Source organism: Microtus oregoni, unplaced genomic scaffold, assembly GCF_018167655.1.
Source record: "Microtus oregoni isolate MIOR12 unplaced genomic scaffold, Mior012 000001F_ref0000356, whole genome shotgun sequence".
Lineage (NCBI taxonomy): Eukaryota > Metazoa > Chordata > Mammalia > Rodentia > Cricetidae > Microtus > Microtus oregoni.
Genome location: NW_024543060.1, coordinates 82,419,931 through 82,564,109, shown reverse-complemented (window position 1 = coordinate 82,564,109; position 144,179 = coordinate 82,419,931).

Here is a 144,179-nt window from a genome sequence, read left to right as displayed (position 1 = left end):
CCCCGCCTAGCTCTACTCCACCCTATCACAGGCCAATGCATATTCTTTATTCATTAACCAATAAAAGCAACACATATACAAAAGGATTTTTTTACATCATTTTCTCTTATAGCAAGACATGGCTAAAAATTAGCAACATCAAGTGAAACTCTATCAGCATATGGGCAATGGGTAGGTTTGTTTGTTTTCTTCCCTTAAATTACAGTTTAGAAGCGTTTCGGATTCACAGCGCACACACTCACATTTGTGAGCTGTTATAATAGTTGCTATTATGCTAATGGGTAAACAGATGGGAACATAACACAGGCCTTTCTGAAACCTGCTTTCTTTGGTTATTCCTTCTGTAGCGCTAGCTGTGTTGAGTCTAAACAAAAAGCTGCTAGACAAATTATTTATTCCATTGACACTGGGAAGAGGTAACCAACATTTCCTGATTGCTCATTTTACAGCAAGCACTGTCTAGGAAAATGTAGTTGCTCTGTGATTGGCTCTGTCCAGGAAGGTTGGAAAGGAAACTGAGTCATAGCACTTAGCTTACCGGATGCTATCTAGCTATTTCAGGCCCCTAGCAGAGTCTCTTTGACTGCAAGTTCTTCACACTCTTTGGTAAATGGAAATTTTTTAATAAGGTGCCTCAGAGGCAGGAAAGAGTGCAGCTATACCTCTAGGGAGTCTGGGGTTCAAAGGAAATCACAGCCAGTGTGAAATTTCTTTGAAGTTTCATCTTTTATCTTTAACGTGCACGCGGTCTACCACATAACATATCTATATTTGTTTTATACAAAATATATTTGTTTTTTTCCAAATTGTCAAGTGAAACGGAGGTCCCAGAAGTGTTCATTGTGCCTCTCCCTTGGCTTCTAGATCACCCCGGAGGTGCTTTGGTATAAAAGCACAGCTGTTCACATGACGAACTCTGCAGAATTGAGGCGCATGATTCTAGCCCTGTTGGTTTTAATGTGAAATCTCAATTTCCCACAGTGCCTCTTTAAGAGTCAGACTCAAGATCACCTCTTCCTAAGCTGCCTCAGCACACTGCAGTTCCCTTTCATTCAAATTATTTCTTTAAAGTCATTGTCCTGTGGCTAAATTCTGTGAAGCCGAGATTCACCCTCTTGGTTACTCTAGGTCTTGTCCCAGTATCTGCAAGAGAGTAACAAAAAAACTTTATGTTTTAAGGAATAACTGATGCATTTTATTGTCAAAATCTTTTCATAAGACTTATACACATGACAGACTCCATCAGAGGGCTTAGATAGATTTGTTTTTTTTTTTTTATGTCAATGTATGAAGTTATACTTTATTACTTTTCTTTACCCTCATGGCAATTATGTATCCATTCCTCTATTTTTTTTTGCACTGGTTTCTTTTTTTCTTTCTTTTTTTAAATTAATTTATTTATTTATTAAAGATTTCTGCCTCCTCCCCGCCACCGCCTCCCATTTCCCTCCCCCTCCCCCAATCAAGTCCCCCTCCCTCATTATCTCGAAGAGCAAGGATAGATTTGATATGACAGTGCATGCAGATTAAGATCTGTACTTCTAACTGGTCATGGAACTGATTCACTTAGTAGTCCTAGATAGAAAAAAACCCCAAAACATGTGGACAACCTCTCCTGACATCATACCTTTGTCTAAAACAGGCATAATAGGATGTATCAACAACATGGGTGCTCACCCCTAGGTAGGCATGCAAACCCGCATCTAGATAGATAGATAGGTCCTCGTTACGAGCATCCTTCCAAGAGTCCAAAACTGGCACACTGAGTTTGATTTGGCAAGCGACTTGTAGACTTATAAAGCCAGACCAACAGAGTAGCTTCTGTAAAGTCAGTGAACACTGCATTGTCTCATAACTCTTCAGAATGCGGAGAAGTCACTGTGGAACGTTCAACTCTAAATGGGACGTCAATGTCACCTCCTCCAAGACTTCAGGAATACTATGGGGAGCAGCTGCGGCAATAGGAATGAAAAGTCAGAGTTAGGGGTGTGGAGTGTTGGGAAATGCTGTCCTTCCAGGTACTCTGGAAGTCCAGAACTCTGATTGCTCACATAAAACCCACACAAGATTGGACCTATCAACATTCCAAAATGGAGGGAAGGTGAGGCTGAGGTTCAGGATAGCCTCTTTACCCCTGAGGATTTATAGGTCACTAATAATTACTGACGGAAGGAGAGACATTTTATTTAGTAGGATAGCCACTAGTGCGATGCCCAAACTCCAGTAAATAACACGAATGAAACTCCATGATTCACACTGAAACACATATGCACACTACAGACGTGAAAGGCAAAGATTGGCTAGTTAGGAGAAATAGTGTGATAACAGGAAGTGGGAAGAGGGCAACAAAGGGGAAGGGGTGTGAAAATAATCAAAATATATCATTTATAGAGAGATAAAATGTTATTATAAAATATGACAGTTCAGTTCATAAATTAAGGAGAATCAGGATAAAATCAGTACAGGACAGGTCAGAGAATTTGTGGACAAAAAAAAAAGAGAGAGAGAATTTTAATACAGCCAGCGTAGATGGACTACCTTTAATGTGGCTACAGAACTGGTGTTTTTTTTTCTCGAAGAAAAGAGAACTTAGGTCTCTATCAGTTAGAACAGCTGCTCAGGAAGAATTTATTTTTTCAGATAAGACTCACCAGGGGCGGAAGGTAGACAAGGAAATCTCTGGAAGTTGCTCTGGGGGAGCAGACAAAGGAGGTAAGGTGGATGTTCCACTATATGTTCCCTTTGTTGTACAACGGCTATCACGACCTGTCTAGACAAACTTGGTTTGACCTCAATCTTAAAGTTAGGCTCAAGGATTAAAAAATAACCTCTAGAGGTAAATATCAATTTTAGTATTACATTGACCTACAATTTTATCTCTTTGTAATAGGGAGGGTATTTATTAGGATTTTCACCTTGTCTGCCTGAACTTACAGATACATATTAACTGGCTGTGGGTATAGACTTTCAAGCATTTGGTCAACAAAGCATAACCAGGGAAGACATGGGTAAGTACAGATACTTCTATTAGCTTGACATGCCACATACCCAAGTCCTAATAAAGCTTACAGATGTAAGCTGTTTGCCCTCCACAATTGAATGTTACATCCCTAATAGTGCTCTAAAAGGAAAGAAAATGTTTTTTTTTCTTATCAATACTTGTTACAAGTACATGACATAGTAGATGATAAAACTCATTTGTACAACTCTATGCAGGTATTGGGAGTCTGTCCTGTTCTCCTTGGACAAAAAGACAGGTCTCTTGCCCAGTGTACACCACTGTTTCTTCTCTTCTCTTCTCTTCTCTTCTCTTCTCTTCTCTTCTCTTCTCTTCTCTTCTCTTCTCTGACCTTCTAGAGAATGTGACTCAGTTACTTTCTTCAGTTTTACAGAAGAGCAAATAGCTTTTGTGCATTCATTATATTGGCAAACTCTGATGTACTGTTTGAGCTCACTGAGCAGCTGTCTCTCCTGGGTGGTTTTTGTTAACTTGACCACAGCTAGAGTCATCCGGGACGAGGGAAGTTCAGTTGAGAAAACTCTCCTATCAATTTACTTTGTAGGAAAGTCTGTGGCCCATTTTCTTGATTGATGATTAACGTGCGAGGTCTCTGTCTACTTCAGGTGATACCACCTCTGGGCAGACGGTCCTGGGTGGTATAGGAATGCAGAGTGGGCAAGCCACGAGGAGGAAGCCAGTAAGCAGCATTTCTTCAGGGCTTTTGCTTTGAAGTTCCTATCTTGAATTTCTTCCCGGGCTTCTCTGTGATGTACTCTAAGTCATAATGTGAAATGAACTCTTGACTGCCAATGCTGCTTTTGGTCCTCGTGTTTATCACATTAGTAGAAAGAAAAGTAGGACAGGTGCTCTCGAGAGAGGGCTTGGCTCTCCCACTTCAGATACAAGCACATTTGTCTCAAAGTGTCCTCCAAAACGTTCTGTTCTGAGTCAGGCTGATTGGTTGACTCTGTCACAAGGAAAAAGAGTAAGCACAAAATCACCCAAGAATAAAGGCATTGTGCCCTTAAGAACAGATACGCATTAACTATTTTCTTCAGAGGTTACTCTTGTTTATCCCGTAATATAAAGTTGCTCGTAATGAAAACAGGCAACTACTAGTAAAAAGTTCACCCATAGAGAACCCTCTGCTTAGAACTCTTTAAACAGTAACCCCAGTGTCACAGTTTCCATAGGGCTTCCTTAGCTGATCTGTTGCAAATATCGGTTTGATGGTGTTCTGCTTCCACTCACCCAGATGCAGGGTTACCAGAGGTCATCCTCTGGACCACACAGACACATAACGATTTCAATTGTTTTGTGTTTTCTATGAGGTTTCCCTGGGAATTTCAACAGTACATATAGAGGTAATCTTAATTCATTACACTGTGGTTTGTAAATAGTTTAGATTCAGCCCTTTTAAAATAAAGTATTCGTTTGCTAATGTTACTATGTCTCATGGTATTAAGGAAATGAAATAAAGATTTATTTATTTTTATCTCACGTATACGTGCATGTGTCTGAATGTGTGTATGTGTGCCATGTGCAAACACGTGTTCTCAAAGACCAGACAACGAAGGGTGTCAGGTTCTCTGGAACTGGAATTAGTAGGTGGCCACGAACCACCTGGTGTGAGTGCTGGAAATCTAACCTGGGACCTATGCAAGAGCAGCAAGTACTCTTTCCATTGAGCCATCTCTCCAGCCCCAAGAAAGGAAATAAATGAAAGGAAACAAGAAAGTAAGCACAGGGGTTGTTGGGGGGGGGGGGGATAAGAATGTTTAGTGATAAGAATGTTTTCCACATTCACTAGATGGTTTCCAGGTTTCAGAAAGGGGATAAATAAATCTCAAGAGCCTAGACAAGCCTACACAAGAAAGTCTAAGTTATTAAATTCATGTAAAAGATGAGATTGATAGGTCTCTCTCTCCTTCCCTCCTTCCCTCCTTCCCTCCCTCCCTCCTTCCCTCTCCCTCCCTCCCTCCCTCCCTCCTCCCTCCCTCCCTCCCTCCCTCTCTCTCTTTTCTCTCTCTCTCTCTCTCTCTCTCTCTCTCTCTCACACACACACAGACACACACACACACACACACACAATATTAATGTTTTAACATTTCCAATGTCAAAGTTAAATTTATTGATATCACACCTATGGAACAATTAATTTGTTAAAGCAAAGCTAAGAGAAACAGAGGTTCTTCCAAACCAAGGTACCCCTGGGACTAGCTCCTCCATTTACAGTAAAAAATAAAATAGTTTATCTTGGCTACTTTCATGCTCTTAAATAGCCAACAGGAAAACATGACTAAAGATAAAAGTAATTTGTATTTTTTTGGTTATCTAAGTATTCCCTAGACATTAGGCTTAAATTTGTAAGAGTTGCTATTTAGACAAGCAACTCTCACTAGTGGACATGAACACTTTGGCTCAGTTTCAACACTCTGGATCATTCTCGGGACCTGTGGCTGGAAGCCGCACGCCCACTACTGTTCACCCTGAAAATGGAGAGATATGGTGAATTGTCTTCTCTCCCCCCACTCTTTAGAAGCCACCTGAGAGTTGCTCCCCACCAATTCTAGCCACCCCAACAGTTGTCACGTGCTTGATAGCAGAGCCAGGCTTCATCATTCTCTGTTCAAGCCTTGGCGTCCTGGTGCAGGGGGACTCAGAGAAGAGAAGCCTTGAAAGGGTGCCTTGATTTCCAACCGAACAACCCCACAGCTCTAACAAGTCAGATGGATTGACACCCAGATTCCTTAAGCATCAGTTGGTCTTACTTTGTCTGAGAAGGAAATGCTGAGAATGGGAGCTAGAAACTAATTATAACGACTTAGGAAAGGGACCTCTGAAAGCAGCGCTTCCAGAAATGGCTTTGGATCTCTGGCTAGGAATGCCAGAAGGGAGCGCTCACTTTCTGTCTCCCAAATGAGCACTTCTGCCTGGAGGCTGCATGTGAGGGTGGGGACAGAAGCTCTAGACCAGATAATTCCTTCTGGCGAGCAACTTTGTAACTAGATTTTTTTATGGTGGTAATAGGTTCTATCTATTACCCAATTTCAGCCCAATTCCTCAGTGATTTTAGGGTTGCTTCCACAAAGGTGGAATGTTACACTAAAGAATGTAACTGAAGCGTTTTCTCCTCAGAAATGGGGTTCACATTAAGCAATGCTGAAGAAAAGGGAGGAATAATTATCCCCTTAGTGATAATAGCCTTTGCCCCAGTACAGCTGCTTATAGAGCTTTGGCCATGAAGTCTCCAAAGTTGGATGTCTTTTCTGAATTAGCCAGGAAGGTGTAACTTTTCTTTCTTTCTCCATCCTTTAGGCACTTTTCCCCTAACAACCTTCCTCTAAAGCAGTGGTTCTCAACCTTCCTAATGCTGCAACCCTTCCAAACAGTTCCTCACCTTGTGGTGACCCCGATCATAAAATTATTTTTGTTGCTATTTCATAACTGTAATTTTGCTACTGTTATGAATCATAATGTAAATACCTGACATGCAGGATATCTGATATACAACTCTTGAGAAAGGGTCATGCATCCCCAAAGGGATCGTGACCCCATAGGTTGAGAACCACGGCTCTAAAACTCTCAACTTCACCACCAAGCTATTTATCTGCTGCGAGGCTGATCTCTGCTCTGGTTTAACTCAATGGTAAGGCCTTTCCCTCGTTGTCTTCTCCATCTTCCTTCTCCTGGAAGTTGCCAAGATTTAAAGCTTACCTTCAACCACAGAGGGCATTTTATCATGAACTCTATCACAATTATCCTTGAGATTCAAAAAAAAAAATCAACAGGAATGAAAGCCAAAAACAAAACCCAGTGTGCAGTCTTCTATTAAGTTTACAGTGATCCGACTTCTGAAAACTGCTAAAAATCCATTTTAGATCCCATTTTAAAATCTGAGTCTTTCCCCGTTGAACCTCACGAATCCTCTCTGTTTTTATGACAGGTAACACCGTTCCAGGTGGTATGATGAATAAACACACGCTCTTGCTGTCAGGACAGAATATGAATATTCGAAGAGGCAGATGCTCCGGGTGAGGCAGGGACAGGCTGTTACTGTGGGGATTTGTCCCCTGCCACATCCCTTCTCTCTCTGTTTGCAGCAAAGTCCCTTCCAGGCACAGCTGCATCAACTCTATCCAGGGAACACGCCGTGCTCTCCTCAGCCCACTCAATTCATGCCCTTGCACTGCTGGCAAAGTACTCCGATGAGTGATTATCTAGTGTCAGATTTTAGTGTGCCCCTTGCCAGGCTCGTATGTAATAGGTGGTGTTCAGTGTTTCTGCTTAAACCTCGGTCCTCCCTTGGTACCCACAATACGTACTCCGAATGGCCTCCTCCATGCAGCTTGTGGTCACTGCCTTCCGTTCTCTCTGCTTGCTGGGCTGATGATCTCACTCAGTTTAACATTCTGATGATCCCTCACTCGATCTCTTCAGCAGCAGCTGACCGGCTCCATTAGTCAGGGTTCTCTATGGGACAGAATGGGTAGCATGGATTCTAAACAGGAAGGTGCGGACAGCAGCATTGAGAACTCATTTTATCTTGCAGATATTTCACAGAGTTTTACCTAATTCTAAATGTAAATGTTCTGGGGCAGCGGGTTCCAGGAATTTATGGCAAAATTCTTTAGTACGACTTGCGTATGTCAGGTGAGCTACTGGTCCGTTATTTCCTCCTCTTATCAACATGTGTGAAAGGATCCAGATTGACCAGTGTGAGCTTATTCCTGACCTTTATAAAAGATGATAACCATTCTACCATGGAAAGAGAAGTGCTCTCTTTAGTTTAGAAATGGTAGCAAGACTATTCTCTCCATTTCTCACCTTACATTTTATTTCGGCTAATGAAAAAATGACAAATTCTCCATGAAGTTATGAAATCGCTAAAAGTGGAAAGCAATGCTGGCTAATCCAATAAAATACAATCTATGATTAATTATTGAATACACATTCCCAAATTAGGCACTCCCGGAGGTTAGGGACATGAGCAACTTCACTGAGGGAGAAAATTGAATTTACCAGGCATAGGCTCCCTCCGGTGTCATGACTCAAACTTGACTATAATAATAATATAATAGCCATCATTTATTAAGCACAGGCCATGTGTCCGGGACTGAGAAATGATTTACATATATTATCACATTTGTTCTTGATGGAGCCCTTCAAAAGAAGGGCTATCAACATCATCGCAGATGAGGAAAGCTGGGGTTTTCTTTATGTCAACCCACTTATCCACATGTCCAGTCCTGGTAAGTATCAGATTTTAATTCAAATACAGGATGTGGTTAGAATGTGTGTGTGCTTGTCCATTCTGCCCACGGCTGCCCTCTCTGAAGCAGTTTCTGACTAGTCTAATAAAGCTTTCCCCCTGTCTAAAGACATTACAGCTCCTGCATATTTCTGAATTTCACTGTTTTTGATTCTTGCAAAGCAGGAGTGGTTATAACCAGTGAAACATCATTTCTTTCAAAACCTAACTTCTAGGCTTCAAATACCAGCCATCCAGATCACATGTTCCACGCCTTTGGGAAAAATTACTCCACACTTCTAGGTCTCTGTGTTCTTGTCCTTGTGTTTAAAAATAAAAACATTATGTATATTTTATTATTCATACTATTGTAAATATGTATTTTTATTAAATATATAATTTATAATAAAGCAAATATTGTGTTTATATTAAATAATATATTATATTATTGTTTATAAAATAAAAATGATGAGTTTTCTTATGGTATTTCCTGGTACACAGTGTGCCTCCAATAGACTTAGTTATTGATACAATTTAGCAATGCAAGTTTATTGGTTTCCTGAAGTCAAGATGCTAACAGGGCAATGTGAGTGTCCAAGTAGTAATTGAAAGAACATCTTGACGCTTCAATAGGTTTCCTATGAATGAAAATGAATGCTCTCAGTGAAGCTGGTCATTTCCTTTTCCAATTATCAAATTCTTAATTTCTCCATCTTATTCTTTAACATCCCTCTTTCCCCTCAACAGGTGACTTTTCACAAAATTAAATGAGGTAGTCTAAATATTTAAACATCCCTCTCTCTTTTCCTCTCCCCATTTTCAAGGAGTTTTCCTTTCTACGATTTTCTGTTTGCCATGAAGCGTTTCTACCATTAATATGCATATTTAATTGACAAGTGTAGAAAATCATTAAAAACTGTATGGCTTGACTACTGGACAAAAGGGAGCAGGTGGTCTTTCTGTCAACAAGTCATCTGCTGCGTCTGTGTGGACATGAGGGTGCTAAGATACTGGTAGCAATAATCTTTTTCTGTTTCCTACTAGTCAATCTTTTGTTTTGAAATGTTTCATCCAACATACTGATAAAATAGTGTGGTCGTAGAGAATGACCTGTCCATGCAGACAGCAGATTTGAAACCTGTTAAATCCTACATAATGAGTTATGCAAAATTTAATCATCAAAGAGACAATTTCCAAGTGCTTGAGGAGTCTCCTCCATGAAGAGAGATCAGTTCAGCCTTTCTAGGATCCCATATGGGAATCAGAGCAAAGGCATAGAGGCTGCAGAGACTCTGCTTTTCTTCCTCTCACACAATATCCAAGTTTTATAACAAGTGACATATCTTCCTTCTATTTCCTATTTGTAAAAAGGTTCCTTGTTTTACATTGTCCATGTATTGTGTTTTAAATACCTAAAATTACACTTTCTTATTAATTAGTTCCCTGGACTCATAGTCAATGAGTTTTTCAATATTTTGCTACAAAAATCAATGTGTAATAAATGACCTTGTATGTGGATCATTTCATGCATATGTGAATAGAAATGGCAATTGTGTTTGTAATTAAATGACGGATTTTGTCATGAAACCTTTTGTCAGTGCTACATCAAGCAATATTCTTACTAGCAAAATGCCTGAGTTCCTGTTACCTTCTCCTTCATTGTTATGTTATCATCCTCCTTGATCTGTATCTAAATAGAAGAAAATATCATTTCAATGTACGCTGATTTATATTTCATTGGTGAGTGGGACATGTCATGCATTTTCTTCAAGAATACATTGTGGGAAGCAGAATTACAGAAGAGATATTTTCCCCTTTGCTTCTTCTTCCTACTATAAAAAGACAATGTAATCAAACGCTGATTTGGTACCATTGAGGAGGACCTCGTGAATGTAATTAAAGTTACTGATCTGACCTTAAAATGGGGAGATTATCCTGGATTATCTGAGTGGTTCAAGTCAACTACAAAGTCCTTAAAGAAGAGGGAGTCAGAGGGCTCAGAGATGCAGCCATGGTGGAGGCTGGGGGTGGGTAAGGCAAAGGTACCAGGCAGGCAGATGGGAAGTGTAACAAGGACTCCTCCAGCCATTCCTGGTTTGCAGAGTAGAGGAAGAGGCCACAAGTCAAGGAGAACAGAAGCCTCAAGAGACAGAGTCCACAACTTACATCAAGCAAGGAGCATAAATCTTAATCTTATCAAACTTGGAATTGAATTCTGATAACTTGATGCATTTTATAAACTGCAGAATTGTTTGTTTGTAAAAGGGGGAGGTTTGGACATTTTAATATAATTACATTTTATATCAATAAGAAAAATATTTTAAAAAGTGGAATATACTTTTAGCAAGTGGTATAACTTCATATTTTTCATATAACTTCACATTTAGAAAAGAAGAGCAATGAATTATTATATATTTTATATGTTGGGGCATTGATGCCTAACCAAGTGAAGTTTTAAATAGATGAGATAAGATACCTGCTAATACTATTCTCAGAACACCCTCAATTTTGTATTCACAGACGAGACATTTTCAACCACAGAGTACCAGTATTTCATTATAAGATCTGTAGAACGTGGGCTGAAAAATCCAGTGGACTCACAGAAGAAAAAATAAAAAGAGGAAGAGAAAAATCCTGATGAAAATTACATATATGTATGTAATTTACTTTAAAGATATTTCAAGGCTAGAGGAGGAAAAATAATTTATGGAAGTCAAATTAATCCCCTGACATTTTCAAAGTTATTACTAAGAAGTAAAACGATGGAAGCTAAAGTTCACAAGGCATGTGAGAGTTGAATATATTTAGGAAAAAATATTAAGGGTAAGATTATATCATTAATTAAAACTTGAAAATGAGAAAGAAAGAAGGAAAAAAGGAGAAAAATGTGGAAAGAAGCAGGGTTATTATACAGGTGTTAGTAGAAAGGTGGCAGCTTCAGCAAAATACATGCCTTCTAAATGTCCAAGAAAGTATCAAAACCTTCACAGAGTCAAATCATTATCCAAGGCATTCAAGAATGGGAAATAATATAACAGAACTAAAATTATACTAAACGGTCATGTCAATATTGTGAATTTATTGTGTGTGTTTAATTGCCTTCCCAGTTTTCCTAACAAAGCAAGATCCATCTCAAGGCTTTCTCCAGAGTAACACTTAAAGGCATCAAGAGCCAGGAACTGATGACAGACAAATTCAAAGAAAAAATGAGTCACTGTGTAAATGACAGATAAAATTCCACCCCGAAGAACTGCTTTCTTTGGATCCTTCTGCCAATCCTAAATGTGGAATGGAATCTTTTCTAATCTTGGAATTTTAACTGCTATTTGGGAAGAATACCAAATCTATGTAATGAAAGACCGATCAAATAAAATCCCTTGTAGTCTTCTAAAGACACAGACTTGTGATCTTCACATGTGAAAAGGAACACATTATAAAAAATATCACAAAGGCATTCCTTTCTTCGTGATGCTGTTCATCATCTCACCGATTCTTTCTTGTGAATCTTTGTTCCATTTAATTTTTGAAGATTTATATATGAGTCCTGAATTTCCAATTCCTTCCTTGTCCCTCCCACTCCTCAAGTTTGTTCTCTTTATTCTTTAATATACTTGTTGTTACACACATATATGCATATGTTTATAAATATAACCTACTGATCATTTAGTGTTGTTCAGATGTGTTTAGCTCTGACTTTTTGGGATTGGTTAAACTATCAGGGCCTCATACCTGGCGAAGCCTGATGCTCGCTTTCTCAGCAACAATTGCCGTTGTTCTTCTAGGAAAGCAGCATTGTGAGATCTCCCTATTTTACCTTGGAATGGCAATTTGTGTTGGCATGTTTTAGGTCTTACTTGGGTAATCACATTATTCAGATTTCCTAGGTACAGTTTCCCTGTCAAATAAATAAAATGCTATCTTGCAGCAGGCATTTTTTTTTCTGATCCTCTGGCTCTTACAATCTTCCAGTCACTTCTTCCATCCTGTTCTCTGAGCCTAGGGGTTGGGTTGTAGATGTATCAGTTTGGTCTGGACACTCCAAGACTGGTTGTTCTTCACATTATGATCCAGAAAGTTGGGATTAGGGTCAATGTAATCCAAGTAAGAAGAACTGAGTGGGAAAAATCAGTTGAAAGTAAGGCAGTTGAATAAAGAGAGAATGTTTAGTTTTAGAGGAAAAACAGTACATATTGCATTGTGTGCCAAACTGAAACTTTGACATTGTTTGCCATTGTGGCTGGCTACTGCTGCTTTTGTTACTAGTATTTTTTTGTGTACATAAAGATGCAGGTCTGTACCTTAAATTATCACAAATCTTATATATAAACATAAAATTATATGTACTAATAAACTACTTGTATGTACAAGTACACATAGCATATCTGTGGCTTAGTCAATTGATTCTTCTTCCCTCGTTTTTCTACTGTAGGATCTATATATTTCTTAGACAAGTGCCTAGTCTTTTGTTATTGTTATGACTCAGAAGTGTTATGTATGAACATCACCTTGTATAATTTTATCATTTGTGTTTCAAATATCTCCAGAGTAAACCCTCAAATATATACTAAGCAGCACACAAATATACACATATATGAATCCTCTATTATGTATCATTTTTAATGTGTGTGTTAAAACTAAAGTAGCTAAATTATAGGACAATTACAAGATAGAACATGTTTGTTTTCCTCTTTCCATATGGGAATAATTGCAAAGCATTGCTTGGCTAAGTCAGTCTCACAGTTCCCCCTCTGAACATTCTGTTTACCTGGAGCTAAACAGATTGCTAAGAATCTCACAGACACATCTACATGCTCCAGTTAATTTCCTTCACAGTCATTCATTCGCTGACATGACAAGCCATCCCAAGATATTTTAAGGATCACTACTTCCAAGAAACCAAACTCTATTTCAGGTTTTGTCTCAGTTCTCCCAGGAATTTTAAAAAGCACATTTCTCCCTGAAGACAAGGAAAGAGAGTGCTCCCCCCGTTTCTTGGAAGACATGCCCTAACCTCTCCTCCCTTCTTAGAAGATGCTCATTAGCCTATTGTATAGTGTTTAAGGTCATGATTCTTTCTCATATTCTCTGTTTCTGGTTTTTACCAAACATGACAATAGTGGCCCAAGTTCTGATGAAGAGCCATGAACAGCATTTGGAAGTCAAAAATCTAAATCAGCTGGGTAGAGTTTTTGTCCACACCTCTCCAAGGAGCACAAAGCCATCTCTCTTTCTTTTTTAAATTTTCTTCAGTCTTAAAATCCAAAATTCAGAATCTTGTAAGGGTTCTAAGTGTATTTCAATGTTAATCTTCACAGATGGTATTTACGTGATCTGAACATCACTTTCCATTGCCTGACCCGTCTTTACTTAAATGACTATGACTCTGTAGCGATCTGCAGCAAACCAGGACACATTGCTGAATTAGAAGACACTCTTTGACCCATGAGCTACCCACAGGCCCATCTGCGGTGATGTTGGGAGAGCTGCGACAGGTGAAGAACAGCTGGGAAGGAGGCCATGGGATTATTTTAACCTGTGACTCTAAATCTAGTCTTTCAAAATTCAGAAAAGGGGGGGAAAAACACAGTACCAAGCACTATTTCTGATTAATGAGTTCCATGATAAAATGAATATGAAACACTTGGAAATAATTTGGGATTCAATTTTTCATCACACCTGGTTAGTGTTAGAAATTTTGGGGAAAGGACAAGTGAAGAGCAGAAAAGAGAGAGAATTAACTGCCTCTGAAAACGGTCCATCAAATGTCTTATCCAAAGTTGGTTGCCCCAACGTTGCAAATGAGACTTGGGTGATTACCCAGGTAGCTGATTGTCTTAGTCATTTCTTGCACCTTTTGAAAGTTGCTTGATCGCAGTTCCTGTTTACTCAAGTAATATTTTTTTCCTTCTCAGATCTTTGATGGGGTTGAAGACAAGATACTCATAGTTACTTTCTTCTCATGACTTAGTCAAGCCATTTCTAATATAAGACATAGATTTCTAGGACAGGATAACTATTGAAACATTTAGCATATGTTTCTTGTTTGATGTTTTTAATGCTGGTTGTAATTCTAATTTTTATGTATGTTTTTACCTCTTCTTTTCCCTGGACAATACTTGACATTTGTTCTTATTGTATATAGCTTTGTACAAGGCTTAGAACTCTCTTATTTAGACAAAAGGGAGAGGTGGTATGGGAACTCCTTCAGCCAATAGCCTTTTAGATACTGGCCTACTTTAGGCATGGTCTTATATACTATAAATGCAGATAAAAAGTGTGTGTTGGCCTTTTGGCTGCTGGATTTGATTCTAGTTCCAAGCACATGCAGAGGAATGCGGATCACTACTATATCTGTGAGTTTATCCCCAGATACATAAACCATTGTTATACCTATTCCAGGCTATTGTAGCACTCTTTTGCACACCAACAACACAAGTTATTGTTAATACTTCTCTAAATATAGACATTTGCTTCTTTATAGTTCAGACCTCAAATATCTAAGGGCTTAACTTTAGCTAAAGAGAAAAGTATGCAGATCTAATAAAATAAAAATATATATGTACATACATATATGTCATTATTCATTATGTTTAGATATAGAGATGCACATATTTAATATTTTTCTGCTACACACACTCTCATATTCAAATTCAACAAGTTTCTGCATAGTGTGGCTGGAATACATAGTCCAAAGTGGATTTTAATTACAAGTGATAGGATGCCAATTAGACACCAAGGACAACATCAATATTTGTGACTTCCCATACAGCAAAAACTACATATGTTCACGCGGTTTGCAAGCACATGCTCATGAACTTTAGAAAAACTAACAAAAAAAATATCAGTGAAAGAAATCGATATGGCGCTTACTATTTTTAACTGTATTTTACAGAAGTGGAAACCAGAGTGATTCGCCCAAGGCCATGTGGTTAGGAAGTAGCAAAGATGGAAAAACGTTTCTTCTGAATACAAATTCTGTGCTTTTCCCATGATAACGCACGCTGGGCTAATAATAAAGCAGGGCCCCCAGGTCCTGGAAGAGATAAATGCTTTAGCTATTTAGAGGTGAGGTAACGAGCCATTGGGGGAAGTGTACCTGCACAGTACTTATGGAGCCTCTCCTTCTCTGTCTCTTAACTCAAATGACCCTGATGGCGAATGTCACAGGTTCTGCAAGATATATAAGGAAAAGAAGGGGAAACAGCTCAGGGGTAGGGCAAAGTGTGCACACAGCACAAGAGCATTCAGAGCAGAAGGAAACCTGCTTAAATGAAATGACGAATGCACATAAGAATAAAGAATATTCAGATAGCAGAGGCCAAAATGTGGATTCAGACAATGAGACTGAAAATGTAAGTTCAGGCCTCATTGTTGTTCCATGTGATGAACGTGGGCTGAAGGAGATCAAGCCAGTGTCAGCCACTAGAATGTTCTGCTGCGGTGGAGATTATTTCACATGAGCCAGAAAGTGTGGCAGCCACTAGCGACGCATGACTATTGGACATTGGGAGTGTGACCAGTGCCACGGAGCAGCTGACTTTTAAGTTTTGCTTAATTTTAATTCACTTTAATTTATCACATACTGATGGTGACGTCTGTTTTATGTAGCAAAATATCTAGGTGACTCTCAGCATAGAGTCGCTGAGAACCCCTCAGTTGAGAAAGGTCAAATGAAGGCTTGAAGGCTATGTCAGGAAATTGGAGTGATTGTCTAGATACGTTTTTCCCTCTTTCTCTCAGGAGAAAAAGGGAGCGGTTTGAGTGAGATTTAGTACTAGTTCAAGTCTGGCTGAGATCTAGTAACAACCCACGTTTGTTAAGGACTCAGACAGCAGGGACAATGACACTAAAGAAGCTATGAGGTAGCAGGGGTTGGGTTTGCCCCAACCAAGTACTTGTCAGACCCCCGTCCCCTAGCTGGTGGAGAAATGTTGGGGAATTGTAGTTGGTCCTTTTTCTACCGCAGATTTAGTTCTTCCCTTGGTTGCTGACCGTGAGCAGGAAACCTCTTCAGTGACATTTTCATTTCAGGCTCTCTCCATTCATGTTCAAAGTGTGATTGTATCTCCCAGTTTCTCTTGCAGGTGGCTAGGGCCCCGTGGCTGAGTGTCAGATAAAAAGTGAAATGAAAATGTTTCAGTCTTAAGTTTAAGGCATACACACCTTCTTGATCTTGGTCTTTCCACTTCGTTTATGTCTACCGGTTTGGTCAGAGGAGCAAGGTGGTCTTGCAACCCATCTCTGAAACATGTCATCAGGAAAAGGAAAAAGTAAAGTCAAATTTTGAAATTAAGCATAAGTCTGGTATCCTACTTCAAATAGCCAGTGTTAAGACACAAATTAAGTTCTGTCTCATGGCCTCTTTTCAGTTAAAATTAAATCCAGAAGTTTTGAATACTATGGAGACTGGTATACAAATGAGATTACAAACAGCCCGGGAGCTGGAAAGATGGCTCAGTAGTTAAGAGCACTCTCTGCTCTCCTAGAGGGCATGGGTACCCAGCAATCACACAGAAGCTCGAAATTGTCTGTAATTCCAGTTCCAGGACATTCAGTGCTCTCTTCTGGCCTTTAAGGTTATCAGGCAGGCACGTGGTGCACATTTGCATACAGATAAAACATAAAAACAATTGAAAATAATAAAAACAAGCCAATTTTCTTTGCACCCCTTCTCTTTCACTCAAATACTAAGAGGATTCTGTTGTGTTCATAAAATATTGCTGAGTACCATTAATTCATAATTTTTCCCCAAGAGAAAAATATATTCTAGGAATTGGAGCTGTATTATTTGAAATAAATTACTGTGATGACAGGGCTGTAATAATAATGGATATTTACATGTTATTACAATGAAGCAAAAATAATGAAACCATAGTGAGATGTTATTTTGCAAAGGAAAATGAAGACAATTAAGACAGCTGTTATGATGTCAAAGAGTCACTGTCATAGGAACATAAAATGGCCCATGTATTGTGAAAACGTATTTGATAGTTTTTTAGGAAACTAATTGCTCTTCTATCTTATGACCCAGGAATTAAAATCTCAAGCATTTACCCCGCAAATAGAAACATATCCAAAGGAATAATTGATCATACACATGCACATACATATTCAAAAATGCCGAAAGAACACTGGTATTCATCAATGGAAAAACAGAAAAAATCAACCAAGCACACTATAATCTATTCATGTAGTAAATCATCACTCAGAAATATAAAAGAATGATATATTGATATTTGTAACACTATGGATCAACTTCTATCTACTTTGCGAGTGAATGAACAAAGCCACACACACACACACACATTTCTAGGTCAGATGATATTGATGTGTGATGGGAAGAACCAGAATGACAGCTACTTTCTGCTTAGTCATTGGCTAATTAGCTCTTTATTAAACCAATAACAGCAACACACCTTCACAGCATAAAAAAGATTGTTCCATAGCAATAAATAATAAAGGAAAACCTTCTTCTCCAAAACAAAAGCCCAGTGTTCGATGTGCAGAAGAGCTGTGTCCATTTTCACAAGCAGTAGAATCTAAGCTTTAACTCTCTCTGGGCACGGACATCTTCTTAAGCCAAAGTCAAGGACAAGAACTCTATTTTTCTTTTCTGTGAAGTTTTATTTCATGGGGATCTTTCTTTTAATTTTAATTCTGTCTATTTAATATATCAACTTCAAAATTCCTTTCATCTAACTACTCTGGAATCTTTCAACGATATTGAATGATACTCATGATGTGTGGACATCCATATATTGTGGTAAATTGTTTTAAGGGAGAGTCTTTATGTTTTTCATCATGAGCATCTTAATATTGTCCTTTCATTTTGTTGGGTGAACTCCTAACATGCTATATTACATAATATGACAATCTGAAACAGGAAGAAGAATAGGGAGCCAATGACTAACCTTAGGAAAGGGCTTTCTGGTCAAACTTTACAGTAGCAAAATGGTCAGTGGTGTGGCGCACAAATGCGGTGAATGGATCCAGGAGCAGAAGGTTGAGTAAGCAACTCCAGTGTTTCCCTGTCTAAAGCCGCATCCCCCTTCTTAACCTTTAATGGTACAAGAGAGACTTGGCTCTCCATTTTCAGATTCTGTCTTATGTCTCAGGTTAGAATTGGTGTAAGGTGGAGACGTAGATAATTATTAGAGGAGAGATTTATTTAAAATCAGCAATAGCTTAATTGTCCGTGGACAGAGGAAAACAAAGTTGGCTGCAAAGAATTTTTAAAGCATGTCTAAGACGTATATGAATGGAAAAGAAAAGTTAGAAAATCAAGCAGGAGGTGAGAGCTTAGATGTGGTAGAAGAGAACAGAGACAGCAAAACGCTGCTCAGAATTGTCATATCTCGGGTTCAGTGACTCACAGGCTCAAGAGGATGATGAATGAGAAAAGCAATTTTGTGTTCTGATATCTATTAAATTACAAAACACATAGTGATCTCTAAAGAGCCTTGAGATGTATTGCCCTCATTCCTCGCTGGAATCTAATTACCATGGGGATGACTCTAAGGTCCTCAAGGGATAGGGTTGAGCATTCATTTACAGTCCTTGTCCCAAGCTGGCACTGAATGGTGCAGATATGAAATTAAGATCTTATTAAACTAATCATAATCCTGAGTAGATATTTTGTTTTCTTTTTAGTTTAGAGGCATAAACCTTCAACCGAGCTTAACCCAGTTAAACGCAGGCACAGAGTATATTCTGATCATGTTTCCCCTTCCCCCAGTTTCTCTCAGATCCTCCCCATGGTCTAGTTCTGTTTGCAGAAGGACATACCCATTGATCTCACTCTCTTTCCATCCTTGTCCAGATGTACATTCCATGGCCATGCCCACCCAGGCCACTTCTTGAAACCCACACATCCTCTTCACAGTATGGGGTTTTTCCCCAATATTATGGGACTGACATTTTGTACTCAAGTTCTCTAAAGCAAAGTGCAGTCCCACATGAGTTACAACTGCATTACCTGGGAAGTTCTCCATGGCTGGGCTGAGTTCAGGCTCAGTTAGCATTTCAAGGCTACACTATTTGCTAGAATGGATGTGGACATTTTGAGTCTCTGAACACTGGGACTCATTTCATAGATGGGTTTTCATTTGTGTTCATCCAGAGTGTGAACGGGAGAACTCTTTCTCAGCTATGATGCAGACACATTACAGATGTGTTCAAAAGGGACTTGAGTCGTTATTTTAAAAGTTGTGTTTGTTGTACGAGCTTTAAGGGACAGCTTTATGGAAAGCAAAAGAAAATAAAATGAAACAGGTTTTTCAACCACTCCACTGGATAAGTATTTAGAAGGCACATTAACTCTTGTTTTGAATCCTTCAGCATAAGGAAAGGTTGAATTTAACCCATGAGGAAAGCAATCACGGTGCTAGTGATTCCATGCCCATTGAGCTTCATCCATAGAAGACCGCTCAAAAGCATAATATATGTTAACATATGTAAAGAGGGGAATGACTGAGTTTCAAAACATTATTCATACATGTGTGACTTTAATTAGGAAGCTATAATAGATACATTATGAATTTTCATGAAGAGAGAAACCAGCATCTGGACTCTACAAAAAGACGAATGAGAGTTGTTTTTCCCTATCCAGACTCTATGAAACATAAGTTTCCCTCATCCAGAATTTCCTCAGAAATAAGAACTATTTCCAAACAATAAAACTTTCACCAACAGGTTTAACTTTGTGATTTAAGGCTCATAAAAAGCACGACAATTCGGCATTCTTAGAATACAGAAGCTTACCTGACAATATTTCCTATAAGTTAGTATTGTATAAAGATGCCTATTCTTGAGAATCATATTTATTTGAAGATATTTATCAATTTTTTTCTTTTAAATTAGTAGTGGAACATCTGAGATTTGATTTCCTTAATGTCAAAAATACTTCAAAACGTTTGTCAAGCAATCAAAGAGAGCATAATTCTACGTGAAATCTGATAAAGAATTTTTTATCATACATAAATATTTCTCCATCTTTAAAATGCATGTGAAAGCAATAAATTAACTGACATTTCCATTTAGTGCCCACGGACCTTGAGTTTTATGTAATAATTTCTAAATGTCTTATTATTGTTTTATTTAGTTCATCTTTCCTTAGAACTTCTGTAATCTATTTGAAGATAATGAACACTAAAAGATTTTTATTTCCCTTTCACATTGCTAAACACAAAATAGGTATTCAAAAATATTTGTTTGATTTAACGACAGAAAATTCAGTTCAATACTCTACGCTCAGTTCAAATAGTTATATTTACCCAAGAAAGAATGAGAGGGTCACCATCATTTTTTAAACCTGTAAACAAATAGTAATTATAAAAAGGCAAATAGCTTTTTCTCTTGTTTGGGAAATAGTAAACATTTCGAGTTTTCTCTTTTACTGTGGGATATAGAATGCATAGATATGTCTTTTGTCATTAAAAGTCACATATATGCAAGTCTGCATGCCCAGTTATTTGTTCTATATTCCACTAGAAATCTTAGCCTTGTCTTCACAAATTTTTAAGGTGGTATTTTCACACTAAAGATGATAAGGCAAAGAGAAAGTATAATAAATTACTTAGCTTCTCACTGATGGGGAAGCTAAAGGTGACACTTAAATATAAACCTTGGCTGCGCCATTGTCTCACTGAATTTGCACGGCTAAGTCCTAATGTGGATCTGTTACCTTCAAAAAAATGTTATGGATTTACGGTAAAGATGGATGTGCTATTCTATGTATATTGTTTGACAGCGACTCACCTATGTACTTACATTCACACCTCCAAACACACAAGAAGTGTGATATACTTTTCTTGACCCAATATGTAGACTATACAACAAGGAATTTGACCGATTCAAAATGGCTTCTACTGAAGACAGGTGATCTGTGATCTTTTTTAAGCATAGGAAAGAAAGAATAATCTCTTAACTTTTATAAAAATTAAAATATAGCTATATCTTTTCTCATCATTTCCCCCTTCTTTTTTCTCCCTCCAACTTCTGCAGTGCCTGCTACTCCTTCTTAAACTTACAGCTGCTTTTCAGAATGTTACTGTTATGTATATGCATAAATATAGAAAGACAACAGGCTGTGCTTGGTTAGTGTTGCCTGTATTTATATGATTTCAAGGTGACTGCTCAGAATTGAATAACCAATTACGGAGTCCCTCCCTGGGGATGACTAATTCTTTTCCTTTCATTATTCCTTAGTAGCCTGTAATTCTTTGTCTACAGGTACAACGTGTCCCTGTGAGACTCCTCTCTTCCATCATACCGTGTCTGTTGGAGTTGTCCTTGCTCAGGCCTCGTTTAGGCAGCCATACTGTTATGTTGTCACAGGCGGGACTTCGAGGACACAAAGTCACACAGCAGGTTTGCTGGTCCTGTGGGTCTTGTAATCTTTCTGGCCCCCTTTAATTCATCGTCTACTCCTTGCTTTCACTTTTAATTGGGCTCCTATATTGAACTGCAAATTAGTGGTTTAGTAAAAAAAAAAAAATTCTCAAACTCCAAGTTCAACTCCATATTATTTGGAGTATTTTGATATTTGCAATGCACTAGGCATATACATGGTATTTCGATATTGACTGGCTCAAGACTGCACAATGACTTTACTGAACAAAGTCCACTAGGTCGTTTAACCTCCTTTTTCCCAGCATAGAATTGCTTTGCTGATTTCAAAGGACTCTCCACCAAGCTCTTCAATCATCCTTCCACCAACCCCCCACCCCCACCCCTTGTTCCTTGCTCCCTCTGCCTATTGTAGCATCAGGAATCGGGAAAATCATACTGAATTCTCATTTGCATATAGTTTTTTTTTCAGAAGCAGTTTCTACAATAAAATGCTAAACCTTAAAGATTCATAAACCACGCCAATACAAAGCAGGATTTATGAGTCAAAGCTCAGGGAATCTTGGTTAATTATTACAAAAAGCAATTGAACATACCTGGTTCTAGGGCTGTTCTCTTCGTGATTCTAAAGGTTACCAGGGCAGGATGCATCCTTTTGCAATCTTTGGTTTGTCTCTTTCAATGCTGAGAAAATAAGCACAGAGGGGGTTCTGTTTTGTGTCACTAGGATGGGACAATGGCTCTAATCTGCAATCTTTTATTTTGTTTCAACTCTTCACAGACCAATTTCAATTTACCTTGCCTGCTTTTTGTGTCTCTTGGTACAAAGCTGTTTTGATTACAGGGGGGTTGAAGGCTGTTTTGGGAGGGAGACATAGTGATTCCCTCTCTCTCTCTCTCTCTCTCTCTCTCTCTCTCTCTCTCTCTCTGTGTGTGTGTGTGTGTGTGTGTGTGTGTGTGTGTTCATGCATGTAAAGGAGGAAGAAATAGGAGGGAGCATCCATGGACCGTATTTGTCAATCTGCTTAAAAACATAACAGGTTTTTCAGTTGAAACTTGTCCAGTGGTAATTGTAGATGCAGAATTCACGCTGGGAAAATCTCCTTGGGTGGGGAGAACAAGACAGAAAGCACAGCCTGCCTGTTATGTAAGATGTTTATTTTCATCCAGCCCAATCCACCATAAGCAGTGCAGAAATTAGGCCAGCACTTCTGACCAATGACGTCACCTTACCATCAGGAGGTAGGGGTTCTGGGTACCATGTTGATGAACAGGCTAATTTCCTGTTACCTTCGTTTTCTCATCGAAGCTTCTCTTCCTGGAGCCAGTGATCTTGGCTTCCCTGGATGCTTATTCCATCAGGTTCTGTATTAACTCTGTGTGGCTCCCATGGATGGCAGCTTTGGAACAAGCCACACACATACTACAGCAGTGTTTTATATCGAGTCTCTGAACTTGAAAGCATGGGATTATGTCACTAAAATGATGTCCATCCCCCAGAGAATGATGTAAAGAAGAGGGACAATCATCATGATATGAAGTATTAGGCAGTATCTTTTACACACAGAGTCACTCTGCCTCCCTTCCTCATGCTCCCGTACATCCATCTATACTCCAGTAGAGGGGCATCAGCATGAACTCATGAAGACTGCTACTCAGATACACAGCTCTACATGTTCATAAGAAGCTTATCATCTGTAACATAATCAGGCATCTTTATCATTTATAGTGGGTGGAGCGAGTGAAATGATGTGTGTGCATGAGATTTTTTTCCTATTTCTTTAATATTGAAAGCAAACAGAACCCTCAGTCCTATATATTCCAAAGGGTGACTTGGTTACCCAGAGAATGGCACTTATTGGAGGCAACAGTTCTGTGGGTTGGTTTATGGGGCTTTTGGCAAAGTAATGTTTTTGTGAAATGAAACAATCTTCAGCGTTACTCTAATTGACCCACTTTTTGATAAATTCTGTTCTTGGGTATAGTTGTTCCATTCTCCCTCTAGAGGACATGAGTAGGTATTGCAATTCTCTCTCTCTCTCTCTCTCTCTCTCTCTCTCTCTCTCTCTCTCTCTCTCTCCTTCCTCCCCCGTGTGTGTGTTTTAACTTCAATACAAGCTTGAAATTAATCCCTTCACTTTTATTCAACAGAAAGCAGCACTAGAACCCATCACCATTAGGCATTGTAAATGCACAACACCGTTTGTGTTAATCCGAGTGCTAGCATCATTGTGTATTTTTCTCTTAAGGAACCAAGCAAAAAGAATGTGTTGACTCTGTTGACATGTATTTCCTAACAGACAATAGATGCACCAAGAAGGCCGTGTGCATTGGCTTGTACGGAGTGGGGCACACTTGCAGCTCCTAGAGTTTAAACTGTGCTCTGAGGGTCTATTGGCATTTGTCCTGTGGTCACAGGGAATGGGCTGCACCATGTCACACAGACAGGCTGAATATAGGAACAAAAATAGCCTAGTGACATATAGACGTGACAGTAAAATATTAGGGTTTAGGCAAGAATAGTCAAAGACATTTAATTCCAAGATGAGTACACAAAAGGCCACCCTTTCCAGTCTCCTGGGAACATAAAGGGCTGAATTTTAGAACGTTGCTTAATCACTTGCCGTTCATTTTCACTGGTAAGTTTTGAAAATCTTTCTCTCTCTCTCTCTCCAGTCAAATAAGAACCTAATAAAATCTATAAAGGGCATAAAAGGTGACTGATCAAAGACAGTTCTTTTCTTTTTCAGTTTTATAATGAAAAATGCCGTAGCCACGCTTAGAAGGAAGCATATACACAGACGCCATCACCAGCAGCAGCAGCAACAAGACACAGAGACCTTTTGGGAAGCTTTGTTTCTTTTTTGGTATCTCCTCATCTAAATTCCCACTTTACATTTCAGTATAAGACATAATTTGTCTCTATAGTATTGGCATGGGACCGTTGTGCGAATACCAGCACACAGGGATTGCTTGGGTGACAAGAACTCTGTTTCCAGAAATCTGCAGCAGCACAGAGAAGGGTTGGTGAATTCCCAAACAGGAAGGGAACCTTAATGTATTTCCTTCTATAAAGAAGTCAATGTGTTTTCCCTTGCATTTTGAAAGCATAGACAATTAATTACTTATGAAACTATTTGCCTTTTCAAATTATTGTAGGTGAGATTAGGGGAAAGATTAGGATTTCTTTCTTTCTTTTTTTGTGCCATCTGCTGAAGATATTTTCATGGATAATTCAGCTGATGAATTCCACGGGGTGAAAAGCAAATATTGTTCCTTTTCCAGCCTCTAGCTTCTTGGCTTCCCTTCCAGCAACACACACCGCATAGTTTGCCATCTTCTTACAGTTTGTCTGGGCATTTGAATATATGCATGCGGGTCACATTTTGCATCCCGAGTAGGTTGTCTTTATCTATCTAGGAATATAAATGTATATACAAAATATGTATCAACAGCTAATGAAAAGCAAGGCCATGAAACTGAAAGAGAGACAAAAGGGAGGATTTGGAGGGTCAAAAGAGAAGGTGGAAATGAGCTAACTATATTATAATCTCAAAAATTAAATAAAGTAATTTTGGACACGATGTTTATGTAAATATGAACCTATCTGTGTTAGTCAGGGTTTTATAGGTGTGAAACATCATGGCCAGGTCCACTCTATCACGGAAGGCCTTTCATTGGGGCTGGTTTACAGTTTCAGAGGTTTAGTCTGTCATTGTCACAAAGGGGAGCATGACAGTGCATGGGCACACACGATGCTGAAGACGTTGTGAGTTCTACACCCAGATCTGCAGGCAGCAGGAAGAGAGACTCTGGGCCTGGCTTGGGCTTCTGAAACCTCAAAGTCTACCCACCGTGACATCCTTCCTCCAACAAGGGTACACCTACTAATCTACACATCCTTTCAAAGAGTGCCACTCCGTGAGCATTCGAATATAGGAGGCTGTGTGGGATCATTCTTCTCGAAAGCAGCACACTATGCATATTTATTTGATTCTCTTCACTTTCAGTAGCTGTGTTTTATGGGTTCTCTATGACCACCACGTTTGTGTCTCCTCTAGTGCTGCTCCTTCAGGAAACACAGAAGCAGGTGCCTGTAGGCCTGAAGTTTGATCTATGGATCAATATGTATCTCGTTTTATGTGCACCCACGTCCGCACACACCCACGTACACATACACACTTTTAAAATTATCTTTATATTTTTATAGATTAAAATGTAATCACATCATTTCCCCTTCCCTTTCCTCTTTCAGACCCTCCTCCCTGATAATTCTCTTCCCCTTGCTCTTTTTTCAAATTTATGGCCTTTTTCTTTAATTATTGTTGTATTCATATAACACACACATTCCCTAAGAGAATATTTTAGGGGTGTTCTCTGTTGACGATCCTAAGATTTTAGTCTTGACAAGCAATACTCATAGTATTACAGTAGATGGCTACATTAAATTTTTTAACCCCGTGCTTCCTGACTGCAGCTAGACATCTTCCTGCCTTTTGCTTCACTGAGGTTGGAGAATGGATTGCCATGTGCCCATAGGGAGCTCCACCTCCAGACAGGGTCTGCGTAGCTTTGGTTTTCTAAATTTGTTACAGTAATCATATACAATCAGAAAATACAATCCATTTTCTTTCAATAAAGAGAGAAAAAAATGGCTTTTATCTTTCATCTTTTATTGAAATGTAAAGATATTTTTTCCCGTGTAAAGTTGGTAATATGAACTCATTGTTGCCATGTGAGGGTTTAGATGATATTTGATCATGCTCAACTTTCAGGTTTATTAGACATAAGAAGGTTGGCAAATGTTGTGCAGAAGCTACATAAATTCTTTTTAAGTCGATCTGTTCAGACTGCTGTGTCCTGTAAACTTTTACTGTCTCAATTACATAGGCGTAGGACTATTATCTCCTCTCCTGGGTGATCATCTTTCTATTAGTAAACCCCCAATGCAACTAGTTATTGCATTATTTAGGAAATAAAATCAGAAGAACAGAACAATTGATTTACACTGCCTTTTTATAGGCACTAGTTTCGCAGCAGAAACTTAGAAAGGGAAAACCAGATTGTGCATGGAAGGATTTTATCATTTAAAAAAAAAAACACTAACAACGTCAGTTAAAAAGAAAAATAAAAGAACAGGATCCCCACATCAGCACCGATAATCCAGGCATGGAGTTATTGTCTGGCTCCTTCAATATTCCCAACTTCTTTGTGTTTTCCTGCCTCCAGCACGTTATTAGAATGAGCATGATTGAGTTTGAATCCCTTTTCACCACTTACTTGGACCAGATGGGTTTCTTTCACTTCTTTATTTTTCTTTGCAGAGTGTTCCTTGATCCCTTACATCAGCAATTCCAAGGCTATCTGGAATTCTGATGAAGAGGTGTACAGACAACACCCACAACAAACAGGGCTGAGGTGCATCCTTAATGAGGCAGGAAGGAGTACCATGGAATCCCTTTGTGCCTCTGGGACCTGGCTCTACACATTAGGCTGACTCACTCTTGTTTGGAGAATCAGCGAGGAGGGAGGGCAGAGGAAGGGAAAGAACACAGCCTCTTTTTACCCTCTTCTTTAAACTTCTCAAAGGATTTTATGTTTCTGGTCAATTCCTCCAGAGAAGGGCAACCTAATCAGACACAATCTTTGCTTCTAGGGGTTACCATGGTGACCAGAGAGAAGACAGACTATCCTTTCTCAGCATTATAAACAAACATTTTATATGCTCTTACATAAGCCAGGATACACTCAGAGTTTTTCCTTGATTGAGAAAACAAACAGGGAACGTTGAAATGACTCCCATCAATCAGAAATGATATTTCCTTTTATTGATTTTTTCCCCTTTTCTTTTGCCCTTTTTGTATCTGTGATAGGTCCCTTTGAAGTTTAACATCAAGGAACAATACAAATACTTATCATAAGAAATAAAAGAGTGAGCTGTTTTTTTCATTTTTACATATGGATCAAGGGAAACAGATAAAAGAGGGTATCCTGGGCAATCAAAAGAACTAGCCACTAAATGTAGGAGTGGAGAAACTGTGTAATATTTGTGTGTGTGTGTGTGTGTGTGTGTGTGTGTGTGTGTGTGTGTGTTGTGTGGGCTGCTAGGATCCAGTCTGGAGCTTTGTGTAAGCACATCACTACATCACTGTTTCTAACTCTGCCCATGAAGTCTTTATCTTTTTTATTAATTTTATTGAGCTATACATTTTTCTCTACTCCCCTCCTTTTCTCTCCCCTCCCTTTCAACCCTCTCCCATGGTCCCCATGTCAGGAGAGCTTGTCTTTCTACTTCCCATATATGTTAGATTCATGTATGTCTCTCTTATGGTCCTCATTGTTGTCTAGGTTATCTGGGGTTTGTGAATTGTAGGCTGGTTTTCTTTGCTTTATGTCTAAAATCCACTTATCAGTGAATACATTTGATATTTGTCTTCCTGGGTTTGGATTACTTCACTCAACATGATGCTTTCCATTTGTCTGCATATTTCAAAATGTCATTATTTTTCTCTGCTATGTAATACTCCATTGAGTAAATGTACCACATTTTCCTTATCCATTCTTTGGTTGAGGGGCATTTAGGTTATTTCCAGGTACTGGCCATGACACACAATGCTGCTATGAACATAGTTGAGTACATGTCCTTGTGGTATGATTGAGCATACTTGAGTATATACCCAAAAGTGGTACTGCTGGGTCTTGAAGAATGTTGTTTCCTAATTTTCTGAGGAATCGCCATATTGATATCCAAAGGGGCTGTACCATCTTGCACTCCCACCAGCAATGCAGAAGTGTTCCCTTTACTCCACATCCTCTCAGAGCATAAGTTGTCATCAGTTTTTTTTTTTTTTTTATCTTGGCCATTCTTACAGGTGTAAGATGGAATCTCAGAGTTGTTTTGATTTGCATTTCTCTGATGACTAAGGATGTTGAACATTTCCTTAAGTGTCTTTCAGTCATTTTAGATTCCTCTTTTGAGAGTTCTCTGTTTAGGTCTGTACTCCATTTTTTTTTATTGGATTATTTGTTCTTTTGATGACCAATTTCTTGAGTTCTTTATATATTTTGGAGATCAGCCCTCTGTCCAGTGTGGGGTTTGTGAAGATCTTTTCCCATTCTGTAGGCTGCCATTTTGGAAGACTTTAATTTTTAAAGCACCCATAGTGTCATACTAACTGAATGAAACACTCGGCTGTCATCAAAAAGCCATCCGAAGCCAGAGTGGTACATTTCATTCAGCTGATGAGGCAATATTGATACATCATTAGCTCTTAAAGTGTATAGTCTACATCAGGGTTCGCTACTGGTATTGCGCAGTCTATGGGCTTGGATGCATGATCTGTGACCACATTGGTAATCTCATTCACTATTTTCAGTGCCCTAAGTATTCTCTGTGTGTCACCTGCTCCTCCTTCTTTCCTTTCTCAAATGTAGCAACCATGGTTCATTGGACTTGTCTTCAAGGTTTTGTCTCTTCCAAAACATCAGAGTTGAAATCAAACACTATGCTTAGCCTTTCCTGACAGGACTGCTTCACTTAGTAATATACATTCAAGGTTTTCATGTTTCTTTAAAAAAAAAAAAAAAAAAACAAACCCTGATTTCCTTTCCTCACATGGTGATTGTTTCATTTTTCTGACTCCTAAAGGGGCACAGATCAAAATTCAAAATCGGATTCTCAGGTTAAAACAAAACAAAAATAGCCAGTGGAAACATAAGAGAGACCCTACCATCACCACTGCTAAAAGAAGGCCAAAATCTTGCTAATACGCTTTAGCAAAGTAGCTAGGGACAGGCTCCCACCAGATTTTTTTCTAGTGGTGATCCAGGAACTGTATGAAGAATGCCCCAGCCAAACCTTCCCCACAGCTCTGAACTCTCTAAAACACAATATAACTTGTTTGAGGATTGCAGAAGCCATGAGCAGTCCCTGATTCACCGACCAACTTACCTCGAGAGCTGAGGAAATGCTCAGGGATGTCCCCTATTTGCTTTCTTGGTTGGCTGTGACTACTTTGAGTTTAATGCCCTCCAAACCCTCTGATTAAAATTAATTACCTTTTCAGAGCTCTCGAAGCTCTTTGTTTATGGCTCATGGGAACAGATTAATCATCTTAGATTTTACATTACTGTTATTTATGGCCTAGTCTTTCTTAGTCGCTAGATTGCAAATTTCTCTAGATGTGCGTGCGTGTTATAGATAGTGCTTTACAAATGTTAAATGTCCAATAAGCACCATTTTATTAAAATTGAGGTTGATTCTTCGAGTGTATAAAAAAGTCTACCTTCTGTACATGACAAGATATTCATGGTTGTCAGAGTTTACCATGTTTATGGTTGTCTATCAAAATAGATAGACAACCTTCTGCAACAAGGAATAATATGGTAGGGTAGACATGCTAGAATACTATCTCTGAATGCACAAATTTTCCTGAATCTTAGTTTACAAAACAGCTGAACTCTTGGAAGCAGGAATTTAAATGGGTAGACAGATCATCCTGAAACAAACTGGACCACAGAAAATAATCCCCAACACTCTTTTTGGTTGTCAAGAAGCAGAAAATGAGAAAGGGTGGGTTCATTTGTTTTCCAAACTGGGGAAAGCATTACTGAGAAGGCAACAAATCCCTAGGAAACAATGGCAGAGGGCATAGGTAGCAGATGGCCCCCTTTGTAGTATAATGACTGAAAGATTATTTTAGGTGTAGGGTGAGAAAACCAATGAGGGAAGCTTTAGGATTGAGCCCCCAAATGATGAGACTCCAAAAAAGATAAACAGAAATTGAAGGAATTCATATGATTTATGAGGCCAAAAGGGGGAAAAAATCACTTTCACTTGTCATTGCTAAATGACCATGTTCCAATAGCCCTTATTTTCTGCTTTATGTATCTCTACCTTATATAATATCTTATTAGGCATTTCATCTGCTTAGTCTAGAAATAGTATTTAAAAAGACAATTCTCAAAGCACATAAACCTCAAGTGTACTAGCTCTACCTCTGATCCCATACAGAGATTAAATTGTTGAAAACCATACTGTGGTTGAATTGCAAAATTTGTGGTCAAGGAATAAGAAAATTAAGAAACCACATCCATCCTGTTAGAATACATTTAAAAAAAAATTGAACCCAGATGAAGTTCTTTCTCTTAACTTAGCTGTATGCTGTGTATGTAATGTGTGTGTAGATTTTTTTGTGTGTGTATGTGTTTGTGTATGAGCATAAGGAGTCGAGGATTAACACTAGATGTAATCCTCAATTGCTCTCAACCTTGATTGTTTTGAGAAAGGGTCTCTCATTGAATCTGCCACTTACCACTAATTCAGTCTAGCTGACTAGGGAGACTCGTGGGTTTACAAACCTCTTTCTCCCCAGGGCTGGGGTTACAGGTGCATGTCACTGTGCCCAGCTTTTCACACGGCTGCTGAAATCTGAGGTTAGGTCCTCATGTTTTTTTCCAGCAAGCACTTTGTTAACTAAATTGGCTACTCACAGGTGTGTATGGCTTAGTTGTTGAGCATTAGTTCCTAAAAATACCCCCTAGATTACTTGCTTAATATGACTTTGTTTTCTTTATATTTTGGTTTACTGTCTAAGTCCATGTTGTGTTACTGTAGCAGATACCTGAGACTTGGAAATTTAGAAATATTTTTTTTTAAAAAGGTTAACAGCTGATGGTTTTAAATGTTTGGTATCTGGTCAGGAACCTTGTTGCCCTGTTCCAGTGTAGAAAGCAGAATGGCTAGGGAAATCAATTGGGAAAGAACAAGAGGGATTCTGCCCCCCCGCCCCCCCCCCCCCCCCCCCGCATTCTTTGGTAACAAAGCCACTCTGAAGACCAGGGCATTTAAAAGAGCATTTATAACTTTCATTATATAACAGTTCTGAGAGTATCTGTTGTTTAGCATTGTTACACTAGGAAGAAAATGTATAACAAGTAAACTTCCACAGACACAGTTAAAACGAACAATCACTTTTCTGAATGGTTATTAAGTATAAGCTCTACTTTTTCCTTATTCTGGTTCTTTTGTTTTTCTATTGCTTTTTGCTCCCTATATTTTGAAAGTCTTTTGTGAGCTGCATATAAATTTGCTTTTTTATGGCTTCTTGATAAATTTATTCTCTTTAAAAATACCACCTTTTGTCTCTGATAATGTGATGAAGACTAGTTTGTCTGAGATTTAAATAACCCATACCAGCTTTTTACACTTGGGTTTTTTAAATTTCAAACTCTTTGTATTCAATACTTAAATGTGTTTTGAGGATCAGGTATACACTTAAACTTGGTTCTTTTGTCCAATTTGGATTGAAAATTAGAATTTCAGCCAATTGTTAATGTTTTATTTATGTTTGCCTTTCTTACTTTGATATATATATATAAATATATATATATGCATAAAATAACAACAGCAGAGTTCACATATATTCTCTACCTTGATACCTCTAATATTAAGTTCCACAACCATTTTTGAAATAAGGAAATTAACATTGGTGGAATTCTAAGTCAGTTTGCTAGGCTACAAACTGTACTTGATTCTCACATTCTCTCCCTCTATATTTCTCTTTCAGGGTTCAAGACCTCCTGGGCACATCCTCACTGTGTCTTCTTTGTTTCTCCATTCTGTAATCCTCAGGGAGGCCTTAAATCCAATGACATGTTGTTTGGTTTCTGCAATGACATTCATGCCACTATCACAGCAGTGACCACATCTTGCTGAACCTTCATTATTGTAGCTCACTGTGTTCACAGCTAAGTGAGATTTATGATTACTTTTTTTGCTAGCATTATGAGAACTCTTACAAAGTCAGAACACCACTGAATGTGTATTGAGTCCCATGTTATAGATGTGATAACTATGGTTAGGTGAAGGTGTAATAACTCCATAATCATTATATTCTTAATTTTATACAAAGGTTTCTAATTTTATTAGTCTTTTTGATGATGCTTTTTCCTGATCTAATGAAATTCACGCAAAAAACGTCAAAGACAGTTCCCTATATATGACCAAAATGAATAAGTCAAGAAAGTTTCATGCAGTTTCTACCAATATGAGTAATATTGTACATTATTCGAAAGAAGGTATGTGGTTGTATCATGAAACATCTCTTTATAGAGAGCTTGATGCAAATCATTCATGAAACTGCACTAAAGAGCCAATGTGTTTGATTATGAAGTCATTATTCCATTTTAAAGATAATCCAATAGTCTTTTCCTTATAAAAAATCTTCCTTAGGTATATATTCCTCTAAATCTGTTGTTTATTCTCTTTCTTTTGTGTTTTCAACACCTCTGAGAACCTAGACAAGACAAAACATACTTACCAGTTCTTTGCATTTTCCAGTTGATTTCTCAGAAATGCTAATCAGCACAACCACCACTTTGTTTCTTATAAAATCTTCTCAATCACTAGTCAAATTACTTTTTCACATGAACAGCTGTAGCCAAAGGTCAAGAACAAACCCTCTGAGCAGTATCACTAATGGCACATTATCAGTATTCATTGAGAAACAAGGTAAAATCAATCACATGGCTTTAATAAGACTATAAATGTCACAATGGTGAACTATATGCTCCATCTCCATATATTATTATACCTGTTATTTGAAAAACAAAGGACAAAGATTTTACATATAAAAGGTCAAATGGTAAGAGTGTATGAGATAAAAAGTAAAACTTACATCTTCTTTCTTTTTGAAGCCCCACACTTGAGTTGACCACTGTTACCTGCATCATGTGATTCTCTTGGTTTTCATTTTCCACCTTTGTGAACACAGTGACTATATTATTTAAAAGGCGGTCATACCGTGCATTCTCTTCCATATTCTGCTTTTATTTGTTCAATATTCAATTGAAAAATTTTCATTTCAGTGTCAGTATGTTTACCTTTACTCTCAAAATGGTTGAAAAGTCATTAAAATCTTCATAAATACATGTTTTATTTGGAAAGATACAAGATGTATTTTTTTCTTTTGAGAAATTCTTACTTTAAAGCATTTTATAAACCTACCCAAATCCAGGCATGTTAGTGCACATTTATAGTCTCAGTTACCCTAGGGCAAGATAAGAGGCACAAGGAAGAGTATCCTCAGAAAAGCTCAAAGACCAGCTGAATGAGGTAGAAACTTAAGTCACACCCAAGATTGTCCTCTCATCTCTATGTATGAGCTGTGGCATATGTTGTCCCAAATTCACACATACAAATGTGTATACATATCACATAGAGAGAGAGAAGGGCGAGGGAGAGAGAGAAGAAGGAGGGAGAGAGAGAGATTGCGCATACTATATATTATTTCAGATAAAGGGGGTTTTCTGCTCTAACAGTTGAAGTAGCCTGCATTCAGTGGTTAGCAGTTATGACACAAACCCCAAATGTTTTTGAAGAAGTGATGGAGAGATGTGGATGATGTTTGAGAACCTCTTCATCTCCACATAAATAGAATTATGAGTGTAATCTGGTGAAAGGCAGCCGGTCTTTACATTTCCCCCCTGATGGAGGAAGGTCATTGGCTAATAAAGGCACTGCCCTGGCCCATTTTATTGGTTAGAGGATAGGTGGGAGGAGTAAACAGAACAGGATACTGGGAGGAAGAGGAAGTGAGCTCAGAGACTCGACAGCTCTGCTCTCCGGAGCAGACGCCTCTGCAGAGAGACGCCATGCCCCGCTCCCAGGCAGACACACGCGATGAAGCTCCGACCCAGGATGGACAGAGGCTAGAATCTTCCCGGTAAGACCGGTGCTACACAGATGATAAGAAATGGGCTAGTCCAGGTACGAGAGTGAGCCTAGAAGAGGCCAGGTAGAAATGAGCCAAGCAGTGATTAAATGAATACAGTGTCCGTGTAATTATTTCGGGGCAAAAGCTAGCCGAGCAGGCGGCTGGGGTGCTGGGGATGCAGCCCCGCCGCTCCTATTACTACACCCCCCCTTTTCTTTTGCTATGCATCTTTGTGTTTTCTACTTGGCAGGCTGGTTGGAGCTACTTAAGAAGTCTTAAATGCCACCACTTTCCACTCTGCCAGTTACTACTTTATGAAAATTGCCAAATATTTCTTATTTTCATTTTTTTTTACCGTTCATAGAGAATGAGTATCCCATCACGGCTTCAGACAGAAAGGCACTGAGCACATTCTCTGGATACCTCAATAACCAGTAATTAGAAGCTCTTACTACATATGCTTCGTGGTCTGAGGAATAAGAACCAACAGTTCCAAGCTGTTGAGCATGATCACAATCATCCCGGAGACTGACAATAATTTCTCCTTTTCTCCACTTCTGAGGCATAGGGAAAAATACTTTAAAATCTTCAATGGTTTATGAACTCTCTTTTGTGATTTTGTAAATAGCAGTGTTTGAAAAACCCATACACCAGCAACTGTTTACAGTTCTACAGAGATGTGAGCCATTGTATAGTGAACGGTATTTGTTTTGTCTCTTGTTTCTCTCCAGTAAATACACTTGCATGCTATCACATTTATTTCATTCTGTCTTCCAAGTAGATTCTTACTGTATCATAACTAAATGGAATTTTGAGATAGGAGGGTTTGCCATGTTTATATAAAAATTGATTAGAAATAATTGAACTCTCTCCTTCATAAACTTTCAAAATGAATATGTATGTTCACGATATAGTCACTTATATAAATGAATATATATACACTATATGTGTTCATTTTTATATATTCATTCACATATACTCACATAAATATATATCCACTTATATGCCTCCATAACTGATATAAATAAAATTGGGAATTTACTCTTGAAGCCTTTGTAACCTGCTAGTAAATTCAGTTTTTTTTTTTCTAGTCGATGCATCTTAGGTGCAGGAGTGATGTGGCACTGGATCTTTATTAATATAACAGCATTCCTCCCACTTTGCTTTCATTTTCAAATTTATTATTGTGGACTGTGATTCCTCACTTTCCTCGTTTCCAGCACATTTAGCATTAGTCAAGATGGCATCATTCCACATGCAAGCGCCAATGCCATTTGAGGCCTTCTGACCTTTCTTCAAATAGCTAATTCCCTGGGGCCAGAGGTGGTGGCAGAGAAGGCAGCAGATGACAAGGTGCTGAAAATTCTATTGCATTCATTAGCTCCTTGGCTGTCAGGGTCTTTATTTCTGTGGAGGACTGAATGAGAATAGTATGATTTAAATAGATTGAAATGCCTTATAAGAAAAAAAATTAAAAGTGAATCACCAGGACTATTGACTTTTTCATATCTATGAATAGTTTAAGATTTTGATTTCTACTTTTTTTGTATTAAAACAAAAGCTAAAATTATAATTGGTATTAAACATCCATTTGAAAATCAATATGATCCAATACTGATTTATGGTAAATTGCCACTTCAGCATTGCTTGCCAAATATAACCCTAGTGAAAAGATGAAAATTTAGTGGTCCTTCAAAAAACCCCCCGATGCTGCCTAAAATTCCACAGAGATTTCCACTGGCCTTCATTTTCATACAGTCTCCCCATAAGTATACTTGGAAACTTGGTTTGGGGGTAACAACACCCCTGCGATCATGTCACATTATATGACCAAGGGATTTGCTGATTTAACATAGGTGGGTATGTCAAAGAAGCTCAAAAAATTGAGGACCAATTGTTATCCTGAAGTTGGAGAATTTTTCAGGACAAACAAAGAATGTAAGGGGGCCTTTAAAAGCTGACAGCCATACAAGAAGAAAGAACAAAATTCTGCCAACAAAAATGGTGACAAACTTCAAGGTGACTCTAGTGTGTCTAGTTAAGAAAGCCTTGTAGCATCATGACATGGCTTTATGATGTCCCTCAAATGACCCAGCCAAGCTTCATACCTCTACCATACAGAAACATGGACCAATGAGCAGATGCTATTTCAAGTTGCTGTGTTTGTAGTATTTTCTTACCCATTTGTTGCTGTTACCTAAATATGGAAATAACCAGGCTAGCTTAAAGAAGGACAAATATATTTTATTATAAGTGGAAAAACTCACGCCACAGGCACGAAAGACCCAGTCAGGGGCCGGGGCCGGGGGGGGAGGGGAACTACACAGAGAGCATACCTGGGTTATATCTCCCGGTCTCGTCCCAGAAAGCCACACCTAAACTAGGTGTTCCACCTCTTAAAGATTATGGGCTTTCCCCATCACACAGTAACAGAAAACTACCAGTCTCTTCCATTGTGTGTCCCAAATTTCCTTTGTGTTGTAGGTTAAAAGTAGTCTGGTTCTTTTCTTCAGGTGCTATAGATTTTAAGAGATTTCACCCCAAGTGTTTTCAGTTTTAGCTAAGGCGGACACTGCTCTATTCTGAATGTGTACACGCTACTCTTTTAGGATGGACAGAAAATGCCCACTGGTGCAGGAGAGTGTGACAAGAAAAAATGTGCCATTAAAATGGCTCTCTGTGAGGAAAAATCCAGAATGGAAATGTTGTAAACGTGATATGGCTTTCTCGGACACACCATACCAAGGCTAAACTTAATTCAGAAGATGAGGCTGAAGGCAAAAAGGAATATAATTAAAAGCAATTTACCTAAGGAAAAATTACAGGGAAGGCTTTCATGATTGGAAAAAGGAATTTCATGGAGGGTGATGCTTTTGAAGATACTATTATCTTCCAGACATATGGGGTTCTAGAGAAAGGCTTCAGGGGGAATGTTGCATAACTTGTAATGGTGGTCCACATATTTATTTGACACAAGCGAACAATGCTTTTTATGTGCCTTTTGTTTCAGCTAAAGTGAACTTAGAGAATAATTCCTCATTACACTAAAAAGCCTAGACAAGATCAAGTTCATTGCCAAGTGATGGAAAAGAGATAGGACCAAGTTCATGTTTGCTGGTAAATCTTTACCAGCTCAACAGTGGAGATTTCTATTTCATAGAAAAAGGAATGGTAAAAACAGCACTCAACGCCTTTTGCTTTACATCAAAATTTTACTTCATTGAACAAAGAGCTATAAAAATGGGAATGTTGCAACTTCTTTCATCTAAAGACATTTCGGTTCAATTAGACTAACAAGTTCAAGATTTCCTTTCTGTAGATTCTAGCCCTGGGGAAAATGGCAGAGATTTCAGAACAGAAGAGTGAGTCTAAGAGGTCCTGCTAATGTGTAACAAAGAGGTTGCATGGTGAGCTCTGCTAAACCCTGACATATGCACAGGGAAGTTTGTTGACAGAGATTATCTGCACAAAGTCTCTTTGTTGAAGAGCGTCATTTTCATTTTTGGATATGGTGTTCTAAATGCTAATATTGAATTCAATGATAAATGTGTGATATTTTATTTTATTAATAAAATATTAAATAATTTATATCCCTTAAAGAATATAATCTATTGAGATTAAAAGCTACCATATATAAATGATGAGTGTTTTCTAACAATAATAAATATATATATTTCAATAAACTATTATTCATCACAGAGAAAATATACTACATAGTTTATACAAAATATAATTCATTAGAATATGTCTTTTAAAGGAGATGCCTACAAAAATAGTGAAATCAATTCTCCATAAACTCAAGTCAAACTACCCATTCACTATTGAACGTGCTACACATTCAACAACTGTCAGCTTATTGCACTGATTAACTGAACACATGAAGAGGCCCTGTTTTGTGCACCGTATTTTACAATGAGAAAGAGCACACAGTTAGAGGAACAAAATACAAGTATAAAGCCGGATGAAGACTGCATAAATATGTTAAACGATCTTAATAATAGGTCTGGAAAAGCGATACTAAGGTCTAGACAAAGATTCTGGATAATTTCATGGATAGATGATGAATTTATCAGATCTTTCAAATTAAGTGATGAGGCTGAAACCAGAAACAAAAATTGGGTAACTATGGACTTTCCTAAGTGAAGTTAAAATTGCAGAACTCTCTAGAGTATAGAATGCCTGGTGAAATGCAAGGACAAGAAAAAGAGGCTGGGGATAAACTGTTACTTGCAACATGGGGTACCTCTAGCTTTTGTTGCATCGAGGGACTAGAAAGCTCTCTCCTTTCAGTGTGATCCTGAGACACACAACATGGCTCTGGTGCTGCTGAGGCTGGAAAGTAGCATTGAAATGACTAATGTAAATTGGGCATGTCTGTCATAATAGTTAGCATAGCCTGATGGCGTAATCAGAGAGCTTAGCTAATGATTAGCGATGTGACATTCCTGAGGCAAATATACAGGAAGCTAGCTAAGTCTCTGCGAACGCTTATAACAGAACAGCCAACTCAACTTGCAGAGTGGCTTGACTTGAGCGTCTGATTGGAGAATGATAGACTTTCCAGACTCTGGGACTTGATCCTCAATCTCAGGCATTGATGAATATCCTTCAGGAAGAACAGAAAAGCAACTGTCATTACTGAAAAAAAAATGTGCCAATACTTATTCAGGTGAACTGAACACTAAACGGATCTATGGACAAAAAAAAAAAACAAAAAAAAAAACAAACAATCTTTCTAAGAAGGCAAGGACAGAGGTTATATATAGGATATCAGCTCCTGGCTAAATGTCTGGAGATCCATGTAGCTATTGGAATCCATTGATCAAAAGGTACTTTTAAGCATTTTAATTGAAAATTTTAAGAGATTAACATTTCTGGCTTAAATAAATTGACTTTAAGATAGAATTCTACCTTGAACGAGACACAATAAGGAATATATTGTCCAAATATCCCATTTTAGAAGTAGAAACTGAAATACAGAGAAACTAGGCAACTGTCTTCAGTGCAAATACAGTATAGGAAACCATGTCTTCCAAATTTTTATGATATTGCAGCACTGCTTCCCTGATAAAAGGAAGGGCATGAGAAGCATTGGAGATAATCTGGTTTCTGAAAGAGATTGTCGTGGGCGGGGTAGTTCTTGTTCCCCTTGTTCTTCATTCAAAGTCCAATATTGATTTTATTAGAATTGAAAACTGTGCACAAATTTTTGCTTTCATTGAAAAGAATGGAAGACCCGAGGGGACGACCATAAGAACTCAATCACAATGGTTGTCCTAAGACATTATTGCATAGAGATGAGTGGTAATGTAGAAGACACTAAGTTCTAAGTCAGAAAAAAAAATGATCTGAGATATAAGCCACCAGCTTTTCCAAGGAAGATGTTGAAAACTTGGGTTATCATGCCATTCATTTCATTCCTTGGTGGTAGCATCTAAATAAAAGGTGGAGACAGAGTCAGATCAAAATTTTAACTTAGAGAAATAGATCAGGATGCACAGAACTAAGACGTTCTTCTTGGCTCCCGCCAATTGGCTCTCATTTCTCTTTATAAAAAAAAAAAAAACAATGATAAATATATCTGGGCAGTATGTAGATAAAAAGAGGCCATTACATTTCAAAGAATCAATTTGATTTTACATGCAGTCTTCTGCATTGCTGATTTATAATTCTAGGATTCTTTGCACAGGACCTCAAGTTGAAGTGTAAATTAACTTTTAAAAACTGAGGTATGTTCTGTCAAACTGTCCTAAACACTTTTTTTCAGAAAGAAGATGAGACTAGGATTTGAACCCCGAGAAGGGAGAAAAGCTCAAATTCAGTATGTTAGAAAAATTTCTGTGCTATGGAGGTTTGTGGTATGAAGACGGTCTGTGTGGGTGGATAGCTGGTGGAAACATTCCGGAGCGGGACTTAAAGGTTAAAGAATGATCTGTAACTACAGTCTTACCAAGCGGTGCCTTTAGAGGTCTTTCTGCTTGCCTTTCAGATGTTGAATTGTATCTCATTTCCATGGCATCTTTAAAATTCTGAGCCAAAGCAACCTTTCATTTGCAATTTATGCTCCTTCTTGAAGTAATAAATCTTGCTATGCCGGTGGCGAAATAACCATATTACTTTTCTCCATTGCAGTTTTACTTCATTCTACTGCCTTGATTTAGTAGAAAGTTATATGGCCAACTTGTATAAGAAGCCCCAGTTGATACTTAAACATAGCATCCTAGAGGTCGATGCAATCTTAGATTCAGTAATAAAATATGAATTTCTAATTACTTTGGGATATACATTAGCAAACATATGCCACCAGGTATAAACAATCACGTCAATACTAAGTGAAGAGTCCCTAATGACTCTGAGTTAAAAGAAGATGGTTCACACTTAGTGTGTCCATAAGAGGCATTACATGGCTGTCTTTTATTTCATAATCACAGCTTTGTGAGGATTTTTTATTAATAGAGATATGAGGTGAAAAAGAATGTGAGCTCACATTATAGGTTTTCATGCTCTATCAAGAATGTTGGAATTGCAATTTTGTGGTATTCTATCCCAGAGGGCATAGCATGGATAATATAGCCAATGGATAAAATTAGGCAATATAAGTCTTCTCCACCAAATACTCCTAAATGAGAAGTAGAAAAATGAAGCCCAAAAGATTTGTGAACAGGGGTTAAAAGTTTGTGAGGATTGCTATCTAATGCAGGTTGATCCTGCAAAAAAAAAAAAAATAGTCCAATTCTGCAATACACCATGAAACAATTTGTCAGTTAACTAAACGTTAATTGATAAATTTTACTAACAAATTAGCAATTTGCTAATTGATTATGAACTCATTTTGCAATTACCAGAAAGTTTCTTCTCCAACTACCTATAGCATGCTTAATGAAATCAAGGACAATGGGACTATGGTGGCAGAAGGACATGACCCTTCAGCTGGAACAAATATTTTCTACCACACTTAGTACCCATTTACAATGAACAAATAGCCACTGTAATTAGACTTCCATCAAAGGGTGTATCTTTGTGTAAAGTTATTTTCTGAAACTCCATTAATCTCAGAAAGAGCTACTTATCATTTTCCATTAAAATAGGTGCCTTGCAAGTTGTGCAGTTATTTTCTTTATTGATCTGACTTCTGCAGGCCCTGCTGAAGAATACATTTGGTTATTGTAACCGTTTTCTACCTTGAGCCAAGTGCTTCCACAGACTATGTAACAATGGGCTGATAAAGATGAGATTCATTACTTTACTGCTCTGACACATTTTGTTTGACTACTTTTTTTTTCATTTGCAAACACATATGCAAATGTATTTTAAGTACAAATGTTAAACAGGCAACAGAGTTAGAACCAAAGATAACCCTCATTTCCAAAGGGTTTCTAAATCCTGGGAATTTCTTCTTTCAAACAAACAAAGCATGTAAAATTACATTTAATAATTTATTTTTCTCCATTAGTATTAAATATATTTAAAACTTCCATTCTAACATATGTCTTGTGTCTTGCCTACTTTAAACTCCTATCTCATCTTAATTCAAACTGGCTCCATTTCAAGTGCTGAAGAATCAACCTCTTGTAACTCAGGGCTACTGTATTGGAAATGTTGAAGAAGATACAGGGAAAATGTGGCAGAGGACAAATTTGCAATGCATGGTGGATGATAGTGGCTGAACAATTCCAAGTATCTTCACCTGAGAGACTAATGGGTTTCCGGTTGCAAAAATAGTTTATCATGTTAGGGGAGCAGTCTTATGCATAGAATCTTTTTTTAACCACTCTATGATCAATTGCTCTGTTTGGTTTAGGGGAAAATACAAATCATAAGATTTAATTGGAAGCAGAAATTAATTTTTTTGGACCACACCCAAGAGAGCTCTCCCATATCCTTAAAGCCAGAACAGGGACTTGTAACTCAGGCTGAGTTAACCATGTGGATCTCCCTAGGTCCCTAGGAGTCAGCACATGAAACACTGAAACATTAAAAACAAAAACAAAAACAAAACAAAATAAACAAAAAACAGTCAAGGAGTGCTTGAACGTACTTGCATAAATAACCCAGAATGGAAGCAAGGACTGCTTGACAGAGGTCTTATGTTCACAGTACCATTCGAACTAGACGATCTCTGCTTTTGTCGATGTCATTAAAATGGCTATTTCCCTAAATTGAGCCTGCTCATTTTATTTCAGGTTTTCCCTTGATTCTCTGAATTCTAGATGTGTGTGAACACAGGGTTTCCCTACTTTGCAGGCACGGTTCCTAGACTCCACATAGTGAGGAAAATTTCACTAACTTCTCACTTTGTTGTAAGAATAGTTTATTATTTTTCTTCCTTTATCTTTGACTGCTTGTAGGAATCAGTCATGGCTATTATAAATCTCAAACCAGATATAGTCTCTGTACTGGCAAATTCATATCATTAAACTTGGTATGAATTCATAGAAACCTTTTAACTTCTCTGACTTAAGAATAAATAGCTCTAAGGAAATTAAGAAGAGAGACAACTAAAAATATCTGTGGCCCATTTTACCCATACTTTGCCTCATTGACTACGGCACTTGGCTCCAGCTATTGGAGCTTTTCTTTTCTTTCCTTTGGAATTTTGTTGTTTTTTTCTTTTCTGGGGCTATTTGTATTTTTCACTTACTCAGGCTTTACCTAAGCTTGCAACAATTCATCTTCCTAGATGGAAAATCTAGGCTTTGCAACCACATCATAGTTACATTCTCATGGCACCATCTGTCAGAGCTCTTCTTGACACAGAACTCTCATTTTCATGAGTTTCTCTATTGTTCAGGACTCGGCCCTGTAGTCAGCAAGGGTATGTTATCCATCTCCAATGTCTCCAAAATGCCACACACATAAACAGTCGCTAGTTACAGTAGACACTGTCAAGAAGAGGGGTGAAGGACAGCAATAATGCCTAACTATTGAATGGTGCTTTTCCTTTCAGACTCTTTTGGCTACCAGTCCCACCCCAGGAATTTGTCTGTGACCACAATCCAGTTTTTTCTAGTTTCTGATCATGTTGGTTTGCTCTCTTTCCTCCCCCCTTTCAATCCCCATCCATCTTCATCTATTTGAGGGTCTAGTTATTCCTTTTCCATTTCTATATCCCCCTTTAAAACATCTTTTCAGACATTACAGTGAGAAATAAACCTTTTCTTCTTTGTAGAATCCTCCTAGACCTTGTCCTCAGGGTTCACACATCTAAAACAGAATACCAAGGTATTTTTCCAAACAAATGATAGCTTTCTTTCCTATGGGAAATTCTGAGCCAGCCGGTAACATTGCAATTTATTTATCCTGCCACCCTTGCTTAAAGAATAAATCGGTGACAGTACATGGGGATGTGACTTCTCTAGGGAAAGGCATGTGTGGCAAGGCAGAAATATTGCAGTATGATTTTTCCTTAAAGGTGTTGATTATGTTGATGTGCAGAACCCGGCTGCCTTGATACACAGGATGCTGTTAAAGAAGACTGGATTCAGGGTATTTGTAAAAACACATTTCTTTCTATTCATTATGTATTCCCATGTTATTCAGAAATGCTACTTCTCCCAAACTTGGATAACTGTATTTGGGTTACCCTTAGGTCTTCTCCGCTAGTTTTTATTTTCTTATTATTCTTCAAAATGTATCCATTTGCTTCTCCAAGCAAAGCAGGTGGTCTTCTAAAAATAGAGTGATGGGTAGGAAATTAAATGATGACAGAGGATCTTAGCCACACCAGGGCCATTGCAGTTAAATCATGTTGCTGGCTGATTGAAATTGTATCTTATCCCTGTGGTCAATGACTCTAATATATATATCTTTGTCGATTTGCTGTACTCGAACAGGCCAACTATATATTAATCCGAATGATTTGGAAACCCTGGCTTCAGTATTAAGCAGTATATCCTGACGAAGACGCCACTGAGGCCCAGGTCCTTTTCAAGAGCTACAGAAAAGATGCCAAGGAACTTGTGAACAATGCTGCTCTTGTTCCTGGAGTCAGCATTCAAGGGACAGTAAAACAACATTAAATATTGATAAGAACTATGCTTATCTTCTATGCACATAGTATTTGAGTTACATATGTGCATATGCATACATTTATGACTTGGTATGGATATATATATATGTGTGTGTGTGTGTGTGTGTGTGTGTGTGTGCCATATATATATATATATATATATATGACAACTAGTCACTGTTCTGTCTCTCCAGCCCCAAGCTGGAACACTGAACTCTTTGCTAATCTGTATTCTGCCCCTGTAGCACGCACATACCATCTTTGAGAAGCTGAAACCTCTTTATCCTGATCCATTCTCAGGGCAGCTCTCTGAACTCCTTCAGTAGCTTCTTAGAGTTCAATCCTCCAAGAACCTGACTGAGGGTTACACTAACACAAAGCCATATCAATCATCCTCTTCTCCCTCCTTCTTCTTAAAACAAAAACTATGTTCTGATTTGAATGAGAAATGCCCCCCCCCCCGCCCCTGCCACAGATTCAGGTATTTGAACACTTGGTCTGAAGTTGGTGGCAGTAAAGGGAGATGGTGCACAGCAGTCAGAGGAAATTTGCCACTGGGGGTGGCTTTGAGAGTTTGTAGCCTCAATTCATTTCCAGTGTTCTTTCTCTGTTCTGTGTTTGTGGTTCAAGTTGTGATTTCTTAGCTCTCCTGCTCTCGCTGACTTCTGCTATGCCTCTACCACCTTATGGACTCTGGCTGGAATCAAGAGCCAAAGTAAGTCTTTCTTCTCCTAGTCACTTTGGGTCACTGTGTTTTACCACAATAAAAATAATACAACTGAGCGGCATTATTATTATTATTATTACTATTATTATTATTATTTGAGTATGTGTGAGTTTGTGTGAGTATGTGTGTGTGTGTTTGAGTGCAGGTATCTGTGTGTCATAGTGTAAATTTGTAATAGGGAGGACAACATTTAGAAGTCATTTCTTTCCTTCCACCCTGGACCTTAGGGATAAAAATGAGCTTGCCAGGCATGGATGGCATCTATCCTTGCTGAGGTTTCTCTTTCAATTTTGATGCCCGAATTTTAATTTGTTCCGCTCTCAGGGCTAACTAGTGTCAACCAAGAGATCTCATGGTTCTGTTTCTAGAGTGGTTTGTAGCTGACTTACATACCTTGTCAGAACATCCCATTTTCCTTCACTCCATCTTTTTTTTTTTTATGGTGAGCAGCTGTGAAAATGCCCCATCCAATTCTCTCCTTCGTTCCCTTGTTGATCGTATTTCCCTCCAGATCTCATCCTTTGCTGTAGCTTCTACTGCAGTTTCTAAACTCGCTTGAGGGAAATGTGGAGTCTGGCTTCCACTCTGGCAGAGGCAGACTGACTTACGGTGAGACAGAGATCGTCAATAATCCATTTTCATCTTCCCCATGATGATTGCGACAGGGATGAGAACTTCTGTTTTTCAGTTTTGAAAATTTGATTGCCGAGATATAGTAAAAATGAATTGCAGTGTGTCTAAACTCCTGGTTATGCTTACTGAATCCAAACATTGCCACACGCTTGTGATAGAATGTTGGCACCAAGTCCCACTTTCTTTACAGTACATACATTTTTGCTTTATTTCAAACTCTTCAAATTCATTCTCAAAAAGACTTTCTTTCATAATATCAATTAAGGACCACAACACAGAGCAAACATAAATAAAGTATATTTGGAGGATTTAGGCAAGAGTCACTGTATTTTTCATCAATATGGTATATTTTATTAATTATTCAATCATTTCATACAACATATTTTGATCATATTGACTTCAATTTCTCCACATAATTCTTTCCAGATCCATCACCACTTACCCACTCTTCAATTTCTTGTCCACCTTTTTGTTATTTTTTAAAAAATAAACAACTGAGTGCAATTTGTACTGCCAATATGCTTGTGAATATGAGACTGTCCACTAGAGCATGGTAGACCCATCAGGATCATTCTCTTCAAATAAACTGACTCTTTCTCTATTGTCAGAGCTCCTCAGTTAAGGTAGAGGTTCAGAAAACCCTTCTTCCCCCATATTAGAATGTTGACTGGCTTGATCTTGTTCAGGTCTCATGCAGAAAACTACAACTGCTGTGAGATTATGAAGTCAGGGGTCCACTCTTATCCAGAAGATATTCCTTGGCTCTGATCCTGACCCAACATCTGGTAGTGTTGATGTTATAGGTGTCCTGTTTATGGCTGAGCATACACTGGCACTTATTCTCTGGGTTCTGACCAATTGTAAGTTTCTGAAATAAGTGCACAAAAGATCTTTTCTAGCATGGTCCAAGAGCTGCACTGATGTATGGGTATAGAGACAAAGATTTGGAGGACAGATTGATACTCTGGGAATTGGTTTTGATATGTATGCAGTTATGTGGGCACAAATGCGTCACAGGCAAATGAAGGGAGGATTCATGAAGTTATTAAATATGATCATAAACGCATATTTCCCACAAGTTCTCTTACACACACAGAGACAGAGAGAGACACACAGAGAGACAGAGAGAGAGATAAAGAGAGAGAGAGAGAAAGAGAGAAAGAGAAAGAAAGAGAGAGAGATTCACATCAAGAAGAATATAGCTGAAATAAAAATGTTGACATTGGGTTTATCTGCATTATTTAAATAGCATCTACATTCCTATTTCTCAAACTTCTCAGTTTTCTTTGGCAATAATTTTATAATGCATCTCCAACTGTCTTCAAGGATCTTCCATATCTTTTTTTTAAAATATGGAAAACTATCTCTGCAGATGAAATAGTGATACTCACATCTTGCAATCAACTATTCTGTAATTAGATTTAAGGCTCATACAACACGAGGATAATAATGCCTGGTACTAGGGACCTAGTAATCTATTGACACTTTACTAGACCAGTATAGTTCCTAACTATATTCTAACAGTATCCTTCTACTCACAGATAAAATAGCTCTCATCCCTCACCAAAAAAATAATCTCTTGATAGCAATTGGAGAAATTACAGAAAACCCCAGTGGACAAAATGCAGATATCAACAGATTGTGGAAAACTCATCACCACAGAGATATCTTCAACACAACTCCTGCACCTATAAACTCAAGGAATATAGTGAAAGAGGCATCTGAGAGATTGGAGATTGTGAGATCCAGAGAACCGGGAAGTCTGCTGTGAGACTGTGTCTCTCCAGCATTTTGCTGCCTGAATGAGACCTGAAAAATGAGCTTTCATATCTTCAGGATACTGCTGAAGCTTTGTGCTAGCAAACACTGAGGAGTAAAGTCTGTCAGCCTACCTCAGCTTTGTTTGCGAGATTCCAGTTCCTTCTCCTGTTAACCTTCGAGCCTGGGTAACTTTCAAAAGGGTTTCCACTGATAATCTAAGTAAAAATGGGCTTCTGGAATTGCATCAGAATTCTTTCATCATACGGTAAATAAGGTCATTCATTAGGCAATTCCTTTTCATGTTTTGAATACAGATATATCCTTGAAAGGTCACACAAATGCATGATTTTAGTTTTTGAACAGTTTACTGAAATTCAATGGTAGGATATTAAGAAATAGCCCAGGAAGTCACATAAAAATTAACATGTCAGCATCCTTTACTTTATAATAAGCTCCAGACCACCTCCTGGAAACTAAGATGATTTTATATTTTCTTGCAGGAGGCAGGCTGATACTGAGACACAGCGACCACACACACTCACACACAGGCTCAAGCACACAGATAAGTGCGCACACACACACTCTTATACATGCAGACACATACACATGCGACACACTTGCCTATGTACACAGGCACTCGCACACACTTACATACAGGCACACAAGATGCTCATGTACATCTCTTGCATGCACCCACTCTTGCGTACATGCACACAGAGATGCACACACTCACCTACATGCACACACACACAAATTAATCATTACTTAATTACCATGTAGTTGCTTCAGAAACTCAGAGAAAATCTACTTCCCCCGATGGGTTTTGATTGATCCAGGATAACCTGATGATGCTTATTATTGTTAAGTATCTCTGGAAAGTACAGTCACACACAGACAGTTTCATTTCAAATGGATCAAGGACCTCAACATAAAGGCAGCCACACTGAACCTCACAGAAGAGAAAGTGGGAAGTACATTTGAATGCATTGGCACAGGAGACCACTTCCTAAATATATCCTCATTAGCACAGACACTGAGAGAATCAATTAATAAATGAGAACTCTTGAAACTGAAAAGCTTCTGCGAAGCGAAGGACATGGTCAACAAGACAAAACAGCAGCTTACAGAATGGGAAAAAAATCTTCACCAACCCCCCACATCAGGCAGAGGTCTAATCTCCAAAATATACAAGAAATTGGTCATCAAAGAACAAATAACACAATTTAAAAAAATGGAGTACAGACCTAAACAGAAAACTCTCAACAGAAGAATCTAAAAGGGCTAAAAGACACTTAAGGAAATGCTTAACATCCTTAGCCACCAGAGAAATGCAAATCAAAACAACTCTGAGATTTCATCTTACACCTGTAAGAATGGCCAAGTTAAAAAAAACAAAACAAAACACTGATAACAATTTATGCAGGAGATGATGTGGGGTAAAGGGAACACTCCTGTATTGCTGGTGGGAGTGCAAGTTGGTACAGCCTCTTTGGATATCTGTATGGTGATTTCTCAGAAAATTAGGAAACAACCTTCTTCAAGACCCAGCAATACCACTTTTGGGTATTTACTCAAAGCATGCTTAATCGTACCAGAAAGACATGTGGTCTACTATGTTCATAGTAGCGTTATTTGTCACAGCCAGAACCTGGAAGTAACCTAAATGCCCCCAACTGAAGAATAGATATGGAAAATGTGGTACATTTACACAATGTAGTACCACACAACAGAAAAAATAATGACATTTTGAAATTTTCAGGAAAATGGATGGAGCTAGAAAACATCATATTGAGTGAGGTAACCCAGACCAAGAAAGACATATAACATGTACTCACTCATAAGTGGGTTTTAGACATAAAGCAAAGTAAACCAGCCTACAATTCACAATCCTGGAGAACCTAGACAACAATGAAGACTGTAAGAGAGAAATACATAAATCTAATCTACATAGGAAGTATTAAAAGACAAGATCTCCTGAGTTAATTGGAAGCGTGGGGATCATGGGAGAGGGTTGAAGGGGAGGAGAGAAAAAAAATGTATAAGTCAATAAAGTCAAGTTAAAAAAATTAACAGTTAAACAGTTAAACCCCAATCAGTATAACCTGACTATGTGCACAGCATAAAGCATCTCTGGACACTCAAACTCCAGAACGAATTCCCATGTCTGCTGATGAATTCTTTAAGAATGGGATTTGTTTTGCCTAATTGTTACCTAACACTTTACTTTTGTTGATGATCACAAAGTTGGGGTAATCAGTACAGTACATTTCTGTCAAGAATAATCTATCAGAATTCTGTCTCCTGCCATGGTCTCTCTCTCCGTGTTACTAGTCAAGCAAGCCATCTGTAAAGAATGCATCACTTCCCTACTTACACATTCTCCCCGGATGTGTTTCTTCTGTTTCATCACTAGATCTTCTTTACTCTTCTGTTTGCTCTTCTCTTCACGGTCTTACTGCTGCTATCTATCTTCTCGCACGGGCACATTTCTCTCACATTATTCCCCCTGCTTTGAGAATAAGCACAGTCCATTAAACCTTAGCACCTAGCTTATCTGGCCTCTTCCATTTTCACTCTCAATGGAGAACATTGATTTTTTTTTTTTTTGGCTTGAATTGCAAACTGTAGGAAATGTCTTCACATCTACCTTGTTAATCTTTTTTTTTTTTTTTTTTTTTCGAGACAGGGTTTCTCCGTAGCTTTTTGGTTCCTGTCCTGGAACTAGCTCTTGTAGACCAGGCTGGCCTCGAACTCATAGAGATCCGCCTGCCTCTGTCTCCTGAGTGCTGGGATTAAAGGCATGCGCCACCACCGCCTGGCTCCTTGTTAGTCTTTTAAAGTATTTTTGCAATTGCCATTAATTATTATTTTTATAGATAATGATTTTGTATAAACATAGAAATTAAGAGATACTTCCAAACTGGTACAAATAGCAAAGTGAGGTGAGATTTGAATCTGTGTGCATTTAATTTTAATGTCTATACTATTGGCTGCATCATAGTGTTTCATTCAACCAAAAGCTTAATATTAGTTCATCATGGACATTACATGGTATTTGGCATCTCAATAGAGACATACCGTTCCTACAGAGATATTAACGTATGCAAGCAATCTAGATTACAAAAGATTTCTATCATATCAATAGTCATTATGAGGGAGCAGATAGTCAAGTTAGCAGTTTGTTGTTTTGAATGTCATCACCTGTCAAATCATGGAAAGATTTGGGACTTAAGCATGACAACTGGCATCCTGCTCATAGCTATGGTTTGTTAAAATTAATTACGTAGTTTGTTTTCTTGCCAAGAGCTTATAATTCGGAAAACACAGCGTTTCTTTCAAGGTGATGAGTGTCAACATGCTGCCTGGTAACACTAGGTTTTAAAAAGAGATACTTTCTTTGAAATAGGTGTGGGATGAACTGTTTCCCAAAGGGCTTTAGGTAATTTTAATTTGCCTTTTTTTTAATTGCCATTAAGGGACCAGTGGCACCTGTGGGTTTTGAGAAATTTAAAAACTACCTGCTGAGCAAGGCTTGTAATTTAAACTATGGAAACATATAGCTAAATAAGTTTTGTCAAGTGGAATGAAAAAGTGAATTGCTGAGTCTTGAAATTCAGAAAAAATAGCGTAGACTCTATGGTAGATATTAAATTATTTGGACAATCCAATACTAATTTTGGCCAACCATATAACCATTTGTATTTTCTGATTTGTGAAACTTGAAGAAACAAAAATGAATAAATATCTAAATAATAAATAAAACCATTTTCTTCAAAACGAAGTAATTCTCCTTCTAATACAGTTAAACTTAAAATCAGGAACAACTTGGGCCACATGAACTAATTTATTGGCTGATCACTAGTTCAATGTAAGATTTGATGTTTCATTGAAATTTTATTGGCATAATTGAAACATTAAAGAAGAATAGAGATTTTTCACATTCTTTATAATCTAAATATATAGATCTTTCATTTATAATTTTAAACATTTCTTCCCCAATAGTTACGGGCATTCCTTGCTGTTCTTTGGTTCACTCTCCTATGGCAGTCCTTTGTAGTTTTTTTTGACTAATCTTAACCATGTGACTACTAATAGTATCTACTAAGGATAGCTAGTGCTAAGTAAATAAATAAACATAAATACAAATTAAAAATGGGCTGTAGAGGTGACTCAGTGGTGAAGAACGTTTGTTGCTCTTGCAGAACAGCCAGGCTAGATTCCTCACAGCTACATGGGGACGTGTGGTGTCCAACACCTTGACTTGACGTGGGGCAGTGAGGGAATGAAGAAAGAAAAGATGTTTAAGAGATGATAGACATGTGGACACAGAAAAACTAGGGTCAGGTGGGCTGTGTAGACTCTGATGAAGTGACAGTGACCAAGTGGCTAATGCAGAACCTCCGGGGAAATGGGGTTAGCTAGTGCTGGCAAAAGATCTCTGTAGGTAAATCCTCTCAAGCTCTCCCTGGGAAGAAAGTTGCAACTGCTGGCTTTCACAGACATTGCTGACATTTGTGTTTGGGCTAAAGAAGGCTTTGCCATTTCTCTGTTCCTTATCTTGGAGCAGGACGAGGCTATGCCTTGCCGTGGGTTTGAGGCATTGGTCCATAACATGATCATGCCCTAGTTTCTATATCTCCCCAGCGAAGGCTCAAATCTACCTATAACTCCAGTTCCAAAGGAAATTTGCTGGTGTCTGCAGGCACCTTTATGCATGTGGAACACACAATATATTTGCAGGCAAACATATAGAAAAGAATAACTAAATGGATATTGCAATCCAGAGACATGGCTTTCTTTTCACTAAAGCCTTTGTTTTTACTAAATGTTTACTGCAACATAGAAAATGACCTGTTCTCTATTAGCTGAGACATTGTCTGAAGGACCATCACAGAGAAACATCAAAATATAAGTCAAGAAATAGATAAAATACTTTCTTATGAAAAGTGTAGAATCTCTGAGAACTCAGCCAAGTTAGCTTTATCATTTCAATCTTTGACTTCAAGAAATGCTGTTGTTCCTGGAAAGTGATGGGGGAGACAAGAGTGCGCAGCTCCAGAATGCTTATCTTTAAGGAAATCATTTAGAAATTGCAAATATTTTGTGGTGCCTTTGGATCCCAAATATGTCGCTGATTATAAAGGAGAAAAGTAGATACTTGTAGCTAAATAACTGTATGTGCTAGTCAGCAAAGTGAAGTTGGAAGAACTGAATATAAGCCTGGTTAATAGAGAACACAGTTTTTTATCATCAATATATCAGAACAAGTACATCACCTCAAGATTTAAATATATGAGTGAATTATGAGTAATTTCTTAAATTCAATCATTACATCAATTCTCATTAACAGTACTTGTTTCTAATGTGAAGATGGTTTCACATTTTACTAAATGTTTTATTTGATTTTATTTTACCCCCCCCCCCCGTGTGTGTGTTTTGTATGACTGAAACACTTTTGTGTCTGTTGTCTACGGATGCCAGGAGAGAAGTCAGAATATCTGGAACTGGTGTTACAGACAGTTGTGAACTACACTTTGTGGGTGCTGGGATTTGAACCCAGGACCTCTGAAAGAGCATTAAGTGGTTTTAACTGCTGAGACATCTCCCCAGCTTTCAACATTTTTTCCTATTCACTTTTCTACAAACACATTAATATCCAAAATTCTACATAAAGAGGAGTTTTTAAAACATATTTTATTTTGTCAAATGTATGGATTATTGTCCAACTGTTTAATTAGTTCATTAGTCTTTTCTATACTTTATATATGTACATACATATTTCATTTAGAAGGTCCTTCATGAGTTTATTTTCAGTTCTAAATTTAATCAATGCATTATTTCTTTGCTGTGGTAAGATACCATGACCAAGGCTATTTACAGAGGAATTGCTTTGGGGCTTACAGCTCCAGAGGGATAGGAGTCCATTGTAGTTGGCAGCATGGCAGTAGGCAGGCATACACTGGAGCAATAGCTGAAAGCTCATATCATGAGACATGGCCATGAAGCAGCAGCCAGAGGGAGAGGGAAAAGGAAAGGGAGAGCGAGAAACAGCAAGAGAGAGAGAGAGAGAGAGAGAGAGACTGAAAATGGTTTGATGGTGTGTCCCTTGAAACTTGAAAGCATGACCCAGTCACACACCTCCTCCAACAAGCATACACCTCCTAATCCTTCCCAAACAAGTCCACCAGCTGGAGACTAAGCATTTAAATACATGAGCCTATGGGGGTGATTTTTCTCATTCCAATCACCACAATCAAAATAACTTAGTTAACCAAACTTCCTGTGTATTAGTGAGATTTTCCCTGAACTAGCATATCTGTTACAATCTTTACAAACTTAGAGTATGTTTAGACTAATCATTTCATTTATTCTCTTAATCTATTGTATAATTCACAACTATGCTGTTAAAATTGCCTTCTACATATCCTCTGGGTTCTACAGAAGTGAGAAGTGGGGCTAGATTTCCAAAAGGTTCTGAGAGAAGAGCCAGGACACTTACCACTGTTACACATTTAAACTTTTCTATGAAAACAAAGGTTTAGTGCTTAAATTACATTCCCAACTCAGAAATCTGTGGAGTTTTCTACTGTGATTTCCAACTTCCTACAATTTTTCCCCTTTCATGGAATAATTAGACAGGGGAAATGAAAAGAGCCAAATGGAGCTTCCTATGCTAGGAATGTAAACAGCCCTTCTCCTAAATGGTTGTCTCCAAACAAAGCCACAAGGTTCATTTTCCATTTTGCTCTTTGAAAGTCAAGCACAAAAACAGGTGAGTAATATCCTGTGTCCCTCTTTGTAAAAGTTATATATCTGCAGCAAGATAAGCCACCGTGGCTTGAAAACAGACTGATGTCTAATTAAGCCCCTCTAGTCAAAAAGGAAAAGCAAAAACTGCCAAGTAATTTCTTAGTTTCTCTATTGACGTAAATTCTATCTAGAATTTTCTTTATATTTACCATCACACTTATTTTATTTGTATGTTGTGTGTACGTGTGTGGTGCATACATGTGTGCACTTGTGTATGGGGTCACACGTATCTTTGTGTAGTCGTGTGTATGACAGACATGGACATCACATGCCTTCCAATCAATTGCTCTCCACCTTAGTTTCTGGTACGTGGTCTGTCAGTTAACTGGGAACCCACTACTATTTGGCAAGACCAACTGATCAGGGTCAAGCCCTGGAGATCCACTTGTTCTTGCCTTTGCACACCAAAGCTATAAATGTGCACTGCACCACTATAAAACTATAAATGTGTCCCACACCACATTTTGCATGGGTGCTGGGGACCCAAACTCACATCCTTAGACTTTACCCATTGAACCATCTCCCCATTCCCTACATAAGGTTTCTTAAGTAACAGTATAAAAATGTCACAGCTCCCATAAGTACAACAGCAGATTTATAATTTACTAGCTTTGAAATGTCAATTTAATGTCCACATAGCACATCAGCTTATAGGTATGTCACCATCTGACCCCGTTAATTTTGATATGCTCTTCTAATAAATAAATAACACAAAGGAGATTTAGAGTTTTTAAATTCTGGATTAAAAAAAATACTTCATATTTGGATCATTCCTGTCTTATAGTTTGATTCTCTGGTAAATATGAACATTTTTCAGCTCATCCCTGTTAAGGTAGGATGTGTCAAGAAAACAAACCAAACTGAAAAGATCATGATTTTGAATTCTTAAAAATACTTATTTAAAATGTGGAATCAATTTAACTATCATTTCTGTTGGCACTGAATATATCTTTCTATCTTTCTATCTATCTATCTATCTATCTATTTAGCTATCTATCTATCTATTTTCTACCTATCTGTGTATCTATACACACACATATATATTCACATATCAGGAGATGAAAATGAGATGAAGAGAGGAAAGAGATCAGCTGAGGCGAGGGGACCCGATACTCCCACCCTTGCTTGGTGGTACACTTGTCTCTAAGCTGTAAATATTCCTTTTGGTGTCTCACTCAAACCATTTCATTGACTATTCTAGTGAGAAAAAAAAATGGACCACAGTCATTTGGAGCTTTTCAGTTATCAAGTATATTTTAAACCATGTTACATAATGTTTATTAAAGCAATAAGCAACAAAATATCTGAGAAACTTGAAGGTATCCTTATTGATATACACCAATATTTTAGTTTTCCATTATGTGAATCTTTTGATACAAGGGCCAGTATTTGCATCAAGTTAATATCTAGAACTCCAGAGCAAGGCTGTGTAGCTTAACTTTCCCAAGCCATTAGTTTTGAACAGCAGATAATGAAATCCATTGTTGGTTGAGACGGGTCATGCTTTGCTTTGCTTTGTTCTACTGAGAGGATATTAAAACAGAACTGGGGCTCAATTTTACTAATTCATAAAGCTACATATGCCAAATTATATTTTAAATAAGTAATGTGAGATGTTTTTAAGTGTATATGGCCATTATCTCGTTTAGAATGGACATTGCTGATTAATTAATCCTAAATTTGTTTTTGCATTTTCAGAGGAGAGCTACTTAGCATAGTTCAGTCAGTTTTTCTAGTGATCCACTTTAGAGAGACATTTTAAGCTTTGCCCAAGGTACCTCCTCTTAAGGCCCCAAGGACCAGACATTTTTTTTTCTGGGACAACGTTTTGAAAGGGTGTAAGGCATTTGTTTTAATTTTAATTCCTAAAGCCTTTGGAATAACATTCTGGAGTGGCCTGAGAAGGCTTCTTCCTGCAGCAGCGACCCTTCTGGAACCAGCAAGGTACTGCTGGTGGGCACTTAGTAAAACAGTAGGCTTACACTGAGTAGTTCATGGCTGGGCTACATATCAATGCACTGAGCGACTCATGACTATGCTACATATCAATGTGTTTTCATATTTAAAAAACGCAACTGTTTGAAAGTCAGAAAGGGGAGATTTTGTTATGATAAATGCAACTTTGGACAGGACCTAGAATGAAGCCAATAGCACATAGAAAAGCAAGCACATATCTTCAAAGCTCATTCCTAATAGACATGGTAGCATTCCCCATTTCCCTGCCAATCATATGCACCATTTCTTATTTGGATTCAGTGGTTTAGAATTTCACTACATTTATATTTTTATTTTCTTTTTTTGCATTTATTTTTTAAAACTTGCTTTTCTGTATAAGCCTGAGTGAGTACTTATAGGTATTTGTATTATGTACATTCCTGGAGGTAGACAAGGGCACTGACTCTCCTAGACCCGAAATTGCAAACAGAAGTGCATCACCTTGTGGGTGCTGGGCAACAAACCTGGGACCTCTGTAAAAGCAGCAAATTCTCTTAACTGCTGAGCAATTTCTCCAACCCTTTATCTCCAATTCAATTAAAAATGCAGAATAAATATGTGGACACAGTGAGTAATACCTTTATGAATTTTGATAGAGGTCTACGTCGATTTACAGGAGTAAAATGCAACGAATTTGAGTAGTCATTAGGACTACACAGAGTGGACCACAAGGTGAGTGACCAGTTCCCCAGGTGGACAGCCCATTCTCTAGGTCCTTGGTACTGGCTTCATTAGCCAGCTAGCAGGCAAGCCTCCTAAAGGAAGGCTTCTCTAACACCCCCACTTGATTAGACCCTGTAACCTTCAACTCCCATTCCACCCCCACCCCCACACATCCCCAGAGAACATAGTATCTCCTTGAGATACTGACAGCAACTGCACAGAGTGGACCAAGACTGGCTCCCTAAGTTACAGACAGCAAATGCAAGAATCGATCCAAGAGAGGATCTCTGAGACACAGACACTGATTGCAAGGGAACCAAGAGGCAAAGACACTGCCAGCACCAATTGGAGGAAGCGATGGGTAGGCGCCAATGCAAGAATTCTCTCAACAACCTAAAAAGCAACATGATAACACCAGAACCCAGTGCTCATACAACAGAAAGACTTGTACATCCAAATCCAGAAAAAACAAAACAAAATGACCTTAAATATAACTTTATGAAGATGATAGACCCTTAAGGAAATGAAGGAAAATACAAACAAAAATTTGAGTAATCATTAATCTAGATATAAATATATTTTACTTTTCTATATATATGAAACAAAAAAATGCACCATGACAATGTCAACCTTCAACCATCCAAGCATGAAACTGTTCATTATCCTTCCCACTGCCCACTTTGATGTTATACATTACATTCTTCTATAAGAATGCAAAATTTTTCTGAAGGTATAATTTAGTTCAGTTTTACCTCAGAAGTTGGTTCCTATCTGTTGTTTGTTCTGAAGCTATATATCAAGATGATCATAATATTTATAACACAAAGTACAGACACAATTTATAAGCTGTGGCTACTTCTGATGTATGATTTCCCTTTGTATGCTGTGATTACCATTGATAAATAAAGGAACTGCTTTGGGCTTATAGCAGAGCTATAGGGGAACAGCCCTAGATGGGAGAAACTAAACTGAATGCTGGGAGAAAGAATGGGTAGAGTCAGAGAGGAGCCATGTAGCTCCTACCAGAGACAGATGCCAGATGGAACTTTACCAGGTTAGCCACAGATACATGATGATACACAGATTAATGGAAATGGGTTAAATTTATATGTAGGAGTTAGCCAATAAGAAGCTAGAGCTAATGGGTCAAGAAGTTATTTAATTAATATGGTTTCTGTGTGATCATTTCAGGGCAAAGTGGCCAGGAACCAATAAGCAGCCTCCTCCAACATACTTCAGACAAAACAGTAGCTCGGAGCATGAGCAGAAAGCATTCCCAATTCTGATTTGGAGTCTTATATACCGTGATTGCAAGGGTAAATCTCATAGCCTCTAAGACCTTCAGCTTTCTAAAGTAAAACATGGGTAAAGGTTAAAAGCTATGATGTATGTAGATATTGATCTCAAACCAGACACTCAGAGATGATTATTTTAGAAACAGTCTGATCAGTACATTAGCTGTAAGTGCCTGGCAGATTACAATATACAGATGTTAAACTGTTCTGAGATCAAGAAGAAAGTATGATCAACATGCCACCTGATTTATGCTCTGCACAGAAAATCCAAGCATGTGAAACATCACTCAAGCATCATCTTACTGGTAAAAAATAATAATAATAATGCCATCTAATGTAGATGTGAACATGGAAGCAAGCTATATTCTCACTGACGTGGCGTATACTCCTTACTTTACTGTTTCTTTCTGGAGTTGATTGTTATCATTGAATAAGCCCATTCACACACATTCAACAACTTTTTAAAAGATTAGTTTTCCAAGTCATTTCCAAACCATTTTCCTCTCCATATTTAGTTTCATTAACATAAGTGACATTTTTCTTTTTGCTTTTTTTTCTTTTATTGAAAATAGATTTTTTTTTCCTGACACAATATATCCTGATTTTGGTTTCACCTCCCTCTACTCTTCCCAGTGCCTTGCGACGTCACCTCCCTTCCAAAGCTAGCTCCTTCCGCGTCGTGCTTCATAGTTTTGAGCCTTTCCGTATCCATGGGGCCTCTGCAATGAACAATTGGGAGATAATAGTTGGAGATTTCGCACTTTTTAAATTCTGTCTACAAACACAAAATTTTACATTTGTTCTTTCTACAGAGACACCACGAAGAAAAGGCACTATAGAAATAGAAACTGTTTCATGTAAAGTTCATGAAGAATGTTGAAGTTTTCCCTGCCAGATGTGCACAGCCATTTGTGTTCTCTTCTTGCTTGAAATCTTGCCACACTAACAGAGTCTTGGCAGTCTCAGAGTTACTTCGGGCTTCTTTCTCATTCACAACTGCAGACTCTCTTGAGTGGAAACGTGTCTTGGAAATCCACGGTATGAACATCTCTTGTGAACTCCAATTAAAGTAGGAGAAAGAACAGAATGACTAAGAGGACTTTAATTTGCTGCTGAAGGATTTAGATCAGACAAGAAAAACGTTTTTAACTGTAAGTTTTGTTATTATTTTAAGAAGAATTTAGGAACCTGTCACTCTTCAAAGTACTTTAGCAAATCTTAGCAAATGGCTTAAATGAACCCCATTTTTTAATCAGGAATAATAAATATTAATGAATGAATGTCCCAATTTCCTTCTCATTTTTTAAAAGCCCAGCTTAATCGCAGCTGGTGAACTGGATGATGTTACAACTGCCATCACACCACTACTTCAAAACTTGGTGGATTCAAACCTGGTGGCAGTACCGTCTGCCCAATTCCTTCGTGGTTTATTTGAGAAAAATCACAATTGATTTTATCTTAAAATAATCACAATTATTTTATCTTCTACAAGGAAGTCTTTGTAGCCACATTTGGAGAGCTTTCTCCTTTGCTACTTCCTATCACTCAATGGACTGCATTCTGGATGCTTCAGAGTTCTAAGTAGTTATCCACAGCTGGGTTCTTAGAAATGCAGAAATGAAGATGATTTCAAATTTTAAAACTGGGGAGTTTTGACACCAGTGGTTTGCAAGGAAAATTAATAATCAGAGGTTAATTATGGGGTCTGATATATAAAACAATCAGACAGCATTTTGCATATGGAATTGTTCAAGGCAAATGATACAGAAATAAATTTTACAACAATACAGCATTGCAGATGTATGGCTAAGAGTCAGGATAAAATAGATACTAAAACTCCAAACTATAATAAGGTGATAGAGAGATTGTAGCTAAAGAGTAACTATCTAAAATTTGGTTTCGAATCTTTTATTTTATCATTTTTATTTTTGGCTAGCATACTTTCAATTTTCACTCTTTTTTTGGCAGATTACTTTTTTTTCCTGAGGAGCAGATGTTTATGATGGAAAATTAGAAATCAGTATAAAAGTTTAAGGTGGGTCTTTATGGAGGTGGGGAAACACTTTGACCGCAAACCCCATAATAGTGGAGAGGACTTGGTAATGGGATTTAAGAATGTTTGGGTGGAAAAGGGAATATATTTTTAAATCATCCTTATTTTTGAATGTAGTCCACTTAGCTTCCTAAGAGATCCTACAGCCTGCCAATCTCAGACTAGTGTGTTTATTTCCCGAGCTCTATCTGACTGTTGGAAGCTCTGCAGTGTTTCCAAATTTCCCAGCCACAGATTTTGCAGTCAGCAACAGGTTAAAGTAAAAACAGCTGCATCACCAAGTAGTCAGCTCTATAAAGATAACCCCACATGTCCACACTTGTGTCTATCTATTACCTCTTCTTCGGTTTACTTGAAATCTTTTTCACTTGGTTATTACATTTTACATATCATATGCCTCTAATATTCTCTTTTATTTCTTTATTAATATTAAAGATAATATTAATATTATTATAAATATTATTATTTGTATATTTATAATATTATTATTATTTATAATATTTATTATAATATTATTTTAATTATTTCTGTAAGTGAAGCTTCTACAGGCCTGATTCATAAAACTTCTTTCTACTTCTTTGACCTCATAACATGTGGGACATATGTCTTACGTTAAAATAATAATTGTGATGTCCTATTTGTGGGCATTCCTTGAGTAGTGTATTAAAAATGCATCATCTAGAAAGGGCTTCTCTTTCTATTTCTCAGATATGTGGTATGTACAATCCATTTGGCAGAGTGACCAGCATCTAATTGCCTACTGGAAGTTTCCCTTATTCTTTAGGTAATATGTATGTACGGCATAAAAAACAAAAAAGTATGGTCAAAGAACCTTTTATGTATGACAATGCTACAAAACAACAAAACAAAGTTACACACATTTCTTTCTTATGGGCAAGTTCTTTTCCTAATGTGTGACAGCTTATTCAAAGACTTGTGTATTTAGGAGTCCTTGATTTCACACTGGATTCTCTAACTTTCCACCTTTGACAGATTCACGGCTTAGTCTTGTGCTATATAGACATTGGGCTATCAATTGGGGTTAGCAGGCACTGGTTTTATACTTGGTTCATGTCCATTTAATTTATAACCTGAAAGTATTAGCTTGCTTCATTGCAACCTAAACCATGCATTTGGAGAATCTTTAAAGATATATGATATGCATTTTTCCAGATATTTGTAGAAATAAAGTATAATTGTTACCATGCTTAGAGTTCAATTCTGACCTTCAATGTCTCCTTCCTATGGCTTTTAGAGTCATCTTCTCAGTCAGGGGTTGGTAGCATATAGTCTGAGAGACTATGCAGTCAATGACTTTATACAGTGTGTGTGTGTGTCCGTGTCCGTGTGTGTTAATGAGAAGTATATCAATAATATATGTGCACATTTACGCAGAAGCCAGAGGAGGATGTCTATTACTCTCTGCCTTAGTCCCTCAATACAGAATCTTTCATTGAACCTGGAGCTAGGTGGATGACCAGAAAAATCCCAGGAAAGCACGTGACTTCCCTCAGGGCCATCACAAACAGAGAATGCTAGGACTACAGGTATGACTAACCACACTTGGCTTTTGAGTTGATCCGCTGGAATTTGAACTTAGGTCACATGATTGTACCGCATGAACTCTTATCTAACTCCTATAAATGGAATTCCTACAAAGAAAATTTCATCAAAATACAGCCGTTCTCTTTCATGATCAGCCTTGGAAGCTGAACTTTGATTTTAGGTTCTCACTACTATCTGCAGAGGGCTTGTGGGGAGGAGGGAAGGCTGTTCTATTTTTATCCTCTTCTTTCTTTTTTCTGTCCCTATTTTATCTTCTCATCCTCTTTCTCCAGCTTCCTTTGAGGCCCCTACTCAAAACATCTCATCTGCTAATTATTTTTATCTCTAGAGAGATGAGGGGAGACATCACAGGGTAGGTCAGTTCAAGGTCTGACCTATCTGTCTGTACCGATGCTCTGCATCTCACCATGTGCATAGCCTTAGAACTGGCAGACGCCTCCTGTTGGCATCCTTCCATGTCATGGGGATTCTGGATTCCCTGAGAAAGGCAGGCTTCAGTTCCCAAGTGGCAGACAGAGTATTTTTGATTTTCTTCTTGGCAGCAATCAAGCTCTTGGCTCCTTTATTGTTTGTGTCTGGACATGAACCCTGATTGCCTGACTGCCCCAGCTCAAAACAAGGCTCCATTCTCCTCACAGAGCAGTGTATTTACATGTGAGCCCAACCATATTAGTTTTATATGTTACCCATCATTACCATATGTTTAGAGCTGAAGGAAATGTCGAAACTAAATTGCTGCATCATCTATCCAAGAACCGGAGTTCATGGCAAGCTTTTACAAGGGGCTCTTTCATCGTTATGGACACAGCAGACCTTTACTGGAATCTCAGAAAGGAATCTTCATTCTTCAAGAAAATAATACTGGCTTAAAATAGAAGAATTGGTGAAAACATACGCATGTACGTTTATAATTAAGTACCTTAAAATATGACACGTGAAAAATGAAATGTCCTCATAAAATGTCATTGTCATTCCAAATACTTATTTATCACTAGGACCATTCAAAGTTAGCTGGGTGTTTAATTACCATGACCCTTGAGTTTCTGAATGCCTTGAGAGAAGGGAAACCTCTGGAAACAGCTGGAGTGTTGTCTGTGGGGTAGTCATCATTTAGTATTTGTTATAGGTGGCCAGAGGAGTGAGGGTCAGAAATGTTGAGCTGAGTCATGAATTCCTTGTTAGGAATGAATGAGGCAGATGATGCACAGAACCCCCCTCCCCCCCCCCCGCCCGTTCTTTGCAGAGCACAGCAGGAGATTTCAATATGATTCCTTGAGCCTTTATCAAGCAACATTTGTGCTATTTATCCCTTCTTCTCCTTCTTTTTGACCTCTTCCCACCCTTCCCAGTTTGAGCTCCCTCCACGACTCTCCCCACCTATGGTCCCCTTATATTTTTCTTTCCTTCTATCTACAATATCTACAAAGGAGTGTAGGTGCCACCCCTTACCAAGGAAACCACACTCCTTACAGCAAATGGAGACCATCACATAAAACTACAACTGTACACTGGCCGGTGGTGGTGTACACCTTTAATCCTAGCACTTGGGAGGCAGCGGTAGGTCGAACTCCATGAGTTAGAGGCCAGGCTGGTCTACAGAGTGAGTTCCAGGAGAGGCTCTAAAGCTACAGAGAAGACCTATCTCAAAACAAACAAACAAAAATACCCTCCAAAAAAACCAAACCAAAACAACAGCAACAACCAAAAAAAAAAAAAAAAAAACCCTAAAAAACAAAAAACTTCTACAATGCCTGTATATAATGATAATGCGGAGATCAGCAGAATGATAATGCGGAGATCAGCAGATTTGGGCATACCATCCCCAACAGATACACACACACATATATAATAGTTCTATGCTCAAAGAACATTGTGGAAGAGGGGGATGTAACATTGTAAGGGCTAAAGTACCAGAATGTTTGTTGTGCAGCAGTCTTCTCTAGAAATGACTGCAGAAGACTGGAACAGTGGCAATATTGACACTCCTTATCAAGTTATTTTGAATTGAATATTCTAGATTTTACTTTCAGATAATTTTTATCATAACGTAACTCATCCAGGACACATTTTTCACTCATTGACAGCAACATGGTTACTCATATAGCAGGACCCCAAATTTTATCTGTTTACTTTCCTCATTTATAAAAAGACGAGGCCTGAGATTCAAATAATTACCCCATGTTTTATAACATATGTATATTTGTGTTATAAGGTATAAGACATTGGTTCAATCCTTGGCACACAGAAAGTAATACTTGCTATCCTATATGCATACTTGAGATTTAATGTGAGAATCCAGGCTTATTAAATCTCCAGAGAGTTAAATTATTCAAACTGTGTTTTGGATACTATCAGTCCTTGAAGTATGAAGTTAAATGACTTCAAAGAAATCTTAAGAAGGCATTGCCCTTCTGGAAAGTTACTATAGCCCATTGGAGTCATTCAGAAGCCTTTATGTCAGAGGTATTTAATTAAATTAACTAAAAGAATTCAACTCAAATTTGTCCAAACATAATGGGGACAAAGTCTTCCATTGATTATCATACAAAATCTGTGTTGTGCAGAATGCTTTTTAGAAAATATTGACTGTAGTAAGAAGATGTTATTGCATAAAATCAAAGCAATTATTGTGCCTACCTTCCCTATTCTCCATGATTTTATTTGAACTGTATGGCCCTCTGTAATGTGTGCTAAAGATTATTATCATGTCTGCTTTACAGAAAGAAGATAGGCTGGGTTGTATGATCAGGGTTCAGAGGAAGGTGTTTTGACATTCAGTATAAAACTCATCTCCCTGACTTCTGCTTCCTGTAACAAAATTAGATGAATATCTAATGTAGCATAAACAAAAATTTAAATGAAATCTACAGGCAACCATATCTTCTATTGCTCAGGATTCAGCAATACAAACATATTAATCATTAAGTGAATTTTAATAGAAGCACCCGGGGAGACAGTTTCCACATCCCCCACCTAGACAGGAAGAAAATAAAAGACAATTGGGAAGGTACATGAAGTCATGCCACTTTTGGACTCAGGGCTTCAGTAGCTCTTATGATTCCAAGTAAAATCTTCATTGTGCTTCCCTCTCTTATGCTTTTCAAGTCTAAAAGTGCTGAGAATAGACAAAATATTTTCCAATGTTGCTTCTTTCCTGACAGTTTATAAAGTCCACGATTTTGGAATGTTTCTCACTCTTGTGAAACGTTAATCACTAAATGGTGTTTTCAGATATGAAGGCCTGAACTCGTTTGGGTCATGCAAGCTTCTCAAGAGGATCATGAACCAATGGGGGTGGTAAGCTAGAGTGAGCTAGATCCCATCCCCCAATGGATCAGCTTTATCTATTCCAATCACTGTACCCCCACTGTGTGAACCCCAGGAGCAGATATTAGGAATACAGCCAAGGTATGGCTCATTCCCATCTTACTATGGAAATGTTGGAATTCATGCAAATAAAAAATGCTTGTTTTGAAAAGCCATTGCAAAGGCTTCACATAGATTATTGATCATGTGTCATATATGTGCACATTCAGCTGAAAGGCTTATTTGAACATTTATCTTTGAAACTGACAGGCAGGTGACTTCATTTCCACAAAGTACTGGAGATAGGGGTAGGTGTAAGTAGACCATGGGAAGACTGATCATAGTTATTTATTATGCCATTCCTTGTAGAGAATTTACATGGTGAGGCTCCTTTATTATTATTTCTAAAATGGAAACAAATATCCTCGAGCCTCCATCACTGGAGACAGTCCTAGCTCAAGGAGAGATTCCTCTGAAAGATCTTCAATACACTCACACTTTCTGCCTATTAAGACTGAGTTTATTTACTATTTTTTATGGGTAAGGTCTGTAACTTAGGACATCAGATGCTAGAAAGTAATTTCATTGGAATAATGTGTTCCTGAATTCCTATTGTATACAGGGCAGCCTGACCTTAAGCAAAGCGAGCTCAGAAAATGGTGCCTCTTGAAGCTTCTTTTTCTTTTCTGTATTTTCCTGCTTCTTTTCATCTTGGTCCTCTACACATAGTCTTCTTTCTGCTGCCCATCCAGGGGATCCATCGCATGTCTTCTCTTCCTTCCCATGGAAACAAACTTGATGCCTGCTACCTTACCTCTTTACACTACTACGTCTTTCTTATGCATACTCTTTAATTAATCTTTCAGTGCTTGTTTGACTTTGGTACAATTTGTATGCTTAAGAGTTGAGATTATTGTTATTGTGTCTAAAACAATTGGGACTGTATCTTGTCTGGCACAAGCAATAAATCACCTGTGGATAAATTAAAGCAACCTTGGTGTTAAAATGTATTCAAGTGGATTTGTGCCCTTCAAACTTTTTTTTCCATTTCTTTTTTTAGTTACTGACCTGGTGCTGTACACTGTAAAGATTTATCACTTATATTGTTTTATGAATGCTGATTGGCAGGAAGCATAGGCAGGGCAACCAGAATCGGAGAATTATGGGAAGAGAAAAGGCTCAGTCTGCAGTCATTATCTAGACACAGAGGGAGCAAGATGAAAACGCCTCACTCATAAAAGGTACCTAGCCATGTAGTTAACACAGACAAGATTTATGGGTTAATGTAAGCTATAAGAGTTTAATAAGAAGCTTGAGCTAATAGATAAACCACTTTATAATTAATGTAGGCCTCTGTGTGTTTCTCTGGGACTGAGTGTCTGTGGGACTGGGCAGGACAGAAACCTCCGTCAGCAACCCGGGTCCTGTTAGTTGCTGGTAGTTGAGGCTAAGCAGAAGTTATTATTTAAAATAAATGCCATTATTTTGTTAAAATGTCAAGAAAATCTTGGACTAACACCATGACAGTGTTGAGATTTAAAAAAAAAATAAATCACTCGGCGCTGGAGTTAAGGGCATTGGGTGCTTTTCCAGAGTAACCGAGTTCAATTCCCAGCAACCACATAGCAGCTCACTACCGTCTGTAACTCTAGTTCTAAGGGCTCTGACACCCTCATCCAAACATACATACAGGCAAAACACTAATGCATGCAAAATAAAAATAAATAAATCTTTTTTTAAAAAGACAAAAATATAATTTAAAAATCACTCATAGAGGAAGTCTGAATATTTTTTCTGTGCATAAACTGTCTAATCTGTAATATTGCATGGCTCAGTAATGTCATATTTGAATCTATTCTTCATCAGGTATGCTATGTGTAAAAAAAATTTGTGCAAAATTTTTGGACAGATAATCCCCAAATTAAATATTGAAAACATATTTAGAAATACCTAAAAGCTTAAATCTCAGTTTACAGAGAGCGAGATCTAGATAATTTTGTATCTAAGCGCTTCTGCATTCTAGGAGAAAATGAGCAGGCACTATGTTAGAAGAGAAAATATTTTTGTATAATACTTAACTAAATAATGTTTAGTGTGCAAGAAAAATCTATTTTCAGTTTGATAGTTATTTGTCCACTAGGGAAACAATACTAATTTCATAATTTTGGAACAATGAGTTATGATTTCAGAGCTCTTCCTTTTGGAAGTGTCACCAGTGTGTTTTTATCTGAAAGTCTTTAGCCAGTATAAGTTCAGCAGCAGGAGATCAGCTGAAAGGCTCAGAAGGGTTATGTAATAGACATCCATTCATGTTCCTCTGGAAGGTACTATCTAAGCTTACTTAACCCCATGCACGGTGGTTGTCCAGGTGTATTCAGGCAAGAAGTTATTATACCCTCAAGAAGTTGACCGAGTTAAGTCAATTTTTGCAGAGGTATGTGGACAAACCATACACCAGTATAGAAGGGGCTTGCAGACTGCCAACCATGGCCTATTCTAACCAGTGCAATGAAGCAAGACCTCATCTTGCCAGAAGTTTAGGGGACTTAACCAACACTAAAAACATAAAAATAAACCAAGATTAAAATTTAGCCAATGTCTTCCTTTGAAATATCTTCTTTCCTTAGCACTAGGATTCCTGTTACCTTGCATAAGTCTTCTTTGACTTTGTGGAGTACAGCTACATTGCTGCTTCTTCTATAGACTCTGCGCAATGAACTCTTCTGACCCAAGTCTCTGAAGGAAGATTTCCCATCAGCACAGTGAAGGAATTTGAGAGTCAGCATTTAAAATGTATCATAATTATATAATAACGATCCTCACTCGTTCAAAAGATAAGAGATCACATATGAATATCAGTTTTAGAAATTCCCATGGTCTCATTCAGTGCGTTATGTATATGTAATGATAAAATTGGTGGGTGGGGGTGCCTCCTGAGCCTATCATGTCAACAAAAGCATTCATTCAGAAAGCTCAGCTCTTTGCTGTCTTTGGAAATGTAAGCCATTTCCAGTATGGACGCACTAGGCTTAGAGACTTAGCTTTCTGAGACCAACTCCCTTGAGTGGGGATGGGGTAGAGTTGTTACATGAACAGAATGGTTACAAGTGTTTGATCTAAATTGGGAAAATTGCCCCGTGTACCACAATCGGCATTGTCTCCGCTTACATTTTTCCTGGGCTGTCTACTTTTTTGATCCAGACTAACTCTTACTAAGCCTAATTCTTGTTTTGCCGAGTCTAAAAGAATCATCTCTAAACATAAAGACTGTTTTGAGTTCTGCTGCAAGCTTTGCTCTCTCTATTCCAATGCATCCTGTGGGAAGTTGCATCAAACAGCAATGCTTGGATTTCAGTTTGTCTAAGGAGTCTGCATCTTCATTTCATTTCCTGGTTATGTTGGTTTATTATTTCTGAAGGGAATGTTATTTCACGTCTACACTGAAAAGTTCCCACCCCAAACGAATCCCCTTATTGTGCAAAATACAGCCACTGTTAAATTCCCATTGACTCCCTCTAGCAGCAATGGCTCAGGAGCAGCTCCAAGGAGTCGATGCTTTGATCACTCTTTGTCCAATATCACATAACTTGCAGTAACACAATAGTTTTCCATCAGATGTCCCTGTAATGGGATCTAATGGCTTTCAGCAGGAACTTTGAGGGCAATGCCTATACAACCATGCATCTGAATAAGGAGTGGGAAACCTGTTTATTCCATATAAAGAAACCAGTTTTGTGTTTTGGAAATATTTATGAGATTGTGTTCCTTCCTACGTAATTTTAGGTGACATATGAAATGTATCTAATACCATTTAACTCAAAAAGACAGGCTTTAGTGAGTGGATACGGCCATATTAAGAAATTTGATAATCATTTGTCAAGTGTATATTATATACAAGAAATCTTAGGAGTTAAAGTGCTGATCAAAACCTGTCCCTTTCTTCTGAAGGCTATAAAATAAAGAAATTGCATGCTTGTAAAATACTGAAATAAGGGTCCCAGCTGTGGCTTGCCTCTGCTTAGAGCCGCAGTTTAAACTTGTGTCATTAGGATGGATTAAAAGGGCTAGTGAGGAAGCTTTTGAGGACCTGTGTTTGAATGAGCCAGTGGGAGTCTATTGAAGGTATCTCATAATTCTAGACAAATTTGAAGGCAAGTGGACCTGGGAAAAACAATTGAAAATCAATGTCAGAGGCTTCTTCTCTGAAATGCTCATGGAGTTTTAGAAAGTTCAACAAGTGACAACATTACATTCTAAGAGTCTGATATGTTCTAATGACTGGATATTTTTCTATGATGTGTTCGCAATACAAACAAGTCTTTCCAGTTTGAGAATATCTATCAGAGAACAAGTATTCTTACATTATGTATGAAAAATGAAATAATTTTTTGACACATAAACACAGCAGAGTTAAAGAATGTAAAGACTGAATACTAAGCACGTGCAATCAATTGAGAAAGTATTGTTTAAGTGGGCACTTAGTGCTCTTAGCACTGCTTTCATAGTGTCCCATAGGTTTGAGTATGTTGTGTCTTTATTTTCATTGAATTCAAGGAAGACTTTAATTTCTTTCTTTATTTCTTCCTTGATCCAGGTGTGGTTCAATAGTTGACTGTTCAGTTTCCATGAGTTTGTAGGCTTTCTGGGAGTAGCATTGTTGTTGAATTCTAACTTTAATCCATGGTGATCCCATAAGACACAGGTGGTTACTAATATTTTTTTGTAACTGTGGAAGTTTGCTTTGTTCCCGAGTATGTGGTCAATTTTCGAGAAGGTTCCATGAGCTGCAGAGAAGAAGGTATATTCTTTCCTATTTGGGTGGAATGTTCTATAGATGTCTGTTGAGTCCATTTGATTCATTACCTCCATTAATTCTCTTATTTCTCTGTTAGGTTTCTGTCTGATTGACCTGTCCATTGGTGAGAGAGGAGTGTTGAAGTCTCCTACTGTTAGTGTGTGTGGTTTGATGACTGCCTTGAGTTTTAGTAATGTTTCCTTTACATAAGTGGGTGCTTTTATATTAGGGGCATAGATATTCAGGATTGAGATTTCATCCTGATGAATTGTTCCTGTTATGAGTATAAAATGTCCCTCTCCATCTCTTCTGATTGATTTTAGTTTGAAGTCAACTTTGTTAGAAATTAGTATGGCCACACCTGCTTGTTTCTTAGGTCCATTTGCTTGATAAACCTTTTCCCAGCCCTTTACTCTGAGTAGATGTCTGTCTTTGTGGTTGAGGTGTGTTTCTTGTAAACAGCAGAATGTTGGATCCTGTTTTCGTATCCAATCTCTTAGCCTGTGCCTTTTTATAGGTGAGTTGAGTCCATTGATATTAAGTGATATTAATGACCAGTGGTTGTTAACTCCAGTAATTGTTTTTGGTAGTAGAGTTTGTGTGTTTCCCTTCTTCAAGTTGTGCTGGTGGAGGCTCACTAGATGTCTGAGTTATTGTGGGCATTGTTAGACTCTGGTTTGTGATTTTCCTTCTATTACTTTCTGTAAGGCTGGATTTGTTGTTTAAATTTGTTTTTATCCTGGAAAATTTTGTTTTCTCCATTTATAGTGAACGAAAACTTGGCTGGGTATAGTAGTCTGGGCTTGCATCCATGGTCTCTTAGTTTTTGCAGTACATCTATCCAGGTGGTTTTAAGCACCCCTTATGTGGGTAGTGGGCATCAAATTCTGGGTCCTCTGATAAAGCGGTACACACGTCAACCTCTGAGCCATCTTTATAACCCCAATATCAACATTTATGTCTAGCATTTTATTTCTTACTACCCTCAGAACATATTTGAAAAAATATATTCAGATTTTAATTAAATCTTTAAATTGCATACTCATTTTTTTAAATAAAATAATAAATCGCTCTGTTAAAATAAGAAAACAATACAAGTTTTTTGTGCAGCTTAAGAAAGAGGTTGGTAGTGGGCACATGTTAAAACAAGGACCCTTGAGACAGGAATTAGAAGCTAATAGTGTTGAAATATGTGCTAATGCATGGAAAGTGTAACAACAAAATTATTTTCAGGTAAAAACTTGCCCTGTTTGTAAGAATATCTTAAGTGCTTTAGGATAGGTTTTGTTTCTAGTAATTATAGCCTAAGAAGGTAAAGATAATCTTCTAACTAAAGAAAGCCTAGAAAAACCCATGAGGATGAAAAATGCTCTTCTTGAGGGCTTAGAAAGCTGAACAGTTATTAAAACTCCGCTTTGAGATCAAAGAAGATAAACTCTTGCATAGATGATAGAAAAGACATGAGTATAAGGGTTTTATCCCTGCGGATAGTTCCCAATTCTGGAAGTGTCTATGTAAGGGTACAAAGTGGTGTTATTAAATGCCAAATGATAATATGAAAAAAATGGGGGTTCTTAGATCTACAAGGGTACATACAGCAACTTGAAAAGCGTCATGCCTTAAGATATAGGAGTACAGTTTTGAGTATCCTCACACTCTAAATCAAATTAGAGGGATGTGATGGTTGGAATAGGTATGGACACATAGACTCATACCCTTGGAATGCTTGACCTATGGGGAGTGGCATATTAGGAGTTGTGGCCTTGTTGGGACAGATATGGCCTTATGTTGTATCTCTATGAAGGCAGGCTTTGAGGTCTCATATACTCTCACAACATGCCTAGTGTAACAGTTCACTTTCTGTTGCCTGTGAATCAAGATGTAGAACTCCTACGTTCTTCAGCAACATGTCTGCCTCCATGCCACTATGACCCACAATGATGATAATGGACTAAACCACTGAAATTGTAAACCAACCCAAACTGAATGTTTTTATTTATAAGAGTTGCCATGGTCATGGTGTCTTTTCACAGCAACTGAAATCCCAACTAAGACAAGAGATTTTAGATATTTAGAGACATTGAAGGAACATGTGTATGCTGTGTGTATAATGTCTAAATTATTTTATTAACATAAATGTTCACAGTGACATTTCTAGTGTTAAATATAAAAGATAAGTCAATATCTATAATAAAATTATTTGAAAGACATCTTATGGCATATTTATTTTAAACCCTATATTTGAGAAAGACCAAACAAACTGTAGACAATAATATGAGTATTCTCACATATAATTCTAAAGAAAGAAGTCAAGTATGACAAGGTACATTGTATAAAGTTCCTTTCCTGCAAATTTTAGACAAGGAAGACTGGCCCTTTCTGACCATCTAAAATGGATAATATATGGGCTTCCAGGAGGTAGACTATGTTCTGTTTCTTGATCTTTTTACATATTATTTAAGTATGATAGATTTGTAAATATTCATGAACCAATATTCTCATTTTCCTTTATGTAGGAAATTTTCATCAACACTCACACAATAAAAATAATCTCTAAAAGATCACCCAAGAATATCCAATTTACAACTATAACTTTTAACCAAAAAGTGTATGTTACCCAAGTTTTCATGACCTTGACAAAAGAGCTTGAGGGACATAACTTGAAAGATGATTTTTGGATCCTGGTTTCAGAGGTTGGGCCATTCTCCTCTGCCTTTCTTGATTTTTGGCTGTAGTGAGGCAGAACGATATGTCAAAGGGCATGGTGAAGGAAAGCTGCTTTACTTTAGGGCAACCAGGAAGGAAAGAAAGACACCATAAAGGTTCAGGACAGTACTCTTCAATGACATTCTCTCCCAGTTCCCCACGTTTCCCACTGGTGACACTGAAGCCCTCGTGGTCTAGTTACCACTTAGCAGTGCCTCTAGTTGGGGGTGGGGGCTGTCTTAACTTCTTCATCTACTTCTGTAATTAAATAATCTAACAATTGCAATTTAGGAGATAAGGAATTTATTAAGGCTTGGAGTTATAAGTCACATTTCCTTATTGTAGGGGGTAGAGAGATGGCTCAGTGGCTAATAGTACTGGCTGCTCTTCCAGAAGACCTGGGTTCAATTCCCAGCAACCACATGACAGATAATGACTGTCTGTAACTCCAGTTCCAGGGAACTCAGCACCCATATACATAAAAATGGTATGTGCCTTTAATCCTAGCACAAGTGAGGCAGAGGCAGATGAATCTTTGTGCTTTTGAGGCCAGCCTGGTTGGTCTACAGAGTGAATTACAGGACAGACAAAGATACGCTGAGAAAACCTGTCTCAAAAAAATATTGAGAAATTTGTTTCTTTCTTGTCAGCTTCTTTCAGGAAGCACAATGGACACTGTTTTCAAACATATTTGCTACTGAGTCTGGGGGCTAAACTACAATTTCTGCAGAGATTTCAAGCAGACATTTTGTTAAAGAGATAAGTTATTTGCTACACAGTATTTATTGGTGAGCCATTATTTCATAAATATGATTTCATCTGAATTCTGAGCAAGTACAGTTTTTTACTATGTATCTTTTTTTTTTGTGTGTGTGTGTTGTTTGTTTGTTTTTTGGTTTTGGTTTGTTGATGGCATGTCTCTTTTTGGCTTTCGCTAGACTAGAGAGCCGACACCGAGTGCACAGTGTTGGGATTCCTCTAGCAGCGTTTAGTCTGACAATCTGTGGTTGTGTAGTCAGAAAGAGGAAAGAAAGAAACCAACAATGCAGAACTTTTGAAGTTCTCATGTGTACTATGTATAGAAAATTTGTGGTTGACTTATTTCTGTAATTTCGCTATTTGGCGGCACTCACTAACCAGAATATTAAGAAAGCAGTTTCCTTTTTCTCTAAGTGATGGATGCAAGAAAAGAGATCTATCATTCAATGATAAATTAATATGAATTCTCAATTAAAGGAATAAGTGAATTTCTCCTTGCACATACGCTCCAGAGAGGAATTTAGTGTTGTTATGCCTGTCAACTAAATACACGTTTATTTATTAACTAATTTACTAGTTGAAAAGTTACAGAGATGTCCCTGTCATCTTCTTCTCCGAAGTCACATGACAGCACTTGAGTTAGAAAATAAGCAAGGTTTGGTAAACTGAAAGATTACTAGATTAGTTCACAAAACAAAATCTAGTAAAATTTCATTAAAGTATATAAAATATTCTGTATGCTTCAGGCTAGGTTACAATTTTTAGTTATGTAGCAATAAACAAGTAAAATATCGAAAATATGTGAAAAGGGATGGTAACTTTATGACTACCATAAAGGGAAGTGTGAGTTTTCCAACAGACAATGACTATGGAAATAGTGCAGAAAACAGTAGATGCATTCACCAAATCAAATACCATAAGCCTAGACCTTAAGTGGAGCACCTGATGGTTGCCTGATTGCATTCAGGTTGGCCTGGAAATGCAGGAGTTGAGAAATCTGAGCTAAATGTGTGTTGGGGGCCCCTTGACTTTCTTTGCCTGCCTCAGACCCTTTGCCTGCTGGAGTAAAGAAGCAAACAGCTTGTTTTCCTGTGCCTGCAGCTGTTCTGAGCACAAGACCCTCATGAGTTCCTGGTGGCAGGGGAGTGAATCCTAGTGGGTTTTACAGCTGAAAATTCCAGGAGCTTGGGTGTGGGTATGAGTTAAGGATCCCCATTTAAGCTTCCCTGGAGCACAATAAAGTTGGCATTCTTGTATCAAGGATGACCCGTGTCCCTGTGTCTCTGTCTGTCTCTGTCTCTGTGTGTCTTTACCAATCTAGTTTCTGGCTTGCATACCATCCAATAACGCAGGCACTACAAATGTGGAATCATGAAAAGACAGTGAAAGCTGCCGGAAGCAGTCCTTCCAGCAGGCAGGACAGAGGAGCAGAACGCCATGAGTGAGCAGCCATAGAGTGCCAGTCTCAGGTGGCTCATTGGACTGAATGCTAAATAATTTATGTGCACATAACCCTGAGTCACACGAGGATTGTTGATACCCATGGAAATGAGGTTGGCTCTCCCATTACATAAATTACCTGCAAATAGTTGGTTTTAGAAAGATGCTCCTGTTTCAGAAATGAGTCATGGAGATTAAGGGACAATTACAGAATCTCCCAGGAAAGAGTTTCCACAGTAATCAAAGCAGCTCTTAGTTTCCTAAAGCAGTAGTGATACTGTTTCCAGTAGTGACATCCAGAGTCACATATTGGTGTTATCCAGGGAAACAGAAATAACATCCCTCCCAAGGGATGCCAGCAGTTGTGTCCTGGGGGTGAAGTTCTGAATCCTCAAACTACCTCTAGTAACACAGTCCCCTGAATCTGTTATTGTGGCTCTTTCAGAGTTCTGAGAGCCATCCAACATCCAGGCATCTATTCTGTATCTCTTAAGATAAAAACAAATAGGCAATGTTGGGCTACTGGGTATAATTATGGCCAATTCCAATCTATCCCTTGACCTTTTATGTGTATACATATGAGACAAATTTTGATAGAGGAAAACATATAGACACTCAGCTTGATAACACTGGGAATTCATAATCTCATCTGGGGGTTTAATGCTGGGAGCATTACTAATTCATGACAAAGAAATCACAATTTATTTAAATAATGTAATATTGGCAGTTCTATGTGTTCCTTCTAAGTTCCCACCGATGGAATCATTGCTTTCACAGAGTATGCATGTATCTAACTCTTTGCCACATTCCTAATTGTTTTCTTTCACCTATGTCCTAGATCTAGAGTTCCAGTCCCCATTATTATGAAGTGATATTACTGAATGAGATGTCTCACCCCTGCAGTTATTATAAGTGAGCAAAATGTGCTATGAGATATTTGGAGGACCCTGAAATAAAATCAAAGTAGTTACTGCAGGAAGGACCGCTCCAGCTGCAGACTAGGAGGACACTGTATGAGAAAAAGCCCATCGATGTTGTTTGGAAGATAGTGGTGCATAAGGGAATAGAGCCTATGGAAAAACAAAGAGTTGGCTGATAGAGCCTGGGATGGACAGAGGAGGTGCAGATTAAGTGGCAATGGGATAAAGAAAAGGAAACATCGAGAAGTCAAAGGGAGAACTGGGAGGAGAGGAGGGAGGGAGGGATGTAAAATCAAAAACAATAAATAAATAAATGCAGAGAAAAGAGGAAAGTCTTTCGAATCTCCTACTAGTTCTCATCAGGATACTGATGGAATCTTAACTACTGAAGTGAGAGAAAGTACAGAAATTAACAGTGGGAGGAAAAGGACCAGAAGATCTTGAACAAATTCCCAATGGCTAAGGAGAGATTGGAGTTCAGGGACTGCTTCCAATTCTGAAGTTCCCAGAAAGGCCACCTCAAAATATTAAGGACATGTAAAGACATTAAAATATGTGTATAAACCAAAATACACTCACAGAAGGATAAAGGTAATCTGGGACTCTTCCTGTCACCTTCAGTTCGAAGATAACATTAACCAGAGATAGCAGACCTCTCAAAACTAATTATAAAATTAACAATTAAAAGCATGGGAAATTCAGGACCATTTGAACAAAATGGACAACTGGAATAAATCCACAGCTGAATCAAATATTGGTTTCTAGAGACTTCAGGATAAATGCAAACATATTCCTGATAAAATTTCAGAAAACAGAGAAAAGAATAGGCATTGTAAAATATACTGGGAATCTAAAGCAAAGCCAAACACAAAACAACAACAACAATAAGACAACTGCCCCCCCCAAAAAAAATACAAACCAACCAAGCGGAAAACACACAGAAAGAATTAAGAGCACACTAATAGTAATTTACTTTCAAATTAGAAAAATAAAGAATAAAAGAATAGACAAATCAAATGATAGTTTGGGAGAAAGTTTCTACCACAATCACACAGAACCCCCTCCCCCCCCAAAAAAACAAAACCAAACAACAACAACAACAAAAAATCCCACCTACAAAAGTGCCTAAGACACAAACAAAATGGAAGGGTCAATGTCTCAGAAATGGGTAATGAAATTGTTGCACAAATACCGTTGGGGAGAATCCCAGATGTGACAATGATATCAGCCACAAGTTCAAGAAGATGCGCACATCCTAATTAAGTTAAATTAACTATAAACTATAGCAAAGGTATATGATAATCTCCACTTTATCCTATGAAAACCAAGATAGAGTGAAATCTTGCAGGGAAGCCACATGGGAAAGGGAAGAAGAGACTCAAAAAACCCAATTATAGGGTCAAAGTGCTTGTAACATTTAAATTATGATGTGAATTCTCCATCCACTCTGTTGAGATTCTGTCCCTTTTCCTGTGACCTTGAATCATGGGACTCTGGAATTCTAAGCAGTGAAAATCCCAATAGCCCCTTAATCTTTAATTTCTTGCGGCTTCTGGATGATGAATGGAACACTTTGGAACTTTTGGAGTGCTTCAGTCCTCATGAAACTTTTCATGGGCTTTTGACCCTCTTTTTTTTAAAAAATTACTTGAGTGAAGTTTATACTAGATTATCAGTTTTCTCACTAAGCTGAATGTGTAGCTATTCATTTGACATAATATTGACTGCATCCACTTTTCTTCTCAAGGAACACAATTGCTCTGAGACTTTGCATCCCTCCTATGTGTTGTTAGATCAAGATACACTCGATGGCTCCTGCACCACAGCTAGTTTTCTGAGTAATTTTAATTTTATTGCGGCTCTGGGTTTCATAACATGCCTTCAGGTGTCCTTGAAAGAAATGCTTTCATCTCTGTGGATTCAAATGACCTCCTTTGGCCTCCATGGACAGCAATTAAGGTGTCCTGTATCATCTGCTCATCCTTATCTAACCATCCTTGTTGAAGCTGAGATGTAAAATTTCTACCCCCAGTGATTTAGGTCTGGCCTCTTTCCAACCCTTAATTGATGGAGACATTGTCTTGTGTTTAGTATTCAGCATAGAGTGAAGCCTTTCTCATGAAATAATTCCAGGGGATGAAAATGACCTAGCTGCTCCAAACCTCATAGCGAAATGGAATTACCTTCTGGACCTCTATGGAGGCTTATGCCATGCTGACTACTTTCTGTTACCAAGTAATTACACTAAGAAACCAACTGGGCACATTTTAAAATATAAAACCCTATTAAAAATATCCCGTACCATAATGTGAAAAGACTAGGTGCAAACTGTGGTATGCACATTTTAGAATTGTAAACAAAATAGTTAATCACAGCATATGAAGAAATTTTGGAGGGAATTCTAACATAGCGATTACAATGGCGGCTTGATGCTGGAATAATAGGCAATTAATTTTTTCTTTCCACCCTTTTACATGTTTTCCTGGTTGTAGTCATATTACCTTTATAATTAAACAGTAAATTTCCTCTAAAAAATAATGCTAAAACACCTCTCTTATGAAGATTTTTGAAAACCTACTTTTATAGCCTTCTCTCCTTCGACGTAGGCCTGGCATTATAACTCTGTAATGTCATAATTAAAATCATATCATGTTAATACCAAACCCAGTTTTCTGACATTATGACTTGCTTATTTTGCAATATGCTTCTTTTCAGCACCTGTACAATTCCAACCATTTAATTACATTTTGCATGGATGTCAGGCAGATTAATTGCAAACAAGTTTCTGTATATGCATTTTCCTTAAGCCTGACTCCTTACAGCAAGCTGAGCAGCAGTAGCAATGCAGTTATTCAAGCAGGAAAACAAAGAGCTAACTATATGGTTTCACTTTGTCACCAGGGATAGAATGGCATCATCACTAAGAGCATGATTAATTTCTCAAAAGTATATAAACATTTTACATATCTTCTATCAAATCTTTACAAATAGAAAAGAGTACAAAAATCAAATATGAATATGGAATTTTTTGCAGATATTTTATTTAACCCCAAAACCAGTTTAGAAAGAAGGACCCAAATCTTTTTCTGTGTGTTTAGTCTGTCCTATACTGTTGAATATCAGGATTATGTCATTTGAATTACTGTAGACAATAGCGACTACATTTTAGGTTGACTTAAGTTTCATGGTTGTTTATAAGAACAGAAAAGTATTCAGCACTCCTTAAGCTAAAAGAAACATGCAAATTTTATGCCAATCAATTACAAATCATCAATCCATCTTCCAAAGGTTTGTGATTGGGACCCATTGAAATGGTTTTTGTAGAGAACCCGATAATAAACAGTTACATTTGAAGTGACTTCTGTCTTTGTATTCTCAAGGTAAGCTTTGAAAAAATATGCTTGATTTCTTGTCAAATATCTGGCAGTTTTTAGGGTCACTTATAACCCCACAATATATATTTCAAATGAGATATTTCTTCCATGAGAAGAGTTTAGCAATGGGTATATGTTGGTTTATTTTTAATATTACTTGTTCGCTAAACAAATATAATCAAGTGATATCCAGCACATCTCCACAAGGTCAGAATCAAACTTCATGTCATGTGTTGAAGGGAATATGAATTAGCTTTTTCTGCTCTGTGCTCTTCCATCCCTGACAAAGTCACATAGTCTGTTGAAGGAGTCAAAAGGAACCTATAGTTCAAAGAGTTATGAATCTAGAATTAATCTTTCCCCTCCCCTGAGTCATTCTTGTATGAAAGTCTAACACATTAAACCCTGCATAGGGATCCTCTATTCATTGCATAAGAGGATGATGAGTGGCCTTTACAATTCATTTTTCTTGCCTTGTATTTCTCATGGGAGTTGTTCAGCTTCTCAATGTAGCAAAAAGCAAGTCATCAGAATAACTTATAAATCAATAATCTAGTTTTTTTAACTCTTATTTTACAGATAAGCCAAGAGAAAAGATGCTGAAGAAGTGAAGTAACATGCTGAAGTTTACACAAAACTTTGCATTTGTGGGGTTTCAAATATGAGTTGCCATGGTAGTCATTACACTGGTTAGGGAAAGAGGCACACCTACAAATGGAGGGCATTTTCCCACAAAATTATTATTGTTTAACAGAGTATTACATTCATTTGCCCCCAAGTAATCAAACTGAATCATAGTAGGAGAACGATTTTATGTAAATGTGGTCCCTAAAACCCAGTGTATAGGTCAAGAAACATCAGAACATTTAGAAGAAATTATGGCACGCCTATAAAATTCTCAACCCTGGTCAAGCCCTAGCTGCTTCTGAAACCCCGAATTCTCTGACATAAGCATCATCTAGCGTACCCATAATATTTACAAAAGGGTTATTTCCAAAAGCATGAGTGCTGGCCAGCTCTGATGATTCTGAAGGTATATTGGTTGCTCAATGTATAAACATTGGACATAGCTGGATTCTGTGTTATACAAATCACCAGGCAGATACAGTTCTCTAAATTCTATTACTGCTGTATGCTTTGTTTGAAAGCTACTGTAGCACACAGTCTCGCTTTATCTTGCAACTTTGGAGTTTGAAATATTTACTGTTTTTGTGCTGATCTCCTCTACCAAGAGTCATTTCTCCATCTATACGTCAGCTCTCTCTGTCTCTGGAATTTCATCAGCCTTCAAAGAAACACTTAGTTAACACAGTAAGAAAAGTGTATTATTGCAACAGTTGTCCGGAAAGCAATAATTTTCTTTTAGTGGACCTTGAAATGCAACCTAAAGTTTAAAAGCGGAGCCAATGGAAAAGGCGCATTGTTTTTTACTAGAAGGTGTGCAACGCATCCGCTCTCCAGTGATGAACCTGGACCAGCTGTTATCACTTCTAAGAGGCAATCCTAAGCGAGAGCCAGAAAAAAACTAATCGGATAATGAATATAGATAAAATCAGTAAACGTGGTTGTCATGCATCTTTTTTTTTTTTCTTCAGAAGCATGGAAACATCCGAACAACCCAAGAAAGGTAAAAATGTGGATCAAAGAGATGAATGTAATTCCCCTGACAGAACTCGGATCCCTTGTTAGGCAGTTATCAGCTCTAACCCGGCACAGTTAACCCCTGATGCTACAGAGCAGGTCCCTCTATCTTTCATTGCTCCTGATTTCGTGAAGGCCTTTCCCTCTTCTCTGAACAACGCTGAAGGCCGGGGATTTTCTTTTTTTTTTTTTTTGTTTTGTTTTGTTTTGTTTTAAATTTATTTATTTATTAAGGATTTCTGCCTCCTCCCTGCAACCGCTTCCCATTTCCCTCCCCCTCCCCCGATCAAGTCCCCCTCCCTCAACTGCTCAAAGAGCAATCAGGATTCCCTGACCTGAGGGAAGCCCAAGGACTGCCCACCTCTATCCAGGTCTCGTAAGGTGAGCATTCAAACTGCCTAGGCTCCCACAAAGCCAGTACGTGCAGTAGGATCAAAAACCCACTGCAATTGTTCTTGAATTCTCAGTATTCCTCATTGTCCGCTATGGTCAGCTAGTCCGGATTTATCCCATGCTTTTTCAGACCTAGGCCAGCTTGCCTTGGTGAGATCCCAATAGAACATCCCCATTGTCTTAGTGTGTGGGTGCACCCCTCGTGGTCCTGTAGTATTACTCAGCAGTAAAAAAACAAGGACTTCTTGAATTTTGCATACAAATGGATGGAAATAGAAAACACTATCCTGAGTGAAGTAAGCCAGACCCAAAAAGAGGAACATGGGATGTACTCACTCATATTTGGTTTCTAGCCATAAATAAAGGACATTGAGCTTATAATTCATGTTCCTAGAGAAGCTAAATAAGGTGAATCCAAAGACAAACACATAGGCATCCTCAGGAATATTAACCTTCATCAGGCGATGAAAGGAGACAGAGACAGAGACCCACACGGGAGCACCGGACAGAAATCTCAAGGTCCAAATCAGGAGCAGAAGGAGACGGAGCACGAGCAAGGAACTCAGGGCCGGGGATTTTCAAGAGTCTCACCATAGCAAGGCGTAAATAAGGTCTGCAGTGACCCTGTTAGGGTCAGGTGGTACTGTGTTTTCACGTGAAATATCTTGATGTGGATAAGTAGCCTGACTTAAAAATTCTTGAAAGAACTTAGGTGAAGCTCCTGCCAAGAGTAGAAATAAACCACTTTACTCTGCTGTCAGAAGGGGAAGGTGAGCAGTAAGAAGTCTTTGAAGGGGTGCCTTGCCTATGCCGTGAAATGAGGCAAGCTGGAGCTCCCCCACAAGAGGGGTGCTGTAGGAATGCCTACAGCCAGTAGTCTTTAAGTTACCCGCCCACTTGGGCGTGGCCTCCTTTACTATATATGCCAAAGTATAGCGCTCATCCAGCTTCCCTTCCAGCAGCGTGATTCAGTTTCTGTTCCCCGTTCATGCAAAGGGTTATGATCTGTGAGTCTACCCCTAAATAAATAATCCTTTATTATACTCAGTTCTGAGCTACTGTGGGATTTCTTTTAGCGTCCTATTTCAACTGGTGCCCCATGTGGATCCGAACTCCACACCTACTGGGTGGACTGGCTTAAAGGCCTAACCTGTCCACAGACCAGAAAGTTTCCCACCCCTGCCCACTTGGTTTGCTATTACCTACTACGCGGTTTTTGTAAAACCTCCACCATAGCGGAACTGTGTGCGGCGACTTGGAAATTTCCTAAGCTGGCACGTGGCAACTTGTTCACTTTCTGGTTTGTGCTCCCTGCCTGTGAGTTCTGGGCTTCTTGCTCCATGTATGGAATTGATTTAATTACTTTTAATTTGTCAAACAAAGCATATTTCTCAGTAGCTAACCAGCACCAAGGCCAAAAAAAAAAAAAAAAAAAAAAACCAGGTTTGATTGTAGACTCTTAATGACTTTCAAAGTTTGTTAGGGGACATTTCCAATCTGTGACCAGGTTTTGGGATAACACCTGATCTAATAGTTCATTTAATCTAAACCTTAGATGGTAACAAAAACTTAAATAGTCCTAGAGAATTAACAGCTGAAGTGGAAAAGGAATTGATTGTCGTTAAAGAAAAATTACAGGAGGCACATGTGGATAGGGTGAATCCAAATCTTAATTCCATTATAGTCATATCGCCTTCCAGAATTTCCCCCACAGGAATTTTAATGCAAAGGGAAGATATTATCTTAGAATGGATCTTTTTTACCACATAAGCCAAGTAAAAGATTAAAAATCTATGTGGAAAAAGTCTCTAAATTAACTATAAAAGGAAAATTGAGACTTCATAAACTAGCAGGTATAGACCCAGCAGGGATTATTGTGCCTTTTACTTATGATGAAATTTAAAAAAAAAAAAATGGGAAGGAAATGAACCTTGGCAAAGAGCTTGTGCTATTCGTTTTTTAGGAGAGATTAATAACAATTATCCCCAAAGTGATAGAATTAAACTTATAAAGAGAACTACTTGGATCCTTCCCCGTATTGTAAGGGACACACCAATAACTGGAGCCCATACATTCTACACTGATGCAAATAAATCGGGAGAGGCAGGATACAATCAGAATATTTAAGTAATGTGGAACAAAGCCCTTATAATTCTGTTCAAAAGTCAGAATTATATGCTATTATCATGTTGCCAAGGAATTTTAAGGAACAATTAATATAGTTACAGGACAAGCAGGATACAATAAAAAAGCCTGCCAAATCTTGCCAAGGCAGGGTAAGACAGTTTCGAAAAATTTCCTGCCTCTGATAATGGTCTGTCAGTTACTCTAGGCCTTAGCCAAAGTTGGTTGCTCCAACATTGCAAATGAGACTTTGGGTGATTGCCCAGGTAGCCAGTTGTCTCTGTCATTTGCTGTACATTTTGGAAGTTGCTTATTTGCTCTTCCTGCTTACTCAAGTAATATTATTTTCCTTCTCAGGTCTTTGATGGGGTTGAAGACTAGATAGTTGTAGTTACTTTCCTATCTTGACTTGGCCAAGTTATTTATAATACAAGGCTTAAACTCCTTAGGATAGGATAATTATTGAAACATTTATTACATGTTTCTTGCTTGATATTGTTTTTGCTGGTTGCAATTCCAATTTTTTATCTGATATTTGTTCTTATTGTATAGACTTTTGTATTAAGCTTAGAGCTCTCTTATTTAAACAAAAAGGGGATGGTACTGTAGAAATTCCTACAGCCAGTAGCCTTTATATTACCCGCCCCACTTGGGCGTGGGCTCTTATACTATATATGCTGGTGCAAAGTGCATATCCGGCTTCTCTTCTGGTGGCGTTTTGTTTCCTGTTTGTGCAGAGGATTGTGATCTATAAGTCTACCCCTAAATAAATAACCCTTTATTCTTCAATTCTAAGCTAGTGTTGGATTTCTTTATAGTGTCCTTCTTCAGAGGGGGATGATTTTGACACCCTACTGTGCTTCCTCCACAGCTCTAAACAGTTAAAATAGTTAAAAAAAACAGAGCAAGGAAGAGGTGGATATTAATTGAAGATCTGTGCCTTGAAGAAAGCAACATTCAGAGTAGAGCTGCTGAGCAATGTGCGACTGCGAGGGCTCTGCGTTGGTGTGGATTTAGCCATTCATTGATTTTAGTTTGATGCACTACAGAAAAAGTAGCGGGACTGTGGAAAATGGGGCCTGGAGGGAAGTAGGTCTCTGGGGATATGTCTTTGAAGGTATCTTGTCTTGGCTACTTCCTGTCTCTTTTGCTGTCTCCTGACTACAACAGAGGCAATTCCCATCTATACCCTTGCACCTTGGCATTCTGAGTCACCATAGGCCTGGAATGAACACAGCCAACAACCACAGATTGACTTCTGAAACATGAGCCAAACAAATCTTTCCCTTTTAAGTTGTCTTTTCTTGACTTTTGTCACATTATTGAAACCCTAACATGTAAACTCTAAAATATATCCTTCCTAAGAATGCTACCTCTTCATTAAATTTAAAATATGGGTACACATAAGTATGTATGTGTGCATATGTATGTGTATGTGTGTATTCTGTACCTCTTTTGTGTCCAATATTTCCAATCAGATCAAATTGAAAATTGTATGAATGATGGATGCCAACATTGCCTGCCTGACTGTCAGTCTGTGGCTTCCCTTCTTGTTTCCTTTTATTCATCCATGAAATGAGAAGATTGCATACACTTGCCTAAATATGTATTTTCATATTTCATGATGGTATAATCATTGCCCAGTGAAAGAAACAAGGAGAGGAGGAGGCAAAGAGGAAGGCAGGAGAGGGCAGGGAGGCATGAGAAGGTGGGTAAGACCTTGTATGAGTGTCTCCTTTTATGTGCACCTTGTAACATTTATCTCAGAAGAACCAGAGAATTCAACTAGAGCTTCAAAATGTGGCCTTGTTTTCATATGATTCTCTTCCATTCCCTACACTTCGGGTGCAGGCTTTGCTAAACCTGACTGTGTAGTAAGGGATAAAGCAAATAATTCCAGGATTTAAAGTGCTTTGTCCTCGTAGACGGTAAAGAATTTTTGCAACCTCTGAAAGCCTCCCTTATCTGGCATCCCAGGAGAAGTGGCGGTACCAAGTTTCAGCAGGCACACAATGGGAGTGGGGCTGGGAGCGGCAACCTCGAGTGGGTGTGTTGCCGCGGCCCTCCATCCTGTCACAATAGTTGTCACGAAGATGAATAAAGTTGGTGGCATCTTCTGTTTTCATTATCGTCCACGGGGCTGGAATCAGAAAGGATTCATTTTGTGCCACTGTCATTTCTCATTACTGTCTTTGTCACGGGAGTGAATTACAACAGCTCTCAGATGCCAGCTATGGCTTTGCTCTCGTTATAGACTTTCATTCTTGGGATGAAGACGGTAATAAGAGTGGAATGTCGTGTAAAAACAAAGCTCACTATCATGACAGTTGGAAATGGGTGATGAAAATGGAAATGGCAGAAAAAAATTAATCCTTTTTTTTTGTGGCCAAAAAAAAAAAAAAAATCTCCTGCAAACAGCATCGTGCACCTAAGGTATCCTTCAGGGCAGCAATGACAAAACAATGAAAAAAACAAACAATGAGCGGTGTTTGGAGCCAATGGAAGAAGGTGAAGCATCCATCTTGCTTGCCGCTTCAGAAATGTATCCCTTAATCCTGAATAATGTAACATCCATTTAGCTCCTGAAGTAATGTGATAGGCAATTAGGAGCATCTCTTTTCTGCCTTCAGTGATGTGACTATCTCCATTACATCCTGGCAGAAAGGCTCTACCAAATTTATGGAAGCCATTACAGCTTCTATATGGGATACATTCCATGTGCACACAGAGGATGACGCCTACACCTGCTCAAGCACACAGCCCAGCATAGATATGTCTTTCTGTTCATATAAAGAGGATGCTGGGAAATTATTCTCTAATAGTGATATTCAAGGGAAGAACTTCCACATTCTCCTTCATATATCCTTATTGATTGACTTAGAAATGAAAAGCCAAAGCACTTAATACTCTTAAAATTACAGAAACGATACTCTTCTTTCCCGTCACTATGAATGGTTCTTATAACACTGAATTCCCCTAATTTTTAGAGTCTATTTACAGCCCACTGTAGACACACATTCTCCAATTAAAATTGAAGAAGAAAAAGTACCATTTATATCCGAATGTTGAAGTGATTGTCCTCATCCTCTCTCACCCTCTCCAAATTAGTTTTCCAACTGCGTTCTGACTGTGATGTTTTTCTTTTCCCACCCAGAGGTTTGATTTTTCTTCTTTCAGAGCGAGGCTTGGAGCACACTGATGGTGGAAAGAACCTGGTGTGAAATGGCCTTTTCATTAGCTTTCACTTGCAACAGTCTGCTTAATGTTTTATCATGTGCCAGCATACATAACAAATCCTTAGTATTTATCTACTCTTCCACACATGCCGTCTTTGAGAGAGGGAAAGGGGGCATTTAATATGCACATTGAGCAGAGAAACATTTATAAGATGGTTACTGAAAACAGAAATGTTTATTGTGTGTACCTTGGTATTTGGCATTCATTTAAGGGAGCTGAATGTTGACACAGTTGCCTATGTTATATGGACGAGCCAGGAAAGTAGGCATGCGAGACCACTTTTATTCACATAAAGAGAAGGCAATTACGCTGAAAGAAATCACCTACATTCACTTGGTCTTTTTACTTTGGCGTGGTTCACAGAAAGGGCACATTTTAAATATGGAAATCTTTTATACTTATTTTAAGGGCCTGGGGTAGGGAAAATAAAATGGCAATTGTTAGGAAGAAAAGAAGAAAAATCTTTTAAACTGGTAGAATTTTTAAATAGGAAATATCTCAGAATAAATTTACATAGTTCTGAGGAATCGTTGAGGGAGTGAGTGCTCTCAATTAAAACTGAAATAATAGATCATTTGGAAATCTCTCCTAAAGAGTTAAGTGTGACTGCTGGGGGCAAATTTCTGAAATCCACCCATCATAAAAGGCAAGCTTGCTTTAGAGCATAAGTTATTAACCATGTCAGAAAAACCACAAGGAGTCTGTTTTAAATAGCTCTTATCCAAAGTTCTAATCCATGACGACTGGACCACAGCCTAGGAACCTGTGTTTTAGAGAGCTTTTATATTTGTATTTTTTTCTGAAAGTTGTCATTGAATCCTCCATAATGTATTTCACTGGAAATCATTGTTGTCAAACTTTAATTCATAAAACTGAGCTAGCTAGGAATGAAGCTTTTATGTGTATGACCACCTTGGTCAAATTTTCCATTTGTACAGATATTCTTATTTAGTATGTCCATCTGCTTAGAATTTGCATGAATCTTCATCATTCCCCAAACATCCAATTTGGGCAGCCAGGACTCAATGGTGTCAAGATACAGCCCTCAAAGAGCTTAAAAAACTGATATATTTGTATAGAAAACCAGACTATTACAACATGCCATGCTAAGTAGCATCTTGGGGAAACCATCCTAAGCTGCATGGGGAAAGCTGAATTCTGCAAGAGGAGGGTATAGAAGAGGTTGGGAAGTATGTACTGGGATGCACATATGGTTTTCTGAGTGTTGACTAAGGGAGGTATCAATCATCACTAACAAACACAGCATCTATTAGATTTTTCAGATTTATAGAGAAATGTCTCAAAATAGGCTTAGGGCAGAATGGACAAAGCACACGCCTGACCTTCACCTCTGACATCCATTTGCATGCATGTACATATGTGCCCACATGTATATGTGCACATACACGGGAACGTATGTGCTGTTTATTAGGTGAACATATTTTGCAGTTGTCTGAAAACATGGTACATCCTGTCAGCAGTGATATGAACGGCAGAAGAATGTGGTCTCTGTGTTGCATATTCTATTGACATGTAGTAAATTTTAAATAATTCCTATCAGGAAGCTGTTTCAATCATTTCTATTCTTGGCTTTTTGTAAACTTTCCTTTTCTTTCAAGTAGAAGCTTTTACTATATTTTAAATGTTACTTTCTTGATTTTACCTTTAAATATTCACTTAAATCCTCAGTACGCCATTTACCTGGGAATCGTCTTTATTTTTTGACTCCACGACAAAACAAATGTTTAAGGAAAATCAGAGACCATCAGACAGGAAAGAAGAAAGCAAACCAAAGGACAAAGCCAGGCTATTTTCTCCTTTGGAATGAACTCTAGGATTTATACGCTGTCATTGAAATTCTATTTACCCACTGTTTCAGGCTTTATGTTTGGTTTCAAAGTACGAGATTACAAGGTGGGATAATACTTCCCTAGCAGAAAGAATAGAGTCATGGGTAAATTTCCAATATAAGTTTTGGTACACTTTCCTCCCAGCCTGGGATGAAGACTTTCACAGTAAAGATAAAATCTTTTGTTAAGTGCTGACTTTTTCAAAGAGAATCTGGTTCCACTTCTTTCTTTGCTTATGAGAAAAGACCCCCTTTTTGACTTCGAAATATTATCCTTCAGGCTTGAGACTCTGCTAATCGAAACGTGAGGCCGGTGATATTTGATTTATGACGTTAGACTTAAGGGTTTGTTTCCAGTGTCTGACGCTTACCAGATGAGAGACCTTCAGCGAACGACTTGTCTTCCATGTCCTATTTGTTTTCAGCTGTTAGATGTGGCTTCAAGTTGCAATTCCATCAATAACCAGCATGTAGAAGGCACAGCCTGCTTAGTATTCAAGTGGCACACTGCGCACTGTCTGCATATCATTCTGCTTCAGTCCTTACAGGAAGCCTGTGGAGAAAGTGCTGTTCTGATCTCCATTTTACAGATGAGGGTGCTAACAAGGTCATAAGGAATTAAATAATATAATGATTATGACACTTACAGCGTGGAGAGTAAGCAATCAATATGGTAATGATGATGATTAAGTCCAAAGTGCTAGAAACCGTGGTAACAGTGATGAAGAGGAAAAGGTCTGTGCACTGGCCTATAGCACCCTCCTAGGAGAATAGACACATTAGAAAATCAGCATCAGTTGTGTATTTAATAAGGGTTTACTGACAGCCCTGTATAGTCATGCACTGAAGACTAAGACATAAGAGTAAGATAAAATGGTATTCCAATGAAGTCTTTAGTCTAATAAGAAGGAAAAAACATATGAATAAATAGGGAAATACTGAGGGGGAGAAAAGGAAGGAAGTGTGGCAGGGGTGAACACTGGAGCAAAAAGAAAAGGAGAAAATAAAGGAAGATGGGGAAATCTTGGCTTCATGTAGACCACACAGTGGGTGGCCTGTTCCAATCTTTGATACATGTCATATATCAGAGTTCTGACTCAGAAGCCAGCTACTGAGGAGGCATGTGTAAAGAGTGGGCATCTTTTGAAAAGACATATAGCCTTGCAAAGCACCTATCAAGAGCAAACTGCACCTTCTACAAAGTGGCACAGGCCCCATTCAGTATGCTGTCTGTAAAAATGATGCTATAGCACAATGGTGTGCAATTGATACAGTGAGGCGATGCTAACTGTGAAAGCCCGTGAGGGAGATGTTCTTGTTTGTTTGTTTGTTTCTTCTTACTGTTCCCAGCACCAGTTCTTTCAATAAGTACATCTAAGAATTATGAAAAGCATTGCCAGGAGTGTGAAAGCAAACTAAAGTGCTTGAGGGGAAGGACAGAAACATTCTAGCTTCACATCCCTTGGAAAGAGGTTTACTATAAATTCTTCCCAGAAACGTTCACCAGACTTAGATAAGTGTTGTGTCGATCCAGTTAGTACATCAAAGTGTTCTGCTTAAAGCAAGAAGACAGCAAAGCTTTGCACCACTACAATAGGGGGCTTCTTAATCCCTGAAGCCTTTGTCACCTCTGAGGAAATAGCATTATGTAAGCATCTGATTTGCATCAGGGGGAGGCCTTGATTTCTGAGAAGGCTGTTTGCAATTCAATAAGCTCCTTGCACAATGTCGCCATTCACGGGGAGCTTAGGGTTCTGTGGGTAATCATCATCATCTATTTTCCCCCAAGTGGAGTACGCGGAGGCAATGCTGAAGAAAATAAATCAAACTTGGGTGTTTTAATCAGGGAATACATCAAGGCAGAGAACGTTGAACTTTTAGATTTTACTCTCTCTGATGTGGATCTCTAGTTTTCTCAAAGGCCCTTAGGTCAAGCAAAGGCCAGGTTGAGCTAAATACTTTCCAATGGCCTGGAACTGTTTTTTTTAAAAGTGCAAGAGGGAAGGAGAAGACATGGAGGAATGGAAAAAGTAAGAGAGAGGAGGGCTGGGCAAGAAAAAGAGATACACACACACATACACACACACACACACACACACACACACACACACACACACACACAGTAGGAAACAGAGGAAATCAAAAGCAGACACACAGACAGACAGGCAGACTGAAGACAGGCTGTTCCCTGGAGGTTTGAGTAAGACTAGAACACCAGTTTCAACATCTTAGAGAGGGTCAAAAGCTCATATTCCGTTCATTAAAGGCTCACACTTTCATCCCAGCTCCCTGAATACACTGTTTATGCCACGAGATTTTCTAAAGCTTGGGCTGTTTTTCATTTCCCATATCGAGCAGTTGAAGAGCAACCACCTCCTTTATAGGCTAGGGAATTTTAATTCTGTTCTCATGTGACTCAAGCTGATAAGAAGCTAATGATTGAAAACTGTCTCCTGCTTCTGCTTGTATTTCTTCATTGAAAACATGGGAGGTAAATACTCAGCTTGATGGACACGGCTGCATGTTGCTCTAATGGCCTCCCAAGTACCTGTGGTTGTAATTCACCAAGTCCATTTCAGATGGAGCCATCTCTACAGATACAGACAGGTGACTAGCAAGGTCGAGTTAATGAAAGTTACAGGTGCCTAATGTTTTGGAGCAGGTGCTGGCATGAGGTATTTTACAGATAAGACTTCCAGATGGAGTGAATCTTGATAAAGTTCTGTCTCCAAACAGAAACACAATTCCCAATCTTCCTAGAAATCAGAGAGAGATGGCAGCTAAATTTCTGGAATATGTCAATCCTAACCATCATGTGATAAGGTTTTATTACCTTGTCCTTCTTACAGAGAAGTAACCTATTGCCAGCCATTCACTTATTCCTCTACTGCTGGCTCCTTGGCCTATGGATGAAGTTAACTTCCAGGTGACCAATCTTCTTTTTATTGCTTTTTATTACTTCTATTTATTATTTTTCCCCTTTCAATCTTTCTGTATTATTAAAGGTAATCACACTATCTGTCTACCACGTTCATGTAAGCTGACTGAAGCAGTTGGATATTTTATCGTTCTACCCTCCCTTCGTGTTGGGGTCACGTTGACTGTCTGTTAACTGAGATAACAAAATGGTGGATAGCATTTCTAAGCCTTAGAGAACATGATCTCTTCTGCCTCTCTTTCCTTCCTACCACAACTGTGAACCATGACAGAGGTGACCCAGCTTCAGCCATGTAACAACAGAAAGGTAACATGATGAGGGCAGTAGAGAAGTGGGATTACCATGTCAGTGCCATGGTCCATGTGTTTCTTTGTAGTACAGAAGAGCAACCACAGCTTCAACTATTCACCTTGATAATCTGACATCTACAAAAAAATGAAAGTTTCTAATTAACTCTTTTTCTTAAGTCACAGTGTTGCAATCTCTTTTTTTACTTAAATTTATCCTTTACTGTCACAGAGAAATGAGTTTAGACAGAACCAAAAAGATGATTATGATGATAATGATAGAGAGATGGATAGAGAGCTAGGTGATAAATAGATAGAGATAGATAGATAGATAGATAGATAGATAGATAGATAGATTATAGACAGATAAGAATAGATATTTTATGACTGTTTCTAGAGGCCAAGATATCCATAAATCATTGTGGAGAAGCATGGAATTCAGAAAAGCCCAAAGCTTGAGAAACATGATAATAGACCAAAGCTAATCCTCAAACCAGAAAACTAGACCCCCCCCCCATGTCCAAGGGAAGAAGAGAATTCCTGTCTCTGCTCAAGAAGAGACAGCAAACCCACCTCTCCATTGCTTTTGTGTTTCTATCCAGATACTATGAATTAGACGGTTAGGCTTCCATGAGGACCATCTTCTTCTGCACTCAGTCCATCAGTTAAGGTTCTTGTCTCTTCCAAAGACATTCTGAGGTTCTTGTCTCTTCCAAAGACATTCTTAGAGATGTATGTGAAAAATTCTTTACTGGCTGTTTATCAATCCTCAACCCAGTCAAACTGATACATAAAAGTCACCACTGCAAAGTCATCCACACATATGATCCGTGACCAAACATATGTTTATGTCAGACATCAAGGAAGGACATACTACGTAAGTAAATACATGTCTATATTAGAGTAATTTCCTCTCCTTTCCATAAGATGCCCAGTAAGCTTCTAAGACCCTAATGAATGTTTGAAAACTATGCCAGATACTGGAAGCTATATACCATGTTTCTATATTATATATAAAGTTTAATGATAATCTCAGTATATTATTCATCTCAACATATTAATAACTAATAATAAAATAAAACAACTAATTATCAAAAAAAAGTCACAAGAATGTGTTCCCTCTCAACTTAGCTTGTTACACGGTACTCACGCCTCTCCTGGCGGGAGGCGGCACAATGCCTACTTTAGGAGACAAAGCTAGACCAATGTCATGGGTATTGTGCTGAGGCACAAGGCTGCTACTTAGGAGTTGCTTGAGCAGGAGTGTTGTCACAGTCTGATAGGCAGATCACACACTGCTAAGCAGCCATTATCATGAGTCACAGGGCCATTCTGCTTTATGAAAACACTCCCATCTCAGTGAAGGCTTTGGGTACAGATAAGTGACTTACCTGAGCAATGAGTGATTTCCTTAGGAAGTTTCAACATGTGGCAAACTTCTGAAACTTTAGCAGAATCTGATAAAACTCTCACTGATTCATCTTTCTCTGTGTTCTTGCCTCTTCTGAAGACTGTGGTCATAATCAAATGGATTGCCCTCCCTCCTAAAATTAATCTCACCCTGGAAAGCACGACTTTGCTAGCTACAAACACTAAGTACCTTTTCAAACACATTGGCAAATGAGGTTCCTGAGGTTGCAGATAAATTTTCCTCCCTCCAACGTAAACAGCTCCATAAAAGCCAGGGTGTAGCCTGTCAAACTACTTGCATTACAGAAGAATTGACTACACGCAAGAGCATGTGGATTGGTGTGGCGTCATTTCTTTATCTCAGAATTTATAATCTGTGACGTCAGAAGGCACCCTCTTTTCTTTTCAGGCGTGGGAACAGAGGGTGTCAGCTGAGGTGCATGGGACAGGATTAAGTTGATAAGATAAAATCATGGGTTACAAGGATCAAAGGAATCCTCACTATTCTGGGTCACAGGGATTCTAGACTCCTGTTTGACCAGAAACCAACTTGATAATGTTGTTTGTGAGATTCTCAGAAAGAGGTATAAGAACATATTGGATGCCAGTAGCTCCTCTTTTAACATTCATTTCTGTGATAATTCTATCTAAAGAAATATTGTTTCTATGTAAATTCTGTTCCTAGCAAATTATATTAGTTATGATGAGGCTATCTAGTCTTAGCTGGAAAGAGGCTTCAAACTCCAGGGTAAGAGCTTCCTTCTGTTTTCATGTCCCATTCATTTTCCATCCTTCTACCAAGCTGTATTCTCCCACTCTTCCAGTTAAGCATGGCTGCAGAGCCTGCCTCAATTTTCCTTCCAAGGCTCACACATCCTCATGTCCCTCCCCTGCCCTGAGCCCTCTCCTATTTTCTATGATATTTTATTTATTTAAATTCCTTTCTTCTGTGTTATTCTCTCATCTCTTTCCTTTCCTTTGCAACCCCATTGAGCCAAAGAGTGAGCTACAAATTCTCTTCCCTGCATGTTTTGATCTCAGAATCCCAGCAAGGGTGAAATGTGTTAATTAAGTCATTTACAGCTCTCTTAGATGTCATGATACCTTAACTAGATTTTTAAAATTAGCCTTCTGCTAGTGCTAATGAGGGGAATTTCAGGAATAGGACTTTGTAACTTCTATGAACAGAGGTGCTTATGTATGCAACAGAAAGCCAAGTCTATGTAACTTGAAAAGAAAAAAAAGAAAGAAAGAAAGAAAGAAAGAGGAGAGGAAGGAAGGAAAGGAGGAAGGGTGGGAAGAAGGGAAGGAAAGGAAGGAAGGAAGAAACAAAGAAAGAAGAAATTGTCTTTTGCAAATTGGGCCAATGATGATTGCCTTGGCCGGTTACTTAGTCTAGGGGTTGTAACCCGCCCGGCAGTTCAGTTATTCCAGGATCCCGGAGAGGCACTATCTGGAAGATAATGGGCTAGGAGACAAGAAGGAGGCTAAGTGGGGATTCCTGTCAAAGCCTCCGTTTATTAGAGATGGGGTACAGCTTATATAGGGTAAGGAGTTGGGGGGTGGGCACAGGGGCCTGGGCTCTTGCCGCGTGGTTCACGTTGGTCACATGGTCCAGGAGGTTACGTTCGGTCAGGTTACCTAGGCCAGGAAGTCACTCCTAGTTCTCTAGATAGTTTGGAATGTGGGGTGGGTTCCGCTAACAGATAGCTCTCCATTAACAGCCAATTTGGGTCTGGGGTAGGCTCTGTCAATAGAACGATTCCTAACACAATTATGGGTGTGGGGTTCTCTGCAGACTCCCCAGGGTGATGGTTTCTGTAATGATTTTAGGAGGAAATTGGCTCCTGATAGGCCAATAGCTAGATCTGCTGCTCATGTGTTAGAAGAATTGGAGTGAGAGAAATATCTACCTCTGGTCATCCCTTGCTCTATCTGCTATTTCTCTCCCATAGCAACTTTGCCCACATCAAATCTCATCCGGGCAAGCGGTTGAGAGTGACCTTCCCATCATCTTCTCTTCTCACTGTGACATGCAAGGGTTCATGCTTTCTTTAGCCTGTGAGCACTTAGTACCTCTGCTGCCACACTGTTATTTATAGAACCACACACTGGAGTTATCTCCACTAGCAATCCTGGGCTATGGCACATAGGCATCTCATTGAGAAACCATCATAAAAATGACCTTCTTACCCAGATGAGGTGTCACCCTTTGCTAGCCTACTTGTTTGGGAGGTTGAGGTAGGGGGTCACAAGCTAGAGAGAAGTTTGGTCTACATAGTGAGTTTCAGGTAGCCTGGATAAATTTGTGAAAACTTGTCTCAAAATAAAAATAGAAATTGGACTAGCTAGGAGTATATCTCAATGAAAGCATACTTGACTACCATACCCAAGGCCCTGTGTAGAAGAAAACACATTTTAAAAGTAATTGCTCAATACTCAGATTTGAATAAGACATTCATTGTCCTGTCCCCCTTTAGCAATGTTTACAAACTCTTGGATATAACATTTTGTCGTTCTGTATGGCTCTTTCAGACGAATTACAGAAATCCAGAAGCCACAATCTATGTAGTGATGTTTGTTTTTGTATCTGCAGAATGAAACACATAGTAACCATAAAGCTGTGTTTGATGAACAGGAGATCCCATAGCTGTCATTTCTCACATCCATTCATCCTGGACAAACATGGGAAGGTCCTTCTAAATGTAGACTTTTGGAAACAACATCCATCTAAACCTTCGAAGACGTGGTATCCTCAGTAAAATTGAGTGTGCATGTGCACTTGCAAGTGTACATAGTTGCATTGTTAAATTGAATTTCTTAGTATGATTTTTCTCAAGAGAATGTATTATGATCCTTGTTTGCAGGTATAAAGAATGGCACTTCTGCATGTGCTGAAGGGTCCGTGCTAGAAATCCCCATTCTTTATGTTTAAAAACCACCTATGAGTGAGTACATGTGATAATTGTCTTTCTGTATCGGGGTTACCTCACTCAATATGTTGTTTACTAGCTCCATCCATTTGCCTGCAAATTTCAAGATGTTGTTATTTTTTTCTGCTGTGTGTAGATGTACCACATTTTTCTTTGGTCAAGGGGCATTTAGGTTGCTTCCACATTCTGGCTATGACAACAATGTTGCTATGAACAGTTGAGTGAATGTCCTTGTGGCATGATTGAGCATCCTTTGAATATATACCCAAAAGTAGTATTGCTGGGTCTTGAGGAAGGCTGTTTCCTAATTTTCTAAGAAATCACCATACTGATATTCAAAGGGGCTGTACCATCTTGCACTCCCACCAGCAATGCAGAAGAGTTCCCTTTACCCCACAACCTCTCCAGCATAAGTTGTCATCAGTGTTTTTGATCTTTGCCATTCTTACAGGTGTAAGATGGAATCTCAGAGTTGCTTTGATTTGCTTTTCTCTGGTGGCTAAGGATGTTGAGCATTTCCTTAAGTGTCTTTCAGCCATTTTAGATTCCTCTGTTTAGAGTTTTCTGTTGAAGTCTGTATTCCAATTTTTGGATTATTTGTTCTTTTGATGACCAATTTCTTGAGTTCTTAAACATAAAGCAAAAACAACAACAACAAAAAAAAAACCCACAAATCACAATCTCAGAGAACCTAGACAACAATGAGGACCCTAAGAGAGACATACATGGATCTAATCTACATGGGAAGTAGAAAAAGACAAGATCTCCTAAGTAAATTGGGAGCATGGGGACCATGGGAGAGGGTTGAAGGGGAGGCAAGCAGAGAAAAATGTATAGCTCAATAAAATCAATTAAAAAAAGAAAATTAAAAGAAATCCCCATTCTTTGCAGAGATGGATATTTCAATAGAATTCAAATAGTTGTATGTGTAACTGCACCTGTGTGTGCCCTCCCTACTGCTACATTTACACAGATGGATCTCTAGTGGTGTTTCCTATAATCCCCACAATATGATTGCGTATTTTGCAACTTACAGGCCAGTATTTCATCCCACTACTACAGTTGGGTCATTATCTTTGTGCACTGGCCTAGACCTTTCTTATATCTTTTGTTGTGCCATACAGTTCACACAATATAGAAACAAAAGTCTAAGTTTTCAACAGTGGAGATTCTCTAAGTACCTATCGATAGAGCAATGGGATAGTGAGCATCTTGTCTCTTTAAAATTCGCTTATTCTTCACCTCCCAAAGCTAGGCCACCTTTCTTGTCTTTTTATTGCAAAATTTTTAAACCACGGATTAGCTGGCTGACATGAAGGCACTATGCAGCATCTAGATCTCTCTAAAATGACATTTACAAGACACAAGTTTATATTTAGACCAAGAAATTGCCATGGTACGAAATGGTGGTCAGCAGGAAAGAACAAACAAATGGCAACTGACTTTTTAGAAAATCATAAGAATGGTAATATAATAATGTGGCAGAATGTGATTTTTTTTTCTGTCAGCTGCTCCAACTTGACTTAACAGATGCCCATATCAGCAAAGAGCAATGCTATTTTCAACATGCTGTGCACAGTGCTGCGGGCTCTCAGGTACAGCTTCTGAACATTGGGACTTCTGCTACTGTATACAAATGTGCAGTTTCTCTGACTCTGAGACTTTAGTAGACCCCTAGAGTTTTCTAATGATGCTGGTAGAGTTTACATAGTCCTTTATGAAATGAGCAAAATGGGAAAAATAAAGTAAGATATATTATTTTTGCATGGGGTATTCCATAGAATTAACAAGAGTTGAGAAACAGTGCAGATTTCCCTCAGGAAGTCATAAAGATTGAAAACAGGTCTATCTTCCTTGAATTAAATAAACAGGACTTTACCTCTTTTCCACTTTGGAATGTTAAAAGTACATATGATAGCAAAATTTTAGAATTTTCGGTTATTAAAATTTAAATTAAGATGCTATTGTAAATGTTCTGTGATCAAAATGACAAATTTTAAAATATTGCATCCAAGAACTTCTGTCAGATCCATCGCTGCTAATTTATGCATTAAATATATTCACTTAAGTGTTGATTTCCTGTGGTAAAAAGAGAAATGTATGTGTGGGTTGCTAGATAGACCATGGTCACTATTTTCTTGTAATATTAAATTATTTCTTGTAAATATGAAGTTATTAATAATCCATGCTTACCTGAGAATTAAAAAAAAATGTTTATCCCAGAGTTATATGTTCTTTCTTGGTTAGATTGTAGTGAATTCTTATATTAGAAATGAATTGTTACAAATTCTAAAATACAACCTTATTTTTTTCTGCTTTGTGTAAGCCTCCAGGTAGTTTGGAACGTTTTGTTTTAAAACCAGAGCATGTTTAAAATCCAAACATGCTGAGTGTTATAATGTAAAAAGGAAGTAATTTTTCATTCAGAATAAAATTGTATAGCCAGTGTCATTGGTATGGGAAAATGTCACTAAAAGACCTAGTTGTTAAAATGCAACTCCTTAATTATCAGTGACATAATAAATCTTAGGAGACTTTGGGGGTAAAAATGTAGTATATTCAGGCCGAGTACTGAAAATATTGGAGAATGGGTCTGAGGAGGGACATGCTGTATCTTCAGATTCATATTGTCAGGCTTAGAAGAAATTCAATAGTTTCCAAGGTAAGTTCAATGCTTGCTGTAAAGGGGTGGAGACTTCATTTATAACTGGCCCTTGAGATGGTCCTGGATAAATGGCCTCTGAATCACTGCTTTCTATTAAATTTTCTTTTCAAAAAAAATTAAAACTCTACTAGTCACATAAGCCTAGTAGAACAATTGGATCATATAACTAGGTTATCTTTCAAAATAGAGCATATTAAGCAATATTGACAGGCATAGTGTGGTTTATCAGTAGGGTTTGTATTTTTATGATAGAGATGCCTCATTCCTTGTGTTTGTATGTATCATTTTTTCTTTCTGGCTCATGTTTTCTGCCTCTGATAGGGCAACGAGGTTGATGATGAGGAAGATGTGTCCACAATTCTCTTGAGCATGGTATCATTTTGCTCATATGGTACCCAGAAGCCTTGTGGAATAGACAGTGACTGCTTTGGAGGGTTTAAAATAACTCAACTCTATCTTGCTGACCCTTGGGGTAGGCTCAAAGCAGAACATAAATGCAACAAGTGGTAAAAATAACTCTGCTTTTTACTGTTAGTAGTAGCTTGTTTGTTTGGGTTAGAAATATTTCCTGTTCCTGTGAATGTTCCGTCAAAGGTCTCAGATTCCCCTGAATATCCAGAGGTCAATGTAGTTCTGCGAGTAACTTTCTGTGTGGTCTGAAGGAAGATGCTAAAGCTGTCCAGGTCTCCCCGTATGGAAGAGAAATAACAGCACTTAAATATTTTTCAGTATATTACAGTAATTAACTTTTTTTCTGAAATGCTTTGAAATCAGCACCAAAGAGATCCACTTGCATGCTTTTGCTTTGAATCCATGTGCTAATGAGAGAGAACATATTTTACACGGGGAAGAAAGGTCTTGATGGTGTGCTGATAAAATTATGCATTACATTAAACTCACGTTGATCCATTCATCAAGAACATTGTAGAACCTGCCAAAGGGTTTCTGTCTTTTCTGCTTGTCCATTCAATCAGTCATAGAAGATGAGCCCTATTGGTAGCCAGCATCAGCCCTCACTAAACATCCGACAGTACAAACATTAGATTATATTGTATTGCATTTTTATGAGGTTTGCCTATTAAAAGTATTTCCCCATACCTCATGGGGTTAATAAGATTGGTCAATTGATGACTTTTTTTCTGTTAATATATTTTGAATCATAGAAACGATATCATCCATTAGCTTAATAAAATGAGGGAAGTTTGAAGGTAATGGTATTAGTTAGTATGTTATTTGTTTTTTTATTTTTATTTTTGAGACAAGGTTTCTCTGTGTAACAGTCCTAGCTGCCCTGGAACTTGCTTTGTAGACCAGGCTGGCCTTGAACTCACAGATATCCTCCTGCCTCTGTCCTGGTACTAGCTAGTTTTGATGATTGTGTGTTCTACGAAGAAATCCACAATTGTAATGGCACACAAAGCAATTCTCTGTCAGTCTTGCTACATGTTAGCAGATACTTGTTCTTTCCATGTGTTTCCCATTCTGAGACTCAGCCTGAGGAATCAGAACACATGGCTAAGGTATCTCAAGGTACAATATAGTGCAGTGGTAGAAATGGATTTACACATGACATGTAAATCTTAATCTAAGGAATCCCATGTCTTTCCACAAATTTGGTCATCACTGGCCTAGGCAGTTTGTAGGGCTTTGACTGAGGTCAATGGTGTGAAAAAAATATAATTTTTAGGTAGAAAGCTGGTAAGTACTCCAGAACAACCATGCAGTTCATCCCACTATGTGAAATTTGAAACCAGTGCTGCTTGAGCTCCATTGCTCAGAGTTTTCTTTACATTTATTGACTTTGAGCCAGATCAAGTTTCCTTGTAAAGTAAACGGGCAAGCACCCCAAACTTCACATTCTACAAAGGAAGCACACTTCCCTTTTCCACACTGGTAGAAAGAATTATGGGTATCACTTTGATTGAATTTTCTTCCATTGTATATCCAGTGCCGAAGTAGTGACATGACCAGAAAAGCTAGACACTGCTCAAGAAGGAGAATTGGGATCATGGTGGGTGACTTAGACCAGCAAGATCATTCCTTAGTCTGGGACCCATTCCACATCCACTCGGACTGTGTGGCAGAAATAGAAGGAATGCAGGAGACCAATACCAGATAAAGATAACCCAATCTACAATGTGATCGATCAACTTTTGTATCATTGCTTTAGAAGGTGCTATTGTCCTCTTTACTCGTAAGCTCTGTGGTTTAAGCATGCTACATGAAAATATCTTTGTAATGGCTTAATTTTATTCGGAAGAGGTTCTGTTGCTTAAAAACTAACAGGTTTTAGCCTATAATCAGATTTCATAGGAATCTGATATGTATCAAAGGTGATCAAGGTGTTGGAGAGATGGCCAAGGAGTTAAGAGCACTGGTTGCTTTTTCAGATGACTGGATTCCTAGTCTAACCACCCACATGGTAACTCATAGCTATCCACACCTCTGCTTTCAGGGACCCAAGGCTCTCTTCTTACCTCCATGGTCACTGAGCAAGTACATAACATGTATACATACATTCAGGCAAGACTCTCAGACACAGAAAATTAAAACAAATAAATATTAAAAGGATAGAAGTTTCTACACACCAAAAAAAAAATACTACAGATTTTGGGTACAATTCAAATCCCTTACTGTCACATTAAGCTTGAGAATGGACAGAATTCCCACATGGCAGATCTCTAGAAGACAATAGGCAAGGATCGCATCTTTTACAGGGTTGTGTCTTGAGTATGTTAAGAAAGGGCAGAGAGAATGGATGGAAGTCTGTGCCTGTGAATCTCTCATTCATCACTCCACTTGTATTTCTCCTGTCCCCATCCTCAGATAGGAGCAGTACCTCCACCACCTCTACACATAACAGCTACTTTATCTATATCTGTGGCTAAAGTTCCAGTCTATTTTATTGTGCAATGCTTCCTAGCTTGGAGAAGGGGGTGAAAAGACTACACAGTCTTTCTTTTCAAGCTTGGCATTTGAATACTGTTATCTCTTTATCATACAGTTATCCATCTCCTACTTTCTAATGTGCTGCAATACATATATACCTTTATTCAAGTGTGCATAACTATGATTTGTGCTGATATAAGATGAAAAAAAACAGCTATTGTGATCTTGGTTCTGACTTGTGAAATCAGTGTCTGGACTTCCTTGACTCTTTTAATTATTTCCACACTGAATACGTAACACAAGAGAACTCAATCAAAACGACACCTGAAATTTTTTATCTGTTGATAGGGAAAGGAGCAGTTCTCTCCTTTCATTGAATATGAAGTTTGAAATGCTTGGAATTATTTTTATCTCCAAATGAGCAATTAACAATGGATACTGCATATATTATATAGATTATTCTGCTTGATCATTACTAATTTTTTTCTAATTAAATTGTGCTAGCTCTAAACATGTATAAATTCTATAGTCATATTTTTGGCTTCAAGAATTAAAATAATTAAATATAAACTGCAAGCAGCTGTGAGCCAACTAATGCCACAAGCAAGTACTACATCATCAAAATATCAGATGCAACACTTTGAAAGTCTCCAGTGTGGAACAGATTGTTCCAGTTGCTGTGGTCAGATTGCTCTTTTTTACTGACCTTTAGAATGAATTTTTTTTTCTCTCTCTTCAGCTGAAAACCAATTTCTCACAGTTTGCTGGTTACTCAAAAGCTTTTCATAGTGCATGAAACATGTTGAGCTTCCAATGTGGAAAAAAATAGGTGGATTTTTTTTTTTTTTTTGAAAATAGGCATGATAGTTGCAGACAGAAATAACTTAAAGAAAACAAGGGGCATAGTTCCTTTTAGGGAAACAGCATGCTTGGGATTCTTTTGGGTTTTGCTGTTGCTGTACTTGGTTTGTGTCTTCTAACATTCTGTACCCTCAGGTATACTGTTATATTATAGTTGTTGCATCAGTCAGCAGATAACAAAGGCCACCTCTGGTACAATTCTGACAAATGAGAGATCTTTCTAGAAGGTCTGTGGAGAATTTGTATGTAAATTTCATCCGTGTGAAGGTTAAAACTCCAGGCATTCCCTTGTCCTGATAAAACATCCCTGGAGGTACTTTATGATGGGGAATGGTCACCTTTTGTCCTCACTGTATGACGGTTTCAAATAAAAGCCTCATGTTTTTAATGAATATGAGCAGTTAGCACCACCTGGGCTCCATCCATTTCATATAAGAAAGAACATTTAGAGATTATCAGAATCAAAATAAATAAGACACTTGGACCATGTGTCTCTGAGTAGAATGTTTTGATTTGCATCGCAATGACCTCAAGGTTAATTCCTTCTCATCTCAGTTTGGATCTCATCACTTAAATTTTCAAAAAGTAAAATATAAAAGTCATCTGTTGTAATGAGAAATTTTATTACGAGGTATTCTGGCTGATCCTTGACAATACAAGAAGTAGAAAATCTCAAATGTATAGAATCTTATTCATCAAATTTCACATTCAAAGGGGAGATAAGAGTCTTCTAAATTCAGACTATTGCAAACAATAAAATGTGTTGAAAAATACAAGCCTATTCATCTTCCTTGAACACAGGTTTTAAAAAAAGAGAAAGAAAGAAAAATACAAGTCTAAAGATTTTATGTGGTTCCCCTCTGTATTCTGTGAATACCATTGGTTAATAAAGAAACTGTCTTAGGCCTGTAATATGGTAGAGTAGAGCTAGGCGGGGAAAACTGAACTGAATGCTGGAAGGAAGGAGGCGAAGTCAGGGAGAAGCCATGGAGCCACTGGCTGAGACAGACACGTTGGAAACTTGCTGGTAAGCCACAGTCACGTGGCAAGACACAGATTAATAGAAATGAATTAAATTAAAATGTAAGAGTTAACCAATAAGAAGCTAGAGCTAATGGGCCAGACAGTGATTTAATTAATAACAGTTTCTGTGTGGTTATTTTGGGAGTCTGGGCAGCCAGGAAATGAACAAGCAGCCTCCTACTACAAACTGGTGCTCTAATATGTGCTAGCTAAATCTACATAAAACCTGAGAAGCTCGGAAAGGAATTCTAACTACAGTAGGCCATGAGACTTGTGGTAAAATATAAAATACTGGAAATGGGTTAATACTAGATGTAAGAGCTAGCTAGCAATACACTTAAGTGCTTGGCCAAGCAGTGATTTAAATAATATAGTTTCTGTGTGGTTATTTTGGGAGCCTGGGTGGCCCAGAAATTTACAAGTAGCCTCCTACTACATAAAGAATCAGAGGTAGAATTGATATATAAGATATATAAGCAGATGAGGGGGGGGGATTTGATCGGGGGAGGGGGAGGGAAATGGGAAGCGGTTGTGGGGACGAGGCAGAAATCCTTAATAAATAAATAAATTAAAAAAAAAAGAAAACTAGGGCCTGGGGACAAAGAAAGAGAAGTGCACTGGGTCCCTTATCAGCTTGAGTGTTGTTTTTCTTAACTGGGGTCTTACTTGGATTCTGTGGATATCCATCTTTTTTTCAGGGAGGGAAAGTAATAAAGTTATTTTAGCATGTTAAAAAAAAAGATATATGTGAATGACATTTGTCCTTTTTGCCTAGGTTATCCCACTCAGTATAATTTTTCCCTAATCAATTCATTTACCTGTAAATTTTATATCATTTTTCGGCATAGCTTTAGTAGGTGTCACATATTTATCATCAGCTCTACAGCTGATAACCATCTAAGCTGATTCCATTTTCTATTTACTGTCACTAGGTCAGCAGTGGCAATAGAAGAGCAAATATCTCATAGTATGATATAAAGCTCTTTGGGCAAAGATCCAGGTCCAGGAGACTTGTTGCTGGGTCATGTGGTAGTTTTAGTTTTAGACTTTTCAATATTCACCCCAACTATCCCCATTATGACTATCCAGATTAGACTCTAAACAACAAAGAATAACTTTCTCTTTTCCCCCACATCCTTGTCAGCATTTGTTGTTGTTTGATTCATCATTATCATCATCATTATTATTATAGAAATTTGACTAGGGCAAGGTGTAATCTCAAAGTAGGTTAACTTATATTTCTCTGACCATTAGTGATGTTGAATGTTTTTAAAAAAAATAATTATTGCCATTTTAAAACGGAGCCAACTTTTATAGTGTTGGAAGCTGCAATCAAGACAGCCAGGAAAGAAAAGGCAGCAGTGGTCTTACTCAACCGAGAACCCTATAATCTACAATGCCTGCCAGGCAAGATGTGTCAAAGGTGCAATAGCGGCACAGCTGTTCTGGGGGTAACCAAGTGCTCTCTAATTGGTTTGGAGGCCCACACACCACAAGAAGGAATCCAAACTCAGTACCATAAATAAGACTAAAAACCTAATGGCTCAAGTAGTTTTATACCCTAGCAGCTAATTTATTGTTCCTGTTTAGTTAAATTAACACAGCACTGAGTTGTATTAAAAATATTTTCTTGTTTTCCAGGCCAATGTTTTGTTATATAACATTGTCACTGATAGTGTTCAGTGACATGCATGTCTAAGTATATTATGTAGTTTTCTATAACTCTCTTACAGGGAGTTTTTCTCTTTCTCTATTGAGTTGCCAGAAGCAATTTTTGTGTACTAAATGAAATAATAGACTCACACTGAGTGAGGAACCATACACAAGTCACAGTTAACTTGTTGACTTCAGATAAGCACACTGTACTGCTAATAGCATAATTTTGCCTCCAGACGGTTCTTATGATGATTGCAAGGACATTGTTAATTTTATTGTGAAATAGATTTTCCATGAGATGTAAGATTGCTTTGGTTTCCCATTTCTCACTGACTTATTTTTTTTTCCTACTGAATTACTTGGCTTTCCTAATTAATTTTGCTCCAAGTACATAATGGAAGTTTTGGATACAGTTGAAAATTCCCATCTCTGGGATAGTTGTTGATACTCCTGTCGTTAACTGTATGTTACTAGAAGGCAATATCTGAGGGGCTAAGAGATGGCACAATGCTTAAAGTGCATGCCTTGCAAGCATGAGGACCAAAGTTCTGATCCACAGCCCCTATGATGGGCATGGTAGTCAATTTTTAATCTCAGCGTTTGCAAAGCAGTCAGGGGATCCAGAGAACAAGCTGTCTAGTTAGATTAGCCAAGTCTACAAGTGCAAGGCAGACAGCCAATGTCAATATGAAGTTTATACATACATGTTTGCAGAAGTGGGTGTGTCTATACACATATAAACATGCACACACACAGAGAGAGACAGACACACATAAATATATGCAAATACCAAAAAAGAAAAATGAAAAGAAAATACAAGGAGCAATCCTCTTCTAGAGGAAAAAAGTTTATTCTGATTTTCAATTTTAAGGATTTAATTCCAGGAGCAGCTGAATCCATTGCTTTGGGCTTGTGGCAGTATAATACAACATGGTGGGTTTGCAAGCAGAGGTCTGTTCATATCATTACTGGGTAAAAAGAAAAGATGACCATATACTCTTCAAAGGCATGCCTTGAGTGACCTAACTTCATCCCCATCCGTAGTTGATACTGGCTCCCAGTAGAGCAGCAAGCCAGTCCATCAGCCTGTGTGTCTTCGGAGCACTTAAAAATTAAAACAGTGGCAGCCATATAATTCTGACCTCTGCTGAGAATGTGTCTCCCGGGAGAACCTCCCACCAAAGTTACAGGCCCTTGGGGGCTGATTCTGGGCGTAACATTTCATGGGCCTCTTGCACTGCACTTTTATTTTTTCCTTTCAATAAGTTGCTATCTATGCTACAACTCTTCCAAGTCATTTTTACCCACCCAAAATATCAGTGGGCTTCCTCCTGCCCACCCCTACCCCTGCTTGGCATTTGACTATTCAGAGAAGCTTAATGCCATCTAAAAAGCTGAGAAACTCAATCTAAAGATGTTGAGAAAATGTGAAACTGCGAAATATAATTGATCTTTAATTATTTAGAGTATGACTCATCTCTTAACCGTTCCGTATCCATGTCTATAAAGGATTTGAGATTGCTAAGTAATTTAATTCTAAATAAAATGAAACGGACAAACATGACACATTATGGGGCTGGAGAAGCTGCGTAACAATTAACAGTGCCTGCTACTCCTGCAGGGAACTCAAGTTTGAATCCCAGCACTCAGAGCTCTCATCTGACAACTGCTTTTAAATCCATCTCCGGTATATGTTGCCCTCTTCCCGTCTAAGAGAGGATGTGCACACAATTTTAAGATCGGATAGATCATTAAAGAGTCATAATATTAAGCAACAAAAATGTCCAAATTTTAAATAGATTTGTTTATAAACTATTTTAAAAACATGTAATGCTTTCAAAGCATTTAACAGAAGAAATACCATTTACTGAAGACATGTGAGCTTAGAAGGTCAGGGGATCTCGGTGTCATAATTTTACACTAGGATTGTGAGAGATAGCTATTAGAAGGCTCCTTTTTTTGACTGAAGAAGCAGTTTGGGATTGTTATGTTTGTTACCAAAGCATGCAAATCTAGTTAGAGAAGAAGCAATGGTCTGAATCCAACATCCAAGCACTTACCAGTTGACGTTAGCATGGCCATTAAACACAATTTCTCAAAGCAGTTGTTTTCTCCTTTGGATAACAACAATGCACATAGTGTAAACATCCAAACACCGTGGAGTAGCATAACCCAAAGCAGCCCTGTAAGCTCTGCTTGACATGCATAAAGCTCATAGTAATCAGGTAATCTAGGGAGTCAGATCAGTCTTGACAGACAGCTTCATTCACAGCTATGTTTAGAAAAGAGAACATCTCAAATTCTTATGGACAAATACAAGGATTTTATAGTGGGCATGTAACATGCACAAAATTTGAGGTATAAAGCAGCAGAAACCAGGAACGACACAGAGCTAAAAACCATTTTAATTATTGACACATGTTCTCAAGTTCAAATAGAGATGGTAAGAATGATTTCATGTTGAAGCCAGCATAAAAATAATTTAGCCTGACAGCAAAAGTCAATATGCTGGTGGTCTACAATGTATTAAGATTTAGTAGGCAGCGTATCTGAATGTGTTTTAATAATTATCACCATTAAAATATTGAACTGAAATCAAATGTCAATGGACCCCTCAAAACCATTAAGAACTAAGACTCCATAGGAATTGGTTCAAAAAATCACCTCTGTGCATATCATATCTACAACTTAAATTACTATTCTTAAGATATGTAATCCTTCCAAAGCTCTGTGCAACCTACAGATGCTCATATCAGATAGTTTTCAAGGGCCAGAAAAGTCAGAACACACACACACACACACACACACACACACACACACAAACACACACACACACTCCAATGCAGAGGGAGACAAAAACAAAGAGGAGGGAGAAATGGAGAAAAGAGAGATAGCTATGAACTACTTTACATAATTCGCTTTCAATACTCATCCTAAATATATTGAATTGATATATGTGTATATTTTATACAGAGTGGCAGAGAAATATGGAAAATTTCTCAGGCAACAGCTTGATGATATCAAAGCAAGAATTTTATGTTGAATAACTTATATGAAGAGACAATATGGTTAATGTTCAAAGGGAGCAACACAGAAGTCATACGGTAAATTTAGGGTTGGTGTTTAATATTATAATCTAATGTTACTCAAGTTTGTCAAACTTTCTTTTTTCTACAAAGGCATTTTTATCATAGAATATATTTGATTAGGGATGTTAGTTTCAATATCTACGCATGCACGTGTGCTCACACACACAGGATTATTTTAAGAGAAATCCTGTCTTGGGAATCACACATGGTTAGTGGAAAACAGGACACCCCCACCCCTTGCATTTGTTTGCTTGTTTTCATTAACATTTGTTTTCCATGACTGAGCTCAAAGGTATGACTCAGTGCTTGTACTAGGTCTGCAACCAGTTTGCCACACGACTGAGTTAGATCTATCCGAGAACCCACACTTGCTAACATATGAAAGGGAACACAACTGCCTCCTGCTCTTTTAACCGAAGACTTCACGCAAGTTGAAGGATTTCATTGTCCTTTTAAAAATACCATTGGATTATTCTAGGCAGAATTAGCTCATCATTTATTATTCATTGCGTGTCTCGGCAGGATGAACAGAGGGACTGAACATACCATACACATAAGGAACTGATTTAACTTGAGACCCAGCAAAGAATAAAGGAGGGGCTTGGCCCTATGCCATATTCAAACATGAAGGACAGGATTTCATCCTTCCTTGTGCTGCTTAATCTAACCCTTAACACTTCCCTTTGAAGCAACGGCTCTCTGCCTGTATCCTCTGGACCATGGATGCTCCAGTGAGCGTCTCTATACTATTGTTGTAACTTAGAAAAAGTGGTATGTAAGAGAAAGACACCAAGTGACAGAGCTCGAGTGGAGGTTTTATTTATTTATTTTTATTGGGGGAAAGTAAATAGGAAAATAGGGGAAAAGGGAAACCGGACTCTGGGGGCAGGAGTAGCAAGAGAGAAGAGAGAGACAGAGCAACAGACAGACTGATGGAGACAGAGCCCTTTTAAAACGGAGCTTAGTAAGCGCACACAGGTGGTGCTCTTAGTGGCTGCAGCAGAGGATGTATACTCCAAGGACAGGCCAGTAAGGATGCCTAAATACTAACAGTTTATGTAGTACCAAAAAACAGGTCATAGAGGGAAGACTGCTGACTTTAAGAACAAAAAGTCCCAACTACACACATATAGAAAAACTTATTTTGAATAACTTTAGTAGGCTTTGTTTTTTTAAGATATTTTAATTTTATTTCTTTTTAGTTGAAAACAGATTTTTTTATACAAGTTTTTTTTTTTTTAAAGATGTTTCTACTGTTTTAGGTTTCCATACAACCCTTCAAAGGGCCTTCGTTTGAGCTGGTCCTCTGTATATCCCCTCCCCTACCCCCTCTTCACTCAGCATACCTATTTGGTCCTCCTGTTCCAGGTCACACACTCAACATCTATCTATAACTATCTATTCTATTTCCACTTCCTAGGGAGTTCCATTCCTCCAATTAGTCCCTTACTCCATGCCTAATTTCTGGGATTATATAGACTATTGCCTGGCTATCAAAAAGTCAAAAGCTAACATCCACATATAAGAGAATACATACCATATTTGTCTTTTGGGGTCAGGAATAACTCACTCAGGATGACTTTTTTTTTCAAGCTCCATCCATTTACTCGCAATTTTCATTTTTAACAGCTATATAATATTCCATTGTATAAATGTACCACATTTTCTTGAATTCATTCTTCTGTTAATAGATATTTAGACTGTTCTCAATTTCTGGCTATTGTGAATAGACATCAATGACCATTGTTGAGCAAGTGTCTCTATAGTAGGATGTAGAGTCCATTGAGTATATGGGCAAGAGTGATATAGCTAGATCTTGAGGTACATACAATCCCAGTTTACTAATGACTCTTGCAGCCAGATATAGCTTTACCTAGTCAATATAGCCTAGAAAGTTAAATTAATAAGCCCAAATAATAAATATTAGAAGTGTCTCTCATCCCTTGAGAATGGCAGTACCAATAGTTAAAAGTTCACGATAGACTTAGCAGTATCTAAGCTCTTAGTGTCTATCATCTCATGAAGACAGCTCAATTGAAGATTCTGCTAGCTTTGTAGAGCTTGAAGGCTTTGTTATAAAAATAGACCTCGCAACCTGGAATTTATCATTTTAAAGAATACTACATTGCTGGATCAATGGTTCAGTGTTCAAGAATACTGGTTGCTCCTCCAGAGGACCTGGGTTCAATCCACGCATCCAATAGCAGCTGAAAACCATCTATAGTGGCAGTCTTAAGATATGTGATGCCATCTTTTGACCTCCAAGGATAGTGTACAGCTATGGTGCACAGACATGCATGCAGTAAAACACCCATATACAAACAAAAAATTAAATAAAAAGAACTTTATGGTAGTTTTTCCTTTTCATTATTTTAAAACGTTAGTCCGTTTAAAACATTAACCCTTTAAAACAATTATCTTTTGAAGATTATCTATACAAAAGTTCTTAGACTAGCCACTCTGAAGTCAAAGATCTTCATAGCAGATATCATAATCATGTCATCTGTTTTATTTTTATGAACTTATCCCCCACATCAAATATGAAAAATCCATGGCAGGATTAAAAGTAGAAAAAAAATTTCTATTTTCCTCTGAGTAACTAATTAAATTACTTTTAGCTTAAAACTTTTAGATAATTTTAAGACAAATATCAGGGCTCATAATGGTGTTAAATTGCAAAATCACCTTAAACAGCAGCCTGCCTCTAGATTATGTAGAATTGTCAGAGTCTTCCATCTTGCGGTTGGGGAAGAGGGACCCTCATGAAATCACGAAAGGGATGCAGCCTGTGTCCTCTAGATGATCAAGTGGTCGCCATCAGGATGACGAGACAGAAATCTAGAAGGGCACTTGAAAAAGCTTCACCCATCAGATAGAAAGGAGTCTATGCAGCTGAAGGACTGATGTCATTTCTAGCGAGCGCATCAGTTTCCAGTTAACATGACAGAGTCCCTTAATCAATAACACATAGCTCAAGTCTGGGGGACATTCTGCCTTCTGTGATCAATATGGAATCTGACATCGGCGTCTCTGTGATGACCTACTAAAAGTGATACTCAGTACCTCCCAGGGGCAAAGTTGGCAAGTAATATCAGAGACCGTTTATGACCCTGTGGTTGGATATGGGGAGAGGCCGAAGAGTCAAGGTTTACCTTTTAATAAGGAAGGCGATAGCAAATGGACACCCATTAAGATTACCCTTTTGTGAAAACAAAAGAAAACACAAGAATATTTTTGCTTGATAAATAAAGTAGGTTGATGCATTCATTTTGCATTTGATTTATTTAAAAAACTTTCTACATTGATTTTTTTAACATGAGTTTTTTTTTTTCCACTGACAGATTGCTTAATATTCACTTGCACAAAGAAAATGTGCTTCCGATTTAGTTTTAATGTGGAAGACTTGGGTATTTAATCAATATTAAATTAATATTAAAACCATATTTCTCTAGAATAAAAAATATGAGGTACAAAACTGAAGGAAATAGAGTTTTCCCTATTAATCATTTAAGATATTCGATAGCTGTGCTGCTTGCTGGATATTGTAGAACAATAAAATTCTTTCTGATATTTTGGTGTATTTCAGTGCAGTGAATGGCCTAGAAGAATTCAGTATGTTTGAGTTCCATAGTATTTCATCCTACCAGTGTAGGATGTGTATGGCAAAAATGAAATATCTTCTGTTATAAAATGCTTACCTACTTCAGTTTGATAGGAGAGATGATTTAAAAATCCTGGAAGATTTTCATGGTAAAGATCATTCTATGTAAAGTTCTTCAGAAGAATAAAGGTATTCATGGTTAGAGAATTAGTGTTTTAGGGAACAAAATGATGGTCCATTTTCTGATTTAACCAAGATTATCCATAGTAGCAAGTTACTGGATTAAACACTAACCTTGGTGTGGTTGTGTAAGGATTTTGTAAATGTGATTAATATGTACACTCACTCAGCCTTAAGTAAAGGACTTATTCTTAATAATTTGGGTAGAATTTATCCAACTCATCAAAAGGCTATAAAGTACTGGTGCTTGCCTTATAAAAGGAATTCTATCCACAGGCTGAGGCTTCAGCTGCTACTTGAGTCTTTCCAGCCTTCCTTGTTGATTTTGAACTTGCCTAGCTAACGCCACGCTATGGCTCTGTCTGTCTATCTATCTATCTATCTATCTATCTATCTATCTATCTATCTATCATCTATCTGTCATCTATCATGTCTCTTTGTATGTATCTGCAGTTAAAAACTTTTATAGTTAGATTTTGTATGCAGATAAGGTGACAAAAGCTTAATTAGTGTACCAGAAGAAAAAGAGATGGAGGGAAGGAAGGAGGGTAGAAGGATGAAGGGCAAGAAAACAAAAGGAGAAAATGAGTCAGGGAAGAAAAGAGGGAGAGGGAGAGGACTGTTTCTATTGCTGGTGGGCACTCATCTGGTGCAAGCCCACAGTCTGCAATCTAGTTCTTCCTCAAAGATCTTGTCCTTGAACATCCCAAGTCCTTCCTGCATCTTCTGTTTTCCCCAACATTATCTAGCACACCATACTGCTTAATTTCTTCTTTTTTGTTGTTACTGTCTTTGCTTTTGTTAGTTTGTTTGAGACAGTATCTCATAAACACAGACAGGCTTGGGCTTTGTTAACCAACTAGGCTGGCCTTGAACTTATAATTGATTCTCCTGTACTAGTTTTTCTGTGTTCTGGAACTATAGGTAAGAACCTTCACTCTTGGCTTAATCTCATCTCAGAATTCATGACAACTACAAGTTGATTAGATTCTATGTCTTACTATCATCCCATGGAACTGAGATATAGTTTTGTGACCAGAAAATCTTGAAAATCTCTTGTACTGATTACAGAGCTGGGGTCTGGTGTTCACGACCTATGGATGTCCTTGGTCTCACTTGGAAAATGCTGACACCACTCATTGAGTCCTGACAGGGTTGTGTCCTTGCCTCAAAGCAGCTGCTGCATTTTCTTTTTAATTCATGCAAAATAAACGCATTTTCTCATTATATTTTCATAAGGCTCAGTCCTGTAAGGGCTATTACCTTCATTTTACATATCTCAAGAAAAAATACATTTTATTTTGTCTCAAACCACACAACTAATAAGCGATTAGATTTAAAGCTCATACCCCAATTGTCCCATTTCTAAAATTTACTTCATTTCTCTTAGAGTCTTTTGACTGGCTGAGTCTTTCATTAAAAGAACCCACAGCCACAACACCAAGTGTGACCAGAGGCATGCAGTGGGTTCAACGGTTGAATGGGAGCAATCTTACTTGAGAAACCAAAGGGAACCCTAGGGAGAAAGCAATTATTCAGAGGGACCTTGAGTGAGGGCGAGGCATTGGGAAAAGATCAGTTTCAAGGTAAGACACAAAATTGACTAAGCATTTTCTGCCTCAGGATTGTAGAGGAGTGGTTACTTCAGAGTATGGTCAGTGTAGGTGTGGAAGTAAGGTATGCAGCACTGTGACATGGACTGGAAAACAGGATGCACCTCATGCTAGATTTGTTTTGGCATTTGGAGATGGTTAACATTGGTATTAAAAGGTAGAGAGCTTGGTAGAAGCTCACAGTAGAAGGTAATTCTCGTAGATTCTTTTGTTACACCTAACAATCTCCCAATAAACAAATGCCAAAACAGCGAGATGCTCAAGAATTTCATTAGGGAAAATGAAAGAAAACTTAGAAAATTGTTGAGGACTGAAGGTACAATGATGTTCTGATCCCCAGGGAAGACAACATGACAGGGAGTTGAATGTATGTATTTTAACTGCCCTGCAACCTATGGAATATTTAGTAGAGACATGAGGAATCTTTAGATGCAAAGTGACAATAAGAGGAGTTTAAATTTTGCGTTTTTTCTTCCCTCTCTGCCCTCTTGACATGGTTAGTAATGAACTACTTCAGGGCTATTTGGTCTATAACAGAACTTCTTAAAATCGGGGACTGAAAATTACTCTCTTAGTCTACATTCTGGTACTAAATAGCTTGAGTCCATTTGGATTTAAATAATTTTTTTACTCTTTTGTTTTGATTGAGTACCAAGCTGGAGTCTCTTAGAAGATGATTGTTTACTCGGGGAGTGTTTGTAAATTTTTGAGTAGTGATTCATCAACCAACATGAAGTACATTTCTTTGACTACTGGACAAGGCATGACTGCAAGAAGCTGCCTGTGAGTGCCCATTGATTTGCCTGTGTGTGGAGATGTGTTTCAAGTATTTTAAGATGAAGATATGCCAGTGCATAATAGCCAATGGAGAGGGAAGTAAAAGAAAATAAAAGAAGAAATAATCATTAAGAACCATGTTCCTAGTATACAAATTTCATTCCTGTTCGTTACTATTTTATGCTCATTTTACTAAGGTAGAAATGGGCTCAGTGATGAGCCAAGAGTGAAAATAGATCAAAGTTAATGAAGTTGTGTTCCTGCTTCTGCCTCCTGCTGCTTACAGACCCTTAATGTGAAGTGGCTGTCTGTCTTTAACAGGAAGGGGAAATGAGAAGGCTCATTCATAAAAGAAAATTCGGTAAGCGTACTTTCTGTAGGCTTTTTTTTTTTTGGTAACTGTCAGTTTGGGAGGGCCAGCATGAGCTGGAACTGAACAAGACAACAAGCAGTATCCAAGGAAGTAAAGAGGCTTCCCACACATAGACCCTGACCCAGCTTGGAGAGCTGCCTACTTCCTCTTCCTTCTCCCTCACCCAGATGAATGCAAACAACCTTGGAAGGCTCCATCCCCATCTCGAATTTGTTTCTTTGACTTTCAGTCCTTAGAATTTTCTAGATTCTTTGGTTTGTTTCGGGCTTGCTATCACATCAGTTCATATCAATTCAGCATGACATGCACCTTGCTATCCATTTATTCAAAAAATTCACGGGCCTTTCCACCTATGTGTGGGATACTACACAGCCACGAGACAGCACTGGATAGGCTAGGCTTGGTTCCCACCCTTGCAGAGCCCACTCACAAGTGACATGTGGAAGCTGTACCTGTCAAAATTAGCTAACATGAGTACATTTTTTTCTTTGTACTGTACCCTGGAGAATCCTAACCAGTGCCCTCACTTTTTAAGTAGTCCTATCCTCTCCCCACCCTCCCCCAATCTGACTAGGGCAAAAGTTATCAAAACTGTTGCTCTCACAACAAATAATAATAGAGTTTAAAAAGCATCCCTTAGCTCTTGACTTGCAAAGGTCTTTGTATGCCGTGGTTTGACATCTCTAACTTTTTCTGACCATCTATGCTACCACATAGCAACACCCTATATTCTCCTATATTTTATCATACATACTATTTCCTCTCTATAGAATGTGGCGTTTCTCTTTTATATCAGAAAAACTCCTGCTGGCCTGCTGTGGTCCTGTACACACAGCCCTTTGACTAAGAAACCTCAACCCTGTCTCGAGACTGATCATCACCTCCACTGATCTCGACTGATATTGACTCAGACAGGAAGCATCTAGCAGCGTGTAAGAATCTGACTACCTTTTCATCCTCTGTTCCAAGAGCGTCACTAAGAGATGACACCATTGCGTTTTTGAACTTTCAGTATTAACAACATAGTTAAGGGATGAATAAAAGACTGGTTGGCTTGGTGAAATTCTTACAGACTGTGACTAAGAGAAGTTGGCTTAGCTTAGTCTTGATAATATTGATATCCATCCAAATAGATAATTTAATCTACCTACATAACAGTGCCAATTTTCACTGTTAAGATTTTTCGTGATAAAGGAGATGCAGTGTGGATGTAGAGGAAAATGTAATCAGGAATTATCATCATATCATAAATGTGTCCAGACAGGACCTGGAGAGAGCATTCAGTGATTAGAAGTACTTACTGCTCTCATAAAGGACCTAAGTTCAGTTCCTAGCACCCCCATGGCCGCTCTTAAGACCCTCTATCTCCAGTTCCAGGGAATCTAATGCCCTCTTCTGGTTCCCATGATCTTATTTATAAAAACAGTACATATATACTCAAATAGGTTCACACACATACACACAAACAATAAATGAATCGTAAAGAATATGTTTACAGACATATCTCAACATATTCTTCCTTCTCTCTTTTGTCCCTTCCTTCTTTCCTTCCTCCTCCTTCCTCATCCCCTCCCCAAACACTTTCTTCTTTATCATCTTCCTCCTCCCCATCTCTGCCTCTGTCTCTGGGTATTTCTGTCCCCTCTTTGCCCCCTCCCTCACTCTCTTTCTTTTGTGAGAATATCTACTTATGAAGCCCAGGCTAACCCAGGTTGGCCTTAAACTTAAGATCTGCCTAAGCTCTCGAGTTCTGGGATTTCAGGCATGTACTATGATGTCTGACTGCCATTACTCAAGAATTTGTCAATTCTGGTCTGTACTAAGACTAGAAGTCTGAACATAAAATTAAAGAATGGATAATGTTTAACCTTATGGCATGTCACATGTAACAATGCAATTTACCTCAGATTTTGATGAAAAATGCTTGAGAGATAAATGAAAATCTCCATGCTCTGAAAATTGCGGATTTTAGGCCGCTCCTGGAACTGTTTATTTTTACATGATATACAGTGAAAACACTATAATTAAGAATGGGCAAACCCAGCTGTGATTTGGGTTTATCAAATTTCATAAAGTTGCTTTTTACTATTTATAATCTGTGGAGACTAAAGTCTCCTTTTCCAAGAAAATCTCCTTCAATTTTTAAGTCGGTGTTTATTTTAAAAGGAGAGAAATCCATATGGTTTTGATTCCTCCACACTTGACTCCTCCAAAGGCAGCTTTGTAAGAGCTGTTTGAAGTCAGAAAGCTTTTTGAAATTTTTATGAGGTTTTTTTTTTGTCTTTTTCCTCCTCAGAAAAGGAAGTGATGCTTTGCCAAGTATAAACAAAGTTAATCACCAAACAGTTTTATATCCTAAAATAATGAATCGGGATTAAATGCTAAATTTGACAGAAATAACTCTTCCATTCTCACTGAAATTGTTGCCTAAACTTGTTCAGAAATTGCTTTCTCTGAAGGTCCACTTCTAGCAGCAGCAAAACTATTCCACAGGCTTTCAAGAAGGTAGATCACAGCAGCTAAATCATTTGTTCTTCACCCAGGATTTACTTTTTACTTATTGCTTTCTCTCTGTCTCTGTCTCTCTCTCTCGGGGGGGGGGGGTCATAGAAGCCACAGAAGCAGAATACTAAAGGTCATGCCTGGGCCAATAATTAGGTCCCAGGAACAGAGATGTTGAAACGATGCTGCATGGCTACATATCAGGACTGTGACCTGAGCAGGAAGTCAGGGACAGTTAGAACCCATGTTCCTCGGAACGTATTCAGAATCACACCTAGAATGGTGTCCAGGACACTGCTGGCTGCTGCCTCCGAATAACCTATCAGCTTCTTTTGTAGATCAAGTTTTAGAGACATAAGTAAACTTATTCCTGTATAGATTGCATGTGCCTGATTTTGTTGTACTAAGTAACAACCACCAACCTAAGATATTTTGGCACAAATATCTGTATTATTTTTTTGAGAATGTCATATAGCATACTTGAACCATATTCACCACCAACTCCTCTCTCTAGTTCTATCCAGACCCACCCCTAACTTCAGGTTTTGGGGTTTTTTTTCCCTTTTTTGAAAATAACCCCTTCCCACTCCATGCTAGAATGGTGGCTGACTTGATCTTCTGGAAGTCTTGTTCCGGCAGCCATGTCTGCTGTGAGTTCATGTACACAAAGGTCTTGCTGTGTCCAGAAGACACCATTTCTCAGGGATCCTCCCTGACCTCTGGTTCCTAAAGCCCTTCAATGCCTTCTTCTTTGGTAGTCTCAGAGGCAACAGGTGTGATAAAAATGCAGCTGAGCACTTTACTGACACTTCCCTGTTTACTCTGACTAGTTGCGACAAACCTTTGCACAGGAAATGACATATGCCCCTTGAAAAAGTTCACATGTGATCATGGATCTCTGATCCTCAAGGCCCTTACTGTAATTCCAAAGGTTTCCTTTTTTATCAAAATGATGTATTCTTCACTACTTAATGAAGCCCAGAAGAGGATAGATATGCCCCCCCAAACAAAAGAGTACATTATATTTTTTTAATTTTTGAACTATGTATTATTGAAGAATGAAGCAACAAAGTTAGACACGAGGGCACATTACTGCAATCCTGGGGAAGCCAAAGTATGGGAATTGTCATGAGCATGACACCAGGTTTGGGCACACAGTGGCTTCCAGGCAGCTTGGGCAGTGAAACTCTTATCCCCAGAAACAAAAACAAGTGAAAGAAAGGAAAGAGTGGGAAAGGGGAGGGGAAGGGGAGGTGAGGAGAAGGAAAGAGGGAGGGGAGCAGGAGGGAAAGAGAAGAAAGAAGTCAGCATAAACATGTAGGCTGGACATTTATATTATTTTTCACATGTGGGAAGTGGCCGTGTCCTGAGCATTCCCACACTTACAGCTTCTTGTTGACCACGAACTTCAAGGACTTGAAAAATGTACATGATTTTGCCATTACTGAAGAATTTATGGTATATTTCCCACGTGATGTCATCATGGCCCTTGGATTATTACCGTAACAGAAGAAAATCAATCAAACTCAGGAATCGTTGCTTTGTATTAGGTCGCCAATGCTGTAAACTTTTTTTCATGCTTTATCTGTGATTCTCAAAAGAAGCAATTCATTATATTCTGTTGTCTCTAGGGTAGCCAATTACTTGTTCTGTAGAATGAAGATAATATTGCCTGCTTTACAGAGTGCATTTGAGCACTGAGGAAATAATACATTTGATGTGTTGAGGGCAAAGCCTGTGTCATCTCTCAAATCCTACAAGGAGCTCCAAAAGCCAGCTGCGTGAGCAGGGCTCAATTTATTAAATATATTGCAGTAGAAAAATACTATTCCGCAACATTGAGGAAGAAAAATCTCAAAAAGAGAAAATAAGGAGAAAAATATGATGTGTGTATGTGAAATAATTATATATACACACACACATAATTTTATTGATGATTATGACTTGTCCGGAGATCAGCATTCTGTAGCACTACTCCTCAGGGATCTTAACATTCTTTCTGTCCCCTCTTCCCTCTTCTGTGGTATTTTCCAAGTCCTCCATAGCTTGGGGGAGGGAGTCACAGTCCATCCATCTTGGCTATTTATGACAGGAGAGGCAGAGCTAGGAAAAAGGCTTTGTACAAGTATTGATGAATAAGAAATCCATTCGTTTCGTTGAGTACTTGCTCTCATTGGGTGCCCTTTTTGGAAGACTTATTTCTTGAGCTTTGTAACTCTGGTGATTTTTTTTCTTCCTCACTCCTGGACTATGCAATATTTATAATATTTAACTTTTCAGAGTTCTTTACTTTAAGTCTCTTTGCTTTTCCACGTCTGTCAATTTTATGCCACAAACTTTCTCCGGTTCCAATTAGTTTCCTATCTGGAAAGACACATTCTATATCTATCAATGATCAAATCCCAAACCCAATCCCAGTAGGTCTTAGGTTCTGATCGTCCCTCTAGAGAAACAATTGGAGCTATAGCCGGGAAGGATGTTGGTTGCAGTCAATGTGGGAGGTGCCAATGATATGTTAGAAAATATCACTATCTTTATTTTCTGTGTATATATTGCAAGTGTGTGGTGTGTGTGTGTGTGTGTGTGTGTGTGTGTGTGTGTGTGCATATGTATGTGTATGATCCTATGTTTTAGGAATCTTTGTGGGTGTGCTTCTCCATGAGTATGAACACCAGAGGTTGGTGTCAAGTGTCATCCTGATTGATACAGGACACCTTACTTTTTGAGACAGAGTCTCATTGAAGCTGAACCTCATCAATTTCGATGTATCAGCATGCCAGTGGGTCCAGGAATCTGACTCAGCCTCCCCAGCATCAGAATTACAGCTGCACACTGACATGCCTAACTTCTTTTGTGGGTGCTGTGTGTCCCACCTCAGATCCTAACGCTTGGGCAAGTAACAGTTTATTGATTGCGTTATCACCCTGGTCCATATTTTAGTTTGTTTTAGTACCACTTTTAATAGATGTACTACCTGAGACTTGGCATATTAGGTAATACACCAGGCTTCACTTAGTTGAGAAAGTCTTATTTGTGCGCATTGTATTCAAATTCCAGTGTGATCATGAACTTGCTGAGTTAACAGGTGTGTACTAACAGCATTTGCTTGCTCGGATGAACCCAATTCAGAATAATGGGAAAAACTCTAGATCAGTGGTTTTCAACCCCTGGGTCGTAACCCCTGAGTCGTGACCCCTGGGGACAAAAGACCCTTTCACAGGGTTCACTGAAGACAGAACGGAATATGAAGATAATTTAATTCATAACTGTAGCAAAATTACAGTTATAAAGTCGCAACAAAAATACCTTATAGTTTGTGGTCACCATAACATGAGGAGCTATATTAAAAGAGCACATTAGGAAAGTTGAGACCCACTGCGGTAGATGGAAGAAATATTTTTAATTTTAGTAATTTTCTCTCTCATGAAAACTGAATGGAATCAATTACATCTGATTGAGTAAGGTGGTTGTGGGAGGTGTGCGTGTCAGGAGTGGGTGATAGAGACATTCTAGGGTTCACCTCCCCAGCCATCCTCACTCAAGACACAGAGAAAGCATCTGCCACTCAAGACGGCACTCTTCAAATCTCCTGTGGTAGAGTCTCACAACCTTGACGAGCAGGGTTTTTTTTTTTTTTTTTTTTTTGTTGTTGTTGTTGTTGTTTGAAAGATTTAGGCCTGGTATCTACTGCGTTGGGGTGTAGACAGTCTTTAGACAGGCATTAGGAGAAGGTTTACAGTTTGAAATTGGTAAACTTGCGGAAGAAGGGTCTTTGGGAAGATCTACGGAGTAAAATATAGCCTGATGAGTGACGTGTTTGACAGACGAGCGATCTATTATCCCGAGAGAACTCTTTATCTAGATGAGAAAACAGTTCGCCTAAATTGGTTTGTACAAACTTCATGAATCTCAGCGTAAAATTGTTTGCCATTTATATTCTTGTCTTTCCGAGTAGAATTTTCCCTGAGCAAACACATAAGTCATATTGACAAGGTGGATTAAGGGCTGAGTCTTAATAATTAGAATACATGGATGTGAGTGGCTTCTGTTCTGTCCTCAAAAACAAAATAATGGATTATACTTGTGTCCATGTGTCCATCTGTATTCCCAAGGGTTTTTTTTTTGTTTGTTTGTTTTTTTAAGAAAAAGGAAAACAACTCCTCTGGTATGTTAATCTTCTACTCAGATGAGTTATCTCTAGATTTAAGAGCTGTTAGGATAAACAATACTACTCAGGCCAGAAAGTGAACTTCTCATTGATTTTTTTTTTTCAGCTACAGCAAGCACATCACTTGTTAATTTATAAAATGCAAGCATTGATGGATTCACACAGCCACTCAGCGTTTTCTGTTTTATAGTATTGAATCAACTGGACTAATCACAATCCAAGAGCCAAGGTCTTCCAGCATCTCCTGCTTTTTCCTTATCTATGTCATTTAATGTGTGTGTGCACGCGTGTGTGTGTGCGTGTGCATGTGTGTGGTTAATTTTTAACAAATGATTACATTTTATCCATGCTGTCTAACTTTTCTCAAGCCATCTAGTTTTAAACATTTTACTTATGACTACTAAATAAAAAAACAAAATGTTAAAATTTAATTATATGTAAGTGAGCAGAGGTGAAGGTCCCAAGACAAACAGCTTTAAGACCATACTAAGTTACCTAGTAAGGCAAAAAGCATAAACATTTGAAGCAAGATATGCTAGATAAATAGCATTAGGAGGGAAAGAAGTGAAGATTATAAATAAGCAATTTTTTTAATTAATTAATTAATTAAAGATTTCTGTCTCTTCCCCGCCACCGCCTCCCATTTCCCTTCCCCTCCCCCAGTCAAGTCCCCTTCCCTCGTCAGCCCAAAGAGCAATCAGTGTTCCCTGCCCTGTGGGAAGTACAAGGACCACCCACCTCCATCCAGGTCTAGTAAGGTGAGCATCCAAACTGCCTAGGCTCCCCCAAAGCCAGTACGTGCAGTAGGATCAAAAACCCATTGCTATTGTTCTTGAGTTCTCAGTAGTCCTCATTGTCTGCTATGTTCAGCGAGTCCGGTTTTATTCCAGGCTTTTTCAGACCCAGGCCAGCTGGCCTTGGTGAGTTCCCGATAGAACATCCCCATTGTCTCAGTGTGTGGGTGCCCCCCTCGCGGTCCAAGCCTAAGAATAATAGGAATAGAAGAAGGAGAAGAGTCACAGCTCAAAGGCCCAGAAAATATTTTTAACTTATAAAGCAATTTTTTTTAAAAAAAATGATTTAAAGTCATTTTAGTTGTGACCCTAGCCTTTGATGGCTGAGCCATCCCTCCAGCCCTTATTTAAAAATGGTTTTAAAGCAGAAATTCTGGAGATGTGTTCAACATTTTTAAAAAAACAGTTATCAGAAACCATAGGTTAAGGGTATATTCTGATCATGCTAATCGTTAATAACAAAAACAAAAGTCAATGGTCAATGTTGATTAGTATCCTAGTCAATACCCATTCCAAAAGCTGGAGCAGGTCAAAAGCATATGGAATTAGCAAGCAAAATGTAGAGAATATACCTTCAGAGAAGTTACGATATTAATTTCATCTCCCTTGATTACCCTGCAAAGCTATATTGGGAGAGTGCTTATATTAAACTTGTGTTCTCTTTCTCTTGTTGGTTATACAACAAGGAATAGGAAACAAAATGTAAATGAACAGCCTCATCATGAGGGGAGAAGACTGTGAAAGAGAAAACTTATATTTCATATGTTAACAGGAGCCGCAGACATATGACAAACCATTACCTATTATATCGTATAATTCATGTTAATAATAAATCAACCTGTCTGCTTTTCTAGCGTTACATGTATTTGTAGTGCATTATATTAAACAGAGAGAAAGCAAAGCCAACAGCTAGAAGCTGAAGCAAATCTCTGCAACGTGACAATCAGAGGCTAACTGTGCAGAGCTAACCGCGCTGTTCTTAAGTGTGATGTGGCCCAGGCCATTTTATAGCTACCACAATCTGTTCCTCGTACTGCTTCTCCCTATATGCTCCTCAGTAGGCTCCATGGGCCTGTCTCCTGGAGGGAACACTCTGGAAGGTTAGTGGAATGAGCTGTCGTCCTCTCTCCTGCAGCTGGGGTGGGGTCAGCTGTAGGTGTTCATCCCCTCTCTTCTCCATGCTGGAGGACCTTCAAACTCTCTTTTTCACTATTAAGGCAAACTGTGCTGGTAGCCCCATGGAGCCGATGTGCTACAGAGATGTGCTCCTCCTGATGTTAGTGCTACACAAGTAGCGTGGCCTCACAAGAGATAAGTGGTTCGGAGAAAGATTTCACGATATGCAATGTGCAATGTGCTATTGGCCCTAAGAGGCCAATTGAATCAGGATGCAGCAACTTGTCTTTTAATCTGTTGGGAATCTCGGCGGAGGCACCACCTATCAACCTCCTAAAACTGTTTTCAGGTGTCAGATCCTTCCACCTCCACAAGGTTTAATTCTGTATCTAAAGTACCTGTTGCCTTACCAAGATTTCTAATCTAAGAGACATCGCTTGTTGCTCTCATCAATCCAGTGCTGTTTTCGTGGCGTGCCTCAATGGACAGACCTCCCCCAGACTACTTTCTGTTGTAGGAGATAAGTGTAATTAGCATAGGCCAAATGAAAAACCATAAATGAATATTGCAACACCTATTCATTCCTGATTATTGGTATGCATGCTAATGAATAGTGTTGAACAGATATAAACCGGGGTTCTTATTGAGTTACACCAAATAGCAGAGTCAGGAATTATTTGGTATAGCTCAGAAAGAGACTATTTAATATGTGCTCTGGGAAGATGCAAATGCTACGAGCTGCTCCTGTCGTTTGTGATATATCTTAGTTGTAAAACTGTAAGGCCATTCCCATGGTAGAGGGTGGGCAGGGGATAGACAGAATGGAATGCTTCTTGGATAGCCTATTAGAGGGGACCCAAGGAATTATGCTGAGCTGTTAATCCAAGCAGAAACTCAATGGGTTCTTAATATTCACTGGGCCGTTTCGCCTAGAAATAACATGCAACTTAGGGCTTCATAGGGAAGTGAATTGGGCTGGAGGCAGGTTCAGGGAGAAAAGTGGGAAGTGGGTGAAGGAATGGACTCAGAACCCCACTAAATGAAGCATAGCGACCAAATAATGTCCACATGACTGAGAGGCTTAGAACATTCTTTAGACATTTAGCTTTAACAAAGAAAAGGATTCAATGGTCAAGTTTTGGCTCAAAGCCTTCTATGGTTGGCACTAGCAGATGGAGGACAAACTTTTGAAAGGACCAGAGTTTGTCACAGTTCTCACGTGTCAACAATTGGCAGTCAGCTTTTGAGGTCATGAGGATAAGTGATCTATAATCAGGTTGTATTTTTCTTCCAACCACATCTTCCCTCCTAGACTTTAGCCATAGTAACTATTGTTCACACGAGGCTACATCCTAGAAACCACAAGGGAAGTGACTACATTGAGAAATAGTCCTTGTCTCAAGTGACAGAGACTCCTTCCCATTAGCAAGCCTTAAGTTCCTTCCAAAATTTCTTGGTTGGCCCAAACAAGCCCTCTGACCTCAATAGCCTTCACATCAAACAAGAAGCAACAGCTTGGAGTAAGCAAGCTGGATTTCCTACAAGTCCTTCATATATCCTTTTACCATGTTCATGCCAAGAATCTTAAATAAATAATGGTTGCCACATATTCATATTGCTAAAATCTTTCACAGATATCACTAAGTAGAATTATTATGCAATTGAGATGTTTCCATGGCTTCTGGAAGTTTCCTTATCACTTCATTTTGTTTTGCACAATAATTTACACATACTTTTATTTCACTCGCCTGATAATAATAATTGTCATTTAAACACCAAATGGTTCCCAAGATTCTAACCAATATTTCCTCAAGCAAGATTATATAGCAAGACATTTCCCACTTAAATTCCTTCTGAACAACATTCCCAGGATTTGATATATTTTGATAGGACATTAAAAGCAAAGAACCATTTTTCTGCAAATATATACATGTTTTATTCATAAAAACATTTATTTAGTTCAGAAAAGTCCCTCAACTATTTAGTAAAAGGATGCTAAAATATGCATATATATAATATAAATATAACATGTGTGTGTGTGATTCTGACCAACATTTTGTAATAATAATGATAATATTCTCTAACTATATACTATACTTGAAAATTTATTATTCTACTGAGTACTCTATTCAGATCAGAAGTACTTATATAATAATTGATTTTTCACTTTACAATAACCTCAAAATAGAGATATTTTTTTATTGAGAAAAGGAGAAAAAAAAAGTTTCCTCCTCTTCCCAGCCTCCCATTTCCCTCCCCCTCCTCCCACCCTTCTCCCCCTCCTCCCACCCTTTTCCCCCTTTCCCCACTCCTCTCCCCCTCCCTCTCCAGTCCAAAGAGCAGTCAGGGTTCAAGATATTTTTGATATTTTAAGTGGATAAAGAAAATGCAACTAGCCGGGCGGTGGTGGCGCACGCCTGTAATCCCAGCACTTGGGAGGCAGAGACAGGTGGATCTCTGTGAGTTCAAGGCCAGCCTGGTCTACCAAGGGAGTTCCAGGACAGGCTCCAAAGCTACAGAGACACCCTGTCTCGAAAAACCAAAAAAAAAAAAAAAAAAAAAAAAAAAAAAAAAAAAAAAAAAAGAAAATGCAACTAAGAAAAAGCGAAGATACACAAAGGTTCTCAGTTATTGTGTCTTCAAGATGTAATCGTGAACACTGCGTTCTCCTCTTCACCATATGCAATGTTATCCTGTGCTCAACAAGCTAAGATTCTAAATATGTTTTTTTCCCCTTTGGTTAGTTGATCGGTTTGGGTCTTGGTTTTGTTTTTCTTCTTTTCTATTTCCACCTGTTGGACTTACGTTTGAGCTATTTCTTGTTTTGATTACACAGAGAGCCATGGCTTAGTTACAAGCCTGTTATGATAAACTACACTGACAAAAGCATTTTAAGGAGGGAAGAGTTTATTTTGCCTCAAAATCCAGAGTTATATGGTCTATCATGGAGGGGAAGACAAGACGATGGCAACAGGAAGAGAAGGCATAGAAATAGGATCAGGAGGATGGCTGGTCGCTTTGCAAATGTACTCCAGAAACAGCTACCAGGAAGTGGGCTGGGCTAAGTGGCCAGGAAGCTTATCCTTTAGTGGGACACTTTCTCGAGTGAGTTTCCACCTTTTAAAAGTTCTATAAACTTCCCCAAAGTACCAACAGTGTAAAATGAAATCACATTTAAATTATAATTAGATAAAGAGAAATGTATAAAGGATAAAAAATCTACTGAAATTCCTACTAACTTTATTGAACCCCAATGGGAAAAGTTCATTTCATATTTCAAAAGGAGGGTAGTTCTCTGTGGATAGTTTTATTGTTGTTCAGTGTTTCAAGCTAAGATTCAAATGTGCAGGGCTAATATAAATGCACACACTTTCACATTCTGTCTTAGGTTGAAAGCCAAGTTTGCGTTATATTAGAAAACAAGAGGAGTCTTTCCTACTTGTTCTATGTGACATATGTAGAATAAAGGTATAAAGTTGAGTCATAAAATGAAGTGGAATGGAGCCATCTTTCTGATTTTTTTCTCTTTTTTCATGACTATGCACATATACAACCATAAACTATCATTAGTGCAAATTTAATTGTTCAATAAGGCCATCATCTGCCTTTTGTTATATAGCACAACTCGATAGCTTGATGAAGTTGCTGGTGGAAGTAGACTGTGTGTGCATATGTGTGCGGGATGCACTCACGCATGAGCACATACACATTACATCTATTATTATTCATCATATGGGTTTTTCTCACTAGACATGAGAACAAAAGGCATCTATTTTATATTAAAATAATATCGTAGCTGTGAGAAAGACACTTTTTTTATTTCAAATAATCAAAGATGCCAGGCAGATTTTTGACATAGCAGGAGCTAAAACTAGAAGGATATTAAAAGATAACAAGGATAGAGGAAGACTGAGAGAAGTTTATTACAAAACAGGTATTGGTGGTTTCTTTAATCTTATATCTTTGAGGTTATGTTGTGATTTGATGCCAAGTTTAACTGTTGAAATAAGTTGTGGAACTGACTTTGTACCACTCAGAAGTCCTTGGACAGTCATACTGTCAAAAGAAGTGTAGTAGGTGACAGCCTCCAGGCATAGGTGCCTTTGAAGTATACTCTACTGACCCAAGGTTGTGTTTCCAAGACTCTGAGCAGTCAACCTGCCTAGAAGACTTATTAGCAGGTCTCAGCTGGGAGGAAACAATGCAAAGGGCTCTTTAAAGAGATCCTAGTCCATCCTTGTCCTGGAAACTGAGTATCTTGGCTCTTTGATGCTCTAGATTCTCATCCCATCTAATCTTCCAGCTTAATTTTCTTTCTTTCCTAAAAAATGGCTCCCATTGGATATTCTGCTCATCATGTTTCCTTATGGTTCATGGGTATCACACACATACACACACACACACACACACACACACACACACACACACTTACTAATAGTCTCTATTTGTTTTTGATTGATCCTTGAAATGATGTGTGATTATAAGACAATAAAGTGTTGCAAGTAGATCATTCGCTACCTACAATACAATACTGGTGTGGGGAACATGAATATTTTCTAGAACAATAGCCCAACTAATAAAAAGTCTTTACTAGTGGTAACTTTAAATAAGTTTATTGGAGTTGAACACCCTACTCAAGAAAATATCATTATGTGTTTCTTTCTTTTATTGATTTTATTGAGCTCTACATTTTTCTCTGCCCCCCTTCCTTGCCTCTCCCCACTCCTTCAATCTTCTCCAATGGTCCCCATGCTCCCAATTTACTCAGGAGACCTTGTCTTTTTCTATTTCCCATGTAGATTAGATTCATGTATGTCTCTCTTAGGGTCCTCATTGTTGTCTAGATTCTCTGGGACTGTGATTTGTAGGCTGGTTTTCTTTGCTTTATTTTTAAAAACCACTTATGAGTGAGTACATATGTTAATTGTCTTTCTGGTTCTGGGTTACCTCACTCAATATGATATCCTATAGCTCTATCCATTTGCTTGCAAATTTCAAGATGTCATTATTTTCTTCCTGCTGTGTAGTACTCCATTATGTAAATGTGCCACATTTTCCTTATCCATTCTTTGCTCGAGGGACATTTAGGTTGTTTCCAAGTTCTGGTTATGACAAACAATGCTGATATGAACATAGTTGGCCAAGATCAAAAACACTTATGACAACTTATGCTGGACAGGTTGTGGGGTAAAGGGAACACTTCTACATTGCTGGTGGGAGTACAAGCTGGTACAGGCCCTTTGGATATCAGTATGGTTATTTCTCAGATAATTAGGAAACAACCTTCCTCAAGACCCAGCAATACCACTTTTGGGTATATATCCAAAACTGCTCAATAGTGTCACAAGGACATGTGCTTAACTATGTTCAGAGCAGCATTGTGTGTTTCTTAACTTTTCAAAGCAGATATAGACATATATGGACAGTAACTATGGACTAGTTATTTAGGGCCATCACACTGAAAAGATGTTTGGGTGTTCAGATGAAGAATATTTTATAAGCTAAGATCGTCTTTTTAGAACACTTGAGGGATGTAAGCAAGATGGAGTAATCTTGGTGAAAACCCACCAACATATAACCTAACTCTTCAGAGTTCTTTTTCACTAAGAGCATAAGGGTCTCCTCGTGGAAGGAGATAATTGAGAGGCCACTTTCTCACAACTTAAATGCCACAGTCTTCAAGTGGTGTTGTCTTGGTTTTAGGGCTGAATGTTATAGTTAAATTCTAGCACAATAAAGCTGGGGAACTGAAACAAGTAAGAAAGGACAGACTCTCCCAGCAAAGCCTTAAGAGTTAGCTAGCGTAAGATATCAAGATAGACTGTAGAAGACGAGATTACTTTAGTACTTTCCTGTGTACCAGAATCAAAACCTAGAATTGGAAAAGAAGGAAATTATTGACTTAGGCATATGCCCTTAAAACATAGAATTTAATGATCTGGCAAAGAATCCCGAAAATCTGGTATTAGGGTGGTTCCAGAAAATTGCAGAAAGTAGTGTGAAGCTGATAGGGGCATCAAGAGTAAAGGCTCAGAGAAGGAAGTAGGCATGTTGGGATGAATGCATGACATAATGTGTGGGAGCCACCAGGAGCGATATTTCATGAAGGCCACAGAGGATACATAATTTGGGGAGGCCAGGAACAGTGTTCTGGTGAGGCAACCACCAGAAAGACTAATTTTTCAATTATGACCTTTTCTCAAAGGTGAGCAATAGGAGCGCCATATAAATTGAGATATTAGTAGTTAGGGATGTTGGAAATCTGAAATATTGATTTAGTCTAACTAATTTTAGTTTAACTGGCACACATAACTGCTGGAAATCGGTTGGCCCCAGTGACCATAACTGACCATATAGCTGGAGGGACCAATGAGGAAGGTTATGCCCAGAGAAATCTGACCAAACAACAGAAATTGCTTGCATATGCACAGAATCCTCACATCCACATGCTTTCTCACTGAGTATGTTAGATGTGCTGCCCCTTGCCATTTGTCATCGAACAGCTCAAAGAGATGAGAGCTTCTGGGAAACTGAGCAGTACCATCTCTGTTGCACTTAAGCTGATGAAAGATGACCAAGAAATAAGTAGCTAGAAGAGTCAAAGTTTTGGAGACAGACGGGCTCAAAGAGGTATAAAGCCTAAAATAAATCAGGGACTTCGCCTTTCTGTTAAGATTTGTGGTATCATATGAAACAAATGTACAACAATCTTTTTAAAGTGGAAGACAAATCTTTTCATCTTTCAAATCTACAATTAAAAAAACATTCCCTGGCTGTTTCAAGGTCAGTAGGAATGCTTTTTTCCACACTAAGAATAATGCCTATGAATAACAGTGATGCTTGGCATGGCAAGATATCCCTAAAGGTGCAATAGTGGCACTTATGTCTTGGTAGGAACCAACAGCTGCTTAATTAGACTTGAGACTCATTCTGCAGGAGGTAAATCAACCCTAAACAACCACACTTGGCTAGTGAGGCCATAGATTTTAACAGAGAGCCTACTACTGCTTCTTTGCTAAATCAGACTAATTGCTAATTGCATTCCCATTGTTTATCCTAATACTCACAGATAAGTGTAGATCCTGATCCTCACAAAAGAAGCTTCATTGTTCAGCGGAAGGAGACCATTAAGAAAATCACAGTGAACAGAAATGAAAATAAAGGAATACATACACACATAAATAAATGACCATGAGGTACCAGGACAAAGTGATTAATCCACAGTGCAATTCTTGAACTTAAGGTTCTGGGCACATTGTAGAACAGGTGGCAGAAAGATTGCAAGAGCCAGAGGAACAGAAAGTCTGCTGTGAGGTTGTGCATTCTAGCTATGACAGGAAAAGTACACCCATGCAATCTCAACAATATGGGTGCCTAAACAGGACCTGTATAATCCCGTTGCCAGCTGAGGTCCTAAAGTGGATGGGTTCGTCTTACGGGGCTGTACCTCTAGATGAGGGCTATAAGCAATCAACAACTACTAAAAGAGAAGAATTAATCTTTCTGGGGATGAGCTCCCCTCATTGGTTACCAATATCAAGTGGTCTTTCATAAAATATACCTGCAGGTAACAGTAAAGAGCTTCAGCAGGTTTATTTATATGTTTAAGTAACAATAATGATTTATAAAAAGGGAGCCATGAATTTGGGAGGGAGTAGGAGGGCAATAGGGAGGCAATATGTCTAATTAGAAGGAAGAAGAAGGATGGCTAAATGGTACTTTAGATTATTAAAAAAAGAAGAAGAATGTCTAATCAATATCCCATGTCACTCAAAAGGAAGCTAGGTTTAAGCAAAGCTTGGAGAAAAAGAGACTTTGAAGCATCATAGAAAATTTAAATAGCCCTAGTGTTTGTGTTTGGAGTGTATGACCCAGCAGCCCTCATATCACTGAAGATATTGATTGTGTAAAAGGTGTCATTGAAATTATATGTAAAATATTGTATGGTGCAATCACAGCTTTGACTTCTGGGTTTCTGGATGTGGATCAATCATCCTGCTGCCGAGAATTATAAACCTTCTCCTGAGTGAAATCAGAGAGAGAAAGTTTGCCTGTAGTGATATAGACCCTCGTTAGGAACATAAAGAGAGACTGTAGCCCACACAAGTTCATAGCCACCCGTTCTTTTCTGTTGCAGCTGATCAGGCCTCAGCAGTATAAGCCGTCTGTATTTTATAGTGTTTGTTACTACACTCATTTGACTAATATGTTAACCGTTATTGAAGATGAAATGTGTTATGTTTTCAGGCACTCTCATTTTTAAACTCTTTTGATGATAGCTATTTTAAATACATAAATATCCTAATGAAAAGCTTTTGAGATCATCAAATTTATATATGATCATCACCATTTTATTTTATTTTCACTTTATTTTTTTCTTTGCCTTTACTTACTATTTTAGCCTCAGAAATAAACAAATAAGCCAAAATACAAAAAACCCCTCAAAAATCTAAAGAATATTTCTTCTCCTCTCCTTAATTTTTCTCCCTTCCTTTCATTTACCTTTTTTTTCCTCATTTTTCTTTCTGCTTTCTTTAGTACTATCAGTCACATCTAGAGCCCTGAACATGCCAAGGAAACACTCTACCACTGGGCAACATACTCAGTCTTCCACTTACCTTTTATTTTGAAATAAAATTTCACTGTATTTCCAGGCTGGCTCTCAGAAGTCACTCTGTTGCCTAGGCATGTCTTGAACTCACGATCCTCCTGCCTTAGCCTTGTAAGTAGCTCGGACTCTAGCCTGCGCCCCAGACAAAAGACCAGCTCATCTTCTCTCTATAGAATAACATAGAATTTTAATTGTAAAGATTATGAAATGGCGTTAAATATAATGGGAGCACTGTAGTTTTACATATTTAATGGGTAGTATATAATATTTTGACATAGTTCTATGCAACAAAAAAGGTTATTCAGTGGCTTTTTTCTTTTGGTTTTTCAAGACAGGGTTTTACTGTAGCTTGGGGGATTTCCCTGGAACTCGCTCTGTAGACCTGGCTGGCCTCGAACTCACAGAGATTCTTATCTCTACCTCCTGAGTGCTGGGGTTAAAGATGTGAGCCACTACCACTTGGCTATTTGATGAATTTTTAAAAATAATTTTCTTTAAACAGATGGCATTTATATTATGGTCTTACTAGATTGAGACATATTTTATAAAGAATGTGTTAGGGCATTTGTATATTTAAAACATAGTATCAGTATAAACAGTACTAAAATACATAATAAGAATTCTTGGAAACATAGTAACACATTTCAAATATTATTTTTACTGCCTTGGGAAATTCCATTCATTGTATATCTTTTCAAAATCTATTTGGATTCAAGTACTCATTTAAAAAAAGAAGTCATGATACACCAGTGCATACTTTCTTAGCAATATTTTAAAATGCTGAAATATAAGGTCAATTGCTTATGATTTGTAGGTGACAAGGACAATAATTCAAGTGATAACTAACAAATGTGTCCTTAGAGAATAGACCAGAAAACAGTAAAAGAAAAATAGATAGAATAAGACTTTATAGGCTATTTTAAGCCATTTCCCAATCATATATAGACCCAATCATCTCAAAAACTACTTATTATTTACATATGGCATTTAACTTGATAACTATGTTATTCCCTCAGTCATAAACCAAGAAAAACCAACATAGAATAGTCTTGAGAAATCTGGGCACCTTTGTCTTCAACAAGTAGACTTCTAATAGAGTAGGTTTTTCACTTGCTTTTGCCAAACCAAAGTGTTTTCATCCTCCCTACACGCACGCACACACACACACACACACACACACACACACACACACACCTCTTGACTTAGTCTTTGGTCAAAATTAATATGTCTACACACTACTTAGAAAGCAGACTGAGACATGAACAAGAAGGAATGTGGGCTTAATCCTTCCAGTGCACTTGGAATTAGAGCCAAAGCCTCTCCCATCTGTCTGGAGTTCAGCTCCCGTGAATTTCCCACGGCCCCTGCTTCTAGAGAGCTCAGTTTAATTACCACTTCCTTTCTGTTCATCTTTACAGAGTCCTTTGCTTTCAGGGAAGGACTAAGATGCCCAAGTTCTTAGAACTTCCCTGGCTTTAAAAGCAAACTCTACAGTGGCCCCCAGAAACCACTTAGGCATGGGTAATACAGAAGAGTTTGCTACTCTAACAAGCCAATTCATACCTAATTCCATTCTTCATATTATCCAATTCCCATTTAATAGTAAAGTCTTCAAAATTAAGAAGGAAATTAAACAAATGAAAAGATAAAAAGAAGAAAATTATAGTGAAGACCATAGAGACGCCAGAAATAAGAGGAAGGAAGTGAGGCGGGTCATTCAAGCTGTTAACAATCAGTAAAACACTTGCACAACTACCTCTTCCCAACCCCTCACTTTCCTTGTCTCTCCTTAGGCCTGTATTGTTTTGAACAGTTTCTTCTCTGCCTCCTCCCCCATCCCTTTCTGGGCCTAAAAGTTGAGAACGCTATCCTAAAGCCAGAGAGTAGACTAGATGCAGTGTGTCTTTGTTCTCATGAACTCCGCGTGAAAGTAGCAGCCATGATAGGTATAGGATGGCTGAGAAATGACTCAGTATATGCAAAAACAAACAAACAAATGAAAACCCCAGAGCTGAATAATAAAGCACTGCTATTCTTACTGTCTTCCTACTGGCCATCCAGGACCACAGTCTTTAGGAGACTCAGACAGCCCGTGGCAAGTACTGACGGACTGATTCGGGTACCCCAGCGCTGTGTAGCGCGGTTTGAATGATTAACTTTAAATAAACTCTTGGAGAAGAACCTGGTCCTAAACATTAGCCTGACTGTAGGTTACATAAAATTAGACTGCATTTGTCGTTTGCATGCTCAGTTGCTAGAGCTGATTGTATCTGAGAGCAAGAATCTGGCAGAAACCTTTTGCTCATACATTTTTAATTTATGGATTAGAAAGTTTGGAGTAACATTCAAAGTCGCAGATGCTTATCTGAACCAAACCCAAAATATTTTGAGGTTTCTTATCAGCTATAACCATCTGAGAACTCGCTGCAAAAGAAAAACCTTTGCCCAGAAAACAAACCCAAGATTTATGTTGAATATTTACCTTGAGGAGGGGAAAAACTCTACTTCTTGGTTTACAAACTCTAACATATGGATATACAGACCCAGGAATCGTTTTTGTCTTCATGGAAACTGGGTTTAAAATAATGAGAGGCCCTACAGAGAGGTATCACCAATGAATTCAGGCTGTTACACGCTGTAGCACTGTAAACAGAAAACACACAGCTTTGAAATAAAAAAAGTTGCGCTGTGGCACTTGGATGGTTCTTGTTAGACAAGAATGAAGCTGCTCTAGTTGCTTTGAAGATGGCTTGATAATTCTAGGGGGTAGGAATAAGCGAGTGATTTGCATACAGCCCAATGCTAGCATGCAAGGGAAATTGATATAGCATTACATCAAAAGCTTAAATGCATGTAAGACCAGGTCACCAAACTAAGGACATTTTGCCAAGACGTTCAGGGACGACTACAGAAGGACTCCACAGAACAGACCTGGACAGACTCTGAAAATGGAGCAAGTGGTTATGGGTGTGTGGGGAGCAACACTAGCAAACCGCATCTCTAATAGCATATGGTCACACGCAGTCACGGACGGAGCTTTCCACGTGGTGTAATAACTAGAGCAACTGCAGGTTTCAGAGAGAGCAAACACGCACTTGAACTTTAGATGCAGGGATGTCAGCTGAAGATGGTATGACTGGAGGTGAGACATAAAACATTAAAAAAAAATAAAGACAGAAAGACCAAGTGGGGGAGAAAGGTGCCCCTTCTTAATTTAATGAGGACGTTCAAGGAGAACTAAGCAAAAACTGAATGATAAGAAAATGTGTCTTGTCTTATCTACTTTTCTATTAAACCAAGGTTGGAGGGTGTAGTTTAATTAATACTTTAACATTTAATTTAAATTGTTATTCAAAGGCTTCATCAAAACTATCCCATGTGTTGAGTTAGTTGATGAATGTTTTACTCTTAGAGATGGTTTTCAGTGTGTTATTTTATTTATTTATTTATTTATTTATTTATTTATTTATTTAGTTTTTCGAGACAGGGTTTCACTGTGGCTTTGGAGCCTGTCCTGGCACTAGCTCTGTAGACCAGGCTGGCCTCGAACTCACAGAGATCCGCCTGCCTCTGCCTCCCGAGTGCTGGGATTAAAGGCCTGCGCCACCACCGCCTGGCTCAATGTGTTATTTTAATTCCCAGTTAACCTGTTAAAACCAAAAGCTTCTGAACCCATGTTCCACCGTCCCTCATGATCTACTACATTTTTGCAGATATTTTCATTTCTTCCTTTGAGAAGTGTCTACTCAACCCATCCACTTTTTGTTTAGTTTACAACTGTAAGAAACATATGTCTTTATTCATGATTACAAGAGTCCAAATTAAAGCGAAAAGGAACTACTGACATTCTTCACAGAACTGAAAAAAAATAATTGTAAAATATAAAAACACAAAAGACCTGAATAACAAAATCAAAACAAAACAAAAAAAGCAAAACAACACCAACAAAAACTTGAGAAGAATGAAAAAAGCTGAAAGACATCATAATTTATGATTTAAGACATATGACAGAGCCCTAGCAACCAAAACAGCTGAGTTGCATAAAAACAGATGCAACGACCAGTGAATAGAAGAAGCCAGGAAGAAATCCACAACCTACAGCCAACTGACTCAACAAAGGTGTCGTAACCTTGTAGGAAAAAGGACAAACTTCACAAACGATGTTGGGAAAACAGGATGCCCAGATGCTAAAGAGTGAACTTCGACACTCTTCCCCACCCTGTATTCAATCATCCCCAGCTGATCAAAGACCTCAATATACGAGATAAAACTGAAATTATTGAAGGAAAACATGGGGGAGGGGGCAGTTCAGGATATCCTGGCTAGGATCCCAGCCTTGGAAACAAAAGCAAAATTTGACAAATGTGTTATATGAATATAAAAAGCTCCACACAGCAAGGAAACCATCAGTAGCTTAGAAAAGGAGCAGGAGAAAGAACTGATAAGGGATGGGGTGTAGATCAGTCGTACAATGCTTCCTTAACACGAACAAGGCTCTGACTTCACTCACCACTGCACACACCGAAAATACAAAATCAAATAGTCTTATGTCACCTCAAAGTCTTTGGCCTTAGGAATCACAGAGTAAGTTGAGTGCTTCTTTTCTCCTGGTCATCTTATTTCCATTCCAGGTGCCGATAGTCACTTTCCTACGAAAGAAATCTCTGATTCAGGTTCTATACAATTCTAATGGGCTTGCATAGAATAAATCCAAGCTTTGCGGTAACAAATCTTCAAGGTGTCTGTTTTCTATGGGGACTTGATGAAGTATGTTTTGACACATATTTAGGACTACCCCTGTGCATCAGGAATATGCCTTGGATGTTTTATTTTTTCCGCACACTGTAGTCGGGATGGTACAAATTCGGGTGAGTAGCGAGAATGAAAGTACATTGGTAGTGATTGCACTCCAGTAGGAGATCAAAATGAGGACCATTTTGGGAAATCAGGGATGTTCATTCACCCTGAGCTATGGAACATCAATCTGGTCCTCAGGCAGATTCCTTTGTTTCCTTGATGACAAGTTCCAGTTGGTGGTTTCCTAGGGGTCCTGCATAGTTGGTCGTTAGATTCCCTTTGTTCTTAAGGATCTAGAGAATTCATAAATAACACTTCCTGGTATGTTTATGATACTTCCTAGGAATCTTGATTTCTGACACTACACACACACACACACACACACAGAGACACACACACAGACACACACACACACACAGACACACACACACACATAAATACACACACACACATACACACACATACACACACACATAGACACACACACACACAGACACAGACACACACACACACACACACACAGACACACACACACACACATACACACACACACAGACACACACACACACACATACATACACACACACATACACACACACAGACACACACACACACACACACATACACACACACACATACACACACACATACACACACACACACACACACACACACAGAGTTTTATACTTCTTGCTGTGCTTCCAGAGTTCCTGGATTACTATCCGTAAACTTGTTACTACAATCTTTCTAATATCATCTCCAAAATTAAATGATTAATGAGCTCTGTTTCTTGTGGAATGACTAGGCTTTGGGTCTTCATAATCAATCCCCCCATACAGCGCCTAGCTGTGGAATCTGGTGTTTTGGTCACCTGACTTCTGCCACGTAGCTTCTTAGCTGTGCTTCTTTCTCCACGGACCCTAAAATTAGCCAAGTCTTAAAATCTTCACTCCTGACTTCCTTTGAAATTCCACGTCATTTTTCTTACCAGAGGTGGAGGTTCTGTTTTCCGAGTGAACAAAAACCGTGGGTGACAGAGGTAACGTGACAGGAGGGGAACTGTATGATAGATTTGCCAAGGGAAGTATCTCAGCTGTCAATTTTGTTTTGGCAAAGGAGACAGAGCCTTGACGGTCTGTGCCAAATCTCTCAACTTACAGTTTATAAACTCTTTAAAAATGTTTGTGAAAGGAAGATGGAACAATGACAAAGCCCAGGCTGCTGTGAGGAACAGCATAATGTGAGAACGACTTGGCTTCATAAATGCTAAGTGGCAAATACCTGCTTCAACCCCAACTTAAGATCCTATTGCCGATTAAGTAATGTTGGAAAATGTTAAGTATTTCCTCTCGCATTACTTATGCAAGACATTAATTTTTTTAATTAATTCTTTTAAGCAAACCTACTTTAAATACCAATGCCCACTCCACACTGTTCTCAAAGATTCCTCTCGCCCTCCCAAAATAGCCTGACAGATTGGGAGATTCTTAAAGCTTTCTGGAGACAGGAAAAGGTTGTCATCTCCCAGCTGACAGGGTCACATCTGATTTTCCTCACCGTCTAAGAGCCCCCTCGAGGTCTGGCAGCTCTCACATGTTTGTGTAGCATTGTGGGGTAGGAAGCCTTGGCAGGGCTAGGAACCTTGGAATGGTATTGTGGGCCTGTATCCAGCTCTCAGTGCTCGGGACTCAAGGGACTTAATGTTGAACTCTGGAGTCAAAGTGGCTCGCCTGCATTCACTCAAGGGGCCCCGATTCTGGTTCATGTTCGTTGGGACTCACAGCCAGTGAGACTCTAGGGCAGTGGTTCTCAACCTACCTAATGAGTGACCCTTTCATACATGTCATGGTGACCCGCCAACCGTAAAATTGCTTTGTTGCTACTTCACAACTGTAATTTTGCTACTGTTGTGAATCGTACGGGTTGCGACCCACACATTGAGAACCACTGAAGAATATCGACCTTTGACTCTCGTTAGCCAATTTGTTTTCTCTTAATGATTGCTAGAGGTCTGGAAACCAGTGCCAGAAATGAATGTCACCTTCTCTTACCCTTCCATCTTCCTGTCTGGAGGAACGAACTTGTCGCGCACAGCCTAGGACTTCCCGAAGTACGGGTGAATCGGGGAGGGAAAGAGGAAGAAGTGGAAGGATATCTTTAAACATGTATTTTACGGATGTGATCAGGGATGACTTCGTTGGAGTGACAGCCATCAAGGAAAAAAGCTCTGGTTCCTTGTAAAGAGCCATTGTGTGCCTCTAGGAGGGGGAGGAAGGCAGCTTCCTGCAGGCTTTTGATTCTGGCTCCCAAGCTTCAGCAGTGTGGGCAGAACAGTTGCTTGCAGAGTTCTGGGCTCTTCCTTCAGGACACACCAAAAGCTGGCACTGGGGCAGCTGCAAGGCCTGGGCAAGCAAACACGACAGACGCATAAAATATAGCAGAGTACGTATGATGATGGCCCAGCCCACTTCCACGGCAACCACCGCTTGCTAATTTTTTTTTTAAAATCCACCGTGCTCTCTCAATAAGTATAACTCCATGCTGAATGATCAATTCCTCACACTGATGTTAGGTCACATGATAAAGCAGCGTTCATAAAACTCAAAACGGTATTGAGGGGAAAAGACTTAGCTTTTAAGATATTGCATGCTAAAAATTACACATGCACACGTGTGCACGTGCACAGTCTCCTGGGAGTTTAATTGTTTAGAAATAGAACTAGTGAGTGGATTTTATTCTTTAGCTGTCTTTTATTTCCTTACATTTGTTTACAAAGCATTCTAATTCAGTGTAATAGGGGACAGAAAGGCACAGTCCTCTTCCAGTTTTGTGTATTTGCTAGATGAAAATGATATCCCACCCTTAGCACCACCATTCTGAATTAATGTTTAATGGGGGGAAAATTTATTATTGGCTCACAGATGTGCTTTGAAGTAACACTTTACAATTTCAATATTTCATGATTTTTCTCAACCAGGAAGTGCTTGCGTATTGTTCCTTTATCACGCCCAATTAAACTATAAACTTTTGTTCCTCTTTTACCTGAGAAGCTTGGTTTTCTTAGATGCCACACCAGAAGTCAAATTTATTAAGTTTCACTCATGTATCATTTGTATCATTATATCACGAAATCGGCACTCAAGAGGAAAACAGTGTGCCCTACACTTTGTTCTCTCGGCGGTAAATATGCAAATAATGTAGTATCTGAATTCTGTGGCCAAGCGTGTTCTGGACTGGGTACATTATCAGGTTTCTCGCATAAAAACGTTTGAAAGTATAAGGCTTCCGCACCACCTCTTTATCACCACTTTTACAGGAAATCTAGATTAAAATCACGACACGGTTTAGGAAAGCATATGTTTTAAGTCACGTTTCCAAGTTACTGTAGCAACGTTTATCCTTCACCGCACTAAGTTCCCTGAGTAGTAACTCGTGTTGCTTTGGGACGCTTTGTCCCATGGTGTTGATCAAGAGTCGTGCTTGAGGGTTTCAAACAGCGACACCCCACTACCTTTTAGTCCTGCCTAATAGGTACCCACCAAGTCCTTTTTCTTTCTGCATTTAAAATGACAGAGGGACGCCCGCGCGGATGGGCTTCGTCGATTGTGCAACAGCGCCGCCTAGAGGCCCCGATGCCTTGAGGGCGGCCAGCACCAAGAGCTGCCTCCAATCAAGTCCGCCTTTGTTTTGCTTATCTGGGAGCTATCAGTGCCTGATCGAGAACTGCTGCCTTGGAGAACGTGGGGTGTGTTTGATAACCATAATCTAAAAGCCAAAGTTCTGGGATTTTTCACTTCCCACCTTCTACAGCTCATGAGTCTTTGTTTTGGTTTGGTTTTTTTCTTTTTTTCTTTTGAACACTTAATGAGAGGAGGCTTTTTTGTCTTTTTATTTTTCTCTTAGTCAACAAATCATAGCAACAAAGTTACTCATTGGTCACAAGCCTTTGGTGGCTTTTTGTTTGAGAGGAGAAAAATCCCTGAAAAGTAAGTAAAATTTAGTTCCCGAAAAAAAAAAAAAAGGAAAAAGACTCCTGTTTGTAGCACGGACACCCGCAGGATTCATCCGTGGAAGCTGAGAGCTCACTCCATTTCTTTTGTGGATTTCCCTGCTCCCCCGCTACCCCACCCCCCGCTTTGTTCCGCTTCAAACCTTTGAGAGGGCTGAAATGCATTATTACCTTGTTAAATCTCAACCCAAATCATTTCTACAGCCTGAAGCTGTTTTGACGTGGGTTGAGCATCTCACACACACAAAAGAATTGCTTTTGTTCCCAGAAGCTCTCATTGGCTGAACGTCCCGTGCTTTAGCCCAACCAGAAGCGAGTTGTCAGGCTTGGCAGGCTATTTTTAACCCGACACACAAAAACCCTGGGTCTTGGAGGCGGTCCTCTGTGGAATGAAAGTCCCCATAGTAAAAGAGAACAGCTGAATGTATTTTGGATGTCACGGCGTGTTTGACATTTTCTCTTTAATTCCGTATACACTGTTACATTACCATGTGTTTTTTGTAAACAACTAACTCAGAAACGGACTGCATCTCCCTGCTCGGAATTACCCTTTCAGTAAAGAAAGGAAAGCCTAAAAAAAATACTATATTCTCGCTTCATCCAAAAGCACAGCGTGTGGAGGTATTACACACACACACACACACACACACACACACGCACACACACCTACCAGTTGCAGTGGGAATGCGAAGGTGCTTTTGACAAAGGGTTTTTGTAGATTTTCATCTGGGCTTGCTGGAAAATATTCATCAGTTACTCATTGTGAGTGACAATCATAGCCATCTTTCCTGGTTGCTCTTTAAGTATGTATATAATCACTCCAACATGTACACACATGTGTGTGGCATCTAAAATTATAAATATTCAGCATGGATATTTTGCAGCAGATAAAGCATTGCTTGCAGGATGCGCCCTTATTCAACCTATTGTTCAGCAGGGAAAGGTAGGTGTTTTTACCTCCCCAAATACAGTCTTAGCGACAGGACATTAAAACACATAATTTGCGAATTATCCAAAATTTCCAGGAAATGGAAATTGCCAAATGGGAAAATGCCAGGCTGTAAACTTTGATTTTCCCCTCAGCCATCAATTTAACGGGCCAAAAAAGAGAGAAAGCTAAGTTGAACTCAAAATGTATAACACAAAGCCATTTTATTGACAGAAACAGAAACTATTTCCTGCAAAGGAAGTGGGGTGGGGGCCCAGATCTAAATAAAGACAGTGAGAATCATATCTAGTTCTTAAAAGGAATTTTAAGTTGTGGATTTGACCAGTATTTACCCAAGCTTGAGGATATGACTTCATTTGTTGTTCTTCATTGATCTCCAGAAAAAGTCCTTCTACTTTTTGGTGCCAACCGTGGACGCGTTGTTTGAGCATGGTGACAGTTAATTGTGGAAATCACTAAAAGGCTTCTGGGACAAACGGCTCAGATCCTGCCCAAAGATTCAGCAGTGGTTTGCAGAGAAAGGCTTTTATCACAACCGTGGCCAAGAATAATGAAGATAGTATACACAGTTCTACCAGAACTAGGGGATCACAGCCAGACTGAGGCTAGATATGTCCCTTCCTTAAGGAATGAAGATTTCACTCCTGGGGAGAAATGTCTCCTGAGTTACCGAAGGTGAATTTGAACAATTCAGTTGGAAAAGTGGTAACTCTTCACAACAATTTGAGGCACACTAGGACAGCTTTTGCAGATCTATGCAACAGCTCCCAGGAGCTGTGCTAGGTTTAGGTAGAAGGCCAGCTGTTAACAATTTAGTTTAATCTTCAATCTTACTAAATTCAAATGTGATAAACTGAGCCTCAGCAAGATTCGTGTCTGTCGGCTGTGACCTAGTATTTTAAACTCCCTTAGACGTTAACCATTGAAAACTTTTTATGCCAGACCCATATTTTCTCACTCACTTCCTTGTGCTGGGTGTTTCTGTTCCTGGCTTAATCATTTGGGCAGTTCCTTGGTTTTTTATACTTGTCTGGTTTAAAAGTACATATACAACAACAATAACAATTTTAAAAATCTGTTTTCATCTCTCTGTATGTGCTTGCATCTAAACTCCTTAGAGGCAGAAACAAATTGAATAAAATGGGTATGTCATTCTTTTAAAATGTTTAATTCAGTATTTGGTGAGTCTTCAACCTGCATGGTGTACACTTTGTTTTCCGTGGAAACCCTTTTGGAAGAAGAAACATGTGAAGATCACTGGAGTGTTCCCAGGTCTGTACACAACAGATAAGAAATGGAGTTATCATTAACAGAAAAATGTAGAACCATATGTCTATAAGATACCTTGTATTGTGTAATCACGTTTGGAATGATCACAGGCTGACTGATAACTGATAGAATGTTAGTTGAGAAATGGTTGCAATTCTTGACTTTTAGCCCTCACACCAATGAGTTTGGAGAACCAATAAGCCAGGGCAAATAATAACAAACCAAACGATAGTTCTATCATGACAAAGTAGGTACTTGCTTAGAATTGACGGTTGGGTAAAACGGTGAAGGAAGTATGTCTGTCATGACCCCTGGTATCTTCTTCAGCTTGCTTCTCTCTTCCCAGGAGCCATGCTTCTCATCCTCTCTCAATGTTTTCTTCCTGGAATATGTCTTCATTTTATCCTGAGCTACAACCTTCACTCCTCCTTCACTACTCACCCATCTTCTCAACTTGCAGTTAATAAAGCCTTGGGATTCTTCTTTCTTTTTCTATTTTGATTGAACTGAAACTCTGGCAGCTTTTTTCTTTGTGTGTGTGTGTGTGTGTGTGTGTGTGTGTGTGTGTGAGAGAGAGAGAGAGAGAGAGAGAGAGAGAGAGAGAGCGCACAAATACACAGAGCCTTTCTTAATATGCCACTGGATACAGTCAGTCACTAATTCCTTGACTATCATGTTTTCAATTTGATTTATTTATGACCCTCCACAAGAATCTTCTGTGTGGATTCTGTTGGTTTCGTTGAGCCCATTATGCACAGAAACAATCTGTGCAAACAATGTTCTCAGCAGAATGGTATCTCCTCAATAGGCTTCATAACTGTCTGTCACTTTGACCAGTTTTATCTTGTGAGTAGGTCACTGTGGGACAGTTTATTTTCTTAGATTCATATGAAAATTTGAAAACATGGAAGAATTAGAACCAATACACAATTTACAATGTTATCAATAGTAAAAGGCAAGTGCCATTAAAAAGCAACTAAAGACCTCATAGGATATCAAAAATCTTGAATTACGTAAGGATAAATTTTAAAAAAATTGAGTGAGAAGGGAATCATGCAAGTATGATTGGTATTTTAAATTTTACTTTGCAGGCTGCCATGAAACCTGGAAACAAAGACAACAATTTTAAAACAAACCATCTAAATCAAATTATCATCCAGAATGAGGTAAACAATTTGGAGAAATGCAATTTTGATTGTGATGAACCATGAAAGATCAAGTAGAGGTCATTACAGTGTTTACAATTAAGAATAAAGAAGAACAGATAACGTGGCTAATATGGAAACAAAGGAAAAAGG